General features: G+C 42.9%; 2 protein-coding genes and 3 long non-coding RNA genes across 5 annotated transcripts; 3 read left to right on the top strand and 2 right to left on the bottom strand.

The window, feature by feature from the left end:
* Nucleotides 1–11450: 11450 nt before the first annotated feature.
* On the top strand, nucleotides 11451–15010 carry LOC310724694. Its single transcript, XR_014533148.1, has 3 exons — nucleotides 11451–11849; nucleotides 11881–13950; nucleotides 14075–15010. It is a non-coding gene; the product is annotated as an uncharacterized lncRNA (long non-coding RNA).
* Nucleotides 15011–28920: 13910 nt separating this feature from the next.
* On the top strand, nucleotides 28921–52153 carry LOC310724696. Its single transcript, XR_014533150.1, has 6 exons — nucleotides 28921–33346; nucleotides 33443–33579; nucleotides 33666–33787; nucleotides 51702–51763; nucleotides 51870–51970; nucleotides 52081–52153. It is a non-coding gene; the product is annotated as an uncharacterized lncRNA (long non-coding RNA).
* Nucleotides 34258–104116, bottom strand: LOC310724685 (uncharacterized protein). The gene is made up of 3 exons (XM_083538961.1): nucleotides 103909–104116; nucleotides 103187–103846; nucleotides 34258–34836 (listed from the first exon to the last, which is right to left on the bottom strand). The coding sequence occupies exons 1-2, from the start codon at nucleotides 104083–104085 to the stop codon at nucleotides 103628–103630; spliced, it is 396 nt and encodes a 131-aa protein (XP_083395087.1). The 5' UTR covers nucleotides 104086–104116; the 3' UTR covers nucleotides 34258–34836; nucleotides 103187–103627.
* Nucleotides 42469–43231, bottom strand: LOC310724689. Its single transcript, XR_014533139.1, has 2 exons — nucleotides 43076–43231; nucleotides 42469–43013 (listed from the first exon to the last, which is right to left on the bottom strand). It is a non-coding gene; the product is annotated as an uncharacterized lncRNA (long non-coding RNA).
* Nucleotides 78080–125551, top strand: LOC310724784 (uncharacterized protein; the record flags this gene model as incomplete). Its single annotated transcript, XM_083539055.1, has 63 exons — nucleotides 78080–78085; nucleotides 78445–78506; nucleotides 78611–78711; nucleotides 78822–78894; nucleotides 78995–79149; nucleotides 79257–79378; nucleotides 80876–80937; nucleotides 81042–81142; nucleotides 81253–81325; nucleotides 81426–81580; nucleotides 81688–81809; nucleotides 83307–83368; nucleotides 83473–83573; nucleotides 83684–83756; nucleotides 83857–84011; nucleotides 84119–84240; nucleotides 85738–85799; nucleotides 85904–86004; nucleotides 86115–86187; nucleotides 86288–86442; nucleotides 86550–86671; nucleotides 88169–88230; nucleotides 88335–88435; nucleotides 88546–88618; nucleotides 88719–88873; nucleotides 88981–89102; nucleotides 90600–90661; nucleotides 90766–90866; nucleotides 90977–91049; nucleotides 91150–91304; nucleotides 91412–91533; nucleotides 93031–93092; nucleotides 93197–93297; nucleotides 93408–93480; nucleotides 93581–93735; nucleotides 93843–93964; nucleotides 95462–95523; nucleotides 95628–95728; nucleotides 95839–95911; nucleotides 96012–96166; nucleotides 96274–96395; nucleotides 97893–97954; nucleotides 98059–98159; nucleotides 98270–98342; nucleotides 98443–98597; nucleotides 98705–98826; nucleotides 104986–105047; nucleotides 105154–105254; nucleotides 105366–105438; nucleotides 105539–105693; nucleotides 105796–105917; nucleotides 114143–114204; nucleotides 114304–114399; nucleotides 114499–114653; nucleotides 114758–114879; nucleotides 122887–122948; nucleotides 123037–123134; nucleotides 123241–123286; nucleotides 123968–124146; nucleotides 124233–124354; nucleotides 124440–124501; nucleotides 124591–124861; nucleotides 125066–125551. The coding sequence occupies 63 exons, from the start codon at nucleotides 78080–78082 to the stop codon at nucleotides 125159–125161; spliced, it is 6507 nt and encodes a 2168-aa protein (XP_083395181.1). The 3' UTR covers nucleotides 125162–125551.
* Nucleotides 125552–141327: the final 15776 nt, after the last annotated feature.

Here is a 141327-nt window from a genome sequence, read left to right as displayed (position 1 = left end):
CCACACCACCATCAACAAACCTGAGTGAACGTGTGAATGTGAGGAGACGACAGCATCCAAATATATATCAGTTCACCAAACACTCCATATCCATGATCCCTCCAGATCTGCTCCTTTACCTCACAAACACCTACTGACTAAAGACTCCACTAAATAAATTTGTGTTTAGCCTCGACTTAAACACTGAGACTGTGTCTGAGTCCCGAACACTGATTGGAAGGTTGTTCCATAACTTTGAGGTTTATAAGAGAAATATCTGCCCCCTGCTGGAGTCTTCATTATTTGAGGTACCTACAAATAGCCTGCACCTTTTGATCTAAGTAGGCGTGGAGGATCATCCTGGTACAGAAGTTCACTCAGATACTGCGGCGTGAGAGCGTTAAGTGCTTTATACGTCAGTAGTAGTATTTTATAATCAGTGTGAGATGTAATTGGGAGCAGTGTAGATGATTAAAACAGGGCTGATGTGATCATATTTTCTAGATCTAGTGAGGACTCTTGCTGCTGCATTCTGAACTAACTGTAGCTTATTTCTGCACTTACTCCAACACCCAGACAGTAAAGCGTTACAGTAGTCTAATCTAGATGTTACAAAAACATCAACTAGTTTTTCTGCATCCTGTAACGACATCATATTTCTAATTTTAGCAATATTTCTAAAGTGAAAGAAGAAGATCCTGGTAATATTATTCACGTGAGACTCAAAGGAAAGACTCGGGTCAATAATCACACCTTTGACTGCTGTACACAATGAGACAGAAACACCATCCAGAGATGCATGTGGTCCTAGTAAAAGTACTTCCGTCTTATCTGAGTTGAGCAGAAGAAAGTTTTCAAGCATCCACTGTCTAATGTCCTTTACACACTCCTCAACATTGTTAAGCTGATCTCTCTCATCTGGCTTTGCTGAAATATACAGCTGTGTGTCATCAGCATAGCAATGGAAGGCGAATACGATGTTTATTAATAATTTCACCAAGAGGCAGCAGATATAAAGAGAAAAGCAGTGGGCCTAAGACAGATCCTTGAGGAACAATGAACTTTACCTCAGAGAGTGTGAAGAACTCACCATTTACATCAACAAACTGATAGCGATCAGTCAAATAAGACCTGAGTCAGGAGAGAGCTGTTCCCTTTATTTCGACAACGTTCTCAAGTCCAGCAAGCAGGAGATTATGATCAATGGTGTGAAAAGCTGCACTGAGGTTGAGCTGTTTGAAGAAACTTGTAGGCGAGGGATCGAAAATGCAGGTTGATGATTTTGATGAGGAAATTAATAAAATTAAGTCATTCTCTTGAATAGAAGTAAAACTTTGTAATTGATTGTCTGTTATAATTACACTGCTGTCTACAGGGTTACTTGTAAAATAAATTGGATTTATCAAGTCAAGAAGCTTTTATTGTCATTCAACCATGTATAGCTGATGCAGTACACAGTGAAATGAGACAACGTTCCTCCTGAACCCAGGTGCTACATAAAACAACATAAAACAGCAGTAAACAACAGTCACAGAACAGAAGAACACAGGGCCAGGAACTAAGATCCTCGCCACATAAAGTGCATGTGTGCAACTGGTGCAAACAGTGCAAAGACATCACAAGACAGTGCGAGACAACACAGGACAGTGCAGGACAATACAAAATACACAAAATATACAAATAAAAACAGCAATAGCTCCGCCAGTAAAACCTGTCGTAACAGAATAAGGTGCACAGTAGCAGAAAAATGTAAACAGAGAAATGTAAACAATTGTGCAATTCTACAATAGCAGCAATCAAAAATAAAGTGATCAGTGACCAAAGGATTTGGAGAGAATATTGTGCAAAGAGAGCAAGTCCCGGAAGATCAGCAACAAACAACAAACAGCATGTAAACATTATTGCGACAATGAAAGGTGTAAATGGTGTTGAAACCTGGGTGTGCGAAGTGTATGTGTGTTGAGTCCGGTTGTACAGATCAGGCACACAGTTGTGTGTGAGTGTGTGTGTGTGTGTGAGAGAGAGTTCAGTTCAGATGGTTGTTGAGGAGCCTGATGGCTTGCGGAAAAAAACTGTTGCACAGTCTTGTTGTGACGGCCTGAATGCTTCGGAACCGTTTCCCTGATGGTAGGAGGGTGAAGTGTGTGTGTGACGGGTGTGTGTGGTCATCCACAATGATGTGTGCTTTGCGGATGCAGTGTGTGGTGTAAATGGCCATGATAGAGGGGAGAAAGACTCCGATGATCTTCTCAGCTGTCCTCACTATCCTCTGTAGGGTCTTGCGATCCGAGACGGTGCAGTTCCCAAACCAGGCAGTGATGCAGCTGCTCAAGATGCTCTCGATGGCCCCTCTGTAGAACATGGTCAGGATGGGGGGAGGGAGATGAGCTTTCCTCAGCCTTCTCAGGAAGTAGAGACTCTGCTGGGCTTTCTTGGTGATGGAGCGGGTGTTAAGTGACCAGGTGAGGTTATCCCCCAGACAGGTTGTTGGCTCCACACCAGGCTGTTAACCGTTGCACCTCCTCTCTGTATGCTGACTCGTCGTTCTTGCTGATTAGACCCACCACGGTCGTGTCATCAGCAAACTTAATGATATGATTCGAGCTGTGCGTTGGTGCACAGTCGTGAGTCAGCAAAGTGAACAGCAGTGGACTGAGCACACAGCCCTGAGGGGCTCCAGTGCTCAGTGTGGTGGTGCTGGAGATGCTGTTCCCGATCCTGACTGACTGAGGTCTCTCAGTCAGGAAGTCCAGGATCCAGTTGCAGAGGGAGGTGTTCAGGCCCAGTAGGCTCAACTTCTCAATCAGGTGCTGAGGAATGATTGTGTTAAATGCTGAACTGAAGTCTATGAACAGCATCCTTACATAAGAGTCTTTGTTATCCAGATGGGTGAGGGCCAGATGGAGGGTTGTGGAGATGGCATCGTCCGTGGAGCGGTTTGGACGATATGCAAACTGCATGGGGTCCAGTGCGGGTGGGAGCTGGGTCTTTATGTGCCTCATGACGAGCCTCTCGAAGCACTTCATCATGATGGGTGTGAGTGCAACGGGACGATAGTCATTGAGGCAGGAGACAGAAGACTTCTTCGGCACAGGAATGATGGTCGTCGTCTTGAGGCACGTGGGAACAGTGGCGCTGCTCAGGGAGATGTTAAAGATGTCAGTGAATACATCTGCTAGTTGTTCTGCACATTCCCTGAGCACTCTGCCAGGAATGTTGTCAGGTCCAGCAGACTTCCGTGGGTTAACTCTGCATAGAGTTTTCCTCACTTCAGCTGTGGTTAGACAGAGCACCTGGTCACTGGGAGGAGGGATGGTCTTCCTCGCCACCACGTTGTTCTGCACCTCGAACCGGGCGTAGAAGTCATTCAGCCAATCTGGGAGGGAGGGGTCATGGTCACAAGCAGGTGATGTGGTCTTGTAATTCGTGATCGCCTGGATGCCCTGCCACATGCGCCGGGTGTCTCCGCTGTCCTGGAAGTGGCCATGGATTCTCTTCGCATGTGCGCGCTTCGCCTCTCTGATGGCACGGGACAGTTTGGCCCTTGCTGTTTTTAAGGCCGTCTTGTTCCCTGCTCTGAAGGCAGAGTCTCTTGTTTTTAGCAGCGCACGCTCCTTGGCGGTCATCCATGGCTTCTGGTTGGAGCGTGTAGTGATGGTCTTGGAAATAGTCACGTCATCAATGCACTTGCCGATGTAGCTGGTCACTGTTGACGTGTATTCCTCCAAGTTGATGAAATCGCCATTGGTTGCAGCTTCCCTGAACATGACCCAGTCAGTGCATTCAAAACAGTCCTGGAGAGCAGACATGGATCTTGCTGGCCAGGTTCTCACTTGTTTTTGAGCTGGTCTTGAATGCCTGCTGAGTGGTCTGTATGCTGGGATCAGCATAACAGAGATGTGGTCTGAGTAACCGAGGTGGGGGCGGGGCTTCGCCCGGTATGCGCCCCGGATGTTTGTGTAAACAACATCCAGCGTGTTTTCTCCTCTGGTTGCAAAGTCCACATTCTGATAGAATTTGGGAAGCACAGTCCTGAGATTTGCGTGATTAAAATCTCCGGCGACAATAAACAATCCGTCAGGGTGTGAGTTTTGAAGTCCGCTAATGGTCCCGTAGAGCACACTGAGCGCTTCCTTAGCATTAGCGCTAGGTAGTATGTACACTCCGAGCACAATAGCGGTGGTGAATTCCCGGGGTAAATAAAAAGGTCTACATCTCACAACAATAAACTACAGCAGCGATGAGCAGTAGGTAGAAACAAGCACAGAGTTCTTACACCATTCCGTGTTGATGTAAACACACAGACCGCCATTATATTAACCATCTGGATTTATTTCCTAATGTTTTCAACTTTATTATTAAAAAAGTTCATGAAATCATTACTACCTATTGATGGTGTGCATGTGAGGGCAGTGCTTTTATTTTCTGTTCATTTTGCTGCAGTACAGAATAAAATTCTAGGATTCTGCTTGTTATTTTCTATGAGGGTGGAGAAATATGCTGATCAGCAGCACTAAGAGATTTTCTAGAACTCAGGAGATTCTCCTTCCATGCTTTTTGTTAATTGTGTTTGACGCCATTTATGTTCTAATTTTCGAGTGGTCTGTTTTAAGGTGCGCGTATGATCATTATACCACTGTGCTAATTTTTTTCTCCCTGATCATTTTGGTCTTAAGGGGAGCTATAGATATTCAGTGGCCAAGTCGAGCTCTGCGGGGTCAGACGGAGATCTAATTAATATCGTAATTTCTGGAAGATTATTGATAAAACTTGCTGCTGTAGCTGACGTGAATGTGTTTACCAATGTAACATGGTGAGGTACTAATGCAGTGACTGAGGTAGATTTTAAAAGAGATGAGATAATGGTCTGAAATAGCTTCAGAGTGTGGAATTATGACTAAGTTATTTAGTATATTAACACCAAATCAAGAGTGTCACCACTATGAGTGGGTCCTATAACATTATGATTAATTCATTTACATTTACATTTGCGGCATTTAGCAGATGCCCTTATCCAGAGCGACGTACAAAAGTGCTTTGAGTCTCTAGTAATGAATAAATCTACACTGGTACTTGAAGTATATTTACCTCTCATTCTGAGAGAAGGTGGTACCAGTGGAGCAGTGCTGGAGGATCTCAGACAGCGTGGTGCAGTGTGAGATGTGATGAGGTCCCTGGGGTAAGATGGCGCTGGTCCATTTTTGGCCTTGTAGGCAAGCATCAGTGTTTTGAATCTAATACGTGCAGCTACTGGAAGCCAGTGAAGGGAGCAGCAGTGGGGTGGTGTGGGAGAACTTGGGCTGATTGAACAAAAGGTTAGGGTGAGAATAGTGTTCAGGGGGAGACCTGCCAGCAGAGAGTTGCAGTAGTCGAGTCTTGAAATAACAAGAGACTGAACAAGCACCTGGGCAGCCTGTGTGGACAGAAATGGTAGAATCCTTTGGATGTTGTAGAGAAGAAATCGACAGGAGCGAGCCACAATAGCAGCACGTGGGAAGAAGGACAGTTCATTGTCCATAGTTACCCCAAGGTTACAGGCAGTGGCTGAAGGGGAGAGCAGAGAGTCATGAAGTGTTATTTAGAGATCTTGACCTGGAGATGAATCACCTGGGATGACCAGCAGTTCTGTTTTGCTGGGGTTGAGTTTAAGTTGGTGAGCACTCATCCATGAAGATATGTCTGTCAAGCATGCCGAGATCAGAGCGGAAGCTGTGGTATCTGATGGAGGGAAAGAAAAGTTTAGTTGAGTGTCATCTGCATAGCAGTGGTAAGAAAACCCATGTGAGGATATGACTTCACCAATGGAGTGGGTATAGAGGGAGAAAAGGAGGAGACCAACTACCTAGCCTTGTGGGACACCTGTGGTGAGTTTGCATGGGGCAGATGTGGATCCCCTCCATGTTACCTGGTATGAGCGACCTTCCAGGTAGGAAGCAAACTATTTCCATGCTGTTTCACAGATACCGAGGCTCTTGAGGGTTGACAAAAGTGTCTTGTGGTTGACTGTGTCAAATGGGGGATTAAAAATTTCCCCTGCAGAACCTGGACTGCTCTCGCACTCACTATTTCCCTCTAGACTCTGGATGTTCCTCTAATGCTAAGATCTTCTCCGTCAAAAAGCAAACTAGCTTACACTTCTCACAAATAAAATTATCGCTAACAAGAGAAAGACTGACTAAACATCAAACTTCACACACTGAATGAACTGGATTTTCACCATAGCAGAGAAATGGTGTACCTTAATGTGGTTACTGTAGTGTGTGTTCGTAGTTCTGATGGGAATGTCCTCCACTCACTGCTTTGAAACCCTCAAACAAGGAATAAAGCGCTCTTCCGAATGCAAAAAGAGACGAAACGGAGCCAACGGAAAGTAAAGAATGCAGGAAATCAAAATGATATTTTATTTTAAAGCAATGAGAGAGAGAAAAAAACAAAGTGTACAAATGTAAACGCTGATACAAACAAAATTCCCGGCAAACAATCAACAACAGGAAACAGGAACCCAGATATTTGAATGCTGTCGTCTTTTCACTCTCACATGTTCACTCAGTTTTGTTGACGGTGGTGTGGTGGGTCGTCTCTTATCCAAGAGATCCCTAATGTCTGTGTTACCTTCTGGTTCTCCCTTTTAACTATGCTGCCATAGTGAGTCTTACCAGAGCCCAAACTGTACAGTGACATTAACTTTCGTACAACAATAAGGACACTTAATAATCCATATCCTTCTCTTCCTGTCACCCCTCTTCCTCTCTCTCTCTCTCTCTCTCTCTCTCTCTCTCTCTCTCTCTCTGTCCAGTTAAACATGCTCCTGAGGTTCCAGTGACCACTGTTCCTGCTCCTCTTCCATCTGTGGATCTTCCCACTTTGTCCTGGTCTGCCTCTGGATGATGTTCTCTTCGTTTGGAGGTGACTCTGTGCAACTGGGGACAGTTTCTCATCAACACCTTGGGTGGTTCCATGAAATTCTGGAGTAAGAACGGGTTCCTCTCACGGTTTCTTCCTTATGCCATCTCAGGGAGTTTTTCCTTGCCACAGGCTTGCAAAAGGGACAAACTTACTTATAAAGAACATATTCATTTTTGATCACCACATTATCGGTGTAAAGCTGCTTTGAGACAATGTTCATTGTTAATAGTGCAATACAAATAAAAATTCATTAAATTGAATTGAATCGGTCGATTAGTCTGTCGGGGGATAGGTTGGTCGTTCCGTAGGTCAGTTGGTTGATAGGTTGGTAGGTAGGTGGGTAAATACTGTAAATGATGAGGGGCTCCACAGCCTTTAAATTCTCAACCTACACTACAAATTATACAGCTGAGCCAGTTAAACGAAACTTATGCGGACTGGCCATTCTATTTTTTTTTACCAGTAATTTGCTTGTGAGCAGCTTTCAAAGTGAATTAATTATTTTCATAAGTCAGAGGTATGAAACCAGTTTGGTCTCAGCCTGAGTATTCTTTTTTGTTCAGGGTATTCATCTTCATTGCTGGCATCCAAACACTTCAAGTCTGTGCTGCCTTTTCGGGGTGGATTCATATTTGCACAGTTGGCACTGGACTAGTGTAATGTGTTATTGTGGCCCTGTGGCCTTATGTATTGTAATGATAATTGCTCGTAACCTTGGGGTAACTATGAACAATCAACTGTCTTTCTCCTCACATGTTGCTAATGTGGCACGTTCTTGTAATTTTCTTCTTTATAATAATAAAAAAAACCAAAAAAAATTATGTATAATAATAATAAAACACCCAAACACAACAGAGTTGTAGTCTGATTTATCTTAAGTGTGTAATCTGATTCAAAGCATTTTTGTATGTCATTCTGGACACGGGCATCTGATAAATTAAGCAAATGATAATAATAAAAATACACAGTAATACCTGAAATGGTCTTAATGACCCAGATCTCTCACGCATTATCCCTTTGAATGTTCTGGAGTTAATGTAGATTTCCTTATTATCATTTACAAAACCTGAGGCTAAAAACAGTTCAAGTACATAATTAAATACAAAGTGCAGCACTTGAAGAACTGCATTCCAGGAAATAATGGTGCTTTTATAAAAGGAAAGGGTGGAGAGTTTTTTGTTAGACAGTTTTGTTGGATCACCTGGATTAACAAGAATGCTTCAGTAGAACTGGTTTGTCATATAATTCAATTCATTATTATTTGTATAGCGCTTTTAACAATAAACATTGTCTCAAAGCAGCTTTACACAGATAGCTGTTAGTTTTTTTCATACAGCCAATAACGGCTATACATAAAAGTGGGTGAGACTTCAGCTCTTTTTCTGCACCACACTAAAGTGGCATCTCTGAAACTGAGGTCACAAACAAATTCTAGTTTTATTCTTTATCTCTCAAAGTGCCTTTTGCGGTGGAGAACAATGCTGTGGTAAATACGTGCGCAAGTTGATGCCGGAAATTGGGTGCAACCAATGTGGTTAGAACAAACTGTATTTTTATTTGACCAAAAAAGAAAAAGAAATTTAAAATTAAAGGGTATGAGAATAAACTGATATGTTTGCAATGTGCATCTGATTTTTCATTTAATTGTCTATGACTATTTGTAACAAGAGCAGTAAAGAAGTCATCATGTATGAGTTTGAACAGAACAGTGGACCAGGTTTTTTTATTTTTTTTTTTTCCCTTATATTTTGTTAACCACTCCACTCCATGACGTTTAAAACATCTCAATGTCATGACAAATTAATCAAACTTTTAGGCCAAAAACCAAAGATTTATTCACAGAATCCAAGTTTGACTGTGATTTCATGGCACTTTTTAAACAATTAAATGTTTTTAAAAATATTTAATTCACTATTGACTGGACAGGGTAAAGTTCAGAAGTGATGAGCAGAACTAGATGATAGACCACCAATCCACCACCATATCCAGTTTAAAGCACCTACTGAAGATAATTAAATGAATGTTAAATTAACATTTCATTTTCTATTTAATTTAATTTTGGCTCTTTTATGTTTCTGTAATGAGGCATGTTTAGATAGTATTTAAAACATAGACATTTATTATTATTACATTTCAGTATTACACAGACAGACACGCACACACACACACACGCGCACGCACACGCACCAGTGGTGAGCCGTAAGGGCCAGCAAAGACTTTTCTGCACCCAAATGGGGATGAGGTTCTGCTTTTGATTCTGGTTCCTCTCAAGGTTTCTTCCTCATTACATCTAAGGGAGTTTTTCCTTGCCACAGTCGCCACGGCTGCTCATCAGGGATAAATACACACCATTCACCTTCACTGTTGATTTCTGTAAAGCTGCTTTGAGACAATGTCTGTTGTGAAAAGCGCAATAGAAGTAAACTTGACTTGACTTTTCTGCTGGCCTAAACTCGGTCGAGTTAAACATGACCCTGAGGTTCCAGTGATCACTGTTCCTGCTCCTCTCCACTCCACGGATCTTCCCACTTCATCCAGGCCTGCTTCTGAATAGTGTTTACTTCGACTGAAGGCCACTCTGTGCAGCTGGAGACGGTTTCTCATCAACACCTTGGGTGGTTCCATGAAATTCCGGAGTAAGAAAAGGTGCTTTGAGGATGGATTTGGACTGTAGTTAATGTCAACAGTCTGCTACACTGACTCAGGACTACAGTTTGCTCTGATCTCCATCACTGCACCTCAACATCGTTTATCTGTAATAAATGGACACATTTTTGCAACCCAGATGAGGATGAGGTTCCCACTTGAGTCTGGTTCCTCTCAAGGTTTATTCCTTCTGCATCTCAGGGAGTTTTTCCTTCACCACAGTCTCCACCGACTTGTTCATCAGGGACAAACTTACACTTATAAAGAACATCTTCATTTTTATCTCCACATTATCTGTGTAAAGCTGCTCTGAGACGATGTTCATTGTTTGATGTGCAATACAAATAAAAATTATTTAAATTGAATAGAAAAAGCAGATTTGGTTATAGGACATTTTAAGCCATGTTAAAATTAGCTAGGCCTTTGGGGAAAACCAGCAACTTTATATGTGTAACAGAAGTCAGGGTGGTGGTAATCCATCCCAATTGGGAAGGTGGTGCTCTCATGACTTGCAGCATAGCACATAATCTTAGAGTAAATTAATCAGTAACAAACAGAGCCAAATCCTGAAAGTAGACACGAAGGCTAAATGCTTCATGTCCTCAGTCACACTGTGTCTGTCCCTGAACTGGGAAGTTGCTGAAAACTCAGCAACTTTTGTTTAGTAATGAAATATTGATCATTTTGAATGTTCCCTTATTTACACACATATACAATGTTAATCAATGTTTTAGAGACTATGATTACCTGCTATCTTCTGTGCTCCTAATCAGAGAAAAAAATCAGACTCGCTTAGAAATTCTATTTAATTCAATTGAGTAGTTTTTGTATAGTCATTTAGCAGCTTTGCAAAATTTAACAGATTAAGAATATACATTTCAACATTAAAAATTAGTTCCCTTTAAGTAATGAGCGAGTCAGTGGTGATAGTGGCAAGGAAAAACTCTCTGAGAAATTCTGAGAGGAACCAGACTCAAAAGGGAAACCATCCTAATCTGGTTTACAAAAGTCCATTCATTACAGTTTGGACAGTTTTTTGGATTTAGATTTGTCTCTGCCTGCATTGCTCCATTTGCCTGTGTTTAGACCCTGGACTGTTTATTGGACTTTGTTTTTGTCTTATAATTAAATAAGTCCCGAACACATCATGTGGCTGCTAGCTCTTCAATAATAACAGTTTAATCAAACTTATTTTAGGCTACAATTTAGCCAATAAAAAAAAATAAAGCATATGTTGTCTGACCTGTCATTGGCACAAACATAAGAATACTACACCACCATAATCTGTCAGGATCTTCCGGGTTCGAGGCATGCATTTCCCGGTTTCCGGCATGCACTTTCAGGTCCGTGCCACGCACTCTCGGGTCCGCGGCACGCACTTCCGGGTCTGCGGCCATCTTGCTACTTTTCCCGTGCCACCCTGTATTTAAGGACATCTTATAATTTAGCTCAGGGTGAGATTATCTTACTGGATTCCTTGCCCCTGAGAATACTTATGCCACCCTGCCTGCTCTGCATTCTGTTCCTGTTCCAGATCCTGATCCTGAACACTGTTCTGCTCTGCCGCTGGTCTGGTTTGGACTCTGGACTGTTTTTCGGTTTGTGTTAATGCTTTGACCCTTCATTGTTCTTTTTTGCCGGCTCTTGGATTTTTTTTGGACAGTTTTTTGGATTTAGATTTGTCTCTGCCTGCATTGCTCCGTTTGCCTGTGTTTAGACCCTGGACTGTTTATTGGACTTTGTTTTTGCCTTTGCCCCATTACCCTTTCTGCTTGCTCTCAGATTTTGGCTTGTTTCATTAATTTAAAAACTGTTTTTTACCAACACTCCATTTGCATCTTGCAGTGTCCTGCTGGTGTGGCTGTCCAACATCAGCCTTCCTGACTGACTGGGGTATCGCCCGGCTCTCCTGAGTGTGCTTTAGCTCTATCTTGAATCTACTCTCTTCTGGTAAGGTAGGATTCTAACCTTGTATATCTATTTAACTCAGTTAATTCTAGAGTGTTGGTCTGTGCTTATTAGTTTGGTCAGGTGATTAATCAAGGGTGGTTTCAGTCTCACTTGAGGTGTGAATTGTGGGCAGGGCTTACTCACTTATATTGAAGGTGTAACCAGCTCAATCTTCAGTGTGCTTTAGCTCTATCTTGAATCTACTCTCTTCTGGTAAGGTAGGATTCTAACCTTGTATATCTATTTAACTTAGTTGATTCTAGAGTGTTGGTCTGTGCTTATTAGTTTGGTCAGGTGATTAGTCAAGGGTAGTTTCAGTCTCACTTGAGGTGTGAATTGTGGGCAGGGCTTACTCACTTATATTGAAGGTGTAACCAGCTCAATCTTCTAAGTCTGTAGCGGTTGTAGGTAGCCCCCCTAAAGCCAGTTATGCTTGGCGTATATTTAGAAATTCTTATTTGTACTTTTTCTTTTTAAAACACATTGGTCTCAAATTAGGAAATCAGTCATGTGCCTCAAACCCATCTCTGTAGTCATCTCTTACAGACACAGACATTCCCATCCACAGAACAGATGTCCCATTGCCAGTAACCTCATCTACCCTCCCCTGTTGTCTCAATCTCAAACAGTGGTGGTAGGTGGGCTCTGGAATTGCCAGTCTGCTGTAAAGAAAGCTGACTTTATCACAGGCTTGGCTTCCCATTACACCTTTGACTTTCTGGCACTTACTGAAACCTGGATATCCCCACAGAACACTGCTACACCAGCTGCTCTGTCTTCTGCCTATGCTTTCTCTCACTCACCAAGAGAAACCGGTAGAGGTGGTGGTACAGGTCTACTTTTATCACGGAGATGATAAAATAGTTAGATTGTCTCATCTAACCATGTCTTCTTTTAAATTTCATGCAGTTTCAGTTACCTCTCCAATCAACCTTTTGATCATTGTCATCTACCACCCTCCTGGTCCCCTTGGAGACTTTCTAGAAGAGATGGACACACTCCTCAGTACTTTCCCCTCTGACAGCACCCCTCTGACAGTTCTTGGTGACTTCAACCTCCCATCTGACAAACTTCAGTCATCTTGCCTCTTGCCTTTTCTGAATACCTTCTCCTTGACATTTAACAGCTGCCCTCCAACACACAAGGGAGGAAATGTCCTGGACCTGGTTTTCACCCGCCCTACTCCAGCTACAGACATGACTGCCACTCCACTTCCAATCTCTGATCATCACCTGGTTTCCTTTTTAATCACTCTTTCTATTCAACCTAAAAATTATTTACATGTCTCTCTTATCCGTCCTAACCTTCACTCTATCTCTCCCTCCTCTGTAGCTTCCTGTACTCTTTCATCTCTTCCCGACCCTGACTCCTTTTCCTCTCTACCCTTAGATGTTGCTACAGACTTCTTCCTCTCATCTCTTTCCTCAACAATGGACGTCCTTTGCCCCTTGACTACAAAACCCAAGAAGACTTCTTGTCCCACACCGTGGCTGTCAGACGTTTTGCGCAGCAATCGACGGGAACTCAGATCTGCAGAGAGGAAGTGGAAAAAAATCACAACTCGATGTAGACCTCGCATCTTACCGCGCACTCCTGAACAAATTTTCTTTGGAGGTGACTTCTGCCAAAACTGCTTTCTACAAGGAAAAGCTTGAGGCCTCTGCACAAGATCCTCGTAAGCTTCACAACATCTTCTCTTCACTACTCAACCCCCCTGCTGCACCTGCTCCATCCTCCCTGACTGCTAATGACTTTGCCTCCTTCTATGATGACTCCTCCCCAACAATGACTACACAACTCAGCCGACAATCCACTACGTCTCTGTCAAGCTTCTAAACCTTAACAGAAGATGAGATACTGCAAGTCATTCAATCTTGCAATCCCACCACCTGTCCTCTGGATCCACTCCCTTCAACTATGCTTCAGACCATCACACAAGATCTCCTGCCCTTCATCTCCACAATTATTAATGGGTCATTAACATCTGGCTATGTACCAACTACCTTCAAGCAAGCAAGGGTCATTCCCATCTTGAAGAAACCTGCTCTGGATCCATCAGACATCAACAACTACAGACCGGTATCACTTCTCTCCTTTCTTTCTAAATCTCTGGAACGCACTGTTTTTAACCAACTGTCTGTCTATCTCTCACAGAACAACCTCCATGATCCTAACCAGTCTGGGTTCAAAGTGGCACATTCCACAGAGACGGCCCTTTTGGCTGTTTCTGAGAAACTGCATGCTGCTCGGTCAGCCAAGCTGTCATCGGTACTTATCTTCCTGGACCTTTCAGCAGCATTTGAAACAGTAAACCACAAGACACTTTTGTCAACCCTCAAAAGCCTTGGCATCTGTGGAACAGCATGGGAATGGTTTGCTTCCTACCTGGAAGGTCGCTCATACCAGGTAACATGGAGGGGATCCACATCTGCCCCATGCAGACTCACCACTGGTGTTCCACAAGGCTCGGTACTTGGTCCCCTTCTTTTCTCCCTCTATACCCACTCCATTGGTGAAGTCATATCCCCACATGGGTTTTCTTATCACTGCTATGCAGATGACACTCAACTAATCTTTTCTTTCCCTTCATCAGATACCACAGCTTCTGCTAGGATATCAGCATGCTTGACAGACATATCTTAATGGATGAGTGCTCACCAACTAAAACTCAACCCCAGCAAAACAGAACTGCTGGTCATCCCAGGTGATTCATCTCCAGGTCAAGATCTCCAAATAACACTTCATGACTCTCTGCTCTCCCCTTCAGCCACTGCTCGTAACCTTGGGGTAACTATGGACAATGAACTGTCCTTCCCACATGTCGCTAATGTTGCTCGTTCTTGTCGATTTCTTCTCTATAACATCCGAAGGATTCGACCATTTCTCTCCATACAGGCTGCCCAGGTGCTTGTTCAGTCTCTTGTCATTTCGAGACTTGACTACTGCAACTCTCTGCTGGCAGGTCTTCCCCTGAACGCTATTCGTCCACTGCAAATGATCCAAAACGCAGCTGCACGACTTGTGTTCAAGTTCTCCCACACCACCCCACTGCTGCGCTCCCTTCACTGGCTTCCAGTAGCTGCACGTATCAGATTCAAAACACTAAAGCTGGCCTACAAAGCCAAAAATGGACCAGCACCATCTTACCTCAGTGACCTCATCACATCTCGCACTGCACCACACTGTCTGAGATCCTCCAGCACTGCTCGACTGGTAGTACCTTCTCTCAGAATGAAAGGTAAGTATATTTCAAGGCTCTTCTCTGTTCTGGCACCGAGGTGGTGGAATGAACTTCCCCTAGATGTCCGTACAGCAGAGTCCATGACTATCTTCAAGCGATGACTGAAGACCTACCTCTTCCTGAAATACTTAAATTAGCACTTTCCAAGTTTGTAGAATTCAAGGGTTATATTTATATTAAGTTTGTAATCTAGCATAACAGTGTAGATTTATTCATTACTAGAGACTCAAAGCACTTTTGTACATCGCTCTGGATAAGGGCGTCTGCTAAATGCCGCAAATGTAAATGTAAATGTCCCGACCTGCCGAGATCACCACTCTGCCTGTCTGCCCTGCCAAGCACACTTCTAGTCTGTCTGCTCAGCCAAGCCCACTCCCCAGCCTGTCAGCCCTGGCGAGGGCGCCGCTTCACCTCAGAACTTCACCGAGGGGGCTTGCTCCATGCTTCATCCCGACATTCCCCATGTCCCAGCTCAAAGATGTGTGTGCCTGGCCAGTAATTTTTATTACTGTTTTTTGGGGGGTTTAGTTTTTTATCTGCCTGCATTGCCCAGTTTGCCTGTGTTTAAACACTGGACTGTTTAATGGACTTTGTTTTTGCCTTTGCCCCATTACCCTTTCTGCTGGCTCTCGGATTTTGGCTTGTTTCATTAATTACATTTTTATATTTTTTAACATACACTCCGTTTCCATCCTGCATTTAGGCCCTTCCTCACACACACACACACACACACACACACACACACACACACACACACACACACACACACACACACACACACTCTCTGACATAATCTCTTATCAGCTTCCATAAAAATTACATTAATGCAAACCACAAACTGTCATTTCATACGTGTTGCATTAACCAAACCTAATATTACACCCCAGCACCTTTAGACTTAACTGGAAAATATCAATTGCACTGCCTGACATTTACATAATCTGCACCAAATGTTCATTTAATGTCTTTATCTTTATTTTTTACTTTATTTTATTTTCATTTTTTTTATTAGTTGTTTTTATATTTCTACAGCACTATGACAAATTTCTTGTACATGTAACCCATGATACTTGCCAATAAAAGTGATTATTTTCTGCATTTTTATCCTGTTTCTCAAATAATGTGGTGATCTAAGATTTTAGTTCTTATTTTAACTGGAATTCTAACATAGACAATTTCTGTGAGTAAGAAATTCTGTGAGAAAATAAAAAAATAACAATCATATGTTAAAAATATTTTATGTTCAGTTTTACTGAAGGCATTTTACAAATCATCAACTGTCATAAAGCACATATCAACTAATATTTATCCATTAAAATTTTTTGTCATATTGTTTCAGTAGTGTACACATGGATATATAAATCACTGAATGGTCTTGTGCCACAACATCCGAGTGAACTTTTTTATCCACAATGCCTACTTCACCCCACAGTCAGACAACCTTATCCAGCATTACTTACAATGGAGCAGTTGAGGGTTAAGGGCCTTGCTTGAGGATCCAGATTTGGCAGTCCGGGATTTCAATTTTGATCTACTGATCCAGAGGTCAATGCAATAACCACTATCCTACAACCTTCCAATCAGTGTTTGGGACTCAGACACAGTCTCAGTGTTCAAGTCAAGGCTGAACATGTATTAATTTAGTGGAGTCTTTAGTCAGTAGGTGTTTGTGAGGTAAAGGAGCAGATCTGGAGGGATCATGGATATGGAGTGTTTGGTAAACTGGGATATTTGGATGCTGTCGTCTCCTCACTCTCACACGTTCACTCAGGTTTGTTGATGGTGGTGGGGTGGGTCGTCTCTTATCCCAGAGATCCTCATGTCTGTGTTACCTTCTGCTTCTCCCTTTTAGTTCTGCTGCTATAGTGAGTCTTGTTCCTACTTTCACCCTGATCACACTGTACAGTGTATTTACCTTTTATACAACAATAATGAGACTTAATAATCCATATCTTTCTCTCGGTCACCTCTTTATTCTGTCTCTTTCTTCTCTTCAGATCTGCCCAGTTGATCTTGGCTGGCCTCTGGATAGGGTTCTCTTTGAATGGAGATGCTCTGTACAGCTGTACAGAGTTCTACGTCAACAGCATAAAGATCCATGAAATTATGGAGCTACTCAGGAACCTTGAGGATGGATTTGGACTGTATTCAACAGTCTGCTACAATGTGCTCAGGATCATAGTTTTGTGGCATTTAGCAGACGTCTGTGTCCAGGGCGACATACAAAAGTGCTTTGAGTCTCTATCAAAAAATAAATCTACACTGGTAGGCTAGATTACAGTTTAAGATAATTCAGCCTGAAACTATGTTGAGTAACTCTGTTGCTTGGTTTGGGTGGTTTGTATTATCATTGGAAGGCTGATCTGTATTGTTTACCAGAGGAACGTAGGTGAATATCGCATAGGGGAGTGGGAGGGGTTTGGTGCTTTTTTGTGGTTCTTTTTTTTCTGAGGTACATTGAATGAACAGAATACAGGCATTTTTTTTTACAATACATTCAAATTTTCTTATCATCAGAGAGTGTGTAGTGCCCTCCAAGACCATGGCATGAACAATATTACTTAATGTACTTAATATTACTGAGTTATTAATAATTAACTAGTAAAAGTGTATTAGCAGCTGAACCTCTGACTAGATTTCAAATTCCATTTTACTACATTTCTAAGGTGTATTTAAAGACAAAAGAGTCTCTGATGGCTATTGTAGTATATCTACTCTATACTATAATAAAAATAATATAAGGTGAGAGACAATCCTAGTAAAAAAAAAAAAAAAAAAAAAAAAGCACAAAAATCACAACCATTTGACAGATTATTTAAAATTAGTTGTTGGAATAATGAACTTCATGATCTACAATGTTAATTAAATTTCACATACTTAATGAACAACTTGCTAAAATACATTTTTTTATTTTTATTTTCTGGTCGCAACATTTCTTTTCTGTTTCAGTGCTGCACACATCTGTATTTTATTTTTCATATTTCAGATGTAATATATTTATGCTGTCTTTTAATGTAAATACATTTAATTAACAATTTCTAATGCAATCAGATGTTGACTATGAATAATGCATTATAACTGAATACACGTTATTTAATGCATGTGTGTAATAGTTGTACATTTTGTACATTAAAAAAAGTTTCTGGCAGTGTGGTAAACTGATGAAAGATTTTACATCATTCCTTTTGTGATCATTCTCTCTGTCTGATTGAACACCCATTATTGTTTAAGGGAGTAAAAATAGTTTTTTGTCATATCACGCAAAGCAAAAGAAGGATAGGCCACTAAAGTTACACCTATAAACCACTCCTTATAATTTCAGTTTACCTTTTGGTGGAATCATCTTCCACAACAGAGCCTGTCACCATTTAGAGAACAATTTGCTGAGAGAATTACAGGGGCGAGATTAGCACTTAAAATCTGCTGGTTATGACTTTAAAGAAGAAAATAAGGTAATAAAATATCTTGTATATATTTACATTTTTCCTAATATGAGTTCATGTGTTAATTTATTTTGCTTACATGGATCACTAATATATGATTATTCACAACAAAATAGAATTTTCTGAATTATTCTGGTTCACCATTTAGAAAATATATTTGAAATATTTATATGAAATAAATTAGTAGGTTGTATATATAATGTATGATAATAAAACATTTCTCAAGATTTATAAAAAGCAAAGCTATTGAATGTATAAGCTCTTTATTCTTATTAAACCTAGACAAGAATATAACAAATCTCAGTGAAAGTTTAAAGATCTTTTTCTACTTCTTCTTATCATTATCATCACCATTATTATTATTAATAATATTATTATTGTTATTATTATTATTATTATTGTTGTTGTTGTTGTTTTTGTTTTGTAAAGTTGATAGAAAATACCAGCAATATAGACAAAAAAACAAACATATGCAAAACAAAGTCAAGTTTGATTTTATGGAATGTCAACAGGTTTGCTTTTTCTATAAATAATGGCACCAGTAACACTATTCATCTCACAGTATGTAAGTAAACTTTTTCGTTTAAAGACTGACTGTGTTTTTTTTATTCAATATTTATCATAAAAGTCATGTTAGTGTTTCTTAGTAAAATGTATAATTAATTTGTTTAAGCAGTTATCTTTCAGTTCAATTCAATTTAACTTGCATAGAACATTTAACATTAGACATTGCTCCAAAGCAGCTTTACAGAAATAGATTACAAATAGAAATGTTACATTTATAAATTAGTCCCTATGAGTTTATCTCTAATGAATAATCTTTTATTTATTTATTTATTTATTTATTTATTTATTTATTTATTTATTTATTTATTTATTCATTTATTTATTGTTTGTAACTGATATTTTTCATTTATGTGTATCATCTTATAGTAATGGCCACTAAAGAGAGCCAAAGTTAATTTAGTTTCAGCTGTTCTGATCTGATTATTATTAATGTTATTATTATTAACATCTGTTTACTTAAATCTAAAAAGGGCAAACAAATATTTAACGAGGCAATTTATCATATTTTTAACATTAAATCTATTTTGTTAAAGTTATTAAATGTTTATTAAATTTTTTATCTAAAAGATACAATTATTTAATTTATGTACCTACATTGAAATAATAACAATGTATTGTATTTGTAACAGTGTGTCTATGGTTGGTATTTAGCGGAACCAGAAGTCAAGAGTAAGTATTGCTGCCAATATCTTTGTTTCTTTAGCATTGCCTACATGTCATGTGAATTTAAAACAATATGTATTTGGGGAAAATGCTAATTATAAACATTTATTTTTTCAACAAAAACAATTAACAGATTTCTGACACATTATGCCTTTAGGACAACCACAATGCTGGAAACAGAATCAACAGCAGAACCGTCAGCATCTACAGCTACACCTGTACTAACAACAATTTCATCAATAACAGAATTACCTATTAACACTGTATCCACAACACAAGCTGAAACAACACAATTAACTTTAGCAGAATTAACAGCATTTACAACTACACTGGTTCCGAGCACTGCATATATGACATCAGCAACTACAGCTACAACTGTACCAACAACAGAAATAACCATTATCACTGAATATAGAAAACAGACTGCAACAACCACAGAATCAGCATCAACAGAATCAACTGAAGTAATAACTACTTTAGTTCCAAGCATGCTAACTGAATCAACAACTATAGGGGAAATTCAATTAACTACACCTACAATGATACCATCAAGTACAATACTAACAGAAGCGACTACTACCACTGTATCCACAACACAAGTTACAACCACTGAACCAACAACAGAACTGACATCATCTGAATTGACAACTACTATGGGTCCACACTCAATAACTCAAGCCTCAGCAACTACAGATGAAACACCAACAACTGTATCAACAACAATTTCAACAGCAATAACAGAATTATTATTTAACACTGTATCTACAACACAAACTGGAACAACAGAATCAGCTACAGCAGAATCAACAGAATTTATAACTACACTGGTTCCAAGCACTGTATATAAGACATCAGCAAATACAGAGGAGACACCAACAACAGCAGCAACAACTGTACCAACAACAGAAATGTCCACTACCACTAGATATAATCAACCAGTTGAAACAGCTGCAGAAACAGCAACAACAGAATCAATTAAAATAACATCTACTTTAGTTCCAAACACAATAACTGAATCAACAACAACTAGAGCGAAAACTCCATTAACTACATCTACAACGATACCATCAACTACAATACTAGCAGAAGTGACTATAATCACTGAATCCACAACACAGGCTACAACAACCACAGAACCAACAACCTCAGATTTGACACAAAGAGAACTAACTGAATCTAGAACTTTTGTGGGCCCAGACACAACAACTCCAGCCTCAGCAGCTACAAAGGGAACACCAATAACTACAGTTACACCTGCAATAATAACACAAGCTGAAACAACAGAATCAACTACATCAGAATTAACTGCATTTACAACTACACTAATTCCAAGCACTGCATATAAGACATCAGCGTCTACAAAGGAGACACCAACAACTACAGCTGCAACTGTACCAACAACAGAAATGACTACAACCACTGGATATAATAAACAGTCTGCCGAATCAACTGGATTAACAACTATTTTATTTCCAAGCACAATAACTGAATCAACAATAACAAGAGAGGATTCTCTATTAACTACATCTACAACTATACCGTCAAGTACAATACTGACAAAAATAACTACTATCACTGAATCCACAACACAGGCTACCACAACCACAGAACCAACAACCTCAGATTTGACACCAAGTGTATTAACTAAATCTACAACTATTCTGGGCCCAGACACAACAACTCCAACCTCAGCAACTACAGAGGGAACACCAGCAACTACAGCTACACCTGTAATTATAACACAAGCAAAAACAATAGAATCAACTGCAGCAGAATTAAAAGCATTTACAACTACACTGATTCCAAGCACTCTATATGAGACATCAGCAACTACAGAGGACACACCAACAACTACAGCTACAACTATACCAACAACAGAAACGTCCACTACCACTGGATATAATCAACCAAATGAAACAGCTGCAGAAACAGCAACAACAGAATCAATTAAAATAACATCTACTTTAGTTCCAAACACAATAACCAAATCAACAACAACGAGAGCGGAAACTCCATTAACTACATCTACAACGATACTATCAACTACAATACTAGCAGAAGTGACTTTTATCACTGAATCCACAACACAAGCTACAACAAGCACAGAACCAACAACCTCAGATTTGACACAAAGAGAACTAACTGAATCTACAACTATTGTGGGCCCAGACACAACAACTCCAGCCTCAGCAACTACAAAGGAAACTCAAATAACTACAGCTACACCTGTAATAATAACACACGCTGAAACAACAGAATCAACTACATCAGAATTAACTGCATTTACAACTACACTAATTCCAAGCACTGTATATAAGACATCAGCAACTACAGAGGAGACACCAACAACTACAGCTACAACTGTACCACCAACAGAAATGACTACAACCACTGGATATAATAAACAGGCTGCCGAATCAACTGAATTAACAACTATTTTATTTCCAAGCACAATAACTGAATCAACAACAATGAGAGAGGATTCTCTATTAACTACATCTACAACTATACCGTCAAGTACAATACTGACAAAAATGACTACTATCACTGAATTCACAACACAGGCTACCACAACCACCGAACCAACAACCTCAGATTTGACACCAAGTGAATTAACTAAATTTACAACTATTCTGGGCCCAGACACAACAACTCCAGCCTCAGCAACTACAGAGGGAACACCAGCAACTACAGCTACACCTGTAATTATAACACAAGCAAAAACAATAGAATCAACTGCAGCAGAATTAACAGCATTTACAACTACACTGATTCCAAGTACTCTATATAAGACATCAGCAACTACAGAGGACACACCAACAACTACAGCTACAACTATAGCAACAACAGAAACGTCCACTACCACTGGATATAATCAACCAGATGAAACAGCTGCAGAAAGAGCAACAACAGAATCAATTAAAATAACACCTACTTTAGTTCCAAACACAATAACTGAATCAACAACAACTAGAGCAGAAATTCCATTAACTACATCTACAACGATACCATCAACTACAGTACTAGCAGAAGTGACTATAATCACTGAATCCACAACACAAGCTACAACAACCACAGAACCAACAACCTCAGATTTGACACAAAGAGAACTAACTGAATCTACAGCTATTGTGGGCCCAGACACAACAACTCCAGCCTCAGCAACTACAGAGGGAACACCAGCAACTACAGCTACACCTGTAATTATAACACAAGCAAAAACAATAGAATCAACTGCAGCAGAATTAACAGCATTTACAACTACACTGATTCCAAGCACACTGTATAAAACATCAGTAACTACAGAAGAGACACCAACAACTACAGCTACAACTGTACCAACAACAAAAATGTCCACTACCACTGGATATAATCAACCAGATGAAACAGCTGCAGAAACAGCAACAACAGAATCAATTAAAATAACACCTACTTTAGTTCCAAACACAATAACTGAATCAACAACAACTAGAGCGGAAACTCCATTAACTACATCTACAATGATACCATCAACTACAGTACTAGCAGAAGTGACTATAATCACTGAATCCACAACACAAGCTACAACAACCACAGAACCAACAACCTCAGATTTGACACAAAGAAATCTAACTGAATCTACAACTATTGTTGGCCCAGACACAACAACTCCAGCCTCAACAACTACAAAGGAAACTCCAATAACTACAGCTACACCTGTAATATCAACACAAGCTGAAACAACAGAATCAACTACATCAGAATTAACTGCATTTACAACTACACTAATTCCAAGCACTGTATATAAGACATCAGCAACTACAGAGGAGACACCAACAACTACAGCTACAACTGTACCAACAACAGAAATGACTACAACCACTGGATATAATAAACAGGCTGCCGAATCAACTGAATTAACAACTATTTTATTTCCAAGCACAATAACTGAATCAACAACAATGAGAGAGGATTCTCTATTAACTACATCTACAACTATACCGTCAAGTACAATACTGACAAAAATGACTACTATCACTGAATCCACAACACAGGCTACCACAACCACAGAACCAACAACCTCAGATTTGACACCAAGTGAATTTACTAAATCTACAACTATTGTGGGCCCAGACACAACAACTCCAGCCTCAGCAACTACAGAGGGAACACCAGCAACTACAGCTACACCTGTAATTATAACACAAGCAAAAACAATAGAATCAACTGCAGCAGATTTAACAGCATTTACAACTACACTGATTCCAAGCACTCTGTATAAAACATCAGTAACTACAGAAGAGACACCAACAACCACAGCTACAACTGTACCAACAACAAAAATGTCCACTACCACTGGATATAATCAACCAGATGAAACAGCTGCAGAAACAGCAACAGAATCAATTAAAATAACACCTACTTTAGTTCCAAACACAATAAATGAGTCAACAACTAGAGCGGAAACTCCCTTAACTACATCTACAATGATACCATCAACTACAGTACTAGCAGAAGTGACTATAATCACTGAATCCACAACACAAGCTACAACAACCACAGAACCAACAACCTCAGATTTGACACAAAGAGAACTAACTGAATCTACAGCTATTCTGGGCCCAGACACAACAACTCCAGCCTCAGCAACTACAGAGGGAACACCAGCAACTACAGCTACACCTGTAATTATAACACAAGCAAAAACAATAGAATCAACTGCAGCAGAATTAACAGCATTTACAACTACACTGATTCCAAGCACTATGTATAAAACATCAGTAACTACAGAAGAGACACCAACAACTACAGCTACAACTGTACCAACAACAAAAATGTCCACTACCACTGGATATAATCAACCAGATGAAACAGCTGCAGAAACAGCAACAACAGAATCAATTAAAATAAAACCTACTTTAGTTCCAAACACAATAACTGAATCAACAACAACTAGAGCGGAAACTCCATTAACTACATCTACAATGATACCATCAACTACAGTACTAGCAGAAGTGACTATAATCACTGAATCCACAACACAAGCTACAACAACCACAGAACCAACAACCTCAGATTTGACACAAAGAGAACTAACTGAATCTACAACTATTGTTAGCCCAGACACAACAACTCCAGCCTCAGCAACTACAAAGGAAACTTCAATAACTACAGCTACACCTGTAATAATAACACAAGCTGAAACAACAGAATCAACTACATCAGAATTAACTGCATTTACAACTACACTAATTCCAAGCACTGTATATAAGACATCAGCAACTACAGAGGAGACACCAACAACTACAGCTACAACTGTACCAACAACAGAAATGACTACAACCACTGGATATGATAAACAGGCTGCCGAATCAACTGAATTAACAACTATTTTATTTCCAAGCACAATAACTAAATCAACAACAATGAGAGAGGATTCTCTATTAACTACATCTACAACTATACCGTCAAGTACAATACTGACAAAAATGACTACTATCACTGAATCCACAACACAGGCTACCACAACCACCGAACCAACAACCTCAGATTTGACACCAAGTGAATTAACTAAATCTACAACTATTCTGGGCCCAGACACAACAACTCCAGCCTCGGCAACTACAGAGGGAACACCAGCAACTACAGCTACACCTAAAATTATAACACAAGCAAAAACAATAGAATCAACTGCAGCAGAATTAACAGCATTTACAACTACACTGATTCCAAGCACTCTGTATAAAACATCAGCAACTACAGAGGAGAAACCAAAAACTACAGCTACAACTGTACCAACAACAGAAATGTCCACTACCACTGGATATAATCAACCAGATGAAACAGCTGCAGAAACAGCAACAACAGGATCAATTAAAATAACACCTACTTTAGTTCCAAACACAATAACTGAATCAACAACAACTAGAGAGGATTCTCTATCAACCACATCTACAATGATACCATCAACTACAATACTAGCAAAAATAACTATAATCACTGAATCCACAACACAAGTTACAACAACCACAGAACCAACAACCTCAGAACTGACAACAAGAAATCTAACTGAATCTACAACTATTCTGGGCCCAGATACAACAACTCCAGCCTCAGCAACTACAAAGGGAACACAATCAACTACAGATACACCTGTAATATCAACACAAGCTGAAACAACAGAATCAACTACAGCATATTTCACAGCATTTACAACTACACTAATTCCAAGCACTGCATATAAGACATCAGCATCTACAGAGGAGACACCAACAACCACAGCTGCAACTGTACCAACAACAGAAATGACTACAACCACTGGATATATTAAACAGGCTGCAGAATCAACTGATTTAACAACTTTTTTATTTTCAAGCACAATAACTGAATCAACAACAACTAGGGAGGATTCTCTATTAACTACATCTACAACTATACCATCAAGTACAATACTGACAAAAGTGACTAGTATGACTGAATCCACAACACAGGCTACCACAAACACAGAACCAACAACAGCAGTATTGACACCAAGTAAATTAACTGAATCTACAACTATTCTGGGCCCAGACACAACAAATCCAGCCTCAGCATATACAGAGGGAACACCAGCAACTACAGCTACACCTGTAATTATAACACAAGAAAAAACAATAGAATCAACTGCTGCAGAATTAACAGCATTTACAACCACACTGATTCCAAGCACTCTGTATAAAACATCAGCAACTACCGAGGAGACACCAACAACTACAGCTACAACTGTACCAACAACAGAAATTACAACTACCACTGTATATAATCAACCAGTTGAAACAGCTGCAGAAACAGCAACAACAGAATCAATTAAAAGAACATCTACTTTATTTCCAAACACAATAACTGAATCAACAACAACTAGAGAGGATTCTCTATTAACCACATCTACAATGATACCATCAACTACAATACAAGCAGAAATTACTATAAACACTGAATCCACAACACAAGTTACAACAACCACAGAACCAACAACCTCAGAACTGACAACAATAAATCTAACTGAATCTACAACTATTCTGGGCCCAGATACAACAACTCCAGCCTCAGCAACTACAAAGGGAACACAATCAACTACAGCTACACCTGTAATATCAACACAAGCTGAAACAACAGAATCAACTACAGCATATTTCACAGCATTTACAACTACACTAATTCCAAGCACTGCATATAAGACATCAGCATCTACAGAGGAGACACCAACAACCACAGCTGCAACTGTACCAACAACAGAAATGACTACAACCACTGGATATAATAAACAGGCTGCAGAATCAACTGATTTAACAACTTTTTTATTTTCAAGCACAATAACTGAATCAACAACAACTAGGGAGGATTCTCTATTAACTACATCTACAACTATACCATCAAGTACAATACTGACAAAAATAACTACTATCACTGAATCCACAACACAGGCTACCACAAACACAGAACCAACAACAGCAGTATTGACACCAAGTAAATTAACTGAATCTACAACTATTCTGGGCCCAGACACAACAAATCCAGCCTCAGCATATACAGAGGGAACACCAGCAACTACAGCTACACCTGTAATTATAACACAAGAAAAAACAATAGAATCAAGTGCTGCAGAATTAACAGCATTTACAACCACACTGATTCCAAGCACTCTGTATAAAACATCAGCAACTACCGAGGAGACACCAACAACTACAGCTACAACTGTACCAACAACAGAAATTACAACTACCACTGTATATAATCAACCAGTTGAAACAGCTGCAGAAACAGCAACAACAGAATCAATTAAAAGAACATCTACTTTATTTCCAAACACAATAACTGAATCAACAACAACTAGAGAGGATTCTCTATTAACCACATCTACAATGATACCATCAACTACAATACAAGCAGAAATTACTATAAACACTGAATCCACAACACAAGTTACAACAACCACAGAACCAACAACCTCAGAACTGACAACAATAAATCTAACTGAATCTACAACTATTCTGGGCCCAGATACAACAACTCCAGCCTCAGCAACTACAAAGGGAACACAATCAACTACAGCTACACCTGTAATATCAACACAAGCTGAAACAACAGAATCAACTACAGCAAATTTTACAGCATTTACAACTACACTAATTCCAAGCACTGCATATAAGACATTAGCATCTACAGAGGAGACACCAACAACTACAGCTGCAACTGTACCAACAACAGAAATGACTACAACCACTGGATATAATAAACAGGCTGCAGAATCAACTGATTTAACAACTTTTTTATTTTCAAGCACAATAACTAAATCAACAACAACTAGGGAGGATTCTCTATTAACTACATCTACAACTATACCATCAAGTACAATACTGACAAAAGTGACTAGTATGACTGAATCCACAACACAGGCTACCACAACTACAGAATCAAGAACAACAGTATTGACACCAAGTGAATTAATTGAATCTACAACTATTCTGGGCCCACACACCACAAATCCAGCCTCAGCAACTACAGAGGGAACACCAGCAACTACAGCTACACCTGTAATTATAACACAAGCAAAAACAATAGAATCAACTACAGCAGAATTAACAGCATTTACAACTACACTGATTCCAAGCACTTTACATAAGACATCAGTAACTACAGAGGAGACACCAACAACTACAGCTACAACTATAGCAACAACAGAAATTACCACTACCACTGGATATAATCAATCAGTTGAAACAGCTGCCGAAACAGCAACAACAGAATCAATTAAACTAACATCTACTTTAGTTCCAAACACAGTAACAGAATCAACAACAACTGCAGAGGATTCTCTATTAACCACATCTACAACGATACCATCAACTACGATACTAGCAGAAATGAATATAATCACTGAATCCACAACACAAGTTACAACAACCACAGAACCATCAACCTCAGAAATGACAACAAGAAAACTAACTGAATATACAACTATTGTGGGCCCAGATACAACAACTCCAGCCTCAGCAACTACAAAGGGAACAAAATCAACTACAGCTACACCTGTAATAACAACACAAGCTGCAACAACAGAATCAACTACAGCAGACTTTACAGAATTTACAACCACACTAATTCCAAACACTGCATATAAGACATCAGCAACTACAGAGAAGACACCAACAACTACAGCTGCAACTGTACCAACAACAGAAATGACTACAACCACTGGATATAATAAACAGGCTGCAAAATCAACTGAATTAACAACTATTTTATTTCCAAGCACAATTACTGAATCAACAACAAATAGAGAGAATTCTCTATTAACTACATCTACAATTATACCATCAAGTAAAATACTGACAAACATGACTACTATCACTGAATCCACAACACAGGTTACCACAACCACAGAAACAACAACAACAGTAGTGACACCAAGTGAATTAACTGAATTAACTGAAACTAATCTGGGCCCACACACCACAAATTCTGCCTCAGCAACTACAGAGGGAACACCATCAACTACAGCTACACCTGCAACTATACCATCAAGCACAATACTGACAAAAGTGACACAGTTTACCACAATTACAGAAATGACACCAAATGATTTAACTGAATCTACAACTATTCTGGGCCCATACACAACAGCCTCACTTACTACAGAGGAAAGACCAAACATAACACGTACAACAATTTTTACAGCACAGGATGAAACAGCAGAATTAACAGCATTTACAACTACACTGATTCCAATCACTGTATATAAGACATTGTTAACAACAGAGGAGACACCAACAACTACAGCTACAACAGTACCAATGAAAGAAATGACAATTACTACTGAATACATAAAACAGGCTGCAACAACAACAGAAAATGCAGCAACAAAATCAACTGATTTAACAACTACTTTGTTTCTAAGCACAATAACTGAATCATCAACAACTACAGATGATTCTGTATTAACTATTCCTACAATTACAATATTGACAGAAGAGATTACTATCACTGAATCCACAACACGAGATACCACGACCACAGAACCAACAACAACAGTATTGACACGAAGACAACTAATTGAATCTACAACTATTCTGAGCCCAAACACTACAACTCCAACCTCAGCAACTACAGAGGGAACACAAACAACTACACCTACAACAATTTCAACAGCACAAGTTGAAACAACAAAATCAACTACAGCAGAATTAACAACTAATGTGATTCCAAGCACTTTATATAAGACATCAGCAACTACAGAGGAGACACCAACAACTACAGCTACAACTGTACCAACAACAGAAATGCCCATTCCTACTGAGCATAAAAAACAGTCTGTAACAACCACAGGAACAGCAATAACAGAATCAACTGAATTAACATTTAATTTTATTCCAAGCACAATAACTGAATCCTCAACAACTAGAGAGGATTCTATTTTAACTACATCAACTACAATACTGTCAGATTCAGCGACTGCTATCGCTGAATCCACAACACAGACTAACACAACCACAAAACCAACAACAACAGAATTGCTCGCTACCTTATTTACATCACAAGCTACAACAATTGCAGAACCAACAAGAGCAAAATTAGCTACATCTTCTATACTGATTCCAGCCCCTGAAACATTGACAACTACCGAGGGGACACCAACAAATAAAGCTACAACTATGCCACAAACTACAATACTAACAACAGAAGTAGCCACTAGCTCGAAATCCACAACACACTCTACAATAAATACCGATTTAAATACAGTAGAATTATTTGAATTGAAAACTACATTAACTCCAAGCACCACAATGGACCAACTAATAACTACAGAGAACACTCTGTTAACTACACCTAAAACTCCAAATATAATACTAACACCAGAATCCTCTCATAAAATTGAAACCACAATTCAGGCTACATCCACCACAGAACAAAAAACAGCAGAACCAACTCTTTTAGCAACCATCACAACTCCAGCTGCAACAGAAGTACAAACAACTACAGAGAAAAATCTATTAACTACACCTACATCTGTATCTCAGACTAAACTACTATCAACAGAAGTGTCCACTGCCACTGATTCTATAACAACAGCAGATAGAACAATTACATCAACAGAACAAGTTACTGACACTGAATCCATAAACGAAACTGCAGACACAACTGTTTTATTTCCTATCACTGCAAATAAAGAACAAACAATTATGAAAGAAAAATCAACAATCCCAACTTCACTTGTAAGACTAACAACTATACCAACTGCTAAACCAGAAACTACCATAGATTTCACAAAAAAACAGACAACTACAAATGTAATAACATCAGAAGCAACTGCAGAATTTATTGGATTAACAACTGACTTATCTGCAAGCATCAAAACTGAATCATCAACTACAGTGGAAACTACACCAAATGCACCTACAACTGTGACACCTCCTGCAACTCTGAAAATGGAAGCAACTGCCTCTATTAAATCCACAACGAAGACTATAACACCAACAGAAACAACAACAGCAGGCACAACTGCATTTACAAGTATTCTGGTTATAAACACCACACCTGAAGAACTAGGAATTGCAGAGGTAAAACAAACTACACATAAAATATCATCAACAAAAGAAATGACAATTAAACCTGAATCCACACAGGCTCCAATAAACATTGGACCAACAACAGGAGAAAGAACTCTTTTACCAACCATCATAACTCCATTCATAAATACAGTACAAACATCTACAGAGAAAAATCTATTAACTACACCTACATCTGAACATCAAACTAAACAAGAATTTACTAGATTAACATCTAATAAAGATTTTGGCTTAAGCATCCCAACTGGAGAATCAACAATTACAGAGGAAATCCATACAAATGTGCCCCCATCTACATTTCTTGCGATAGATATTACCACAAGCATAAAATCCACAATAGAGACTACACCATTCAGAGAACAAATGACAGCAATATTAACTCCATTAACAAGCACCATAGTTCCAGAAACAACTGAAAAAATGCCATCAACTTCATACACAACTTCTTTACTAACTACACCACTGACAATAGAAACAACCACTACCATTGAATCTACAACACAGGATAGAACAACCACAAAGTCAACAAAAGCAGAAACAACTATATTAACAACTAACATATCTGCAAGCACCACAACTAAATCACCAAAAACTACAGATCAACCTCCATCAATTACAAGACAAATGGTGCCACAATCTATCACTCAAACAATGGAAGCAACCATTCTAACTGAATTCACAGCACCGGCTGAGGCTGTAACCTCCACAGAACTTATGACACCAGGCTCAAATGCATCTTTAATTACTATGATTAAAAGTACCACACCTGAAGCATCAACAACTTCAGAATTAAAAGAAACATCTACAATCAAACCATCAAAAGAAGTGGCCATTACCACTGAATTTACAACACAGTCTACAATAACCATGGAAGCAGCAAAAGCAGAGTCAAATATATTAATGACCACCATAGTGCCACCCACCATGACTGAAGTAAAATCAACACCATCAACTGCCCCTACAACTATACAGGCAACTAAAACTATGAGAACAGCAATGTTTACAACAGAACAACTGGCCAGCCAGCCTGAACCTACAACAGAATCAACTGTAGGCACCCCAAAATCTGTGACTGAAGTACAAATAACTACAAAAGAAATGTCAAGAATTTCAGATTCACTTTTAAAACTATCCACACCCATCAAGGAATCACACTTTACTAGAGAATCCACAAAACAGGAAACTACAATTACTGCAGGACCAATATCAAAAACAATTGCACCTACAGATTTAACTGTATATTTAAATATTTCCACTCCAACCTCCACAACAGAAGTACCACTAACTACAAAGAAAACTCCTGCAAATACACATACATCTGTAACATTAATCACAATACCAACATCCAAAGAAATCTCTATCACTGAATTCACCTCACAGTCTACAACAACCACAGAACAAACAAGAACTACTAAAAACACAGACACTAAAGAACCAACAAGCACAATAGAAGCTCAGAGAACATTTTATATTGTAACTCTAGTAGAAGGAACCACTGTTACTGAGCCTACAAAACAGGTTGCAAAGACCATAAAGTCAACAACAGCATCACCGTTTAGTATAACTTTAAGCACTAGGACTGTAAAACCAAAAACTCAGTCTTCGACTACACCAATGACCAAATATGCATCAGCATCCCCTCCTGATCCCAAAACAACAACAGAAACATTAACATCAAAATCAACTTCATCTGCAATTACCCTATTTCCAATTACTACAGTTGAAGCACAAACAACTAGAAAGAAGACACTAACCACTACATTTACAAGTGTTCCAGCAACAGTGAAGACAAGTGATATTTCAATTCCAAACACTTCGGCTGCAGAGGAAACATCATCTATACCAACAATTTTACAACTAACAACCATGAAATCACCCGAAATAAGCATGGCCACAACCACATCTACAATGACTCTCCCTCTAAACATTACAACTGAAGCACTAACAGCTCCAGAGCATTCTATAATTTCTACAGCCATATACATTACACCAACAACTCGAACATCTAAATCAGAATTGATAATTGAAAGTTCATCCTCTGCTCAGCCAACTGCACCACCAACATTTTTTACAAATGTACAACAATCTTCTGCAACTCTAAGTTTTTCAAGTGAAGAATCAAATGTATATACATCTGTTTTGCCAAGTTCACTAATTACAAGCACTACAACTGAGGATGTAACTTTAACAACTTTGAATAAATCTGAAATAAGCACAGCTAAAGCAAAAACTGTGGAGGACACTGCAATTTTAGCCACAACTACATTCACTAAAGCTGTCACTTCATCCAATTATTCAAGTGCAGAATTAACAATTTATACGACATCTCCCAACCTTTCAACTTACACAGTGCCTTTCTTCATGATGTATGTTACATTTTTACATATTTATATAAATAAAGATAAAAAGCTAAAATAATTTGAAAAGAAAAATATAATCTGCAATATGCTTTATATCTTCAGAGCTAGTACAGGTGTGGGTCAAACCATATTGGTGTTCAATTCATCTGCACCTATTCCTACTGAGACTCTGGTCCTGTTAAGTTCTCAGCTCACAAGCATAAGTGATTTAATACAAGTCACAAACTTTACAAGTGAAAGTATGTATTTATCTTCACTAAAAAAACACTTTTAATTTAAATATACATCTTACCAAACATACTAAAAACATGTTTCTTTCCCCTAGAAATTTCAAACACTTCCTATGCTGTCATCTTCACATTCAGCCTTAGTAACATCAGCATGACGGAGACACCTGACCTCAGCAACAACACTGAAACCAAGCTGAAGAGATCTATTAATAAAGTGGTGAGTGTTAACTATTATAAAACATTTTAAAACCAGCTGTGGTAAAGATTCATAAAGAGAGAGAGAGAGAGCGACAGAGAAAAAATTGCAGATAATCATACGTGTAGTTTGGTTGGACCCAAATGCAAGACTCCAGCAGTGGTTTTAAGATAAGTTCTTTAATGGAAAGTCAGGCAGCAGGAGATGGGAGGCACAGTTCCAAAATGCGCAGAGCATCAGAGAGAATGCAAACACAGTCAAAATTTACAGTTCATAAATCCAAACCAGCAATGCAGGACAGATGAAATTGTAATCCAAAAGGGGACGGCAACTGGAAGGAAAACATTCAGAATAGCAATATATAGCTCAAGAACGCACAGAGCTAAAAAGATAATCTGGCAGGAAATTAATGAGAATGGCATCCTTTAGTAGCAGGGCTCAGACTGGCTTGAGACATGAGCCATGGAATGTCAGGTGTAAGCGGAGTCAAGTCAAGTTTATTTGTATAGCGCTTTTCACAACAGACATTGTCTCAAAGCAGCTTTACACAAATCAACAGTTAAGGTGAATGGTGTGAATTTGTCCCTGATGAGCAAGCTGTGGCGACTGTGGCAAGGAAAAACTCCCTTAGATGTTATGAGGAAGAAACCTTGAGAGGAACCAGACTCAAAAGGGGAACCCATCCTCAAATGGGTGACATCAAGAGTTTGATCATAAATCTTTCAACAATACAGAACACTGGAGAGTGAGAACTAACATGATTACTGGAGTATAAGATTATAAGTGATGTTCTTTCTGCAGTCTTATACAGTCTATATGGTTAGTAGCTCCTAGTTTTATAAGCTCAGCATTTGTGATCATCACAGATCCAGCATCAGCTTCTCCATGCCAGAGCCTTTAAACGCTCCAGGAGGTCCAATGTCAAAACTTCACACATGTAGCGGGATCCAAATGGCACTGGTACGTCTCTAGATGGTTCGGGATGTTTGCGAGTTCGGCATCTACTTCTTCAAAGGTCCGTAATCATCACGAGGTGGGAGGTGACTGGAGCTGGCCAAACCTCAGGGTGTCTCGGGATGGGGAGAGAAAGAGAAGCAGTGGAGTGGAATTAGCGTAGCTGCTGTTCATGATATTAACAGCACAAGTTGATAATGTGCATGTGATCAGATGTTCTGGAGCACAAGGTTATGATATGTGATGTGTGTTATGTGTAGGCTTTGCTAAAAAGATATGTTATAATCTACACTTAAACTGGGTGAGTGTGTCTGAGCCCCGAACACTGTCAGGAAGAGTATTCCAGAGTTTAGGAGCTAAATGTGAAAATGCTCTACCACCTTTAGTGGACTTTGCTATTCTAGGAACTACTAGAGTTCCAGAGTTTTGAGATCTCAGGGAGCGTGGCGGATTGTAGCATGTTAAAAGACTGGATAGATACATGGGAACCAAACCATTTAGTGCTTTATAAGTGAAAAGTAATAGTTTGTAGTCTATTCGAAACTAAACAGGACGCCAATGTAGGGACGATAAGAATAGGGTTATGTGATCATATTTTCTTGACCTTGTGAGAACTCTGGCTGCTGCATTCTGGACTAACTGAAGCTTGTTTATCATTGATGCACGACATCCACCTAGTAATGCATTACAGTAGTCTATTCTGGAGGTCATAAACTCATGGACATGTTTCTTAACTTAGAAATATTTCTAAGGTGAAAGAAGGCTGTTTTTGTAACTTGGTTGATATGATATTTGAAAGACAAGTTGCTGTCTAAAATACAGTGAGGAAAATAAGTATTTGAACACCCTGCTATTTTGCAAGTTCTCCCACTTAGAAATCATGGAGGGGTCTGAAATTGTCATCGTAGGTGCATGTCCACTGTAAGAGACATAATCTAAAAAAAAAAAAAATCCAGAAATCACAATATATGATTTTTAAACTATTTATTTGTATGATGCAGCTGCAAATAAGTATTTGAACACCTGTCTATCAGCTAGAATTCTGACCCTCAAAGACCTGTTAGTCTGCCTTTAAAATGTCCACCTCCACTACATTTATTATCCTAAATTAGATGCACCTGTTTGAGGTCGTTAGTTGCATAAAGACACCTGTCCACCCCATACAATCAGTAAGAATCCAACTACTAACATGGCCAAGACCAAAGAGCTGTCCAAAGACACTAGAGACAAAATTGTACACCTCCACAAGGCTGGAAAGGGCTACGGGGAAATTGCCAAGCAGCTTGGTGAAAAAAGGTCCACTGTTGGAGCAATCATTAGAAAATGGAAGAAGCTAAACATGACTGTCAATCTCCCTCGGACTGGGGCTCCATGCAAGATCTCACCTCGTGGGGTCTCAATGATCCTAAGGAAGGTGAGAAATCAGCCCAGAACTACACAGGAGGAGCTGGTCAATGACCTGAAAAGAGCTGGGACCACCGTTTCCAAGGTTACTGTTGGTAATACACTAAGACGTCATGGTTTGAAATCATGCATGGCACGGAAGGTTCCCCTGCTTAAACCAGCACATGTCCAGGTACGTCTTAAGTTTGCCAATGACCATTTGGATGATCCAGAGGAGTCATGGGAGAAAGTCATGTGGTCAGATAAGACCAAAATAGAACTTTTGGGTCAAAATTCCACTAAAGGTGTTTGGAGGAAGAAGAATGATGAGTACCATCCCAAGAACACCATCTCTACTGTGAAGCATGAGGGTGGTAGCATCATGCTTTGCGGGAGTTTTTATGCACATGGAACAGGGCGACTGCACTGTATTGAGGAGAGGATGACCGGGGCCATGTATTGCGAGATTTTGGGGAACAACCTCCTTCCCTCAGTTAGAGCATTGAAGATGGGTCGAGGCTGGGTCTTCCAACATGACAATGACCCGAAGCACACAGCCTGGATAACCAAGGAGTGGCTCTGTAAGCAGCATATCAAGGTTCTGGCATGGCCTAGCCAGTCTCCAGACCTAAACCCAATAGAGAATCTTTGGAGGGAGCTCAAACTCCGTGTTTCTCAGCGACAGGCCAGAAACCTGACTGATCTAGAGAAGATCTGTGTGGAGGAGTGGGCCAAAATCCCTCCTGCAGTGTGTGCAAACCTGGTGAAAAACTACAGGAAACGTTTGACCTCTGTGATTGCAAACAAAGGCTACTGTACCAAATATTAACATTGACTTTCTCAGGTGTTCAAATACTTATTTGCAGCTGTATCATACAAATAAATAGTTAAAAAATCATACATTGTGATTTCTGGATTTTTTTTTTAGATTATGTCTCTCACAGTGGACATGCACCTACGATGACAATTTCAGACCCCTCCATGCTTTCTAAGTGGGAGAACTTGCAAAATAGCAGGGTGTTCAAATACTTATTTTCCTCACTGTAACTCCCAGGTCTTTTACCACTAGTGGTTACAGAACATCCGTCTAAATGCAGGTTGAGATGCTGGACCGTCTGTATACTAGTTTTTGGGCCAATGAGCAAAATCTCAGTCTTATCAGAATTTTAAAGTAGAAAGTTATGGGTCATCCAATCTCTTATTTCCTTAACACACTCAGTTTTCCGAGCTAATTGAGCTGTATCGCCTGGTTTAGATGAGATATATAGCTGAGTATCATCAGCATAACAATGGAAGCTAATTCTATGCCTACTAATAATATTTCCTAATGGAAGCATGTATATTGTGAAGAGCAGGGGTCCTAGAACTGAACCTTGCGGCACACCATAATTTACTTGCATTAGCCTGGATAGCTCTCCATTTAAATCTACGAAATGGTAACGATCGGACAGGTAGGATTTAAACCAGCTTAATGCCTGTCCCTGAATGGTCCCCTGGTGGTCTAGTGGTTAAGATGCAGCGCTCTCACCGCTGCGACCCGGGTTCGATCCCCGGTCAGGGAACCATCCCCAGCCACTCTTAGTGCCGGTCCCAAGCACGGATAAATTGGGGAGGGTTGCGTTAGGAAGGGCATCCAGCGTAAAACGTGCCAAATCAAACGTGCGGAGGATCCGCTGTGGCGACCCCTAACGGGAGAAGCCGAAAGAAAGTTAATGCCTGTCCCTGAATGCCGATGTAATTTTGTAAGCGATCTAGGAGGAGATCATGGTCTATAGTGTCGAATGCAGCACTAAGATCTAGTAGAACCAACAGCGAGATGAAGCCTTGGTCTGAAGCTAAAAACAGGTCATTAGTGATTTTAACTAGAGCAGTTTCTGTGCTATGATGGGGCCTAAAACCTGACTGAAATTCTTCAAAGATATTGTTCTCTTGCAGGTAGGAACATAACTGGGCAGCGACAATCTTTTCTAAAATCTTAGACATAAATAGGAGATTTGAAATTGGTCTGTAATTCGATAGTGTGTTTGGATCCAGATTAGTTTTTTTAATGAGGGGCTTAATAACTGCTAACTGCTAATATGCGGATCACAAATGAGAATTTCATACCGGATCGGTCGAGGCCCGGGTTAACAACGACCGCCACAGGTATCGTTAGCCGACAGGGTACCGGTGGAAATTGGGCTACTGTTGGCCGAAGGAGGAGAAGGAGAGGAGGAAGACGTCTACAGAGACGGCAGGAAAAGGAGCAGTGTAGGAGAGTAGAGGTTCGGGTTGGTACTTTAAATGTTGGTACTATGACTGGTAAAGGGAGAGAGGTAGCTGATATGATGGCGAGGAGAAAGGTAGATATGCTGTGTGTTCAGGAGACCAAGTGGAAAGGGAGTAAGGCCAGGAACATTGGAGGTGGGTTTAAACTGTTTTATCATGGTGTGGATGGAAAGAGAAATGGTGTAGGGGTGATTCTGAAGGAAGAGTACAGTAAGAGTGTAGTGGAGGTGAAGAGAGTTTCTGATAGGGTGATGATCGTGAAGGTGGAGGTTGAAGGGATGATGATAAATGTCATCAGTGCCTATGCTCCACAAGTTGGCTGTGAGATGGAGGAGAAGGAAAGATTCTGGAGTGAATTAGATGAAGTGGTGGATGGTGTACCTAGGAAAGAACGATTGGTGATTAATGGGCATGTAGGTGAAGGGAACAGAGGTGATGAGGAGGTGATGGGTAGGTATGGTTTTAAGGAGAGGAATGTGGAAGGGCAGATGGTGGTAGATTTTGCTAAAAGGATGGAAATGGCAGTGGTGAACACGTATTTTAAGAAGAAGGAGGATCATAGGGTGACGTATAAGAGTGGAGGAAGGTGCACACAGGTGGATTATGTTCTGTGTAGGAGATGCAACCTGAAGGAGATTGGAGACTGTAAGGTGTTGGCGGGGGACAGTGTAGCTAGACAGCATCGGATGGTGATCTGTAGGATGGTTTTGGAGGCGAAGAAGAAGAGGAGGAAAGTAAGGATTGAAAGAAGAATAAGATGGTGGAAACTCAAGGAGGAAGAGTGTGGTGTGAGGTTCAGGGAAGAGGTCAGACAGGGGCTTGGTGGTGGTGAAGAGGTGCCGGATGATTGGGCAACTACTGCAGGAGTGATGAGGGAGGCAGCTAGAAAAGTACTTGGTGTGACATCTGGAAATAGAAAGCAAGACAAGGAGACGTGGTGGTGGAATGAGGAAGTGCAGGAGAGCATTAGGGGAAAGAAGTTGGCAAAACAGAAGTGGGATCGACAGAGTGATGAGAAAAGTAGGCAGGAGTACAAGGAGATGCGGCAGCAGGTAAAAAGGGATGTGGCGAAAGCCAAGGAAAGGGCATATGAGGAGCTGTATAAGAGGTTGGACACTAAGGAAGGAGAAAAGGATTTATACCGATTGGCCAGGCAGAGGGACCGAGCTGGGAAGGATGTACTGCAAGTTAGAGCAATAAAGGATGGAGAGGGAAATGTGTTGACTAATGAGGAGAGTGTGTTGAGAAGATGGAGGGAGTATTTTGAGCAGCTGATGAATGAGGAAAATCAGAGAGAGAGAAGGTTGGAGGATGTGGAGTTGGCGTTGGTGAAGCAGGATGTAGATAGGATTAGTAAGGAGGAAGTGAGAGCAGCGATTAGGAGGATGAAGAATGGAAAGTCGGTTGGACCAGATGACATACTGGTAGAAGCGTGGAGATGTTTAGGAGAGATGGCAGTGGAGTTTTTAACCAGATTGTTTAACAGGATTCTGGAAGGGGAGAGGATGCCTGAGGAATGGAGAAGGAGTGTGCTGGTACCAATCTTTAAACATAAGGGAGATGTGCAGACCTGCAGTAACTACAGGGGAATTAAGTTGATCAGTCACACCATGAAGTTATGGGAAAGAGTAGTGGAAGCCAGGCTGAGAGAAGAGGTGACCATCTGTGAGCAACAGTTTGGTTTCATGCCGAGGAAGAGCACCACAGATGCCTTATTTGCTTTGAGGATGTTGATGGAGAAGTATAGAGAAGGACAGAAGGAGCTGCATTGTGTATTTGCGGATTTAGAGAAAGCGTACGACAGAGTGCCGAGAGGGGAGTTGTGGTATTGTATGAGGAAGTCAGGTGTGTCAGAGAAGTATGTGAGGGTGGTGCAGGACATGTATGAGGACAGTGTGACGGCAGTGAAGTGTGCAGTAGGTACGACAGACTGGTTCAGGGGGAAGGTTGTTCTGCATCAAGGATCGGCCCTGAGCCCTTTCCTGTTTGCAGTGGTGATGGACAGGTTGACGGACAAGGTCAGACAGGAGTCTCCCTGGACTATGATGTTTGCAGATGATATTGTGATTTGTGGTGAGAGTAGAGAGCAGGTTGAGAAGAGCCTGGAGAGGTGGAGATATGCGCTTAAGAGAAGGGGAATGAAAGTCAGTAGGAGTAAGACAGAGTACATTTGTGTGAATGAGAGGGAGGGCAGTGGAGTGATGCGGTTGCAGGGAGAAGAGGTGGAGAAGGTGGAGGAGTTCAGGTACCTGGGGTCAACAGTGCAAAGTAATGGAGAGTGTGTTAGAGAAGTAAAGAAAAGAGTGCAGGCAGGGTGGAGTGGGTGGAGAAGAGTGACAGGAGTGATTTGTGATAGTAGGGTATCTGCAAGAATGAAAGGGAAAGTTTATAGGACTGTGGTGAGACCTGCGATGTTGTATGGATTAGAGACAGTGGCATTGAGTAAAAGACAGGAGGTGGAGCTGGAGGTAGCAGAGCTGAAGATGTTAAGGTTTTCGTTGGGAGTGACGAGGATGGACAAGATTAGAAATGAGTTTATTAGAGGGACAGCACATGTAGGATGTTTTGGTGACAAGGTGAGGGAGGCGAGATTGAGATGGTTTGGACATGTGCAGAGCAGGGACATGAATTATATTGGTAGAAAAATGCTGAAGATGGAGCCACCAGGTAGGAGGAAAAGAGGAAGGCCAAGGAGGAGGTTCATGGATGTGGTGAGGGAAGACATGCAGGTAGTTGGTGTGAAAGAGGCAGATGTAGAGGACAGGGTGGTATAGAGACGGATGATCCGCTGTGGCGACCCCTAATGGGAGCAGCCGAAAGAAGAAGAAGAAGAAGAATAACTGCTAACTTGAGGGATTTAGGGACATGTCCTAACGATAGTGAAGAGTCAATAATATTCAGAAGAGGTTCACCAGTTGTATATAACACTTTCTTCAGTAATTTAGTAGGAATTGGATCTAACTGACATGTTGTCGATTTAGCTTTGGCAATAACATTATACAGCTCTTCCTGTCCTATACATGTAAAACAGTGGAGTTGTGGAGTTGAAGGTAACACTGTCTCAGGAGATGGTGTCAGAGGTTAAACTGCCACAATTGTTTTTCTAATGTTATCTATTTTTTCAGTGAAGAAATTCATAAAGTCCTCACTACTAAACTGTGATGGAACACAATTTTCAGAGCCCTGATTTGTAGTTAGTTTAGCTGCAGTACTGAAAAGGAACCTGGGATTGTTTTTGTTGTTTTCTATGAGTTTGCTCAGGTGTTCATCTCTAGCAGCTTTTAGCGCCTGTCTGTAGCTGAGCATACTGTCTTTATACGCAATTCTAAATACCTCCAGTTTAGTTTTCCTCCATTTTCTCTCCAGATTACATGCTGTTCTCTTGAGGGCATGCGTATGACTATTATACCAAGGTGCAGGTGCTTGTTCTCTAACCTTTTTTTAACCGGATGGGGGCAACGGTGTCTAAGGTGCTAGTTAGGATAAGGTTTATGTTGTTAGTTATTTCATCAAGATTATTATCAGTTATGGGTTTAGTGAGAAATTGAGATAAATCAGGCAGGTTATTTATGAATCTGTCCTTAGTGGTTGGAACAATAGTCCTACCAGGTCGATAACGTGGTGCAACACGGCTAATCTGCTCTACCGGTAGTGCGTACAGTATAAGGTAATGGTCTGTGATGTCATCACTCTGAGGTAAGATATCTACAGTGACGTCTGCTCCGTGGGATATTATTAAGTCTAGTGTGTGGGTAAAATGGTGAGTTGGTCTGGTGACGTTTTGTTTAACCCCAAAAGAGTTTATTAAGTCAACAAATGATAATCCTAGAGCATCGTTTACATCATCTACATGAATATTAAAATCTCCTACAAGCAGCACTTTATCAAAATTGATCAAGAGATCGGATAGAAAACAAGCAAACTCTTGAAGAAAATCAGCGTAGGGTCCTGGGGGTCTGTACACGGTTACCAGAGCGAGTTTTCTATGCATGTCTGAAAGTACAACTTAAAGAACGAGCACTTCAAATGATTTAAAGCTGAATCCTAATCTCTGACTAACATTAAGAGAGGCACAATAAATGGTTGCTAGCCCAGTTATTAACAAAGAGAAGTTTATGTTCTCGACACCATGACTGTAACCATTCATTTAGAGCTAAAAGTCTACTAAACTTCTCAGCCCCTCGCTGGTAAGTGGGAAGAGGTCCTGACACTATGATCCTCGTTGCGGGTGATGTGCTGCGTACCGTCTCCACAAGGATCCTGAAGTCCCTCTTTAAGATCTCCGTTTGCCTCAGCCTGGTGTCGTTCGTTCCGGCATGAAGAACAACCGCTCCGAAGTTCTCCTTCAGGATCACGGGTACCTGCTCAGCAACATCGAGAACACGAGCACCAGGAAAACAGCGAGTGTGCACCTTACCTTTAGCTCCGGTAGCGCGGACATGCCGGACGATGGAATCTCAGAGAATCACAGTGTCATGTTCCGTCTCGCGGAGAGGGGCAAAGCGGTTCTCGGGTCGAGATCTCGAAGGCCCGTAGTGGTGGCGGGGGAGACGTCTTCGACCGGGGCTTGGCTTGTCTCTTCCGGCGCTGCCGCATTCAGGGTCCGTGTTGCACCTTTGCCGGAGTTGTAGGTGCGCTGGGTCTGGGCAGAGAAACGCGCGAAGTTGAGGTGCTGGGAGCGTTAGGTTCAACCCGGGAATTTACCTGGGACGAGTGCGCGTCCGCCCGGGATGTTTCCAGCGCCGCTTTTCGCTCTCGCAGCCGGGCATGCTTTACATGCAGCTTGCGAATCTGTTTCTCCAAAGCCTCCATCTCCAACGCCACCGTTTGCAAATCAAACGAGTCCTCACCTGTGCTCAAAGTCAGACTTAATCAGAGTTAAGATACACAAATATGATAAAGTGAGAGACAATGAAAATAGTCGTAGTCGAGTTTAACTGACTACAGGCACAAGTCAGAAAGACAAAAACAATTTAGGATTATTAAAAGAGAAAAACACAAACAAACAAATACAAACACGGAATTCGCGGCAAACAAGTCAAACAGAGGAAGCTACGTCACCGGGCATCAGAAGCACCTGATCAGTAATCTCAGCGGAGGATCCTGGGAAGTTTAAAACGGGTGACTACTGAGTTGAGCACCTTGAAAATCTTGAATGGTCCGACGAAGCACAGGGTGAGCTTCCTGCAAGTGACCTCAAGTTGATCTCTTGGTCTCAAGTTGATAATCAAATCCTCTCTTCCACACAATATGGTGGTGGGGCAGTGATTGTGGTTCTGCTCAGTATTACTATTGGTCTGGGGATGAAAGCTGCAGAATTCTTTCCAGAAATTGGCCATAAACTGTGGACCCCAGTCATAGACAATATTATGAGGGAATCCGTGGAGCCAGAACACATGCTAAAGTATGAGTGGGGCTGTCTTCTTGGCCGACGGTAAAATTGGTACAGGGACATTGGCCCGTTGTAGAAAACCAGAAGATCCCTCTAAGGATGAAATGTAAAGAAATGTACCGGCTTCCCCAAGGTGGCAGAACAGGTAAGAGTTGTAGCACCATTGGAGTATCCTGGAGTGAAGACAACTACCGGGTACCTGTAAGCTGGATGAGGCCTGTTGGACCTGCTTTTTGATGTCGAGGCGGCGGGTACAAACCGGCTCTGTAGGAGGAAGAATGTATTCAAGATGGCACTCCTCATCACTGCAGGAGCAAAGATGGGATAGGAGAATGAAATTAAATTGGCAAAATAAAAAAAGCCTACATCGGACCTGGTGCAAATTGAGTTACTTGGTCTTCTGCAGGTTTTCCAAGTTGCGGTGATTCGTCCAATTTTGTTCAGTGGAATTGAGGTACACAGGAAGAGACAGTTTTCTTGAGGGGTTCTCAATCTGGTCCCGATGGGGAAAAAGCATGGGTCGATATGCCAGCAGTGAGAGTGTGTGAATGTAAGCAATTATGGCCTCCCAATCAGGCCCTGTCAGGCACTCCCATGAGGAGGTGAGATCTTGGTCAGCAGGTATATATCACATTCTTAGTCGATGCAGAGATAAGGAGGATGCCCGAGACTTGCTGAAGACAGAGATGGGAAGTATAAATAAGTATAAAGTAGTATGAAGTATAAATACTTTGTTACTGTACCTAAGGGTTGTTTTTTGGACAACATGTTACTTTCACTTATTACATTTTTGCCTGAGTGGACAGTAGAACTGTTCGCATCTCAAGAGACATCGCACTGTCCCATCTGGTTCTACCTTACTCCACCAGCCCCTCTAGGGCTGGACGGCATGTCTCAGGTGTGGCCGAGGCTACGCCTGTATGCCTTTCCCTAGTCGTGCTGCTTCCGGAATTTCTGGAGAGAGATCGCCAGGATGAAGTCCGTCTCCACCTAGTGGCCTCAAGGTGGCCAGGCAGACCAAGGTTTGCGGACCTGGTAGCCCTCCTCGAGCACCCTCCCTGGGAGATCCCTCTCAGGAGTGATCAAATCAAATCAAATTTGTCACATACACATACATACAGGTTACGACATGCGGTGAAATGCTTTTTTTGACTGTCCGGCATGAGGGAATAAAAAGGGGTGAAAAAATTAAACAAAGAAAAAGAAGGCAGATAAATAAAGTATAAAAACTATATAAAAATAAGAATATATACAAATATATATATATACAAAAAAATGCTTATGGCAGTGAGCAGTTAAACAATAAACAAGAGTAAACAATTTAAGCATGGTTTTTGATTGTCCATAAAGTGTCTGTGTGCGGAATGGTGAGGTGTAAAGTGTCCTTGTGTGGAATGGCGTGGTATAAAATATAAAATATAAAGTGCACTGTGCCTTGTACTCATCCATGTCCCCGGTGGCGAGCCCCGTGTTGTAGGCAGCGGAGCGGGATTTCAGTGCGTCGCGGATGGTTTTATTCACCCACAGCTTCTGGTTGAGAAACGTTCTGATGGTGGTTTTTTGCACCGTATCATCCACTAGTTTCTCGATGAATCCCACAACCGCTTCCGTAAACATGTTGACGTCATCAGAGCTGCGCCGGAACATGTCCCAGTCTGCGTTATCCAAAGCGTCCTGCAGAGCGGCCACCGATTGGTCAGTCCAACGCACGACCTCCCTCTGAACTGGAGCTTCCTGTTTCAGCCTTTGTTTGTAAATAGGCATGAGGCAGATGGCGGCATGGTCCGATTTCCCAAACGGTGGACGTGATTGTGCCTTGTAGCTGTTCTTGAATGTTGTGTAACAGTGATCCAGTGTCCTTTCGCCCCTGGCAGGTGATGTGCTGATAAAAGTTCGGTAGTGCGCGCTTGAGGTTGGCACTGTTAAAATCTCCTACCACAATGAGCGCAGCGTCCCGATGCTGTGCTTGGTGAAGTATTATTGTCTCATGTAAATCCCATACTGCAGTGTCCATGTCCGCTTGAGGTGGAATATAAACGGCACTGACTATAACTGAGCTGAATTCCCGAGGTAGATAAAAGGGCTGACATTTGATGGTCAGTAGTTCCAGGTTTGTTGAGCAGGAGCGTAAAAGAGGAACGATGCTCGCGCTGTTGTACCAGTGGTTGTTCACCATCAGACACACTCCACCTCCTCTTAACTTCCCCGACTCCAGTGTTCTGTCCATGCGGTAACCCGAGTCTCCAGTGACTGGACGTTGGCTAACAGGATACTAGGTAAGGGAGCGCGGTGTGCGCGTGCCCTTAACCTGTTCCTGACACCGGCTTATTTCCCTCGCGGACGCCGGTAAGGTCCTGGGTGCAAAAAAATGGGTCCGGGTTTAAAAACGGCGAAAGGTGAGTGCATTGTACACCAATAGATATAAGTGTCTCTGTCATATCTAATGATGTCCATATTGTGTAGATGGAACTATAACTAGTTAAATAAATGTATAAAATAAACAAAAAAAGAGAAAACGTTGCCAGAGCAGTCGTGATGGCAGCCGATTTCACCAGGGTGTTGTTCGAACCGATCGACACGTGGTGACCTCTGAGGTCCGGGAGGATATGCTTAAAATGCTAGAAGCACAGCCAGCATCTCTAGGCAATTGATGTGTCACAGCAGATGGGGCCCTTTTCATAGATTTTGGGTGGAGCAGGCACTCATGACTCATAAGGGACGCATCGTAAGCTTTACGCGACGACCGGGAACTCCCAACACGGGGCCCTGAGATAGGAACCCGGGTTCACTCCAAACATCGAAGGAATGTAGGGCTTGCGGCATGACTTTGATAGTATGGAGGGGGTTCCACCTCCGTGAGAACCTTTGGGTCCTGAACCACCACTGAAGGGGTCTCTTGTACATGAGGCCAAGGGGAATCACATTGGATGCCGCTGCCATAAACCTTAGCAGTCTCTGGGACTGCTTAAAAGTGAATGACTGGCCTTCTCTGACACTCCTGACCTGATCCTTTTCATCTGAGACACAACTTGCTTGAGGGTCAGCATCTTGAACCTTAGTCTCAATAGTGAGCGGTTCAGCTGACGTAGATCTAGAATAGGACGCAATCCTCCGTCCTATCTGGACACTATAAAGTACAGTGGTACCTCGACATACGAGTTTAATTTGTTCCGTAACCTTGCTCGTATGTCAAATTGCTTGTATTTTAAAGCAAATTTCCCCATTGAAATTAATTGAAATGCCATTAATCCGTTCCAGCCCCTAAAATAACACCCCAGTTGTTTTTGTTACGTGTTTTTGAATAAGACAATTTTATTTATAAATGACAAATATTGTATAAAACATAATAAAAGAGAATGTAAAGATATAATAAGGTTTTATGCAGTGTATTTTCCTTGGAGATGAGACGAATTGAGCTAACGAAAACGCCGGTGGGGTGTGTGTGTGTGTGTGTGTGTGTGTGTGTGTGTGTGTGTGTGTGTGTGTGTGTGTGAGTGTGTGAGTTTGTGGAGGCGGAGGGAAAACTCGTTTTTTACTAATCACTCCTGCACACTACGTATCCCTAAACTTAAAATTTTTTACTTTTTCTTCTTTGCTTATTGTTACTTATCCGCTTGAACTTTTCCCGGCGGCAGCGTAACAACTCATTAGTTCATGCTCGTGGAATGATGAGATGGACAACATTAGCCGATGCATACCACTTTACTTGTTTTTATGAAGATAGATTCGCAGGGTTACAGTATAATATAACTCCCAGGTGGATAAACTTGGATTAACCGACCGCACTGCAGAACACAAATCATATAAATCGCACACAGGAAAAACATCCAGCCCGCACACTTCTTTCCCACACTACACTACCCATAATGCATTTTACTCTGGACTTCAATACCCAGAGATAGTAGCCTTAAAAAAACAGCTCTCATTTTCCCTCTAATGCAACACTATCTTAATTTTCGTCACAATCTTCGCTTTCTGGCTTTGATTCGCCATCTAGCAGCGCCATCTAGCTCGTGTATCAAAGCAAAAAACCGCAAAGTGACCGCTCGTATCTCAAAAAACTTGTATATAAGGGCACTCGTATGTCGAGGTACCACTGTATATATATATATATATATATATATATATATATATATATATATATATATACAGTCGAACCCACTTATCTCGACCTTGGTTAACTTGGTTAACCTATTAAGTCGACGTTTTTGAAGTGGAACCGCCAAATTCTTGCTTTGTCTTAGCATTTTCTTATCGGTTATGTCGATTCTTATATGTCGCCGAACCCTAATATCTCGAGCACAAGGGGGGGCAGATTTGCCACTTTATGTCGGTTATCTCGATCCACATGACCGATCGCTGGCTTTTGCCACGTCACCATCTCACTACCGTATTTTCGCGTATATAAGACACATCTTATAGAAAGTTTTACATACGCCTCACCCAGGGTGTATCTTATATACACGAAAATATGATAGTGAGACGGCACTGTGCAGCCGCAGAAGAACTCGCGGAAATGTGCAGAAAAATCAAGCCTTACAAAAAGCTGTGTCAAAGTGAAATGACTCAAGAATAAAATTTTTACACTGGTTAGCTTTTTGTAAAAACGAACTACACCCCGCATGTTTTTTGTGATTTTGTGAGCAATCTTTGTGTTTGCAATGTTGGAGAATATAATAAAGGTTTGTATCGAGAATCAACAGAGGTTTGTATTGTAATCTTGTAAATCTCTGCTGTTAGTTGGTGCACATATGCCTTGTGTTGTTAGCAAACATGTATGTAAATTTTTATAGCATGCATTCATCAAACAAATCGTGGCAACACTGTTTAGTCTTTTGTGTGAAGCTTAGATTATTATTATAAATAGCCTCCTCTGCCATTTAGACGTGGTTGGTGTATGTCACTATACCCAGGAGGACTCGCTTCATTTAATGCTAAATATTCATTCGGTGTAATCTATGTTTCTGTTAAACACATTATTTTAAACTCCTGGTCGGTGATAATTTCGTTTATAGTAAGCGCTTTAGACGTGAGAGATCTAATATTCAGCAATCCTATTTTTAGATCAGAGGTGCTGGCTGTGCGTTCAGTCCTATTTAATTTAATGTTAATCAGGCTACTAAAACAGACTTTCAGAGAATTCCTATATTTTGGTTTTGCTCGGGGGACAGACACAGTCTCAATTTGATGGATCCTGAGTGACGACTCTGTGCAGCTAGCAGACGGTCGGTTAAGCCTGTCTGTCTGCTCCCTGGCCTTTGCTTTAGACAGTCACTTGTTAAATAGTGCTGTTCTGAGACTATGGCCTATACTACAAGAAATGAGAGCAGCTCCTTCCCGAGTGGGATGGATACCGTCCCGCCCTAACAGGCCAGCCTTGCCCTCAAAAATGCTCCAATTATTAATGAAGCCCACATTGTTTTTGGAGCACCACTCGGACATCCAGCAGTTCAGCGACCATAACCTGCTGTAGGCTACATCGCCACGTCGCATTGGGATGGGGCCAGAGCATGTTACTGCATCGGACATTGCCTTCGCTAATTTACACACCTCTATAATATTACTCTTAGTAACCTCTGACTGTCGAAGGCGTATATCATTAGCTCCTGTGTGAAAAACTATCTTAGAGAACCTGTGCTTTCCTAAGAATCTAAGCTGACCTGCTATGTCCGGCGCCCTGGCTCCCGGTATACACATAACCTGTGCTGCTGGTGCCCCTAAAGTTCTAGCTAATTTCACGTGCCTCAGAATGGAGTCTCCTAAAACCAGAGCTCTTTCAGGTTTCTCAGCGGGTGCTTCACTGAGGAGAGCAAACCTGTTGGACACGTGAAGCGGAGAGGAATGGTGCTCCCGTGGGCGAGCCTTAGCGTTAGCTATGGCTTTGCGAGTATGCCGCCGAGTCGTCACCCATTCGCCCCGCTGTGAGGGCTCTAATGCCGGAGTCGGGGGAATATTAACTTCACCTAGGGCATCCAGACTTTCCCCTGCAGAACCTGGACTGCTCTCACACTCACTACTTCTCTCTAGACTCTGGATGCGCTCCTCTAATGCTAAGATCTTCGGAGAGAGACTGACTAAACATGTCACACTTCACACACTAAGTGAACTGGATGTTCGCCATAGCAGAGAAATTACGTACCCTTAATGTGGTTAATGTAGTGTGTGTTCGTAGTTCTGGTGGGAATGTCCTCCACGCACTGCTTTCAAATTCTCAAACAGGGAAAAAAGCGCTCTTCCGAAAGCAAAAATACACGAGACGGAGCCAACGGAAAGTAAAGGATGCAGGAAATCAAAACGATATTTTGATATTTTAAAGCGATAAAAGAGAGAGAAAACGAACTGTAAATGTTTCTTTTTTTAAACCATCTCAATCAGTCCTCTCACACTATGTCCCTAAAACATCCTACATGCACTGTTACTCTAATAAAGTTGTTTGTAATTCTGTCCATTCGTGTCACTACCAATGAAAATCTCAGCATCTTCAGCTTCGCTACCTCCAGCTCCACCTCCTGTCTTTTACTCAATGCCACTGTCTCTAATCCATACAACATCTCAGGTCTCACCACAGTCCTATAAACTTTCCCTTTCACTCTCACAGATACTCTTCTATCACAAATCATTCCTGCTATCACTCTTCTCCACCCACTCCACCCTTCCTGCACTCTTTTCTTCACTTCTCTAACACACTCTCCATTACATTGCACTGTTGACCCCAGGTACCTACATTCATCCACCTTCTCCACCTCTTCTCCATGCAACCGGACCAGTCCACTGCCCTCCCTCTCATTCACACACATGTACTTTGTCTTACTCCTACTGACTTCCATTTCCCTTCTCTCCAGCATGTACCTCCACCTCTCCAGGCTCTTCTCCACCTGCTCCCTACTCTCACCACAAATCACAATATTATCCACAAATATCATAGTCCATGAAGACTCCTGTCTGACCTCGTCCGTCAACCTGTAAATCACCACTGCAAACAGTAAAGGGCTGAGTCGATCCTTGATGCAGTCCAACTTTCACCTTAAACCTCTTTCTCCTTATGCTCTTCTCATTCCACCACGATGTCTCTTTATCTTCCTTTCTATTTCCAGATGTTACACCAAGTACCTTCCTAGCTGTCTCCATTATCACTTTTGCAGTAGTTGCCCAATCATCCTCTTTCCATCCACACCATGATAGAACAGTTTAAACACCTCCAATGTTCCTGCTCTTACTCCCTTTCCACTTGGTCTCCTGAACACACAACATATCTACCTTTCTCCTCTCCATCATATCAGCTCCCTCTCTCCCTTTACCAGTCATAGTAGCAACATTTAAAGTACCAACCTGAACCTCCACTTTCCTCTACTTCTCCTTTCCCTGCTGTCTCTGTAGATGTCTTCCTCCTCTCCTTCTTCTCCTTCGGCCAACAGTAGCCCAATTTCCCGGTACCCTGTTGGCTAACAATACCTGTGGTGGTCTTTGGAAACTTGGGCCTCGACCGATCTGGTATGAAATTCTGATTCGTGATCCGCACATTTGATTTCGCACATGTTTTACACTGGATGCCCTTCCTAATGCACCCCTCCCTATTTATACGGGCTTGGGATTGACACTAAGAGTGCACTTGCTTGTGCAACCCTGTTCGCAAAGGTACTACACTATTATTAGAATTTAGAGAAATATTGTAAATGTTCATTACACACTTTATTAAAATTATAACATGATTAAACAGATTTCTCCAATGCACCTTCATCTTGATCAACATTTTCTAAACTGTAAAGGAGAATCTTATGACAAATGGTATCAAAAGCTAAGGTCAAGGTCAAGCAAGGGCTGAGCCATTTCATATATCCAAAAGACAAAAAACTTGAGGTTAAAAAAATTGTTTAAGGTGAACTTATTTTTAAGTATTTATCTTTTTACACTAACCTGAAAAATATTTAATTTCTCCAGCTTAAGACACTTCTAAGTGCACCTGGTGCTGAACTGTTAACGCCAAAGTCCTCCAACTACACGTAAGTCCGAAGCAGCAAAGATTTCTGAATTGATAATAGTTTGTCTACTGCTATTGCACATTTGTGGGTATGAACACCATTTCATAATCTGTTTTTTTATATATAGATTATCAGGAAAGCCAACTGGAGGTGAAATTGAGAAAATAATTCAATATAGAGATATCAATAATCTAATCAGCTATCTCAGTGAGCTCCAGAAAAAAAGCGGTAAGATGCGCTCCACAATCTTCCTTTTGGATTGTTGTATTATTGGTGCTGAGTGAGATTAAATGGCTTTTGAAATTCTTTTACCTTTCAATGAATCCTGTTTCGAGTAGGTATTTATACATCAGGTCCTCCATCAACTTCAAGCGTTCCACTGTTGTCTTGTACAGCCACTCCAAAAACAACGTAAGATTATTTCAGACCTGTATAAGTAAATGGAGATATCAGTCATGGTTGTGAAATTTTGCCTGAAAAGATTACCAATCATTATGCTTTGTGTCTTCAGTACTGGTTCAGCTATGGTGCAGGCCAGAGTGGTCTTCAACTCCTTCACTCCGGTTCCCAGTGAGAGTTTGGCCCTCAGTGCCATCACATCGTTGCTGAGTTCTCGATTCACAAATCTCACTGATACCCTAAAAGTGCTGAATGTGACTTACCAGAGTATGTCTTTGTTTTATTTTCAAACTTAACAGCAACAGCTGTTCACATTACTGTCCCAGTCGCATGAGATATGTTGAATTCTAATGGATGCTTGGTGTAATCCACAGGAATTTCAAACACCTCCTATGCACTCATCTTCAACATCAGATTCAGTAATATTAGCATTTCAGAGAACCCTGAACTTGAGAACAACACCTACAGTCAAGTGGAGAACGCCATCAATAATGCCGTGAGTGTCCATGCTCGATGCTCGTCGTGGTGGCTGTAGTAGCCTGAGTCTCTTGAAGACGATCTTGATTGATCTCATCTACATTGTTTTCTGAAAACATCTAACATGCCATGAAACTATGTGATATGACAGTATCGCCAACCTTGAGCATTTCTTTGAAGTGAGTGAAACGGATACACCCTCATGAGCAGGGGCTAAGACGGGCATTTTTTCCTCTTTTGCCTGGTATACATCTGATTGAGATGTTGCAGGAACCAAACTACGGGAATCTGTGAAATGTCTCTGTGGCAGAGCTTTGTGTTCGAGGAAGAAAAAAACAGTGGGTTGGCGGGCAAGTTATTGGCAGAAACAACTTTATTTTTACATTCGTTTTTTTCATGCTTTCACTCAAACAAACACGGACACACACTACTCTTCATGTCTTCTTTCTTTTGAGGCTCCGTTCTCTCTTCCCTTTTGTCCTTTTTTCCCCTGCTCACTGCATAGGAGAACACAGATTAGTCAAATTCCCCGCAGGTGTGTGATTCTCACCGTTTGTCTCCTCCGAATCTGGCCTCCTTTCACATAACAGCACTCGGCCATGCACTCTGTGCCACATACCACCGCGCGTTCCAGTCGGCAACTGACTCCTCCCCATAACGTGAAAGAAAATCAGCCGCAGCCATCTGCACCCTCACTCTGTGGACCACCTCGAACTTAAACGGCTGACGTGCCAGATACCACAGAGTGATCCGCGTGTTGAACTCTTGCATGCGATGGAGCCATTGGAGCGGCCCGTGGTCTGAGCAGAGGGTATCGGAGGGTGAGGACTGCAAACTTGATGGCCAATCACTCTTTCTCTATAGTGCTGTACCGGCTCACCAACACAGAGAGCTTACAGCTGATGTACAGCGGGTGGGGCGCTCGCCCCTCCTCCACCAGCTGGGGCAACGTGGCCTCCAGCCCCCTGTCTGATGCAGTCATCTGAAAAACAATTGGGAGAGAGATATTGGAAGAAGGTAAACGCGGCCCACTGCAGAGGGCAGTTTTTACCCGAGTGGAAGCCTGCTGGCACGACTCAATCCATCTGGCTCTCCCTTTTGGGAAGGCCTGGTATTGTGTCTGCTGGAGCTCGGTGAGCACCTTCACCAGCTCACCCATGACGGCAAGTCATTGGCAAAACCAGCTTTAATCTTACCAGTCGGCGCTCGGCCACGCCCCGATGCCTCAGTGTCCAAGCGACGTCGAGCGCAAATCAATGTTCTGGAGGAGCAGTGGTTCTCTTTTGAGCATTTTCCCCTAAACGAGTCCCTGCTTCACCAACACATACTGGTACAGTGACTGTAACATTGCTGCAGCTGGCTCGGTCCGTTTTGTCAATCTCGCACTCTCTTGTACCATAACATGGGAATGCTATCTGCATCCATTAATTAAAGGGTTACTAATTTTGGAAGAGGTATACGAAGCAGAATTTGAATTGTGAGATTCTTTGTCATTTAACTCTAAACATTTTACTTTCTCTAGCTAAACACACTGCTCAATGCACCTAATGCAGATCCATTTACACCCAAGTCCTCCAACTACACGTAAGTCCGAAGCAGCACAGATTTCTGAATTGATAATAGTTTGTCTACTGCTTTTGCACAGTTGTGGGTATGAACACCATTTCATATTGTGCTTTTTGAAATAGATTATTAGGAAAGCAGATTGGAGGTGAAATTGAGTACAGCTTTCAAAATGGAGATACTAAAAATCCAGTCAACTATCTCAGTGAGCTCCAGAAACAAAGCGGTAAGATGCGCTCCACAATCTTCCTTTTGGATTGTTGTATTATTGGTGCTGAGTGAGATTGAATGGCTTTTGAAATTCTTTTACCTTTCAATGAATCCTGTTTCGAGTAGGTATTTATACATCAGGTCCTCCATCAACTTCAAGCGTTCCACTGTTGTCTTCTACAGCCACTCCAAAAACAACGTAAGATTATTTCAGACCTGTATAAGTAAATGGAGATATCAGTCATGGTTGTGAAATTTTGCCTGAAAAGATTACCAATCATTATGCTTTGTGTCTTCAGTACTGGTTCAGCTATGGTGCAGGCCAGAGTGGTCTTCAACTCCTTCACTCCGGTTCCCAGTGAGAGTTTGGCCCTCAGTGCCATCACATCGTTGCTGAGTTCTCGATTCACAAATCTCACTGATACCCTAAAAGTGCTGAATGTGACTTACCGGAGTATGTCTTTGTTTTATTTTCAAACTTAACAGCAACAGCTGTTCACATTACTGTCCCAGTTGCATGAGATATGTTGAATTCTAATGGATGCTTGGTGTAATCCACAGGAATTTCAAACACCTCCTATGCACTCATCTTCAACATCAGCATCAGTAATATTAGCATTTCAGAGAACCCTGAACTTGAGAACAACACCTACAGTCAAGTGGAGAACGCCATCAATAATGCCGTGAGTATCCATGCTCGATGCTCGTCGTGGTGGCTGTTGTAGCCTGAGTCTCTTGAAGACGATCTTGATTGATAATCATCTACATTGTTTTCTGAAAACATCTAACATGCCATGAAACTATGTGATATGACAGTATCGCCAACCTTGAGCATTTCTTTGAAGTGAGTGAAACGGATACACCCTCATGAGCAGGGGCTAAGACGGGCATTTTTTCCTCTTTTGCCTGGTATACATCTGATTGAGATGTTGCAGGAACCAAACTACGGGAATCTGTGAAATGTCTCTGTAGCAGAGCTTTGGGTTCGAGGAAGAAAAAAACAGTGGGTTGGCGGGCAAGTTATTGGCAGAAACAACTTTATTTTTACATTCGTTTTTTTCATGCTTTCACTCAAACAAACACGGACACACACTACTCTTCATGTCTTCTCTCTTTTGAGGCTCCGTTCTCTCTTCCCTTTTGTCCTTTTTTCCCCTGCATAGGAGAACACAGATTAGTCAAATTCCCCGCAGGTGTGTGATTCTCACCGTTTGTCTCCTCCGAATCTGGCCTCCTTTCACATAACCGCACTCGGCCATGCACTCTGTGCCACATACCACCGCGCGTTCCAGTCGGCAACTGACTCCTCCCCATGACGTGAAAGAAAATCAGCCGCAGCCATCTGCACCCTCACTCTGTGGACCACCTCGAACTTAAACGGCTGACGTGCCAGATACCACAGAGTGATCCGCGTGTTGAACTCTTGCATGCGATGGAGCCATTGGAGCGGCCCGTGGTCTGAGCAGAGGGTATCGGAGGGTGAGGACTGCAAACTTGATGGCCAATCACTCTTTCTCTAAAGTGCTGTACCGGCTCACCAACACAGAGAGCTTACAGCTGATGTACAGCGGGTGGGGCGCTCGCCCCTCCTCCACCAGCTGGGGCAACGTGGCCTCCAGCCCCCTGTCTGATGCAGTCATCTGAAAAACAATTGGGAGAGAGATATTGGAAGAAGGTAAACGCGGCCCACTGCAGAGGGCAGTTTTTACCCGAGTGGAAGCCTGCTGGCACGACTCAATCCATCTGGCTCTCCCTTTTGGGAAGGCCTGGTATTGTGTCTGCTGGAGCTCGGTGAGCACCTTCACCAGCTCACCCATGACGGCAAGTCATTGGCAGAACCAGCTTTAATCTTACCAGTCGGCGCTCGGCCACGCCCCGATGCCTCAGTGTCCAAGCGACGTCGAGCGCAAATCAATGTTCTAGAGGAGCAGTGGTTCTCTTTTGAGCATTTTCCCCTAAACGAGTCCCTGCTTCACCAACACATACTGGTACAGTGACTGTAACATTGCTGCAGCTGGCTCGGTCCGTTTTGTCAATCTCGCACTCTCTTGTACCATAACATGGGAATGCTATCTGCATCCATTAATTAAAGGGTTACTAATTTTGGAAGAGGTATACGAAGCAGAATTTGAATTGTGAGATTCTTTGTCATTTAACTCTAAACATTTTACTTTCTCTAGCTAAACACACTGCTCAATGCACCTAATGCAGATCCATTTACACCCAAGTCCTCCAACTACACGTAAGTCCGAAGCAGCACAGATTTCTGAATTGATAATAGTTTGTCTACTGCTTTTGCACAGTTGTGGGTATGAACACCATTTCATATTGTGCTTTTTGAAATAGATTATTAGGAAAGCAGATTGGAGGTGAAATTGAGTACAGCTTTCAAAATGGAGATACTAAAAATCCAGTCAACTATCTCAGTGAGCTCCAGAAACAAAGCGGTAAGATGCGCTCCACAATCTTCCTTTTGGATTGTTGTATTATTGGTGCTGAGTGAGATTGAATGGCTTTTGAAATTCTTTTACCTTTCAATGAATCCTGTTTCGAGTAGGTATTTATACATCAGGTCCTCCATCAACTTCAAGCGTTCCACTGTTGTCTTCTACAGCCACTCCAAAAACAACGTAAGATTATTTCAGACCTGTATAAGTAAATGGAGATATCAGTCATGGTTGTGAAATTTTGCCTGAAAAGATTACCAATCATTATGCTTTGTGTCTTCAGTACTGGTTCAGCTATGGTGCAGGCCAGAGTGGTCTTCAACTCCTTCACTCCGGTTCCCAGTGAGAGTTTGGCCCTCAGTGCCATCACATCGTTGCTGAGTTCTCGATTCACAAATCTCACTGATACCCTAAAAGTGCTGAATGTGACTTACCGGAGTATGTCTTTGTTTTATTTTCAAACTTAACAGCAACAGCTGTTCACATTACTGTCCCAGTTGCATGAGATATGTTGAATTCTAATGGATGCTTGGTGTAATCCACAGGAATTTCAAACACCTCCTATGCACTCATCTTCAACATCAGCATCAGTAATATTAGCATTTCAGAGAACCCTGAACTTGAGAACAACACCTACAGTCAAGTGGAGAACGCCATCAATAATGCCGTGAGTATCCATGCTCGATGCTCGTCGTGGTGGCTGTTGTAGCCTGAGTCTCTTGAAGACGATCTTGATTGATAATCATCTACATTGTTTTCTGAAAACATCTAACATGCCATGAAACTATGTGATATGACAGTATCGCCAACCTTGAGCATTTCTTTGAAGTGAGTGAAACGGATACACCCTCATGAGCAGGGGCTAAGACGGGCATTTTTTCCTCTTTTGCCTGGTATACATCTGATTGAGATGTTGCAGGAACCAAACTACGGGAATCTGTGAAATGTCTCTGTAGCAGAGCTTTGGGTTCGAGGAAGAAAAAAACAGTGGGTTGGCGGGCAAGTTATTGGCAGAAACAACTTTATTTTTACATTCGTTTTTTTCATGCTTTCACTCAAACAAACACGGACACACACTACTCTTCATGTCTTCTCTCTTTTGAGGCTCCGTTCTCTCTTCCCTTTTGTCCTTTTTTCCCCTGCATAGGAGAACACAGATTAGTCAAATTCCCCGCAGGTGTGTGATTCTCACCGTTTGTCTCCTCCGAATCTGGCCTCCTTTCACATAACCGCACTCGGCCATGCACTCTGTGCCACATACCACCGCGCGTTCCAGTCGGCAACTGACTCCTCCCCATGACGTGAAAGAAAATCAGCCGCAGCCATCTGCACCCTCACTCTGTGGACCACCTCGAACTTAAACGGCTGACGTGCCAGATACCACAGAGTGATCCGCGTGTTGAACTCTTGCATGCGATGGAGCCATTGGAGCGGCCCGTGGTCTGAGCAGAGGGTATCGGAGGGTGAGGACTGCAAACTTGATGGCCAATCACTCTTTCTCTATAGTGCTGTACCGGCTCACCAACACAGAGAGCTTACAGCTGATGTACAGCGGGTGGGGCGCTCGCCCCTCCTCCACCAGCTGGGGCAACGTGGCCTCCAGCCCCCTGTCTGATGCAGTCATCTGAAAAACAATTGGGAGAGAGATATTGGAAGAAGGTAAACGCGGCCCACTGCAGAGGGCAGTTTTTACCCGAGTGGAAGCCTGCTGGCACGACTCAATCCATCTGGCTCTCCCTTTTGGGAAGGCCTGGTATTGTGTCTGCTGGAGCTCGGTGAGCACCTTCACCAGCTCACCCATGACGGCAAGTCATTGGCAAAACCAGCTTTAATCTTACCAGTCGGCGCTCGGCCACGCCCCGATGCCTCAGTGTCCAAGCGACGTCGAGCGCAAATCAATGTTCTGGAGGAGCAGTGGTTCTCTTTTGAGCATTTTCCCCTAAACGAGTCCCTGCTTCACCAACACATACTGGTACAGTGACTGTAACATTGCTGCAGCTGGCTCGGTCCGTTTTGTCAATCTCGCACTCTCTTGTACCATAACATGGGAATGCTATCTGCATCCATTAATTAAAGGGTTACTAATTTTGGAAGAGGTATACGAAGCAGAATTTGAATTGTGAGATTCTTTGTCATTTAACTCTAAACATTTTACTTTCTCTAGCTAAACACACTGCTCAATGCACCTAATGCAGATCCATTTACACCCAAGTCCTCCAACTACACGTAAGTCCGAAGCAGCACAGATTTCTGAATTGATAATAGTTTGTCTACTGCTTTTGCACAGTTGTGGGTATGAACACCATTTCATATTGTGCTTTTTGAAATAGATTATTAGGAAAGCAGATTGGAGGTGAAATTGAGTACAGCTTTCAAAATGGAGATACTAAAAATCCAGTCAACTATCTCAGTGAGCTCCAGAAACAAAGCGGTAAGATGCGCTCCACAATCTTCCTTTTGGATTGTTGTATTATTGGTGCTGAGTGAGATTGAATGGCTTTTGAAATTCTTTTACCTTTCAATGAATCCTGTTTCGAGTAGGTATTTATACATCAGGTCCTCCATCAACTTCAAGCGTTCCACTGTTGTCTTCTACAGCCACTCCAAAAACAACGTAAGATTATTTCAGACCTGTATAAGTAAATGGAGATATCAGTCATGGTTGTGAAATTTTGCCTGAAAAGATTACCAATCATTATGCTTTGTGTCTTCAGTACTGGTTCAGCTATGGTGCAGGCCAGAGTGGTCTTCAACTCCTTCACTCCGGTTCCCAGTGAGAGTTTGGCCCTCAGTGCCATCACATCGTTGCTGAGTTCTCGATTCACAAATCTCACTGATACCCTAAAAGTGCTGAATGTGACTTACCGGAGTATGTCTTTGTTTTATTTTCAAACTTAACAGCAACAGCTGTTCACATTACTGTCCCAGTTGCATGAGATATGTTGAATTCTAATGGATGCTTGGTGTAATCCACAGGAATTTCAAACACCTCCTATGCACTCATCTTCAACATCAGCATCAGTAATATTAGCATTTCAGAGAACCCTGAACTTGAGAACAACACCTACAGTCAAGTGGAGAACGCCATCAATAATGCCGTGAGTATCCATGCTCGATGCTCGTCGTGGTGGCTGTTGTAGCCTGAGTCTCTTGAAGACGATCTTGATTGATAATCATCTACATTGTTTTCTGAAAACATCTAACATGCCATGAAACTATGTGATATGACAGTATCGCCAACCTTGAGCATTTCTTTGAAGTGAGTGAAACGGATACACCCTCATGAGCAGGGGCTAAGACGGGCATTTTTTCCTCTTTTGCCTGGTATACATCTGATTGAGATGTTGCAGGAACCAAACTACGGGAATCTGTGAAATGTCTCTGTAGCAGAGCTTTGGGTTCGAGGAAGAAAAAAACAGTGGGTTGGCGGGCAAGTTATTGGCAGAAACAACTTTATTTTTACATTCGTTTTTTTCATGCTTTCACTCAAACAAACACGGACACACACTACTCTTCATGTCTTCTCTCTTTTGAGGCTCCGTTCTCTCTTCCCTTTTGTCCTTTTTTCCCCTGCATAGGAGAACACAGATTAGTCAAATTCCCCGCAGGTGTGTGATTCTCACCGTTTGTCTCCTCCGAATCTGGCCTCCTTTCACATAACCGCACTCGGCCATGCACTCTGTGCCACATACCACCGCGCGTTCCAGTCGGCAACTGACTCCTCCCCATGACGTGAAAGAAAATCAGCCGCAGCCATCTGCACCCTCACTCTGTGGACCACCTCGAACTTAAACGGCTGACGTGCCAGATACCACAGAGTGATCCGCGTGTTGAACTCTTGCATGCGATGGAGCCATTGGAGCGGCCCGTGGTCTGAGCAGAGGGTATCGGAGGGTGAGGACTGCAAACTTGATGGCCAATCACTCTTTCTCTATAGTGCTGTACCGGCTCACCAACACAGAGAGCTTACAGCTGATGTACAGCGGGTGGGGCGCTCGCCCCTCCTCCACCAGCTGGGGCAACGTGGCCTCCAGCCCCCTGTCTGATGCAGTCATCTGAAAAACAATTGGGAGAGAGATATTGGAAGAAGGTAAACGCGGCCCACTGCAGAGGGCAGTTTTTACCCGAGTGGAAGCCTGCTGGCACGACTCAATCCATCTGGCTCTCCCTTTTGGGAAGGCCTGGTATTGTGTCTGCTGGAGCTCGGTGAGCACCTTCACCAGCTCACCCATGACGGCAAGTCATTGGCAGAACCAGCTTTAATCTTACCAGTCGGCGCTCGGCCACGCCCCGATGCCTCAGTGTCCAAGCGACGTCGAGCGCAAATCAATGTTCTAGAGGAGCAGTGGTTCTCTTTTGAGCATTTTCCCCTAAACGAGTCCCTGCTTCACCAACACATACTGGTACAGTGACTGTAACATTGCTGCAGCTGGCTCGGTCCGTTTTGTCAATCTCGCACTCTCTTGTACCATAACATGGGAATGCTATCTGCATCCATTAATTAAAGGGTTACTAATTTTGGAAGAGGTATACGAAGCAGAATTTGAATTGTGAGATTCTTTGTCATTTAACTCTAAACATTTTACTTTCTCTAGCTAAACACACTGCTCAATGCACCTAATGCAGATCCATTTACACCCAAGTCCTCCAACTACACGTAAGTCCGAAGCAGCACAGATTTCTGAATTGATAATAGTTTGTCTACTGCTTTTGCACAGTTGTGGGTATGAACACCATTTCATATTGTGCTTTTTGAAATAGATTATTAGGAAAGCAGATTGGAGGTGAAATTGAGTACAGCTTTCAAAATGGAGATACTAAAAATCCAGTCAACTATCTCAGTGAGCTCCAGAAACAAAGCGGTAAGATGCGCTCCACAATCTTCCTTTTGGATTGTTGTATTATTGGTGCTGAGTGAGATTGAATGGCTTTTGAAATTCTTTTACCTTTCAATGAATCCTGTTTCGAGTAGGTATTTATACATCAGGTCCTCCATCAACTTCAAGCGTTCCACTGTTGTCTTCTACAGCCACTCCAAAAACAACGTAAGATTATTTCAGACCTGTATAAGTAAATGGAGATATCAGTCATGGTTGTGAAATTTTGCCTGAAAAGATTACCAATCATTATGCTTTGTGTCTTCAGTACTGGTTCAGCTATGGTGCAGGCCAGAGTGGTCTTCAACTCCTTCACTCCGGTTCCCAGTGAGAGTTTGGCCCTCAGTGCCATCACATCGTTGCTGAGTTCTCGATTCACAAATCTCACTGATACCCTAAAAGTGCTGAATGTGACTTACCGGAGTATGTCTTTGTTTTATTTTCAAACTTAACAGCAACAGCTGTTCACATTACTGTCCCAGTTGCATGAGATATGTTGAATTCTAATGGATGCTTGGTGTAATCCACAGGAATTTCAAACACCTCCTATGCACTCATCTTCAACATCAGCATCAGTAATATTAGCATTTCAGAGAACCCTGAACTTGAGAACAACACCTACAGTCAAGTGGAGAACGCCATCAATAATGCCGTGAGTATCCATGCTCGATGCTCGTCGTGGTGGCTGTTGTAGCCTGAGTCTCTTGAAGACGATCTTGATTGATAATCATCTACATTGTTTTCTGAAAACATCTAACATGCCATGAAACTATGTGATATGACAGTATCGCCAACCTTGAGCATTTCTTTGAAGTGAGTGAAACGGATACACCCTCATGAGCAGGGGCTAAGACGGGCATTTTTTCCTCTTTTGCCTGGTATACATCTGATTGAGATGTTGCAGGAACCAAACTACGGGAATCTGTGAAATGTCTCTGTAGCAGAGCTTTGGGTTCGAGGAAGAAAAAAACAGTGGGTTGGCGGGCAAGTTATTGGCAGAAACAACTTTATTTTTACATTCGTTTTTTTCATGCTTTCACTCAAACAAACACGGACACACACTACTCTTCATGTCTTCTCTCTTTTGAGGCTCCGTTCTCTCTTCCCTTTTGTCCTTTTTTCCCCTGCATAGGAGAACACAGATTAGTCAAATTCCCCGCAGGTGTGTGATTCTCACCGTTTGTCTCCTCCGAATCTGGCCTCCTTTCACATAACCGCACTCGGCCATGCACTCTGTGCCACATACCACCGCGCGTTCCAGTCGGCAACTGACTCCTCCCCATGACGTGAAAGAAAATCAGCCGCAGCCATCTGCACCCTCACTCTGTGGACCACCTCGAACTTAAACGGCTGACGTGCCAGATACCACAGAGTGATCCGCGTGTTGAACTCTTGCATGCGATGGAGCCATTGGAGCGGCCCGTGGTCTGAGCAGAGGGTATCGGAGGGTGAGGACTGCAAACTTGATGGCCAATCACTCTTTCTCTATAGTGCTGTACCGGCTCACCAACACAGAGAGCTTACAGCTGATGTACAGCGGGTGGGGCGCTCGCCCCTCCTCCACCAGCTGGGGCAACGTGGCCTCCAGCCCCCTGTCTGATGCAGTCATCTGAAAAACAATTGGGAGAGAGATATTGGAAGAAGGTAAACGCGGCCCACTGCAGAGGGCAGTTTTTACCCGAGTGGAAGCCTGCTGGCACGACTCAATCCATCTGGCTCTCCCTTTTGGGAAGGCCTGGTATTGTGTCTGCTGGAGCTCGGTGAGCACCTTCACCAGCTCACCCATGACGGCAAGTCATTGGCAGAACCAGCTTTAATCTTACCAGTCGGCGCTCGGCCACGCCCCGATGCCTCAGTGTCCAAGCGACGTCGAGCGCAAATCAATGTTCTAGAGGAGCAGTGGTTCTCTTTTGAGCATTTTCCCCTAAACGAGTCCCTGCTTCACCAACACATACTGGTACAGTGACTGTAACATTGCTGCAGCTGGCTCGGTCCGTTTTGTCAATCTCGCACTCTCTTGTACCATAACATGGGAATGCTATCTGCATCCATTAATTAAAGGGTTACTAATTTTGGAAGAGGTATACGAAGCAGAATTTGAATTGTGAGATTCTTTGTCATTTAACTCTAAACATTTTACTTTCTCTAGCTAAACACACTGCTCAATGCACCTAATGCAGATCCATTTACACCCAAGTCCTCCAACTACACGTAAGTCCGAAGCAGCACAGATTTCTGAATTGATAATAGTTTGTCTACTGCTTTTGCACAGTTGTGGGTATGAACACCATTTCATATTGTGCTTTTTGAAATAGATTATTAGGAAAGCAGATTGGAGGTGAAATTGAGTACAGCTTTCAAAATGGAGATACTAAAAATCCAGTCAACTATCTCAGTGAGCTCCAGAAACAAAGCGGTAAGATGCGCTCCACAATCTTCCTTTTGGATTGTTGTATTATTGGTGCTGAGTGAGATTGAATGGCTTTTGAAATTCTTTTACCTTTCAATGAATCCTGTTTCGAGTAGGTATTTATACATCAGGTCCTCCATCAACTTCAAGCGTTCCACTGTTGTCTTCTACAGCCACTCCAAAAACAACGTAAGATTATTTCAGACCTGTATAAGTAAATGGAGATATCAGTCATGGTTGTGAAATTTTGCCTGAAAAGATTACCAATCATTATGCTTTGTGTCTTCAGTACTGGTTCAGCTATGGTGCAGGCCAGAGTGGTCTTCAACTCCTTCACTCCGGTTCCCAGTGAGAGTTTGGCCCTCAGTGCCATCACATCGTTGCTGAGTTCTCGATTCACAAATCTCACTGATACCCTAAAAGTGCTGAATGTGACTTACCGGAGTATGTCTTTGTTTTATTTTCAAACTTAACAGCAACAGCTGTTCACATTACTGTCCCAGTTGCATGAGATATGTTGAATTCTAATGGATGCTTGGTGTAATCCACAGGAATTTCAAACACCTCCTATGCACTCATCTTCAACATCAGCATCAGTAATATTAGCATTTCAGAGAACCCTGAACTTGAGAACAACACCTACAGTCAAGTGGAGAACGCCATCAATAATGCCGTGAGTATCCATGCTCGATGCTCGTCGTGGTGGCTGTTGTAGCCTGAGTCTCTTGAAGACGATCTTGATTGATAATCATCTACATTGTTTTCTGAAAACATCTAACATGCCATGAAACTATGTGATATGACAGTATCGCCAACCTTGAGCATTTCTTTGAAGTGAGTGAAACGGATACACCCTCATGAGCAGGGGCTAAGACGGGCATTTTTTCCTCTTTTGCCTGGTATACATCTGATTGAGATGTTGCAGGAACCAAACTACGGGAATCTGTGAAATGTCTCTGTAGCAGAGCTTTGGGTTCGAGGAAGAAAAAAACAGTGGGTTGGCGGGCAAGTTATTGGCAGAAACAACTTTATTTTTACATTCGTTTTTTTCATGCTTTCACTCAAACAAACACGGACACACACTACTCTTCATGTCTTCTCTCTTTTGAGGCTCCGTTCTCTCTTCCCTTTTGTCCTTTTTTCCCCTGCATAGGAGAACACAGATTAGTCAAATTCCCCGCAGGTGTGTGATTCTCACCGTTTGTCTCCTCCGAATCTGGCCTCCTTTCACATAACCGCACTCGGCCATGCACTCTGTGCCACATACCACCGCGCGTTCCAGTCGGCAACTGACTCCTCCCCATGACGTGAAAGAAAATCAGCCGCAGCCATCTGCACCCTCACTCTGTGGACCACCTCGAACTTAAACGGCTGACGTGCCAGATACCACAGAGTGATCCGCGTGTTGAACTCTTGCATGCGATGGAGCCATTGGAGCGGCCCGTGGTCTGAGCAGAGGGTATCGGAGGGTGAGGACTGCAAACTTGATGGCCAATCACTCTTTCTCTATAGTGCTGTACCGGCTCACCAACACAGAGAGCTTACAGCTGATGTACAGCGGGTGGGGCGCTCGCCCCTCCTCCACCAGCTGGGGCAACGTGGCCTCCAGCCCCCTGTCTGATGCAGTCATCTGAAAAACAATTGGGAGAGAGATATTGGAAGAAGGTAAACGCGGCCCACTGCAGAGGGCAGTTTTTACCCGAGTGGAAGCCTGCTGGCACGACTCAATCCATCTGGCTCTCCCTTTTGGGAAGGCCTGGTATTGTGTCTGCTGGAGCTCGGTGAGCACCTTCACCAGCTCACCCATGACGGCAAGTCATTGGCAGAACCAGCTTTAATCTTACCAGTCGGCGCTCGGCCACGCCCCGATGCCTCAGTGTCCAAGCGACGTCGAGCGCAAATCAATGTTCTAGAGGAGCAGTGGTTCTCTTTTGAGCATTTTCCCCTAAACGAGTCCCTGCTTCACCAACACATACTGGTACAGTGACTGTAACATTGCTGCAGCTGGCTCGGTCCGTTTTGTCAATCTCGCACTCTCTTGTACCATAACATGGGAATGCTATCTGCATCCATTAATTAAAGGGTTACTAATTTTGGAAGAGGTATACGAAGCAGAATTTGAATTGTGAGATTCTTTGTCATTTAACTCTAAACATTTTACTTTCTCTAGCTAAACACACTGCTCAATGCACCTAATGCAGATCCATTTACACCCAAGTCCTCCAACTACACGTAAGTCCGAAGCAGCACAGATTTCTGAATTGATAATAGTTTGTCTACTGCTTTTGCACAGTTGTGGGTATGAACACCATTTCATATTGTGCTTTTTGAAATAGATTATTAGGAAAGCAGATTGGAGGTGAAATTGAGTACAGCTTTCAAAATGGAGATACTAAAAATCCAGTCAACTATCTCAGTGAGCTCCAGAAACAAAGCGGTAAGATGCGCTCCACAATCTTCCTTTTGGATTGTTGTATTATTGGTGCTGAGTGAGATTGAATGGCTTTTGAAATTCTTTTACCTTTCAATGAATCCTGTTTCGAGTAGGTATTTATACATCAGGTCCTCCATCAACTTCAAGCGTTCCACTGTTGTCTTCTACAGCCACTCCAAAAACAACGTAAGATTATTTCAGACCTGTATAAGTAAATGGAGATATCAGTCATGGTTGTGAAATTTTGCCTGAAAAGATTACCAATCATTATGCTTTGTGTCTTCAGTACTGGTTCAGCTATGGTGCAGGCCAGAGTGGTCTTCAACTCCTTCACTCCGGTTCCCAGTGAGAGTTTGGCCCTCAGTGCCATCACATCGTTGCTGAGTTCTCGATTCACAAATCTCACTGATACCCTAAAAGTGCTGAATGTGACTTACCGGAGTATGTCTTTGTTTTATTTTCAAACTTAACAGCAACAGCTGTTCACATTACTGTCCCAGTTGCATGAGATATGTTGAATTCTAATGGATGCTTGGTGTAATCCACAGGAATTTCAAACACCTCCTATGCACTCATCTTCAACATCAGCATCAGTAATATTAGCATTTCAGAGAACCCTGAACTTGAGAACAACACCTACAGTCAAGTGGAGAACGCCATCAATAATGCCGTGAGTATCCATGCTCGATGCTCGTCGTGGTGGCTGTTGTAGCCTGAGTCTCTTGAAGACGATCTTGATTGATAATCATCTACATTGTTTTCTGAAAACATCTAACATGCCATGAAACTATGTGATATGACAGTATCGCCAACCTTGAGCATTTCTTTGAAGTGAGTGAAACGGATACACCCTCATGAGCAGGGGCTAAGACGGGCATTTTTTCCTCTTTTGCCTGGTATACATCTGATTGAGATGTTGCAGGAACCAAACTACGGGAATCTGTGAAATGTCTCTGTAGCAGAGCTTTGGGTTCGAGGAAGAAAAAAACAGTGGGTTGGCGGGCAAGTTATTGGCAGAAACAACTTTATTTTTACATTCGTTTTTTTCATGCTTTCACTCAAACAAACACGGACACACACTACTCTTCATGTCTTCTCTCTTTTGAGGCTCCGTTCTCTCTTCCCTTTTGTCCTTTTTTCCCCTGCATAGGAGAACACAGATTAGTCAAATTCCCCGCAGGTGTGTGATTCTCACCGTTTGTCTCCTCCGAATCTGGCCTCCTTTCACATAACCGCACTCGGCCATGCACTCTGTGCCACATACCACCGCGCGTTCCAGTCGGCAACTGACTCCTCCCCATGACGTGAAAGAAAATCAGCCGCAGCCATCTGCACCCTCACTCTGTGGACCACCTCGAACTTAAACGGCTGACGTGCCAGATACCACAGAGTGATCCGCGTGTTGAACTCTTGCATGCGATGGAGCCATTGGAGCGGCCCGTGGTCTGAGCAGAGGGTATCGGAGGGTGAGGACTGCAAACTTGATGGCCAACCACTCTTTCTCTATAGTGCTGTACCGGCTCACCAACACAGAGAGCTTACAGCTGATGTACAGCGGGTGGGGCGCTCGCCCCTCCTCCACCAGCTGGGGCAACGTGGCCTCCAGCCCCCTGTCTGATGCAGTCATCTGAAAAACAATTGGGAGAGAGATATTGGAAGAAGGTAAACGCGGCCCACTGCAGAGGGCAGTTTTTACCCGAGTGGAAGCCTGCTGGCACGACTCAATCCATCTGGCTCTCCCTTTTGGGAAGGCCTGGTATTGTGTCTGCTGGAGCTCGGTGAGCACCTTCACCAGCTCACCCATGACGGCAAGTCATTGGCAGAACCAGCTTTAATCTTACCAGTCGGCGCTCGGCCACGCCCCGATGCCTCAGTGTCCAAGCGACGTCGAGCGCAAATCAATGTTCTAGAGGAGCAGTGGTTCTCTTTTGAGCATTTTCCCCTAAACGAGTCCCTGCTTCACCAACACATACTGGTACAGTGACTGTAACATTGCTGCAGCTGGCTCGGTCCGTTTTGTCAATCTCGCACTCTCTTGTACCATAACATGGGAATGCTATCTGCATCCATTAATTAAAGGGTTACTAATTTTGGAAGAGGTATACGAAGCAGAATTTGAATTGTGAGATTCTTTGTCATTTAACTCTAAACATTTTACTTTCTCTAGCTAAACACACTGCTCAATGCACCTAATGCAGATCCATTTACACCCAAGTCCTCCAACTACACGTAAGTCCGAAGCAGCACAGATTTCTGAATTGATAATAGTTTGTCTACTGCTTTTGCACAGTTGTGGGTATGAACACCATTTCATATTGTGCTTTTTGAAATAGATTATTAGGAAAGCAGATTGGAGGTGAAATTGAGTACAGCTTTCAAAATGGAGATACTAAAAATCCAGTCAACTATCTCAGTGAGCTCCAGAAACAAAGCGGTAAGATGCGCTCCACAATCTTCCTTTTGGATTGTTGTATTATTGGTGCTGAGTGAGATTGAATGGCTTTTGAAATTCTTTTACCTTTCAATGAATCCTGTTTCGAGTAGGTATTTATACATCAGGTCCTCCATCAACTTCAAGCGTTCCACTGTTGTCTTCTACAGCCACTCCAAAAACAACGTAAGATTATTTCAGACCTGTATAAGTAAATGGAGATATCAGTCATGGTTGTGAAATTTTGCCTGAAAAGATTACCAATCATTATGCTTTGTGTCTTCAGTACTGGTTCAGCTATGGTGCAGGCCAGAGTGGTCTTCAACTCCTTCACTCCGGTTCCCAGTGAGAGTTTGGCCCTCAGTGCCATCACATCGTTGCTGAGTTCTCGATTCACAAATCTCACTGATACCCTAAAAGTGCTGAATGTGACTTACCGGAGTATGTCTTTGTTTTATTTTCAAACTTAACAGCAACAGCTGTTCACATTACTGTCCCAGTTGCATGAGATATGTTGAATTCTAATGGATGCTTGGTGTAATCCACAGGAATTTCAAACACCTCCTATGCACTCATCTTCAACATCAGCATCAGTAATATTAGCATTTCAGAGAACCCTGAACTTGAGAACAACACCTACAGTCAAGTGGAGAACGCCATCAATAATGCCGTGAGTATCCATGCTCGATGCTCGTCGTGGTGGCTGTTGTAGCCTGAGTCTCTTGAAGACGATCTTGATTGATAATCATCTACATTGTTTTCTGAAAACATCTAACATGCCATGAAACTATGTGATATGACAGTATCGCCAACCTTGAGCATTTCTTTGAAGTGAGTGAAACGGATACACCCTCATGAGCAGGGGCTAAGACGGGCATTTTTTCCTCTTTTGCCTGGTATACATCTGATTGAGATGTTGCAGGAACCAAACTACGGGAATCTGTGAAATGTCTCTGTAGCAGAGCTTTGGGTTCGAGGAAGAAAAAAACAGTGGGTTGGCGGGCAAGTTATTGGCAGAAACAACTTTATTTTTACATTCGTTTTTTTCATGCTTTCACTCAAACAAACACGGACACACACTACTCTTCATGTCTTCTCTCTTTTGAGGCTCCGTTCTCTCTTCCCTTTTGTCCTTTTTTCCCCTGCATAGAACACAGATTAGTCAAATTCCCCGCAGGTGTGTGATTCTCACCGTTTGTCTCCTCCGAATCTGGCCTCCTTTCACATAACCGCACTCGGCCATGCACTCTGTGCCACATACCACCGCGCGTTCCAGTCGGCAACTGACTCCTCCCCATGACGTGAAAGAAAATCAGCCGCAGCCATCTGCACCCTCACTCTGTGGACCACCTCGAACTTAAACGGCTGACGTGCCAGATACCACAGAGTGATCCGCGTGTTGAACTCTTGCATGCGATGGAGCCATTGGAGCGGCCCGTGGTCTGAGCAGAGGGTATCGGAGGGTGAGGACTGCAAACTTGATGGCCAATCACTCTTTCTCTATAGTGCTGTACCGGCTCACCAACACAGAGAGCTTACAGCTGATGTACAGCGGGTGGGGCGCTCGCCCCTCCTCCACCAGCTGGGGCAACGTGGCCTCCAGCCCCCTGTCTGATGCAGTCATCTGAAAAACAATTGGGAGAGAGATATTGGAAGAAGGTAAACGCGGCCCACTGCAGAGGGCAGTTTTTACCCGAGTGGAAGCCTGCTGGCACGACTCAATCCATCTGGCTCTCCCTTTTGGGAAGGCCTGGTATTGTGTCTGCTGGAGCTCGGTGAGCACCTTCACCAGCTCACCCATGACGGCAAGTCATTGGCAGAACCAGCTTTAATCTTACCAGTCGGCGCTCGGCCACGCCCCGATGCCTCAGTGTCCAAGCGACGTCGAGCGCAAATCAATGTTCTAGAGGAGCAGTGGTTCTCTTTTGAGCATTTTCCCCTAAACGAGTCCCTGCTTCACCAACACATACTGGTACAGTGACTGTAACATTGCTGCAGCTGGCTCGGTCCGTTTTGTCAATCTCGCACTCTCTTGTACCATAACATGGGAATGCTATCTGCATCCATTAATTAAAGGGTTACTAATTTTGGAAGAGGTATACGAAGCAGAATTTGAATTGTGAGATTCTTTGTCATTTAACTCTAAACATTTTACTTTCTCTAGCTAAACACACTGCTCAATGCACCTAATGCAGATCCATTTACACCCAAGTCCTCCAACTACACGTAAGTCCGAAGCAGCACAGATTTCTGAATTGATAATAGTTTGTCTACTGCTTTTGCACAGTTGTGGGTATGAACACCATTTCATATTGTGCTTTTTGAAATAGATTATTAGGAAAGCAGATTGGAGGTGAAATTGAGTACAGCTTTCAAAATGGAGATACTAAAAATCCAGTCAACTATCTCAGTGAGCTCCAGAAACAAAGCGGTAAGATGCGCTCCACAATCTTCCTTTTGGATTGTTGTATTATTGGTGCTGAGTGAGATTGAATGGCTTTTGAAATTCTTTTACCTTTCAATGAATCCTGTTTCGAGTAGGTATTTATACATCAGGTCCTCCATCAACTTCAAGCGTTCCACTGTTGTCTTCTACAGCCACTCCAAAAACAACGTAAGATTATTTCAGACCTGTATAAGTAAATGGAGATATCAGTCATGGTTGTGAAATTTTGCCTGAAAAGATTACCAATCATTATGCTTTGTGTCTTCAGTACTGGTTCAGCTATGGTGCAGGCCAGAGTGGTCTTCAACTCCTTCACTCCGGTTCCCAGTGAGAGTTTGGCCCTCAGTGCCATCACATCGTTGCTGAGTTCTCGATTCACAAATCTCACTGATACCCTAAAAGTGCTGAATGTGACTTACCGGAGTATGTCTTTGTTTTATTTTCAAACTTAACAGCAACAGCTGTTCACATTACTGTCCCAGTTGCATGAGATATGTTGAATTCTAATGGATGCTTGGTGTAATCCACAGGAATTTCAAACACCTCCTATGCACTCATCTTCAACATCAGCATCAGTAATATTAGCATTTCAGAGAACCCTGAACTTGAGAACAACACCTACAGTCAAGTGGAGAACGCCATCAATAATGCCGTGAGTATCCATGCTCGATGCTCGTCGTGGTGGCTGTTGTAGCCTGAGTCTCTTGAAGACGATCTTGATTGATAATCATCTACATTGTTTTCTGAAAACATCTAACATGCCATGAAACTATGTGATATGACAGTATCGCCAACCTTGAGCATTTCTTTGAAGTGAGTGAAACGGATACACCCTCATGAGCAGGGGCTAAGACGGGCATTTTTTCCTCTTTTGCCTGGTATACATCTGATTGAGATGTTGCAGGAACCAAACTACGGGAATCTGTGAAATGTCTCTGTAGCAGAGCTTTGGGTTCGAGGAAGAAAAAAACAGTGGGTTGGCGGGCAAGTTATTGGCAGAAACAACTTTATTTTTACATTCGTTTTTTTCATGCTTTCACTCAAACAAACACGGACACACACTACTCTTCATGTCTTCTCTCTTTTGAGGCTCCGTTCTCTCTTCCCTTTTGTCCTTTTTTCCCCTGCATAGGAGAACACAGATTAGTCAAATTCCCCGCAGGTGTGTGATTCTCACCGTTTGTCTCCTCCGAATCTGGCCTCCTTTCACATAACCGCACTCGGCCATGCACTCTGTGCCACATACCACCGTGCGTTCCAGTCGGCAACTGACTCCTCCCCATGACGTGAAAGAAAATCAGCCGCAGCCATCTGCACCCTCACTCTGTGGACCACCTCGAACTTAAACGGCTGACGTGCCAGATACCACAGAGTGATCCGCGTGTTGAACTCTTGCATGCGATGGAGCCATTGGAGCGGCCCGTGGTCTGAGCAGAGGGTATCGGAGGGTGAGGACTGCAAACTTGATGGCCAATCACTCTTTCTCTATAGTGCTGTACCGGCTCACCAACACAGAGAGCTTACAGCTGATGTACAGCGGGTGGGGCGCTCGCCCCTCCTCCACCAGCTGGGGCAACGTGGCCTCCAGCCCCCTGTCTGATGCAGTCATCTGAAAAACAATTGGGAGAGAGATATTGGAAGAAGGTAAACGCGGCCCACTGCAGAGGGCAGTTTTTACCCGAGTGGAAGCCTGCTGGCACGACTCAATCCATCTGGCTCTCCCTTTTGGGAAGGCCTGGTATTGTGTCTGCTGGAGCTCGGTGAGCACCTTCACCAGCTCACCCATGACGGCAAGTCATTGGCAGAACCAGCTTTAATCTTACCAGTCGGCGCTCGGCCACGCCCCGATGCCTCAGTGTCCAAGCGACGTCGAGCGCAAATCAATGTTCTAGAGGAGCAGTGGTTCTCTTTTGAGCATTTTCCCCTAAACGAGTCCCTGCTTCACCAACACATACTGGTACAGTGACTGTAACATTGCTGCAGCTGGCTCGGTCCGTTTTGTCAATCTCGCACTCTCTTGTACCATAACATGGGAATGCTATCTGCATCCATTAATTAAAGGGTTACTAATTTTGGAAGAGGTATACGAAGCAGAATTTGAATTGTGAGATTCTTTGTCATTTAACTCTAAACATTTTACTTTCTCTAGCTAAACACACTGCTCAATGCACCTAATGCAGATCCATTTACACCCAAGTCCTCCAACTACACGTAAGTCCGAAGCAGCACAGATTTCTGAATTGATAATAGTTTGTCTACTGCTTTTGCACAGTTGTGGGTATGAACACCATTTCATATTGTGCTTTTTGAAATAGATTATTAGGAAAGCAGATTGGAGGTGAAATTGAGTACAGCTTTCAAAATGGAGATACTAAAAATCCAGTCAACTATCTCAGTGAGCTCCAGAAACAAAGCGGTAAGATGCGCTCCACAATCTTCCTTTTGGATTGTTGTATTATTGGTGCTGAGTGAGATTGAATGGCTTTTGAAATTCTTTTACCTTTCAATGAATCCTGTTTCGAGTAGGTATTTATACATCAGGTCCTCCATCAACTTCAAGCGTTCCACTGTTGTCTTCTACAGCCACTCCAAAAACAACGTAAGATTATTTCAGACCTGTATAAGTAAATGGAGATATCAGTCATGGTTGTGAAATTTTGCCTGAAAAGATTACCAATCATTATGCTTTGTGTCTTCAGTACTGGTTCAGCTATGGTGCAGGCCAGAGTGGTCTTCAACTCCTTCACTCCGGTTCCCAGTGAGAGTTTGGCCCTCAGTGCCATCACATCGTTGCTGAGTTCTCGATTCACAAATCTCACTGATACCCTAAAAGTGCTGAATGTGACTTACCGGAGTATGTCTTTGTTTTATTTTCAAACTTAACAGCAACAGCTGTTCACATTACTGTCCCAGTTGCATGAGATATGTTGAATTCTAATGGATGCTTGGTGTAATCCACAGGAATTTCAAACACCTCCTATGCACTCATCTTCAACATCAGCATCAGTAATATTAGCATTTCAGAGAACCCTGAACTTGAGAACAACACCTACAGTCAAGTGGAGAACGCCATCAATAATGCCGTGAGTATCCATGCTCGATGCTCGTCGTGGTGGCTGTTGTAGCCTGAGTCTCTTGAAGACGATCTTGATTGATAATCATCTACATTGTTTTCTGAAAACATCTAACATGCCATGAAACTATGTGATATGACAGTATCGCCAACCTTGAGCATTTCTTTGAAGTGAGTGAAACGGATACACCCTCATGAGCAGGGGCTAAGACGGGCATTTTTTCCTCTTTTGCCTGGTATACATCTGATTGAGATGTTGCAGGAACCAAACTACGGGAATCTGTGAAATGTCTCTGTAGCAGAGCTTTGGGTTCGAGGAAGAAAAAAACAGTGGGTTGGCGGGCAAGTTATTGGCAGAAACAACTTTATTTTTACATTCGTTTTTTTCATGCTTTCACTCAAACAAACACGGACACACACTACTCTTCATGTCTTCTCTCTTTTGAGGCTCCGTTCTCTCTTCCCTTTTGTCCTTTTTTCCCCTGCATAGAACACAGATTAGTCAAATTCCCCGCAGGTGTGTGATTCTCACCGTTTGTCTCCTCCGAATCTGGCCTCCTTTCACATAACCGCACTCGGCCATGCACTCTGTGCCACATACCACCGCGCGTTCCAGTCGGCAACTGACTCCTCCCCATGACGTGAAAGAAAATCAGCCGCAGCCATCTGCACCCTCACTCTGTGGACCACCTCGAACTTAAACGGCTGACGTGCCAGATACCACAGAGTGATCCGCGTGTTGAACTCTTGCATGCGATGGAGCCATTGGAGCGGCCCGTGGTCTGAGCAGAGGGTATCGGAGGGTGAGGACTGCAAACTTGATGGCCAATCACTCTTTCTCTATAGTGCTGTACCGGCTCACCAACACAGAGAGCTTACAGCTGATGTACAGCGGGTGGGGCGCTCGCCCCTCCTCCACCAGCTGGGGCAACGTGGCCTCCAGCCCCCTGTCTGATGCAGTCATCTGAAAAACAATTGGGAGAGAGATATTGGAAGAAGGTAAACGCGGCCCACTGCAGAGGGCAGTTTTTACCCGAGTGGAAGCCTGCTGGCACGACTCAATCCATCTGGCTCTCCCTTTTGGGAAGGCCTGGTATTGTGTCTGCTGGAGCTCGGTGAGCACCTTCACCAGCTCACCCATGACGGCAAGTCATTGGCAGAACCAGCTTTAATCTTACCAGTCGGCGCTCGGCCACGCCCCGATGCCTCAGTGTCCAAGCGACGTCGAGCGCAAATCAATGTTCTAGAGGAGCAGTGGTTCTCTTTTGAGCATTTTCCCCTAAACGAGTCCCTGCTTCACCAACACATACTGGTACAGTGACTGTAACATTGCTGCAGCTGGCTCGGTCCGTTTTGTCAATCTCGCACTCTCTTGTACCATAACATGGGAATGCTATCTGCATCCATTAATTAAAGGGTTACTAATTTTGGAAGAGGTATACGAAGCAGAATTTGAATTGTGAGATTCTTTGTCATTTAACTCTAAACATTTTACTTTCTCTAGCTAAACACACTGCTCAATGCACCTAATGCAGATCCATTTACACCCAAGTCCTCCAACTACACGTAAGTCCGAAGCAGCACAGATTTCTGAATTGATAATAGTTTGTCTACTGCTTTTGCACAGTTGTGGGTATGAACACCATTTCATATTGTGCTTTTTGAAATAGATTATTAGGAAAGCAGATTGGAGGTGAAATTGAGTACAGCTTTCAAAATGGAGATACTAAAAATCCAGTCAACTATCTCAGTGAGCTCCAGAAACAAAGCGGTAAGATGCGCTCCACAATCTTCCTTTTGGATTGTTGTATTATTGGTGCTGAGTGAGATTGAATGGCTTTTGAAATTCTTTTACCTTTCAATGAATCCTGTTTCGAGTAGGTATTTATACATCAGGTCCTCCATCAACTTCAAGCGTTCCACTGTTGTCTTCTACAGCCACTCCAAAAACAACGTAAGATTATTTCAGACCTGTATAAGTAAATGGAGATATCAGTCATGGTTGTGAAATTTTGCCTGAAAAGATTACCAATCATTATGCTTTGTGTCTTCAGTACTGGTTCAGCTATGGTGCAGGCCAGAGTGGTCTTCAACTCCTTCACTCCGGTTCCCAGTGAGAGTTTGGCCCTCAGTGCCATCACATCGTTGCTGAGTTCTCGATTCACAAATCTCACTGATACCCTAAAAGTGCTGAATGTGACTTACCGGAGTATGTCTTTGTTTTATTTTCAAACTTAACAGCAACAGCTGTTCACATTACTGTCCCAGTTGCATGAGATATGTTGAATTCTAATGGATGCTTGGTGTAATCCACAGGAATTTCAAACACCTCCTATGCACTCATCTTCAACATCAGCATCAGTAATATTAGCATTTCAGAGAACCCTGAACTTGAGAACAACACCTACAGTCAAGTGGAGAACGCCATCAATAATGCCGTGAGTATCCATGCTCGATGCTCGTCGTGGTGGCTGTTGTAGCCTGAGTCTCTTGAAGACGATCTTGATTGATAATCATCTACATTGTTTTCTGAAAACATCTAACATGCCATGAAACTATGTGATATGACAGTATCGCCAACCTTGAGCATTTCTTTGAAGTGAGTGAAACGGATACACCCTCATGAGCAGGGGCTAAGACGGGCATTTTTTCCTCTTTTGCCTGGTATACATCTGATTGAGATGTTGCAGGAACCAAACTACGGGAATCTGTGAAATGTCTCTGTAGCAGAGCTTTGGGTTCGAGGAAGAAAAAAACAGTGGGTTGGCGGGCAAGTTATTGGCAGAAACAACTTTATTTTTACATTCGTTTTTTTCATGCTTTCACTCAAACAAACACGGACACACACTACTCTTCATGTCTTCTCTCTTTTGAGGCTCCGTTCTCTCTTCCCTTTTGTCCTTTTTTCCCCTGCATAGGAGAACACAGATTAGTCAAATTCCCCGCAGGTGTGTGATTCTCACCGTTTGTCTCCTCCGAATCTGGCCTCCTTTCACATAACCGCACTCGGCCATGCACTCTGTGCCACATACCACCGTGCGTTCCAGTCGGCAACTGACTCCTCCCCATGACGTGAAAGAAAATCAGCCGCAGCCATCTGCACCCTCACTCTGTGGACCACCTCGAACTTAAACGGCTGACGTGCCAGATACCACAGAGTGATCCGCGTGTTGAACTCTTGCATGCGATGGAGCCATTGGAGCGGCCCGTGGTCTGAGCAGAGGGTATCGGAGGGTGAGGACTGCAAACTTGATGGCCAATCACTCTTTCTCTATAGTGCTGTACCGGCTCACCAACACAGAGAGCTTACAGCTGATGTACAGCGGGTGGGGCGCTCGCCCCTCCTCCACCAGCTGGGGCAACGTGGCCTCCAGCCCCCTGTCTGATGCAGTCATCTGAAAAACAATTGGGAGAGAGATATTGGAAGAAGGTAAACGCGGCCCACTGCAGAGGGCAGTTTTTACCCGAGTGGAAGCCTGCTGGCACGACTCAATCCATCTGGCTCTCCCTTTTGGGAAGGCCTGGTATTGTGTCTGCTGGAGCTCGGTGAGCACCTTCACCAGCTCACCCATGACGGCAAGTCATTGGCAGAACCAGCTTTAATCTTACCAGTCGGCGCTCGGCCACGCCCCGATGCCTCAGTGTCCAAGCGACGTCGAGCGCAAATCAATGTTCTAGAGGAGCAGTGGTTCTCTTTTGAGCATTTTCCCCTAAACGAGTCCCTGCTTCACCAACACATACTGGTACAGTGACTGTAACATTGCTGCAGCTGGCTCGGTCCGTTTTGTCAATCTCGCACTCTCTTGTACCATAACATGGGAATGCTATCTGCATCCATTAATTAAAGGGTTACTAATTTTGGAAGAGGTATACGAAGCAGAATTTGAATTGTGAGATTCTTTGTCATTTAACTCTAAACATTTTACTTTCTCTAGCTAAACACACTGCTCAATGCACCTAATGCAGATCCATTTACACCCAAGTCCTCCAACTACACGTAAGTCCGAAGCAGCACAGATTTCTGAATTGATAATAGTTTGTCTACTGCTTTTGCACAGTTGTGGGTATGAACACCATTTCATATTGTGCTTTTTGAAATAGATTATTAGGAAAGCAGATTGGAGGTGAAATTGAGTACAGCTTTCAAAATGGAGATACTAAAAATCCAGTCAACTATCTCAGTGAGCTCCAGAAACAAAGCGGTAAGATGCGCTCCACAATCTTCCTTTTGGATTGTTGTATTATTGGTGCTGAGTGAGATTGAATGGCTTTTGAAATTCTTTTACCTTTCAATGAATCCTGTTTCGAGTAGGTATTTATACATCAGGTCCTCCATCAACTTCAAGCGTTCCACTGTTGTCTTCTACAGCCACTCCAAAAACAACGTAAGATTATTTCAGACCTGTATAAGTAAATGGAGATATCAGTCATGGTTGTGAAATTTTGCCTGAAAAGATTACCAATCATTATGCTTTGTGTCTTCAGTACTGGTTCAGCTATGGTGCAGGCCAGAGTGGTCTTCAACTCCTTCACTCCGGTTCCCAGTGAGAGTTTGGCCCTCAGTGCCATCACATCGTTGCTGAGTTCTCGATTCACAAATCTCACTGATACCCTAAAAGTGCTGAATGTGACTTACCGGAGTATGTCTTTGTTTTATTTTCAAACTTAACAGCAACAGCTGTTCACATTACTGTCCCAGTTGCATGAGATATGTTGAATTCTAATGGATGCTTGGTGTAATCCACAGGAATTTCAAACACCTCCTATGCACTCATCTTCAACATCAGCATCAGTAATATTAGCATTTCAGAGAACCCTGAACTTGAGAACAACACCTACAGTCAAGTGGAGAACGCCATCAATAATGCCGTGAGTATCCATGCTCGATGCTCGTCGTGGTGGCTGTTGTAGCCTGAGTCTCTTGAAGACGATCTTGATTGATAATCATCTACATTGTTTTCTGAAAACATCTAACATGCCATGAAACTATGTGATATGACAGTATCGCCAACCTTGAGCATTTCTTTGAAGTGAGTGAAACGGATACACCCTCATGAGCAGGGGCTAAGACGGGCATTTTTTCCTCTTTTGCCTGGTATACATCTGATTGAGATGTTGCAGGAACCAAACTACGGGAATCTGTGAAATGTCTCTGTAGCAGAGCTTTGGGTTCGAGGAAGAAAAAAACAGTGGGTTGGCGGGCAAGTTATTGGCAGAAACAACTTTATTTTTACATTCGTTTTTTTCATGCTTTCACTCAAACAAACACGGACACACACTACTCTTCATGTCTTCTCTCTTTTGAGGCTCCGTTCTCTCTTCCCTTTTGTCCTTTTTTCCCCTGCATAGGAGAACACAGATTAGTCAAATTCCCCGCAGGTGTGTGATTCTCACCGTTTGTCTCCTCCGAATCTGGCCTCCTTTCACATAACCGCACTCGGCCATGCACTCTGTGCCACATACCACCGCGCGTTCCAGTCGGCAACTGACTCCTCCCCATGACGTGAAAGAAAATCAGCCGCAGCCATCTGCACCCTCACTCTGTGGACCACCTCGAACTTAAACGGCTGACGTGCCAGATACCACAGAGTGATCCGCGTGTTGAACTCTTGCATGCGATGGAGCCATTGGAGCGGCCCGTGGTCTGAGCAGAGGGTATCGGAGGGTGAGGACTGCAAACTTGATGGCCAATCACTCTTTCTCTATAGTGCTGTACCGGCTCACCAACACAGAGAGCTTACAGCTGATGTACAGCGGGTGGGGCGCTCGCCCCTCCTCCACCAGCTGGGGCAACGTGGCCTCCAGCCCCCTGTCTGATGCAGTCATCTGAAAAACAATTGGGAGAGAGATATTGGAAGAAGGTAAACGCGGCCCACTGCAGAGGGCAGTTTTTACCCGAGTGGAAGCCTGCTGGCACGACTCAATCCATCTGGCTCTCCCTTTTGGGAAGGCCTGGTATTGTGTCTGCTGGAGCTCGGTGAGCACCTTCACCAGCTCACCCATGACGGCAAGTCATTGGCAGAACCAGCTTTAATCTTACCAGTCGGCGCTCGGCCACGCCCCGATGCCTCAGTGTCCAAGCGACGTCGAGCGCAAATCAATGTTCTAGAGGAGCAGTGGTTCTCTTTTGAGCATTTTCCCCTAAACGAGTCCCTGCTTCACCAACACATACTGGTACAGTGACTGTAACATTGCTGCAGCTGGCTCGGTCCGTTTTGTCAATCTCGCACTCTCTTGTACCATAACATGGGAATGCTATCTGCATCCATTAATTAAAGGGTTACTAATTTTGGAAGAGGTATACGAAGCAGAATTTGAATTGTGAGATTCTTTGTCATTTAACTCTAAACATTTTACTTTCTCTAGCTAAACACACTGCTCAATGCACCTAATGCAGATCCATTTACACCCAAGTCCTCCAACTACACGTAAGTCCGAAGCAGCACAGATTTCTGAATTGATAATAGTTTGTCTACTGCTTTTGCACAGTTGTGGGTATGAACACCATTTCATATTGTGCTTTTTGAAATAGATTATTAGGAAAGCAGATTGGAGGTGAAATTGAGTACAGCTTTCAAAATGGAGATACTAAAAATCCAGTCAACTATCTCAGTGAGCTCCAGAAACAAAGCGGTAAGATGCGCTCCACAATCTTCCTTTTGGATTGTTGTATTATTGGTGCTGAGTGAGATTGAATGGCTTTTGAAATTCTTTTACCTTTCAATGAATCCTGTTTCGAGTAGGTATTTATACATCAGGTCCTCCATCAACTTCAAGCGTTCCACTGTTGTCTTCTACAGCCACTCCAAAAACAACGTAAGATTATTTCAGACCTGTATAAGTAAATGGAGATATCAGTCATGGTTGTGAAATTTTGCCTGAAAAGATTACCAATCATTATGCTTTGTGTCTTCAGTACTGGTTCAGCTATGGTGCAGGCCAGAGTGGTCTTCAACTCCTTCACTCCGGTTCCCAGTGAGAGTTTGGCCCTCAGTGCCATCACATCGTTGCTGAGTTCTCGATTCACAAATCTCACTGATACCCTAAAAGTGCTGAATGTGACTTACCGGAGTATGTCTTTGTTTTATTTTCAAACTTAACAGCAACAGCTGTTCACATTACTGTCCCAGTTGCATGAGATATGTTGAATTCTAATGGATGCTTGGTGTAATCCACAGGAATTTCAAACACCTCCTATGCACTCATCTTCAACATCAGCATCAGTAATATTAGCATTTCAGAGAACCCTGAACTTGAGAACAACACCTACAGTCAAGTGGAGAACGCCATCAATAATGCCGTGAGTATCCATGCTCGATGCTCGTCGTGGTGGCTGTTGTAGCCTGAGTCTCTTGAAGACGATCTTGATTGATAATCATCTACATTGTTTTCTGAAAACATCTAACATGCCATGAAACTATGTGATATGACAGTATCGCCAACCTTGAGCATTTCTTTGAAGTGAGTGAAACGGATACACCCTCATGAGCAGGGGCTAAGACGGGCATTTTTTCCTCTTTTGCCTGGTATACATCTGATTGAGATGTTGCAGGAACCAAACTACGGGAATCTGTGAAATGTCTCTGTAGCAGAGCTTTGGGTTCGAGGAAGAAAAAAACAGTGGGTTGGCGGGCAAGTTATTGGCAGAAACAACTTTATTTTTACATTCGTTTTTTTCATGCTTTCACTCAAACAAACACGGACACACACTACTCTTCATGTCTTCTCTCTTTTGAGGCTCCGTTCTCTCTTCCCTTTTGTCCTTTTTTCCCCTGCATAGGAGAACACAGATTAGTCAAATTCCCCGCAGGTGTGTGATTCTCACCGTTTGTCTCCTCCGAATCTGGCCTCCTTTCACATAACCGCACTCGGCCATGCACTCTGTGCCACATACCACCGCGCGTTCCAGTCGGCAACTGACTCCTCCCCATGACGTGAAAGAAAATCAGCCGCAGCCATCTGCACCCTCACTCTGTGGACCACCTCGAACTTAAACGGCTGACGTGCCAGATACCACAGAGTGATCCGCGTGTTGAACTCTTGCATGCGATGGAGCCATTGGAGCGGCCCGTGGTCTGAGCAGAGGGTATCGGAGGGTGAGGACTGCAAACTTGATGGCCAATCACTCTTTCTCTATAGTGCTGTACCGGCTCACCAACACAGAGAGCTTACAGCTGATGTACAGCGGGTGGGGCGCTCGCCCCTCCTCCACCAGCTGGGGCAACGTGGCCTCCAGCCCCCTGTCTGATGCAGTCATCTGAAAAACAATTGGGAGAGAGATATTGGAAGAAGGTAAACGCGGCCCACTGCAGAGGGCAGTTTTTACCCGAGTGGAAGCCTGCTGGCACGACTCAATCCATCTGGCTCTCCCTTTTGGGAAGGCCTGGTATTGTGTCTGCTGGAGCTCGGTGAGCACCTTCACCAGCTCACCCATGACGGCAAGTCATTGGCAGAACCAGCTTTAATCTTACCAGTCGGCGCTCGGCCACGCCCCGATGCCTCAGTGTCCAAGCGACGTCGAGCGCAAATCAATGTTCTAGAGGAGCAGTGGTTCTCTTTTGAGCATTTTCCCCTAAACGAGTCCCTGCTTCACCAACACATACTGGTACAGTGACTGTAACATTGCTGCAGCTGGCTCGGTCCGTTTTGTCAATCTCGCACTCTCTTGTACCATAACATGGGAATGCTATCTGCATCCATTAATTAAAGGGTTACTAATTTTGGAAGAGGTATACGAAGCAGAATTTGAATTGTGAGATTCTTTGTCATTTAACTCTAAACATTTTACTTTCTCTAGCTAAACACACTGCTCAATGCACCTAATGCAGATCCATTTACACCCAAGTCCTCCAACTACACGTAAGTCCGAAGCAGCACAGATTTCTGAATTGATAATAGTTTGTCTACTGCTTTTGCACAGTTGTGGGTATGAACACCATTTCATATTGTGCTTTTTGAAATAGATTATTAGGAAAGCAGATTGGAGGTGAAATTGAGTACAGCTTTCAAAATGGAGATACTAAAAATCCAGTCAACTATCTCAGTGAGCTCCAGAAACAAAGCGGTAAGATGCGCTCCACAATCTTCCTTTTGGATTGTTGTATTATTGGTGCTGAGTGAGATTGAATGGCTTTTGAAATTCTTTTACCTTTCAATGAATCCTGTTTCGAGTAGGTATTTATACATCAGGTCCTCCATCAACTTCAAGCGTTCCACTGTTGTCTTCTACAGCCACTCCAAAAACAACGTAAGATTATTTCAGACCTGTATAAGTAAATGGAGATATCAGTCATGGTTGTGAAATTTTGCCTGAAAAGATTACCAATCATTATGCTTTGTGTCTTCAGTACTGGTTCAGCTATGGTGCAGGCCAGAGTGGTCTTCAACTCCTTCACTCCGGTTCCCAGTGAGAGTTTGGCCCTCAGTGCCATCACATCGTTGCTGAGTTCTCGATTCACAAATCTCACTGATACCCTAAAAGTGCTGAATGTGACTTACCGGAGTATGTCTTTGTTTTATTTTCAAACTTAACAGCAACAGCTGTTCACATTACTGTCCCAGTTGCATGAGATATGTTGAATTCTAATGGATGCTTGGTGTAATCCACAGGAATTTCAAACACCTCCTATGCACTCATCTTCAACATCAGCATCAGTAATATTAGCATTTCAGAGAACCCTGAACTTGAGAACAACACCTACAGTCAAGTGGAGAACGCCATCAATAATGCCGTGAGTATCCATGCTCGATGCTCGTCGTGGTGGCTGTTGTAGCCTGAGTCTCTTGAAGACGATCTTGATTGATAATCATCTACATTGTTTTCTGAAAACATCTAACATGCCATGAAACTATGTGATATGACAGTATCGCCAACCTTGAGCATTTCTTTGAAGTGAGTGAAACGGATACACCCTCATGAGCAGGGGCTAAGACGGGCATTTTTTCCTCTTTTGCCTGGTATACATCTGATTGAGATGTTGCAGGAACCAAACTACGGGAATCTGTGAAATGTCTCTGTAGCAGAGCTTTGGGTTCGAGGAAGAAAAAAACAGTGGGTTGGCGGGCAAGTTATTGGCAGAAACAACTTTATTTTTACATTCGTTTTTTTCATGCTTTCACTCAAACAAACACGGACACACACTACTCTTCATGTCTTCTCTCTTTTGAGGCTCCGTTCTCTCTTCCCTTTTGTCCTTTTTTCCCCTGCATAGGAGAACACAGATTAGTCAAATTCCCCGCAGGTGTGTGATTCTCACCGTTTGTCTCCTCCGAATCTGGCCTCCTTTCACATAACCGCACTCGGCCATGCACTCTGTGCCACATACCACCGCGCGTTCCAGTCGGCAACTGACTCCTCCCCATGACGTGAAAGAAAATCAGCCGCAGCCATCTGCACCCTCACTCTGTGGACCACCTCGAACTTAAACGGCTGACGTGCCAGATACCACAGAGTGATCCGCGTGTTGAACTCTTGCATGCGATGGAGCCATTGGAGCGGCCCGTGGTCTGAGCAGAGGGTATCGGAGGGTGAGGACTGCAAACTTGATGGCCAATCACTCTTTCTCTATAGTGCTGTACCGGCTCACCAACACAGAGAGCTTACAGCTGATGTACAGCGGGTGGGGCGCTCGCCCCTCCTCCACCAGCTGGGGCAACGTGGCCTCCAGCCCCCTGTCTGATGCAGTCATCTGAAAAACAATTGGGAGAGAGATATTGGAAGAAGGTAAACGCGGCCCACTGCAGAGGGCAGTTTTTACCCGAGTGGAAGCCTGCTGGCACGACTCAATCCATCTGGCTCTCCCTTTTGGGAAGGCCTGGTATTGTGTCTGCTGGAGCTCGGTGAGCACCTTCACCAGCTCACCCATGACGGCAAGTCATTGGCAGAACCAGCTTTAATCTTACCAGTCGGCGCTCGGCCACGCCCCGATGCCTCAGTGTCCAAGCGACGTCGAGCGCAAATCAATGTTCTAGAGGAGCAGTGGTTCTCTTTTGAGCATTTTCCCCTAAACGAGTCCCTGCTTCACCAACACATACTGGTACAGTGACTGTAACATTGCTGCAGCTGGCTCGGTCCGTTTTGTCAATCTCGCACTCTCTTGTACCATAACATGGGAATGCTATCTGCATCCATTAATTAAAGGGTTACTAATTTTGGAAGAGGTATACGAAGCAGAATTTGAATTGTGAGATTCTTTGTCATTTAACTCTAAACATTTTACTTTCTCTAGCTAAACACACTGCTCAATGCACCTAATGCAGATCCATTTACACCCAAGTCCTCCAACTACACGTAAGTCCGAAGCAGCACAGATTTCTGAATTGATAATAGTTTGTCTACTGCTTTTGCACAGTTGTGGGTATGAACACCATTTCATATTGTGCTTTTTGAAATAGATTATTAGGAAAGCAGATTGGAGGTGAAATTGAGTACAGCTTTCAAAATGGAGATACTAAAAATCCAGTCAACTATCTCAGTGAGCTCCAGAAACAAAGCGGTAAGATGCGCTCCACAATCTTCCTTTTGGATTGTTGTATTATTGGTGCTGAGTGAGATTGAATGGCTTTTGAAATTCTTTTACCTTTCAATGAATCCTGTTTCGAGTAGGTATTTATACATCAGGTCCTCCATCAACTTCAAGCGTTCCACTGTTGTCTTCTACAGCCACTCCAAAAACAACGTAAGATTATTTCAGACCTGTATAAGTAAATGGAGATATCAGTCATGGTTGTGAAATTTTGCCTGAAAAGATTACCAATCATTATGCTTTGTGTCTTCAGTACTGGTTCAGCTATGGTGCAGGCCAGAGTGGTCTTCAACTCCTTCACTCCGGTTCCCAGTGAGAGTTTGGCCCTCAGTGCCATCACATCGTTGCTGAGTTCTCGATTCACAAATCTCACTGATACCCTAAAAGTGCTGAATGTGACTTACCGGAGTATGTCTTTGTTTTATTTTCAAACTTAACAGCAACAGCTGTTCACATTACTGTCCCAGTTGCATGAGATATGTTGAATTCTAATGGATGCTTGGTGTAATCCACAGGAATTTCAAACACCTCCTATGCACTCATCTTCAACATCAGCATCAGTAATATTAGCATTTCAGAGAACCCTGAACTTGAGAACAACACCTACAGTCAAGTGGAGAACGCCATCAATAATGCCGTGAGTATCCATGCTCGATGCTCGTCGTGGTGGCTGTTGTAGCCTGAGTCTCTTGAAGACGATCTTGATTGATAATCATCTACATTGTTTTCTGAAAACATCTAACATGCCATGAAACTATGTGATATGACAGTATCGCCAACCTTGAGCATTTCTTTGAAGTGAGTGAAACGGATACACCCTCATGAGCAGGGGCTAAGACGGGCATTTTTTCCTCTTTTGCCTGGTATACATCTGATTGAGATGTTGCAGGAACCAAACTACGGGAATCTGTGAAATGTCTCTGTAGCAGAGCTTTGGGTTCGAGGAAGAAAAAAACAGTGGGTTGGCGGGCAAGTTATTGGCAGAAACAACTTTATTTTTACATTCGTTTTTTTCATGCTTTCACTCAAACAAACACGGACACACACTACTCTTCATGTCTTCTCTCTTTTGAGGCTCCGTTCTCTCTTCCCTTTTGTCCTTTTTTCCCCTGCATAGGAGAACACAGATTAGTCAAATTCCCCGCAGGTGTGTGATTCTCACCGTTTGTCTCCTCCGAATCTGGCCTCCTTTCACATAACCGCACTCGGCCATGCACTCTGTGCCACATACCACCGCGCGTTCCAGTCGGCAACTGACTCCTCCCCATGACGTGAAAGAAAATCAGCCGCAGCCATCTGCACCCTCACTCTGTGGACCACCTCGAACTTAAACGGCTGACGTGCCAGATACCACAGAGTGATCCGCGTGTTGAACTCTTGCATGCGATGGAGCCATTGGAGCGGCCCGTGGTCTGAGCAGAGGGTATCGGAGGGTGAGGACTGCAAACTTGATGGCCAATCACTCTTTCTCTATAGTGCTGTACCGGCTCACCAACACAGAGAGCTTACAGCTGATGTACAGCGGGTGGGGCGCTCGCCCCTCCTCCACCAGCTGGGGCAACGTGGCCTCCAGCCCCCTGTCTGATGCAGTCATCTGAAAAACAATTGGGAGAGAGATATTGGAAGAAGGTAAACGCGGCCCACTGCAGAGGGCAGTTTTTACCCGAGTGGAAGCCTGCTGGCACGACTCAATCCATCTGGCTCTCCCTTTTGGGAAGGCCTGGTATTGTGTCTGCTGGAGCTCGGTGAGCACCTTCACCAGCTCACCCATGACGGCAAGTCATTGGCAGAACCAGCTTTAATCTTACCAGTCGGCGCTCGGCCACGCCCCGATGCCTCAGTGTCCAAGCGACGTCGAGCGCAAATCAATGTTCTAGAGGAGCAGTGGTTCTCTTTTGAGCATTTTCCCCTAAACGAGTCCCTGCTTCACCAACACATACTGGTACAGTGACTGTAACATTGCTGCAGCTGGCTCGGTCCGTTTTGTCAATCTCGCACTCTCTTGTACCATAACATGGGAATGCTATCTGCATCCATTAATTAAAGGGTTACTAATTTTGGAAGAGGTATACGAAGCAGAATTTGAATTGTGAGATTCTTTGTCATTTAACTCTAAACATTTTACTTTCTCTAGCTAAACACACTGCTCAATGCACCTAATGCAGATCCATTTACACCCAAGTCCTCCAACTACACGTAAGTCCGAAGCAGCACAGATTTCTGAATTGATAATAGTTTGTCTACTGCTTTTGCACAGTTGTGGGTATGAACACCATTTCATATTGTGCTTTTTGAAATAGATTATTAGGAAAGCAGATTGGAGGTGAAATTGAGTACAGCTTTCAAAATGGAGATACTAAAAATCCAGTCAACTATCTCAGTGAGCTCCAGAAACAAAGCGGTAAGATGCGCTCCACAATCTTCCTTTTGGATTGTTGTATTATTGGTGCTGAGTGAGATTGAATGGCTTTTGAAATTCTTTTACCTTTCAATGAATCCTGTTTCGAGTAGGTATTTATACATCAGGTCCTCCATCAACTTCAAGCGTTCCACTGTTGTCTTCTACAGCCACTCCAAAAACAACGTAAGATTATTTCAGACCTGTATAAGTAAATGGAGATATCAGTCATGGTTGTGAAATTTTGCCTGAAAAGATTACCAATCATTATGCTTTGTGTCTTCAGTACTGGTTCAGCTATGGTGCAGGCCAGAGTGGTCTTCAACTCCTTCACTCCGGTTCCCAGTGAGAGTTTGGCCCTCAGTGCCATCACATCGTTGCTGAGTTCTCGATTCACAAATCTCACTGATACCCTAAAAGTGCTGAATGTGACTTACCGGAGTATGTCTTTGTTTTATTTTCAAACTTAACAGCAACAGCTGTTCACATTACTGTCCCAGTTGCATGAGATATGTTGAATTCTAATGGATGCTTGGTGTAATCCACAGGAATTTCAAACACCTCCTATGCACTCATCTTCAACATCAGCATCAGTAATATTAGCATTTCAGAGAACCCTGAACTTGAGAACAACACCTACAGTCAAGTGGAGAACGCCATCAATAATGCCGTGAGTATCCATGCTCGATGCTCGTCGTGGTGGCTGTTGTAGCCTGAGTCTCTTGAAGACGATCTTGATTGATAATCATCTACATTGTTTTCTGAAAACATCTAACATGCCATGAAACTATGTGATATGACAGTATCGCCAACCTTGAGCATTTCTTTGAAGTGAGTGAAACGGATACACCCTCATGAGCAGGGGCTAAGACGGGCATTTTTTCCTCTTTTGCCTGGTATACATCTGATTGAGATGTTGCAGGAACCAAACTACGGGAATCTGTGAAATGTCTCTGTAGCAGAGCTTTGGGTTCGAGGAAGAAAAAAACAGTGGGTTGGCGGGCAAGTTATTGGCAGAAACAACTTTATTTTTACATTCGTTTTTTTCATGCTTTCACTCAAACAAACACGGACACACACTACTCTTCATGTCTTCTCTCTTTTGAGGCTCCGTTCTCTCTTCCCTTTTGTCCTTTTTTCCCCTGCATAGGAGAACACAGATTAGTCAAATTCCCCGCAGGTGTGTGATTCTCACCGTTTGTCTCCTCCGAATCTGGCCTCCTTTCACATAACCGCACTCGGCCATGCACTCTGTGCCACATACCACCGCGCGTTCCAGTCGGCAACTGACTCCTCCCCATGACGTGAAAGAAAATCAGCCGCAGCCATCTGCACCCTCACTCTGTGGACCACCTCGAACTTAAACGGCTGACGTGCCAGATACCACAGAGTGATCCGCGTGTTGAACTCTTGCATGCGATGGAGCCATTGGAGCGGCCCGTGGTCTGAGCAGAGGGTATCGGAGGGTGAGGACTGCAAACTTGATGGCCAATCACTCTTTCTCTATAGTGCTGTACCGGCTCACCAACACAGAGAGCTTACAGCTGATGTACAGCGGGTGGGGCGCTCGCCCCTCCTCCACCAGCTGGGGCAACGTGGCCTCCAGCCCCCTGTCTGATGCAGTCATCTGAAAAACAATTGGGAGAGAGATATTGGAAGAAGGTAAACGCGGCCCACTGCAGAGGGCAGTTTTTACCCGAGTGGAAGCCTGCTGGCACGACTCAATCCATCTGGCTCTCCCTTTTGGGAAGGCCTGGTATTGTGTCTGCTGGAGCTCGGTGAGCACCTTCACCAGCTCACCCATGACGGCAAGTCATTGGCAGAACCAGCTTTAATCTTACCAGTCGGCGCTCGGCCACGCCCCGATGCCTCAGTGTCCAAGCGACGTCGAGCGCAAATCAATGTTCTAGAGGAGCAGTGGTTCTCTTTTGAGCATTTTCCCCTAAACGAGTCCCTGCTTCACCAACACATACTGGTACAGTGACTGTAACATTGCTGCAGCTGGCTCGGTCCGTTTTGTCAATCTCGCACTCTCTTGTACCATAACATGGGAATGCTATCTGCATCCATTAATTAAAGGGTTACTAATTTTGGAAGAGGTATACGAAGCAGAATTTGAATTGTGAGATTCTTTGTCATTTAACTCTAAACATTTTACTTTCTCTAGCTAAACACACTGCTCAATGCACCTAATGCAGATCCATTTACACCCAAGTCCTCCAACTACACGTAAGTCCGAAGCAGCACAGATTTCTGAATTGATAATAGTTTGTCTACTGCTTTTGCACAGTTGTGGGTATGAACACCATTTCATATTGTGCTTTTTGAAATAGATTATTAGGAAAGCAGATTGGAGGTGAAATTGAGTACAGCTTTCAAAATGGAGATACTAAAAATCCAGTCAACTATCTCAGTGAGCTCCAGAAACAAAGCGGTAAGATGCGCTCCACAATCTTCCTTTTGGATTGTTGTATTATTGGTGCTGAGTGAGATTGAATGGCTTTTGAAATTCTTTTACCTTTCAATGAATCCTGTTTCGAGTAGGTATTTATACATCAGGTCCTCCATCAACTTCAAGCGTTCCACTGTTGTCTTCTACAGCCACTCCAAAAACAACGTAAGATTATTTCAGACCTGTATAAGTAAATGGAGATATCAGTCATGGTTGTGAAATTTTGCCTGAAAAGATTACCAATCATTATGCTTTGTGTCTTCAGTACTGGTTCAGCTATGGTGCAGGCCAGAGTGGTCTTCAACTCCTTCACTCCGGTTCCCAGTGAGAGTTTGGCCCTCAGTGCCATCACATCGTTGCTGAGTTCTCGATTCACAAATCTCACTGATACCCTAAAAGTGCTGAATGTGACTTACCGGAGTATGTCTTTGTTTTATTTTCAAACTTAACAGCAACAGCTGTTCACATTACTGTCCCAGTTGCATGAGATATGTTGAATTCTAATGGATGCTTGGTGTAATCCACAGGAATTTCAAACACCTCCTATGCACTCATCTTCAACATCAGCATCAGTAATATTAGCATTTCAGAGAACCCTGAACTTGAGAACAACACCTACAGTCAAGTGGAGAACGCCATCAATAATGCCGTGAGTATCCATGCTCGATGCTCGTCGTGGTGGCTGTTGTAGCCTGAGTCTCTTGAAGACGATCTTGATTGATAATCATCTACATTGTTTTCTGAAAACATCTAACATGCCATGAAACTATGTGATATGACAGTATCGCCAACCTTGAGCATTTCTTTGAAGTGAGTGAAACGGATACACCCTCATGAGCAGGGGCTAAGACGGGCATTTTTTCCTCTTTTGCCTGGTATACATCTGATTGAGATGTTGCAGGAACCAAACTACGGGAATCTGTGAAATGTCTCTGTAGCAGAGCTTTGGGTTCGAGGAAGAAAAAAACAGTGGGTTGGCGGGCAAGTTATTGGCAGAAACAACTTTATTTTTACATTCGTTTTTTTCATGCTTTCACTCAAACAAACACGGACACACACTACTCTTCATGTCTTCTCTCTTTTGAGGCTCCGTTCTCTCTTCCCTTTTGTCCTTTTTTCCCCTGCATAGGAGAACACAGATTAGTCAAATTCCCCGCAGGTGTGTGATTCTCACCGTTTGTCTCCTCCGAATCTGGCCTCCTTTCACATAACCGCACTCGGCCATGCACTCTGTGCCACATACCACCGCGCGTTCCAGTCGGCAACTGACTCCTCCCCATGACGTGAAAGAAAATCAGCCGCAGCCATCTGCACCCTCACTCTGTGGACCACCTCGAACTTAAACGGCTGACGTGCCAGATACCACAGAGTGATCCGCGTGTTGAACTCTTGCATGCGATGGAGCCATTGGAGCGGCCCGTGGTCTGAGCAGAGGGTATCGGAGGGTGAGGACTGCAAACTTGATGGCCAATCACTCTTTCTCTATAGTGCTGTACCGGCTCACCAACACAGAGAGCTTACAGCTGATGTACAGCGGGTGGGGCGCTCGCCCCTCCTCCACCAGCTGGGGCAACGTGGCCTCCAGCCCCCTGTCTGATGCAGTCATCTGAAAAACAATTGGGAGAGAGATATTGGAAGAAGGTAAACGCGGCCCACTGCAGAGGGCAGTTTTTACCCGAGTGGAAGCCTGCTGGCACGACTCAATCCATCTGGCTCTCCCTTTTGGGAAGGCCTGGTATTGTGTCTGCTGGAGCTCGGTGAGCACCTTCACCAGCTCACCCATGACGGCAAGTCATTGGCAGAACCAGCTTTAATCTTACCAGTCGGCGCTCGGCCACGCCCCGATGCCTCAGTGTCCAAGCGACGTCGAGCGCAAATCAATGTTCTAGAGGAGCAGTGGTTCTCTTTTGAGCATTTTCCCCTAAACGAGTCCCTGCTTCACCAACACATACTGGTACAGTGACTGTAACATTGCTGCAGCTGGCTCGGTCCGTTTTGTCAATCTCGCACTCTCTTGTACCATAACATGGGAATGCTATCTGCATCCATTAATTAAAGGGTTACTAATTTTGGAAGAGGTATACGAAGCAGAATTTGAATTGTGAGATTCTTTGTCATTTAACTCTAAACATTTTACTTTCTCTAGCTAAACACACTGCTCAATGCACCTAATGCAGATCCATTTACACCCAAGTCCTCCAACTACACGTAAGTCCGAAGCAGCACAGATTTCTGAATTGATAATAGTTTGTCTACTGCTTTTGCACAGTTGTGGGTATGAACACCATTTCATATTGTGCTTTTTGAAATAGATTATTAGTAAAGCAGATTGGAGGTGAAATTGAGTACAGCTTTCAAAATGGAGATACTAAAAATCCAGTCAACTATCTCAGTGAGCTCCAGAAACAAAGCGGTAAGATGCGCTCCACAATCTTCCTTTTGGATTGTTGTATTATTGGTGCTGAGTGAGATTGAATGGCTTTTGAAATTCTTTTACCTTTCAATGAATCCTGTTTCGAGTAGGTATTTATACATCAGGTCCTCCATCAACTTCAAGCGTTCCACTGTTGTCTTCTACAGCCACTCCAAAAACAACGTAAGATTATTTCAGACCTGTATAAGTAAATGGAGATATCAGTCATGGTTGTGAAATTTTGCCTGAAAAGATTACCAATCATTATGCTTTGTGTCTTCAGTACTGGTTCAGCTATGGTGCAGGCCAGAGTGGTCTTCAACTCCTTCACTCCGGTTCCCAGTGAGAGTTTGGCCCTCAGTGCCATCACATCGTTGCTGAGTTCTCGATTCACAAATCTCACTGATACCCTAAAAGTGCTGAATGTGACTTACCGGAGTATGTCTTTGTTTTATTTTCAAACTTAACAGCAACAGCTGTTCACATTACTGTCCCAGTTGCATGAGATATGTTGAATTCTAATGGATGCTTGGTGTAATCCACAGGAATTTCAAACACCTCCTATGCACTCATCTTCAACATCAGCATCAGTAATATTAGCATTTCAGAGAACCCTGAACTTGAGAACAACACCTACAGTCAAGTGGAGAACGCCATCAATAATGCCGTGAGTATCCATGCTCGATGCTCGTCGTGGTGGCTGTTGTAGCCTGAGTCTCTTGAAGACGATCTTGATTGATAATCATCTACATTGTTTTCTGAAAACATCTAACATGCCATGAAACTATGTGATATGACAGTATCGCCAACCTTGAGCATTTCTTTGAAGTGAGTGAAACGGATACACCCTCATGAGCAGGGGCTAAGACGGGCATTTTTTCCTCTTTTGCCTGGTATACATCTGATTGAGATGTTGCAGGAACCAAACTACGGGAATCTGTGAAATGTCTCTGTAGCAGAGCTTTGGGTTCGAGGAAGAAAAAAACAGTGGGTTGGCGGGCAAGTTATTGGCAGAAACAACTTTATTTTTACATTCGTTTTTTTCATGCTTTCACTCAAACAAACACGGACACACACTACTCTTCATGTCTTCTCTCTTTTGAGGCTCCGTTCTCTCTTCCCTTTTGTCCTTTTTTCCCCTGCATAGGAGAACACAGATTAGTCAAATTCCCCGCAGGTGTGTGATTCTCACCGTTTGTCTCCTCCGAATCTGGCCTCCTTTCACATAACCGCACTCGGCCATGCACTCTGTGCCACATACCACCGCGCGTTCCAGTCGGCAACTGACTCCTCCCCATGACGTGAAAGAAAATCAGCCGCAGCCATCTGCACCCTCACTCTGTGGACCACCTCGAACTTAAACGGCTGACGTGCCAGATACCACAGAGTGATCCGCGTGTTGAACTCTTGCATGCGATGGAGCCATTGGAGCGGCCCGTGGTCTGAGCAGAGGGTATCGGAGGGTGAGGACTGCAAACTTGATGGCCAATCACTCTTTCTCTATAGTGCTGTACCGGCTCACCAACACAGAGAGCTTACAGCTGATGTACAGCGGGTGGGGCGCTCGCCCCTCCTCCACCAGCTGGGGCAACGTGGCCTCCAGCCCCCTGTCTGATGCAGTCATCTGAAAAACAATTGGGAGAGAGATATTGGAAGAAGGTAAACGCGGCCCACTGCAGAGTGCAGTTTTTACCCGAGTGGAAGCCTGCTGGCACGACTCAATCCATCTGGTTCTCCCTTTTGGGAAGGCCTGGTATTGTGTCTGCTGGAGCTCGGTGAGCACCTTCACCAGCTCACCCATGACGGCAAGTCATTGGCAAAACCAGCTTTAATTTAACCAGTCGGCGCTCGGCCACGCCCCGATGCCTCAGTGTCCAAGCGACGTCGAGCGCAAATCAATGTTCTAGAGGAGCAGTGGTTCTCTTTTGAGCATTTTCCCCTAAACGAGTCCCTGCTTCACCAACACATACTGGTACAGTGACTGTAACATTGCTGCAGCTGGCTCGGTCCGTTTTGTCAATCTCGCACTCTCTTGTACCATAACATGGGAATGCTATCTGCATCCATTAATTAAAGGGTTACTAATTTTGGAAGAGGTATACGAAGCAGAATTTGAATTGTGAGATTCTTTGTCATTTAACTCTAAACATTTTACTTTCTCTAGCTAAACACACTGCTCAATGCACCTAATGCAGATCCATTTACACCCAAGTCCTCCAACTACACGTAAGTCCGAAGCAGCACAGATTTCTGAATTGATAATAGTTTGTCTACTGCTTTTGCACAGTTGTGGGTATGAACACCATTTCATATTGTGCTTTTTGAAATAGATTATTAGGAAAGCAGATTGGAGGTGAAATTGAGTACAGCTTTCAAAATGGAGATACTAAAAATCCAGTCAACTATCTCAGTGAGCTCCAGAAACAAAGCGGTAAGATGCGCTCCACAATCTTCCTTTTGGATTGTTGTATTATTGGTGCTGAGTGAGATTGAATGGCTTTTGAAATTCTTTTACCTTTCAATGAATCCTGTTTCGAGTAGGTATTTATACATCAGGTCCTCCATCAACTTCAAGCGTTCCACTGTTGTCTTCTACAGCCACTCCAAAAACAACGTAAGATTATTTCAGACCTGTATAAGTAAATGGAGATATCAGTCATGGTTGTGAAATTTTGCCTGAAAAGATTACCAATCATTATGCTTTGTGTCTTCAGTACTGGTTCAGCTATGGTGCAGGCCAGAGTGGTCTTCAACTCCTTCACTCCGGTTCCCAGTGAGAGTTTGGCCCTCAGTGCCATCACATCGTTGCTGAGTTCTCGATTCACAAATCTCACTGATACCCTAAAAGTGCTGAATGTGACTTACCGGAGTATGTCTTTGTTTTATTTTCAAACTTAACAGCAACAGCTGTTCACATTACTGTCCCAGTTGCATGAGATATGTTGAATTCTAATGGATGCTTGGTGTAATCCACAGGAATTTCAAACACCTCCTATGCACTCATCTTCAACATCAGCATCAGTAATATTAGCATTTCAGAGAACCCTGAACTTGAGAACAACACCTACAGTCAAGTGGAGAACGCCATCAATAATGCCGTGAGTATCCATGCTCGATGCTCGTCGTGGTGGCTGTTGTAGCCTGAGTCTCTTGAAGACGATCTTGATTGATAATCATCTACATTGTTTTCTGAAAACATCTAACATGCCATGAAACTATGTGATATGACAGTATCGCCAACCTTGAGCATTTCTTTGAAGTGAGTGAAACGGATACACCCTCATGAGCAGGGGCTAAGACGGGCATTTTTTCCTCTTTTGCCTGGTATACATCTGATTGAGATGTTGCAGGAACCAAACTACGGGAATCTGTGAAATGTCTCTGTAGCAGAGCTTTGGGTTCGAGGAAGAAAAAAACAGTGGGTTGGCGGGCAAGTTATTGGCAGAAACAACTTTATTTTTACATTCGTTTTTTTCATGCTTTCACTCAAACAAACACGGACACACACTACTCTTCATGTCTTCTCTCTTTTGAGGCTCCGTTCTCTCTTCCCTTTTGTCCTTTTTTCCCCTGCATAGGAGAACACAGATTAGTCAAATTCCCCGCAGGTGTGTGATTCTCACCGTTTGTCTCCTCCGAATCTGGCCTCCTTTCACATAACCGCACTCGGCCATGCACTCTGTGCCACATACCACCGCGCGTTCCAGTCGGCAACTGACTCCTCCCCATGACGTGAAAGAAAATCAGCCGCAGCCATCTGCACCCTCACTCTGTGGACCACCTCGAACTTAAACGGCTGACGTGCCAGATACCACAGAGTGATCCGCGTGTTGAACTCTTGCATGCGATGGAGCCATTGGAGCGGCCCGTGGTCTGAGCAGAGGGTATCGGAGGGTGAGGACTGCAAACTTGATGGCCAATCACTCTTTCTCTATAGTGCTGTACCGGCTCACCAACACAGAGAGCTTACAGCTGATGTACAGCGGGTGGGGCGCTCGCCCCTCCTCCACCAGCTGGGGCAACGTGGCCTCCAGCCCCCTGTCTGATGCAGTCATCTGAAAAACAATTGGGAGAGAGATATTGGAAGAAGGTAAACGCGGCCCACTGCAGAGGGCAGTTTTTACCCGAGTGGAAGCCTGCTGGCACGACTCAATCCATCTGGTTCTCCCTTTTGGGAAGGCCTGGTATTGTGTCTGCTGGAGCTCGGTGAGCACCTTCACCAGCTCACCCATGACGGCAAGTCATTGGCAGAACCAGCTTTAATCTTACCAGTCGGCGCTCGGCCACGCCCCGATGCCTCAGTGTCCAAGCGACGTCGAGCGCAAATCAATGTTCTAGAGGAGCAGTGGTTCTCTTTTGAGCATTTTCCCCTAAACGAGTCCCTGCTTCACCAACACATACTGGTACAGTGACTGTAACATTGCTGCAGCTGGCTCGGTCCGTTTTGTCAATCTCGCACTCTCTTGTACCATAACATGGGAATGCTATCTGCATCCATTAATTAAAGGGTTACTAATTTTGGAAGAGGTATACGAAGCAGAATTTGAATTGTGAGATTCTTTGTCATTTAACTCTAAACATTTTACTTTCTCTAGCTAAACACACTGCTCAATGCACCTAATGCAGATCCATTTACACCCAAGTCCTCCAACTACACGTAAGTCCAAAGCAGCACAGATTTCTGAATTGATAATAGTTTGTCTACTGCTTTTGCACAGTTGTGGGTATGAACACCATTTCATATTATGCTTTTTGAAATAGATTATTAGGAAAGCAGATTGGAGGTGAAATTGAGTACAGCTTTCAAAATGGAGATACTAAAAATCCAGTCAACTATCTCAGTGAGCTCAAGAAACAAAGCGGTAAGATGCGCTCCACAATCTTCCTTTTGGATTGTTGTATTATTGGTGCTGTGTGAGATTAAATGGCTTTTGAAATTCTTTTACCTTTCAATGAATCCTGTTTCGAGTAGGTATTTATACATCAGGTCCTCCATCAACTTCAAGCGTTCCACTGTTGTCTTGTACAGCCACTCCAAAAACAACGTAAGATTATTTCAGACCTGTATAAGTAAATGGAGATATCAGTCATGGTTGTGAAATTTTGCCTGAAAAGATTACCAATCATTATGCTTTGTGTCTTCAGTACTGGTTCAGCTATGGTGCAGGCCAGAGTGGTCTTCAACTCCTTCACTCCGGTTCCCAGTGAGAGTTTGGCCCTCAGTGCCATCACATCGTTGCTGAGTTCTCGATTCACAAATCTCACTGATACCCTAAAAGTGCTGAATGTGACTTACCAGAGTATGTCTTTGTTTTATTTTCAAACTTAACAGCAACAGCTGTTCACATTACTGTCCCAGTCGCATGAGATATGTTGAATTCTAATGGATGCTTGGTGTAATCCACAGGAATTTCAAACACCTCCTATGCACTCATCTTCAACATCAGCATCAGTAATATTAGCATTTCAGAGAACCCTGAACTTGAGAACAACACCTACAGTCAAGTGAAGAACGCCATCAATAATGCCGTGAGTATCCATGCTCGATGCTCGTCGTGGTGGCTGTTGTAGCCTGAGTCTCTTGAAGACGATCTTGATTGATATCATCTACATTGTTTTCTGAAAACATCTAACATGCCATGAAACTATGTGATATGACAGTATCGCCAACCTTGAGCATTTCTTTGAAGTGAGTGAAACGGATACACCCTCATGAGCAGGGGCTAAGACGGGCATTTTTTCCTCTTTTGCCTGGTATACATCTGATTGAGATGTTGCAGGAACCAAACTACGGGAATCTGTGAAATGTCTCTGTAGCAGAGCTTTGGGTTCGAGGAAGAAAAAAACAGTGGGTTGGCGGGCAAGTTATTGGCAGAAACAACTTTATTTTTACATTCGTTTTTTTCATGCTTTCACTCAAACAAACACGGACACACACTACTCTTCATGTCTTCTCTCTTTTGAGGCTCCGTTCTCTCTTCCCTTTTGTCCTTTTTTCCCCTGCATAGGAGAACACAGATTAGTCAAATTCCCCGCAGGTGTGTGATTCTCACCGTTTGTCTCCTCCGAATCTGGCCTCCTTTCACATAACAGCACTCGGCCATGCACTCTGTGCCACATACCACCGCGCGTTCCAGTCGGCAACTGACTCCTCCCCATGACGTGAAAGAAAATCAGCCGCAGCCATCTGCACCCTCACTCTGTGGACCACCTCGAACTTAAACGGCTGACGTGCCAGATACCACAGAGTGATCCGCGTGTTGAACTCTTGCATGCGATGGAGCCATTGGAGCGGCCCGTGGTCTGAGCAGAGGGTATCGGAGGGTGAGGACTGTAAACTTGATGGCCAATCAAGTCAAGTCAAGTTGAGTTTATTTGTATAGCGCTTTTCACAACAGACATTGTCTCAAAGCAGCTTTACAGAAAACAACAGTGAAGGTGAATGGTGTGCGTTTGTCCCTTATGAGCAAGCCGTTTCGACAGTGGCAAGGAAAAACTCCCTTAGATGATATAAGTAAGAAACCTTGAAAGGAACCAGACTCAAAGGGGAACCCATCCTCATATGGGTGACATCAAGAGTTTGGTCATAAATCTTTCAACAATACAGAACAATTTGTGATCATCATAGATCCAGCATCAGCTTCTCCATGCCAGGGCCTTTAAACACTCGGCATCTACTTCTCCATGATCATCCATAGGTCCATAATCTTCACGAGGTAGGACGTGACTGGAGCTGGCCAAACCTCAGGATGCCTCGGGATGGGGAGAGAAAGAGAAGCAGTGGAGAGGATTTAGCGTAGCTGCTTTTCATGATATTAACAGCACAAGTTGATAATGTGCATGTAGTCATATATTCTGGAGCACAAGGTTGTGATGTGATGTGTGTTATGTGTAGGCTTTGCTAAAAAGATATGTTTTTAATCTACACTTAAACTGGGAGAGTGTATCTGAACCCCGAACACTGTCAGGAAGACTATTCCAGAGTTTAGGAGCTAAATGTGAAAATGCTCTACCGCGTTTAGTGGACTTTGCTATTCTAGGAACTACTAGAAGCCCAGAGTTTTGAGATCTCAGGGAGCGTGACGGATTTTAGCGTGTTAAAAGACTGGATAGATACATGGGAGCCAAACCATTTAGTGCTTTATAAGTGAGTAGCAGTAGTTTGTAGTCTATTCGAAACTTAATAGGAAGCCAATGTAGGGACGATAAGATTGGGGTTATATGATCGTATTTTCTTGACCTAGTAAGAACTCTTGCTGCCGCATTCTGAACTAACTGAAGCTTGTTTATTAATGATGCAGGACATCCACCTAGTAATGCATTACAGTAGTCTATTCTAGAGGTCATAAATGCATGGACGAGCTTCTCTGCATCAGATATAGATAACATGTTTCTTAGCTTAGAAATATTTCTAAGGTGAAAGAAGGCTGTTTTTGTAACTTGATTGATGTGATTTTTAAAAGATAAGTTGCTGTCTAAAATAACTCCCAGGTCTTTTACCGTTGAACTAGTAGTTACAGAACAACCGTCTAAATGCAGGCTGAGATGCTGGAGCTTCTGTGTACTATTTTTTGGGCCGATGAGCAAAATCTCTGTTTTATCAGAATTTAATAGCAGAAAGTTATGGGTCATCCAATCTCTTATTTCTTCAACACACTCAGTTATGCGAGCTAATTGAGCTGTATCGCCTGGTTTGGATGAAATATATAGCTGGGTATCATCAGCATAACAATGGAAGCTAATTCCATGCCTTCTAATAATATTTCCTAATGGAAGCATGTATATTGTGAAAAGCAGGGGTCCTAGAACTGACCCTTGTGGCACGCCATAATTTACTAGCATTATCCTGGATAGCTCTCCATTTAAATCTACGAAATGGTAACGATTGGACAGGTAGGATTTAAACCAGCTTAATGCCTGTCCCTGAATACCGATGTAATTCTGTAAGCGATCGAGGAGAAGATCATGATCTATAGTGTCGAACGCAGCACTTAGATCTAGTAAAACTAATAGGGAGATGTAGCCTTGGTCTGAAGCTAAAAACAGGTCATTAGTGATTTTAACTAGAGCAGTTTCTGTGCTATGATGGGGCCTAAAACCTGACTGAAACTCTTTAAAGATATTGTTCTCCTGCAAGTGGTTACATAACTGGGCAGCGACAATCTTTTCTAAAATCTTAGACATAAATGGGAGATTTGAAATTAGTCTGTAATTCGATAGCGTGTTTGCATATAGGGTACATAACTTGAGGGATTTAGGGACATGACCTAACGATAGTAAGGAGTTAATAATATTGAGGAGAGGCTCACCAGCTGTATATAACACTTCCTTCAGTAGTTTAGTGGGAATTGGATCTAACTGACATGTTGTTGATTTAGCTTTCATAATAGCATCATACAGCTCTTCCTGTCCTATACATGTAAAACAGTGTAGTTGTGGGGTTGTAAGTACGATTGTGTCGGGAGATGCTGTCAGAGGTTGAACTGCCACAATTGTTTTTCTAATGTTATCTATTTTTTCAGTGAAGAAATTCATAAAGTCTTCACTACTAATCTGTGATGGAACACATTTTTCAGATCCCTGATTTGTTGTTAATTTAGCGACTGTACTGAGAAGGAACCTGGGATTGTTTTTGTTATTTTCTATGAGTTTGCTCAGGTGTTCAGCTCTAGCAGCTTTTAGCGCCTGTCTGTAGCTGAGCATACTGTCTTTATACGCAATTCTAAATACCTCCAATTTAGTTTTCCTCCATTTTCTCTCCAGATTACGTGCTGTTCTCTTTAGGGCATGCGTATGACTATTATACCAAGGTGCAGGTGCTTGTTCTCGAACCTTTTTTAACCGGATGGGGGCAACAGTGTCTAAAGTGCTAGTGAGGATAAGGTCTATGTTGTTCGCCATCTCATCAAGATGATCAGCAGTTATGGGTTTAGGGTGAAACTGAGATAAATCAGGCAGGTTATTTATGAATCTGTCCTTAGTGGTTGGAATAATAGTCCTACCAAGTCGATACCGTGGTGAAACACGGTTAATCTGCTCTACCGGTAGTGTGTACAGTATGAGATAATGGTCTGTGATGTCATCACTCTGGGGTAAAATATCTATATCAGTGAAGTCTGCTCCGTGGGATATTATTAAGTCTAGTGTGTGGTTAAAACGGTGGGTTGGTCTGGGGACGTTTTGTTTAACTCCAAAAGAGTTTAGTAAATCGACAAACGATAATCCTAGGGCATCGTTTGCATCATCTACATGAATATTAAAATCTCCTACAAGCAGCACTTTATCAAAACTGATCAAGAGGTCTGAGAGAAAACAAGCAAACTCATGAAGAAAATCAGCGTAGGGCCCTGGGGGTCTGTACACGGTGACCAGAGCGAGTTTTCTATGCATGTCTGAAAGTGCAATTTTAAGAACGAGCACTTCAAATGATTTAAAGCTGAATCCTAATCTCTGACTAACATTAAGAGAAGCACTATAAATGGTTCCTACACCCCCCCCCACGACCAGTCTGACGGGGCTCATGCTTATAAACATATCCTGACGGTGTCGACTCGTTTAGACCCATATAGTCACCTGGTTTAATCCAGGTCTCAGTGAGACAGAGTGCTGAGAGATTATTCTCTGTGATCATCTCATTTACAATCAGTGCTTTGGGTGCAAGTGATCTAATGTTTAAAAGACCGAACTTTAGAACTTTGTTGTGTTTGTTTATCTGGCATTTTTCAGTTTTAACTGCAATAAGATTATTTCTGGATCTTGTGTATGTAATTCTTGGTTTTACTACCCGAGGAATAGATATGGTTTCTATAAACTGGGCTGTGTGTGAACTTGTAACTATTTGGTCTGTAGTATGCGTGTTCTTATAGTTGAAGATTTCTTGATGTCTTACCAGTCAGATGGTGTGAAGTATCCTAGAGATGTTATCTGATAGCACTGCTGCTCCAACTCTGCTGGGGTGCAGGCCATCAGGGCGGAAGAACCTAGGACGCTCCCAGAAACAGTTCCAGTTATTAACAAAGAGAAGTTTATGTTCTCGACACCATGACTGTAACCATTCATTTAGAGCTAAATGTCTACTAAACTTCTCAGCCCCTCGCTGGTAAGTGGGAAGAGGTCCTGACACAATGATCCTCGTTGTGGGTGATGTGCTGCGTACCGTCTCCACCAGGATCCTGAAGTCCCTCTTTAAGATCTCCGTTTGCCGCAGCCTGGTGTCGTTAGCCCGGCATGGAGAACAACCGCTCCGAAGTTCTCGTTCAGGATCGCGGGTACCTGCGCAGCGACATCCAGAACACGAGCACCAGGAAAACAGCGAGTGTGCACCTTACCTTTAGCTCGGGTAGCGCGGACATGCCGGACGATGGAATCTCCGAGAATAACAGTGTCGCGTTCCGTCTCGCGGAGGGGGACGAAGCGGTTCTCGGTCGAGATCTCGAAGGCCGGTGGTGGAGGTGGAGACGTCCTCGATCGGGGCTTGGCTTGTCTCTTCCGCCGCGGCCGCATCCAGGGTCCATGTTGCACCTGTGCCGGAGTTGTAGGTGCGCTGGGCCTGGGCATAGAAGCACGCGGAGTTGATGTGCTGGGAGCGTTAGGTTCAATCCGGGAGTTTACCTGGGATGAGTGCTCGTCCGCCCGGGATGTTTCCAGCGCCGCTTTCCGCTCTCGCAGCCGGTCATGCTTTGCATGAAGCTCGCGAATCTGTTTCTCCAATGCCTCCATCTCCAACTCCACCGTTTGCAACTCGAACGAGTCCTCACCTGTGCTCGAATGCAGACAAACAACCGGCATAGTGCTTATAGTCACGAACAGATTTATTATACAGAGATGTGAGTGAGAGAAAATAAATATAAACAACACTAGTTATAGTCGAGTTAACTAACTACAGGCACAAGTCAGGAAGACAAAAACAATTAAGGATTATTAAAAGAGGAAAAACGGATGGATAGATAGCAAAGTTTGTTTGAAAGACGCCGAGAGAGATACAAACACGTAACTCGCGGCAAACAAGTCAAATCACTCTTTCTCTATAGTGCTGTACCGGCTCACCAACACAGAGAGCTTACAGCTGATGTACAGCGGGTGGGGCGCTCGCCCCTCCTCCACCAGCTGGGGCAACGTGGCCTCCAGCCCCCTGTCTGATGCGGTCATCTGAAAAACAATTGGGAGAGAGATATTGGAAGAAGGTAAACGCGGCCCACTGCAGAGGGCAGTTTTTACCCGAGTGGAAGCCTGCTGGCACGACTCAATCCATCTGGTTCTCCCTTTTGGGAAGGCCTGGTATTGTGTCTGCTGGAGCTCGGTGAGCACCTTCACCAGCTCACCCATGACGGCAAGTCATTGGCAGAACCAGCTTTAATCTTACCAGTCGGCGCTCGGCCACGCCCCGATGCCTCAGTGTCCAAGCGACGTCAAACGCAAATCAATGTTCTAGAGGAGCAGTGGTTCTCTTTTGAGCATTTTCCCCTAAACGAGTCCCTGCTTCACCAACACATACTGGTACAGTGACTGTAACATTGCTGCAGCTGGCTCGGTCCGTTTTGTCAATCTCGCACTCTCTTGTACCATAACATGGGAATGCTATCTGCATCCATTAATTAAAGGGTTACTAATTTTTGAAGAGGTATACGAAGCAGAATTTAAATTGTAAGATTCTTTGTCATTTAACTCTAAACATTTTACTTTCTCTAGCTAAACACACTGCTCAATGCACCTAATGCAGATCCATTTACACCCAAGTCCTCCAACTACACGTAAGTCCGAAGCAGCACAGATTTCTGAATTGATAATAGTTTGTCTACTGCTTTTGCACAGTTGTGGGTATGAACAACATTTCATATTATGCTTTTTGAAATATAGATTATTAGGAAAGCAGATTGGAGGTGAAATTGAGTACAGCTTTCAAAATGGAGATACTAAAAATCCAGTAAACTATCTCAGTGAGCTCCAGAAACAAAGCGGTAAGATGCGCTCCACAATCTTTCTTTTTGGATTGTTGTATTATTGGTGCTGAGTGAAATTAAATGGCTTTTGAAATTCTTTTACCTTTCAATGAATCCTGTTTCGAGTAGGTATTTATACATCAGGTCCTCCATCAACTTCAAGCGTTCCACTGTTGTCTTCTACAGCCACTCCAAAAACAACGTAAGATTATTTCAGACCTGTATAAGTAAATGGAGATATCAGTCATGGTTGTGAAATTTTGCCTGAAAAGATTACCAATCATTATGCTTTGTGTCTTCAGTACTGGTTCAGCTATGGTGCAGGCCAGAGTGGTCTTCAACTCCTTCACTCCGGTTCCCAGTGAGAGTTTGGCCCTCAGTGCCATCACATCGTTGCTGAGTTCTCGATTCACAAATCTCACTGATACCCTAAAAGTGCTGAATGTGACATACCAGAGTAAGTTTTTTTTCCGACACTTATTGCAACATCTGTTTGTTTACTGTCCCTGCCACCTGAGATCTATAGAATGCTAATAAATACTGTTTTATTTTTGTACAGGAATTTCAAACACCTCCTATGGACTGATCTTCGAAATCAGCCTCAGTAATATTAGCATTCCGGAAAACCCTGAACTTTGGAATGACACCTACACTCAAGTGGAAAACGCCATCAATAATGCTGTGAGTGTCCATGTGCAATGCTCTTTATGGTGGCTGTAAGAATTAATGTCTCTTGCACAAGATCTGGATTCATTGTTCCCTAGTAAATTAAGAGTAAAACTCTCCTAACAAAGCTGACTTGACTTGAAGACATTTTTGCATGAAAATGTATATTCTTTTGATCAGGGCCCAATCCAGCATAAAATGCAGTCAAACCATGTGATATCATGACAGTATACCTAAAATTGAGATACAAGGAGATGCGGCAGCAGGTAAAAAGGGATGTGGCGAAAGCCAAGGAAAAGGCATATGAGGAGCTGTATAAGATGTTGGACACAAAGGAAGGAAAAAATTATTTATACCGATTGGCCAGGCAGAGGAACCGAGCTGGGAAGGATGTACTGCAAGTTAGAGCAATAAAGGATGGAGAGGGAAATGTGTTGACTAGTGAGGAGAGTGTGTTGAGAAGATGGAGGGAGTATTTTGAGCAGCTGATGAATGAGGAAAATCAGAGAGAGAAAAGGTTGGAGGATGTGGAGTTGGTGAAGCAGGATGTAGATAGGATTAGTAAGGAGGAAGTGAGAGCAGCGATTAAGAGGATGAAGAATGGAAAGTTGGTTGGACCAGATCAAGTCAAGTCAAGTCAAGAAGCTTTTATTGTCATTTCAACCATATATAGCTGATGCAGTACACAGTGAAATGAAACAACGTTCCTCCTGAACCCAGGTGCTACATAGAACAACATAAAACAAACAGTACAGAACAGAAGAACACAGGGCCGAGAACTAAGATCCTCGCCACATAAAGTGCATGTGTGCAGCTGGTGCAAACAGTGCAAAAGACAACACAAGACAGTGCAAGACAACACAGGACAGTGCAGGACAATACACAATACACAAAATATAAAATTAAAAATGGAAATAGCTCCGCCAGTAAAACCTGTCGTAACAGAATAAGGTGCAGTGTAAACAGAAAGATGTAAACAGAATTTGTGCAATTCAGCAGTAGCAGCAATCAAAAATAGAGTTAACAGTAACCAAAGGATTTGGACAGAATATTGTGCAAAATAACAAGTCCCAGAATCAGCAACAGACGGCATGTAAACAATTTGCGATAGTGAAAACTGTGATTGGTATTGAAACCTGGGTGAACGAAGTGTATGATGGGTGTTGAGTCCGGTTTGTGCGGATCAGTCACACAGTTGTGTGTAAGTGTGTGTGTGTGTGTGTGTGTGTGTGTGTGTGTGAGAGAGAGTTCAGTTCTTTGTTGAGGAGCCTGATGGCTTGCGGGAAAAAACTGTTGCACAGTCTGCATGTGGCGGCCTGAATGCTTCGGAACCGTTTCCCTGATGGTAGGAGTGCGAAAAGTGTGTGTGACGGGTGTGTGTGATCATCCACAATGCTGTGTGCTTTGCGGATGCAGCATGTAGTGTAGATGTCCATGATAGAGGGGAGAGAGATTCCGATGATCTTCTCAGCTGTCCTCACTATACTCTGTAGGGTCTTGCGATCCGAGACGGTGCAGTTCCCAAACCAGGCAGTGATGCAGCTGCTCAGGATGCTCTCAATGGTCCCTCTGTAGAACATGGACAGGATGGGGGGAGGGAGATGAGCTTTCCTCAGCCTTCTCAGGAAGTAGAGACGCTGCTGGGCTTTCTTGGTGATGGAGCTGGTGTTAAGTGACCAGGTGAGCTTGTCCGCCAGATGAACACCAAGGAATTTGGTGCTCTTGACGATCTCCACTGAGGATCCAGCGATGATCAGTGAAGAATGGTCACTCTGTGTTCTCCTGAAGTCAACAACCATCTCTTTAGTTTTGTAGACGTTTAGAGACAGGTTGTTGGCTCCACACCAGGCTGTTAACCGTTGTACCTCCTCTCTGTATGCTGACTCGTCGGTTTTGCTGATTAGACCCACCACGGTCGTGTCATCGGCAAACTTGATGATGTGATTCGAGCTGTGCATTGGTGCACAGTCGTGAGTCAGCAGAGTGAACAGCAGTGGACTGAGCACACAGCCCTGGGGGGCCCCAGTGCTCAGTGTGGTGGTGCTGGAGATGCTGTTTCCGATCCGGACTGACTGAGGTCTTCCAGTCAGGAAGTCCAGGATCCAGTTGCAGAGGGAGGTGTTCAGGCCCAGTAGGCTCAGCTTCTCAATCAGGTGCTGAGGAATGATTGTGTTGAATGCTGAACTGAAGTCTATGAACAGCATCCTTACATAAGAGTCCTTGTTATCCAGATGGGTGAGGGCCAGATGAAGGGTTGTGGAAATAGCATCGTCCGTGGAGCGGTTTGGACGATATGCGAACTGCATGGGGTCCAGTGCGGGTGGAAGCTGGGTCTTTATGTGCCTCATGACGAGCCTCTCGAAGCACTTCATCATGATGGGTGTGAGTGCAACGGGACGATAGTCATTGAGGCAGGAGACAGAAGACTTTTTCGGCACAGGAATGATGGTCGTCGTCTTGAGGCACATAGGAACAGTGGCGCTGCTCAGGGAGATGTTGAAGATGTCAGTGAGGACATCTGCTAGCTGTTGTGCACATTCCCTGAGCACTCTGCCAGGAATGTTGTCTGGTCCAGCAGACTTCCGTGGGTTAACTCTGCATAGAGTTTTCCTCACTTCAGCTGTGGTTAGACAGAGCACCTGGTCACTGGGAGGAGGGATGGTCTTCCTCGCCACCATGTTGTTCTGCACCTCGAACCGGGCGTAGAAGTCGTTCAGCGCATCTGGGAGGGAGGTGTCACGGTCACAAGCAGGTGATGTGGTCTTGTAATTCGTGATCGCCTGGATGCCCTGCCACATGCGCCGGGTGTCTCCACTGTCCTGGAAGTGGCCGTGAATTCTCTTGGCGTGTGCGCGCTTCGCCTCTCTGATGGCACGGGACAGTTTGGCCCTTGCTGTTTTCAAGGCCGCCCTGTCCCCTGCTCTGAAGGCAGAGTCTCTTGTTTTTAGCAGCGCACGCACCTTGGCGGTCATCCACGGCTTCTGGTTGGAGCGTGTAGTGATGGTCTTGGAGATAGTCACGTCATCAATGCACTTGCCGATGTAGCTGGTCACTGTTGACCTGTATTCCTCCAAGTTGATGAAATCACCGTTGGTTGCAGCTTCCCTGAACATGTCCCAGTCAGTGCATTCAAAACAGTCCTGGAGAGCAGAAATGGATCCTGCTGGCCAGGTTCTCACTTGCTTCCGAACTGGTCTTGAACACCTGCTGAGTGGTCTGTATGCTGGGATCAACATAACAGAGATGTGGTCTGAGTAACCGAGGTGGGGGCGGGGCTTCGCCCGGTATGCGCCCCGGATGTTTGTGTAAACAACATCCAGCGTGTTTTTTCCTCTGGTTGCAAAGTCCACATTCTGATAAAATTTAGGCAGCACAGTCCTGAGATTTGCGTGATTAAAATCTCCGGCGACTATAAACAATCCGTCAGGGTGTGAGTTTTGAAGTCCGCTAATGGTCCCATAGAGCACACTGAGCGCTTCCTTAGCATTAGCGCTAGGTGGTATGTACACTCCGAGCACAATAGCGGTGGTGAATTCCCGGGCTAAATAAAAAGGTCTACATCTCACAACAATAAACTCCAGCAGCGATGAGCAGTAGGTAGAAACAAGCACAGAGTTCTTGCACCATTCCGTGTTGATGTAAACACACAGACCGCCGCCGCGAGTCTTACCGCACAGAGCTGCACGAAACGCGGCTAGCCCGTCCAGCTGGATGGCGGCGTCTGGAACTCTGTCGCTCAGCCACGTCTCCGTAAACACAAAAACGCAGCAGTGTCTGAAATCACGCCGAGTAGCTTGTTGGAGTCTGATGTAGTCTAGTTTATTGTCCAGGGAGCAGACATTTGCCAGCAGTAGTGATGGTAGAGCGGGCCGGCTAGGGTTAGCTTTTAGCCTAGCATTAGCACCCGCTCGCTTTCCACGCTTCTGTTTTCTCGCGCAGCGCTTCCGATTCCCCCTCCACCGCCCGTCCGCCGCAGGCGATGCCGAGGACTGGAGGCCTGGTTCTCGGAGCACGCCGAGGTCGCGTAGCTTCTGCCGCAGGTCATCATTAATGGTGTTGTTTGGGTTGTTGCTGAGTTCTTTCAGGGTTTTTCGGTTGTACACAGGGACACCGGTTGCTCTGATGTCCATGTATTGTAGTAAGGCGGGCTACAAAGTGAGAGTAGCACCATTTTGGGTCCGGAGCGGCCGCTGCGAGCTACTGCCGCGCCGCCATCTTGGAACCATGACATACCGGTAGAAGCGTGGAGATGTTTAGGAGAGATGGCAGTGGATTTTTTAACCAGATTGTTTAACAGGATTCTGGAAGGGGAGAGGATGCCTGAGGAATGGAGAAGGAGTGTGCTGGTACCGATCTTTAAGCATAAGGGAGATGTGCAGACCTGCAGTAACTACAGGGGAATTAAGTTAATCAGTCACACCATGAAGTTATGGGAAAGAGTAGTGGAAGCCAGGCTGAGAGAAGAGGTGACCATCTGTGAGCAAAAGTATGGTTTCATGCCGAGGAAGAGCACCACAGATGCCTTATTTGCTTTGAGGATGTTGATGGAGAAGTATAGAGAAGGACAGAAGGAATTGCATTGTGTATTTGTGGATTTAGAGAAAGCGTACGACAGGGTGCTGAGAGAGGAGTTGTGGTATTGTATGAGGAAGTCAGGTGTGTCAGAGAAGTATGTGAGGGTGGTGCAGGACATGTATGAGGACAGTGTGACGGCAGTGAAGTGTGCAGTAGGTACGACAGACTGGTTCAGGGTGAAGGTTGGACTGCATCAAGGATCGGCCCTGAGCCCTTTCCTGTTTGCAGTGGTGATGGACAGGTTGACGGACGAGGTCAGACAGGAGTCTCCCTGGACTATGATGTTTGCAGATGATATTGTGATTTGTGTTGAGAGTAGAGAGCAGGTTGAGAAGAGCCTGGAGAGGTGGAGATATGCGCTGGAGAGAAGGGGAATGAAAGTCAGTAGGAGTAAGACAGAGTACATGTGTGTGAATGAGAGGGAGGGCAGTGGAGTGATGCGGTTGCAGGGAGAAGAGGTGGAGAAGGTGGAGGAGTTCAGGTACCTGGGGTCAACAGTGCAAAGTAATAGAGAGTGTGTTAGAGAAGTAAAGAAAGGGAAAGTTTATAGGACTGTGGTGAGACCTGCAATGTTGTATGGATTAGAGACAGTGGCATTGAGTAAAAGACAGGAGGTGGAGCTGGAGGTAGCAGAGTTGAAGATGTTAAGGTTTTCTTGGGAGTGATGAGGATGGACAAGATTAGAAATGAGTTTATTAGAGAGACAGCACATGTAGGATGTTTTGTTGACAAGGTGAGGGAGGCGAGATTGAGATGGTTTGGGCATGTGCAGAGAAGGGACATGAATTATATTGGTAAAGAAATGCTGAAGATGGAGCCACCAGGTAGGAGGAAAAGAGGAAGGCCAAGGAGGAGGTTCATGGATGTTGTGAGGGAAGACATGCAGGTAGTTGGTGTGAAAGAGGCAGATGTAGAGGACAGGGTGGTATGGAGACGGATGATCCGCTGTGGCGAACCCTAATGGGAGTCCCCCTAATGCAGCCGAAAGAAGAAGGTTCTCTAAAATTGAGAACCTTTAAATGAGATACACAGATGCCTCTCTCTCTCTCTCTATATATATATATATATATATATATATATATATATATATATATATATATATATATATATATACATACAACATATGCTGATGTTGTTTTTAAAAAAAAGGTCTTTTATAAATTTATTTAAATCCATTTATATTTTATTCCCTGTTCTATTCTATTTGTGGTCAGAGTCTCAGAACCTCATAATTTTTCATTTACAATATGTATTCATGAAAAATTCGAAATATGTAAAAGTTAAGGATACTATTGATATGTTAAATATTTCAAACAAACGGGGCACCTCCAACTAGCTCTGCCTTACTCCCTGTCAAGCTCAACCTCTTTTATGCTTGTTTTGAAAAGGTGAACATAGAGCCCATGCTCAAAACAGAGCTATTACCAGGTTAGGAGCCACTCACACTCTCCACCTCTGTAAGTTTGTGCTACCCTATGCTGTCACGGTTGCGGAGTGACGGAAGCAAAAACCGGAGTTGTGAGAAGCAGGTTTTAATGAGGAAACACAGAATCATAAAGTAAACCAAAAAATTTACAGAAAGCAGAAAGTCCTTCGGAAAGGAAGACCTGTGCGGTCTCGGAGGGATAGAGATCGCAGCAGTGTTCACGGGCATGTGGATATCCACGTGAAGAGGACTTAGGATAATGGGGATAGACTACGTGTGTGTGTAGAGTCAAGGGACGGCGTGGCAGGCTGTTCCCTGACACGGGCAGCGTGAATGCATGGAAACCTTACGGTATCCCTTGCCAAGTACTCAGAGCATGTGCGGAGCAGCTGGTTGAGTTCTTTACTGACATCGTCAATCTCTCCTTGTGCCCGGGCAACTGTGCCCATCTGCATCATGTCTGCTACCATTGTGGAAGTGACAAAACACTCAGCTGCAATAGAACTTTCGTCCCGTTGCATTCACCTCTGTAATTGCAAAATACTTTTTAAAGACTGGTCCTTACCCATCTTAAAGCCTGTGCCACCCACTCTAGTCCCATACCAATTTGTCTATTGCCCAAATAGGTCAACTGAGGACACCATTTCCATGGTACTGCATTCTGCCCTGACTCACCTGCACAATGTCAGTATGTTGTTTGTTGAGTTCAGCTCAGCTTTTAATACAGTTATTCCTTCCAAGCTAAGCCTAAGGCTGAAACAGCTTGGCATCAGCACACATCTCTGTAACTAGACCCTGTACTTTCTTATGAACAGACCACAGTCTGTTAAACTGAAAACACCATCACCTCCTCCAGTCTCACCCTCAGAAATGTGTTTCTTCAGGGATGTGTATTGTCTCCTCTCCTATACCTCCTTTTAACCCATGACTACATATCTTCCTATTTAATTAAATTAAAGTCATGTTTATTTGTATTTGCCCTTTTAACAATGAACATTGTCTCAAAGCAGCTTTACACAGATAATGTGGTGCTAAAAATAAATTAGATGTTTTTTATAATTGTAAGTTTGTCCCTGATGAACAAGCCATTGGAAACTGTTGCAAGAAAAATCTCCCTGAGATGGCATAAGAAAGAAACCTTGAGAGGAACCAGTGTCAAGAGGGAACCTCATCCTCATCTGGGTTGCACAGAATGTCCATTTATTGCAAATAAATGATAATGTGGGGAACAGTGATGGTGATCAGAAGCAAACTGTCAGTTTAGCTGATTGACACTGTTGACATTAACTACAGTCCAAACAGATCCTCAGAGCTCACATTCTTACTCCGGAATTTAATAGAACCACCCAAGGCGTTGATTAGAAACAGTCAATTTCGCTAAGCAGGCAATCACACTAAATCTCCTAGTCACACCAACAGAGCTGCTATTGAACATGTACCCAGATTTAAGTTCCTTGGAGTTCACATCTCTGAGGATCTTACCTGGTCCCTGAACTCTTCTATCCTGATCAGAAATGCACAACAGCGCCTGTATATTCTAAAGAGACCTAAAAAGTCCCATCTGTGCTACAGGATACTGGAGAACTTGTGTGGTAGAGCAGCTGCACTCAGCTTCCCACCTTGGAGAACATTTACAATAAGCACTGTCTGCAAAGGGTGAGGGGCATCATCAAAGATACCTCTCACCCCAACCACTGACTATTCTCCCATCAGGTAGAGCTGAGGGTGACTCAAAGCCACAAAAACGAATCAGGAATAGCTTTTTTCCTATAAACAGCTGATCAGCATACAATGCTAACAATGCACTACTGCGTTGTCACTTTTTGAGTATTTTGCACTGCTTTGCCCATCCATAACTATGATTATTATTGTACTACTCTATTTTCCACTCATATTTATTCTGTATATACTGTAACATACTGTACATATATCATGCCATTTCTTTGCAAAGTTATAATGCATTATTTTTATTACTATTACTATTATATATATATATATATATCTCCTTATTTATGTATACCATATATTATTACCTACTGCACTTTCTGTACATGAATCACTCACTTTATTTATCATACTGCTATTTTATGTAAATAGGCCACTTATGCACTTCTGGTTAGATGCTAACTGCATTTTATTGGCTCTGTACATGAACCTTGCCCAATAACAAAGTTTTATCTAATCAAACTAAATATAATAATAAAATACCATTAATAGGTTAAATATTTACATTCACCAGCTAAACACACTGCTCAATGCACCTGGCACAGATCTGTTTGCAGCCATCTCCTCCAACTTCATGTAAGTTGAAAGTGTCATTGACTTATGTTTTGAGAATATTTCTTGTATGAATTAGGCATTGTTTGTGTTATGAAGACCATCTTTCTTATTTTTGCACAGGAGTTTAGATAACTTGCTCAAAGGTGACATGGAGTACAGCTTCCAAGCTGGTGATTCTTATATTCCAAACAGTTTCCTCAGTCAGCTAAGCCTTATGTATGCAAAGCATCCATCATGTACATTTTATGAAATTGTAAGTGTTTTGAAAAAATAATTCACAGTATATTTAACCTGTATAACACATTTCTTTTGCAGAACTGGTTCAGCTGTGGTCCAGGCAAAACTGATGTTTAACTCCTCCTTTTTGGCTCTCAGTGAAAATCTGGTCGTCAGTGCTATAACATATCTGCTGAACACTCGAATCAGAAATTTTGGTGACACAGTAAATGTCTTGAACTTCACTTATGAGAGTAAGATTTCTGTATTTATTATACTACCCTGCAAATATACACATAATTGTCCTATCCATTTAATATTTAAGACCATTCTATTAAACATTTTCTTTATTCCACAGATATTTCAGACACATCCTGTGCAATCATATTCACAATCAGCATCAGTGGAATCCACATGCCAGAGAACCCTGATCTCAGGAATGACACCTACAACCAAGTGGCAAGCATCATCAATAATGTAGTAAGTGAACGTAACAGTTGTTTAATTGCAATTATAGCAAACCTCACTTTGTGAGAAAAGAACTCTCCTAGTAATAAATACTATTATTCCTGTCAGAGTTGTTATAAATGGATAATATGAAAAGAGTGCACAACCTATTAACAAAAGCATGGTAAAACCAGTCTGGGGAGAAAAACTTGAGAGGAAGGAGGGAAAACTTTTTTCTGTCCTAGCCTTTTGTGTGTGTGTGTGTGTGTGTGTGTGTGTGTGTGTGTGTGTGTGTGTGTGTGTGTGTGTGTGTGTCTTGCAAATTCTACCAAACTGTATCATACTCTATCTTTCTCATTGGTTAAAGGGGACAAAAACAATACAAAGAGAAACAAATAAACAGACTGGTGGTAATAAGACATATTTCAGAATCATTACTATTCCCTATTGTAAAGTAATTCACTTAAACCATCTGCACCCCTACTCTGTCAAACACTTTGAAACTGAATAGTGACAGTGTAGTAACCTAAACACAGATTATTATGTATGGTTATTTTGATGTAATTTTTAAAGGACACATTGTGATCAGAGTGTAAGCAGGTGTAGTGGGATCGCTGTGCGTTGTGTGCATTTTTAAATAAAAAGTTTTCACACGTTGGTACAATCGTCATATGATTTACTTTCAGCTTCTGTGTTCTCTCATCACTGTATTGAAACAACACACCATCAGACAATAAATAGAGAATCTCTGGTCTAGCCGTGCCTCTCATCGCTATCACATTCCGCAAAAGAGAGATAACAATACATTGACAATTTCTATAAAAACTATAATGACAATATAACATTCAAAGAAAGGAAAATACAGAAAAATAAAAATACTATAATGATCCATTTACAAGTAATGGTGGCCATTACCCGAAATAATTCTACAAATAACTATACACGTGACTGTAAATCAAGAGGAAAATATAAAAAAAAAATATTCTAACACTTTTTCCTGAAGAGCTGATAAATCATACCGCTCATCGCTATTACATTCCGGAAAAGAGAGAGGGCGCACGGAAATGATGTCAGCTCTACCTTTGCGCTTACACATGAAAGCTTGCATGACAGCACTTCATATTATACCTGTGACCACATGACTGTGCATCACTCATGCAATCTCCAATACAAATTTCAAAATAAATAAAGAAAACCCACACCTTAATACCACTGATTAATCATAACTCCAATAATCTAGTGTAACACCATTACTCTTGCCACACAGGGACTCCTGCAAAAAAATGTTTTTAAATCTTAAATAAAAATTCAAGACAGATGGTAGGGCATACATGAAGTAGCTCAGGAGACCTGAAATTCCACCCACTCCAACTTTTATTACATTTGGCATTTATCAAGAGGTAGAATTACAATTATTTAAATTAAACAGCTCAGCAGTTCAGAGTTATATGGCCATGCTCAAGGGCTCAGAATAGTCAGTTTGGTCAAGCTGAGACTTGAACTTATGATCAGATGGTCAATATCCAGGTAGGTTTAAATCCTACCTGTCCAATCGTTACCATTTCGTAGATTTAAATGGAGAGCTATCCAGGATAATGCTAGTAAATTATGGCGTGCCACAAGGGTCAGTTCTGGGACCCCTGCTTTTTACAATATACATGCTTCCATTAGGAAATATTATTAGAAGGCATGGAATTAGCTTCCATTGTTATGCTGATGATACCCAGCTATATATTTCATCCAAACCAGGCGATACAGCTCAATTAGCTCGCATAACTGAGTGTGTTGAAGAAATAAGAGATTGGATGACCCATAACTTTCTGCTATTAAATCCTGATAAAACGGAGATTTTGCTCATCGGCCCAAAAAATAGTACACAGAAGCTCCAGCATCTCAGCCTGCATTTAGACGGTTGTTCTGTAACTACTAGTTCAACGGTAAAAGACCTGGGAGTTATTTTAGACAGCAACTTATCTTTTAAAAATCACATCAATCAAGTTACAAAAACAGCCTTCTTTCACCTTAGAAATATTTCTAAGCTAAGAAATATGTTATCTATATCTGATGCAGAGAAGCTCGTCCATGCGTTTATGACCTCTAGAATAGACTACTGTAATGCATTACTAGGTGGATGTCCTGCATCATTAATAAACAAGCTTCAGTTAGTTCAGAATGCCACAGCAAGAGTTCTTACTAGGTCAAGAAAATACGATCATATAACCCCAATCTTATCGTCCCTACATTGGCTTCCTATTAAGTTTCGAATAGACTACAAACTACTGCTACTCACTTATAAAGCACTAAATGGTTTGGCTCCCATGTATCTATCCAGTCTCTTAACACGCTACAATCCGTCACGCTCCCTGAGATCTCAAAACTCTGGGCTTCTAGTAGTTCCTAGAATAGCAAAGTCCACTAAAGGCGGTAGAGCATTTTCACATTTAGCTCCTAAACTCTGGAATAGTCTTCCTGACAGTGTTCGGGGTTCAGATACACTCTCCCAGTTTAGGTGCAGATTAAAAACATATCTTTTTAGCAAAGCCTACACATAACACACATCACACACATCACATCACAACCTTGTGCTCCAGAACATCTGATCACATGCACATTATCAACTTGTGCTGTTAATATCATGAACAGCAGCTACGCTAATTCCTCTCCACTGCTTCTCTTTCTCTCCCCATCCCGAGGCTTCCTGAGGTTTGGCCAGCTCCAGTCACGTCCCACCTCGTGAAGATTATGGACCTATGGATGATCATGGAGAAGTAGATGCCGAGTGTTTAAAGGCCCTGGCATGGAGAAGCTGATGCTGGATCTATGATGATCACAAATTGTTCTGTATTGTTGAAAGATTTATGACCAAACTTTTGATGTCACCCATATGAGGATGGGTTCCCCTTTGAGTCTGGTTCCTCTCAAGGTTTCTTCCTCATATCATCTAAGGGAGTTTTTCCTTGCCACTGTCGCCACGGCTGCTCATCAGGGACAAACGCACACCATTCACCTTCACTGTTGTTTTCTGTAAAGCTGCTTTGAGACAATGTCTGTTGTGAAAAGCGCTATACAAATAAACTTGACTTGACTTGACTTGATCTTAACTGTTGAGCAACAACTTCCTGTCAAAAACCTGAATAAATATGTGAGTATGTGTGGGGGATGGGGATCGGTCCTTTACCTTATAAAAACCTATTCATAAAAAGCTTGACTAAAGCAATGTTTTCAAGTTCAAAAGTGAACACTGCTCAAGTTTGAGTCTCAAGCATTAATTGGAAGACTGTTCCATAAATCAATTAAATTTGATACAGTTGTATTGGTAGAAGTTGTATGAAAGAATGTATGTGTTTAGTGACTATAAGATTTTTCTTTATAATTATAAGCTTATCCCTAATGAATGAGCCAGTAGGGACTGTGGCAAGGAAACATTCCTGAGATGGCATGAGGAAATAACCTTGAGAAAAAACACCTCTAGGTTACATATGTAACCTTAGTTCCCTGAGGGAACGAGACGCTGCGTCACAACGCTTTGGGACTGCTTCCATGTTGTCCATGCTCTGAATCTGTGTGCAATGGAAGGCACGGAGTCACCGGTGGGGTGACTTGAGACTGATGTCTCTCTTCTGTAAGAGAGTGTGCCATAGAGATGCAGCATCTTATTCTCTCAGGGAACTAGGGTTACATACATAACCTAGAGATGTCCCCAAACGGGAACTCGAGCTACGTCGCAACGCTTTGGGAATGAGAGTTCAATTATGCCAGAATGACCAGTCCTTGACCAGTGTGTATAGGCACAGCTAGCTCAAAAGGACGAAGGGGCCAGGAGTGGAACTGCGGTCAAGGTTATAAAACTGGCTTAATTTGCTAAAATGGTGCACGCGTAAACTTTTAGGGTGGTTGAAGCCAACCCTTTGGCTAACTGTCCTTGGAGAAATTCCAGCAATGAAATAACTGGGCAGTGAACTGGATCCAAATAGTGGTACTCACACAACACAGTGAACAGGTGCTATCTCGGGGCACATGACCTACTCGTGGAGGGAGCTCTGGAGTGGAGAATGGTCTCTAGCACTTTGGTGGAGAGATGGGAACTTCAGAGCTGTGCCCTCACAGGGGTCACAGCAAAAGCCTCCACAAATCTGGGGGGGGGGGGGGGGGCAAGATATAACACCCCCTGATTAAGAGAGGAGATCCTTCCTCAGGGGAATATCTTAGGGAGGATGCTCGAGGAGGGCTCCCAGGTCTGCAAACCATGGTCTGCCTGGCCATCTTGGTGGACACCAGGGGGTAAGGGAAAACCAGAGAGAAGTGGGCAACGTCTCTTGAGACATGAACAGGTCCATCTGAGCTTTGCAGAATCTCTACCAAATATGCTTCACCACATGTGGATGGAGCCGCCATTCCCAGGGTCTCAAGCACTGTCTCGGCAGGGTGTCTGCTGCTTCATTCAACCCACCATAGTGGGATGAACCCCTACAAAGCGGGGTGGTTGAGACCCGAATTGAATCGAATAGCCTCATTCTACAGTGTGCAGGACCCACAGAGACACATCCGGCAGAGCTTCCATCTTGCCTCTCTCTTCTCTTGAGACTGATGTCTGGTATGCCCTGTTGTGGCCCTAGGAACCTCGAAAAAGGCAGCAAGTTCTGAGCAAGTTCTGCTGGACCTCTACGATACCGGGTGGAAACTGAGAAGGATGCTTGTTGGAGCTGGCTGTGCCCTGAAACACATTCTGTGGCAGGGTTAATAGACCAGGTCCCTAAAGGAGCCGGGACAGGGCAGGCACCAAGTAGTGTGGTCCAGCGTGCTTCCTTTATGGCCAAATCCCAAGCACGTTCTATGACAAAACTTTTTGGTCAAAGCTTTTCAATTAAAAATTACAGTTCTTGGATCAGCCACTTCCTGGGGCTTCAACCCAATGTGCCGCGCAGGATCCCTGACCGGGGGAGTGCATGATGCAATGCTTCATTTCTGAGGTTCCAGATTGGAGGTGCTGGGTTGAACATGGGGTTGCGCCTGCTGAGCAGCCCCATGAGAGCAGCGTGGAAGGTACCGCTGTAACGCTGACGCTTGTTTTTTCCTACTGAAACCTCTCAACCACTGCGTTAATGGAATTGCCGAAGAGGACAATGGGAATAAGGGGGCATCCAGCAGTATGGCACTATCTTTGTTGTAAATGTCCAACAAGGTGTGCAATAAGTGTCTCTTGGTGGAGACTAGGGTTGCAAGGGCCTTTTGATGGTCTTTTGGTGGCTCTTTAGTGGCTCTGAGTGCCAGATCCGCCTCCTGTCTGACTTTGTCCGTCAACCTGTCCATCCCCCCTGCAAACAGGAAAGGGGTCAGAGCCGTTTTTTGATGCATGTCGTTCCTATTGCACACTTCACTGCTGTCACACTGTCCTCATACAAGTCCTGCACCACCCTTACATACTTCTCTGACACACCTGACTTCCTCATACAATACCACAACTCCTCTCTCCACCCTGTCATACACTTTCTCTAAATCCACAAACACACAATGCAACTCCTTCTGACCTTCTCTTTACTTCACTTTCAATATTCTTAAAGCAAATATTGCATCCATAGTGCTCTTCGGCATAAAACCATACTTTTCTCTCAGCCTGGCTTATACTACTCTTTTCCATAACTTAATGGTGTGACTGATCAACTTTATTTCCCTGTAGTTACTGCAGGTCTGCAGATCTCCCTTGTTCTTAAAAATCAGTACCAGCACACTCCTTCTCCATTCCTCAGGCATTCTTTCACCTTCCAAAATCTTGTTAAACTATCTGGTTAAAAACTCCACTTCTATGTCTCCTAAACATCTCCACGCTTCTACCATCTCTTTCTGTCATTTTCCTCATTCATCAGCTGCTCAAAATACTCCCTTCACCTTCTCAACACACTCGCCTCACTAGTCAACACATTTCCATCTCCATCCTTTATTGCTTTAACTTGCAGCACATCCTTCCCAGCTCGGTTTCTCTGCCTGGATAATCAGTACAAATCCTTTTCTCCTGCCTTAGTGTCCAACTTCTCATGCAGCTCCTCAGATGTCTTTGGCTTTTGCCACGTCCCTCTTTACCTGCTGCCACACCTTCTTGTTCTCCTGGCTATTTTTTTCATCACTCTGTCGATCTCAATCCTGTTTTACCAACATCTTTCCCCTTTTGCTCTCCTGCACATTGTCAATTCACCACTATGTCTCTGTCTTTCTTTCTATTTAAGGATGCCATACCAAGTACCTTTCTAACTGTCTCACTTATCACTTCTGCGGTAGTTGCATCATCCAGCACCTCTTCACCACCACCGAGCCCCTGTCTGACCTCTTCGCTGAACCTCACACTACAGTCTTCCTCCTTTGGTTTCCACCATCTTATTATTCTTTAAGTCCTCACTCTCCTCTTCTTCTTCTTCACGCCATTCTACAGACCACCATCCGATGCTGTCTAGCTACACTGTCCCATGCCATCACCTTACAGTCTCCAATCTCCTTCAGGTTGCATCTCCTGCATAGAACATTGTCCACCTGTGTGCACCTTCCTCCACTCTTATACGTCACCCTATGATCCTCCTTCTTCTTAAAATACGTGTTCACCACTGCCATTTCCATCCTTTTAGCATTTTCGCATCCTTTCACATTCCTCTCCTTAAGACCATACCTACCTATCAACTCCTCATCTCCTCTGTCCCCTTTACCAACATGCACATTAAAGTCTGCCCCAATCACTAATATTTCATTCCTAGGTTCACTCTCCACCACTTCATCTAACTCATATGCTTCATTCACTTGTGGAGCAAAGGCACTGATGACATTTATCATCACCGCTTCAACTTCCAGCTTCACGTTCATCATGTTCAATCCATGGTGTGGATTTCTTTTTCCATCCACACCATGATAGAACAGTTTATGTTCCTGGTCTCACTCCCTTTCCACTTGGTGGTCTAAACACACAACATATCGTCTCTAGGTTACAACCGTAACCCTAGGTACCCGAGGGAACGAGACGCTGCGTCGAAACGCTATGGGAAAGCCCCTGCGTGACCGTGCTCTGAACCACGTGTGTAATCTGACCAAAAGGTGTTTGGAACATGACGTCATCAGCAGGCGACGACGCATTACAGGAAGCTACAAATGGCTGCAAGATGGACAAGACTCTAGCTCCTGCGAGAGAAGGTAAGCGCCGCAGGGATGCAGGGAGTGTGGCACGGAGATGCAGCATCTCGTTCCCTCGGGCCACATTCCGGGTGGAGTGAGCTCGAACCCCGAGCGGTGCGGGTAGGCCAGAGGACTCGTGAGCCGACACAATCGCATCCACTACCCATCTGCTCAAAGACTGCTTATTGGCCGGGAAACCTTTCCTGTTAGGATAGCAGACATAGCAGACAAGCAGCTGCTACGACTTCCTCCACGGACCCAACTTCCTCGCACTGGACACAGTCGGTGCTGTCGCTCCTGTTCGGGGGCTGTAAATGGAGGAGGGCAGAATGCCTGTAACACGACAGGATGTAAGGGAGCGGAAGGCACCTTAGGTACGTACCCAGGTTTCGGATAGAGAAACGCTATGGCCATGCCAGGGGCAAACTCCAGGCGAGACGGGGCCACGGACAGAGCCTGCAGATCCCCAATCCTCTTCAGGGAGGAAATCGCTAAGAGGAAGGTGGTCTTAATAGACAGAAACCTAAGGGCCATATCGGCTAATGGCTCGAAGGGGGGGCTCAGATAGAGCTGCCAACACAACTGCCAGATCCCAGACAGGCACTCAGGGTCGCATCCCGGGCCTCAGCCTCCGGGTGCCTCGGAGGAAACGTGTCACCAGTGGGGGCCTACCCAGCGACTGCCCCGCAGGCGGGGAGCCATATGCCGCGATGGCGGACACGTAAACCTTCAGGGTCGAAGGGGTTAACCCTGCAGCAAACTGTTACTGTAGGAACTCCAGAACCGAACCGATCGGGCAGTGAATCCAATAATGTTTTTCTAGATATTTATTAGCCTCAGGTAAATTGTGCTATGTACTTTAAACCCATATACATTTTTTTTTATTAGCTTAACCTAATCCTGGCTGAGCCAATGAATTCTACTTTGCATACGCAAGAAGCCAAATTCATGTAAGTAACAAATAAAATTTTTTAACTCAAATTTGGTTAACTTAACTCTGCATTTTACAATCCTAATGCTGAATGGTATGATTTACAGGAGCATATTTAATCTGAGTGTGGGGGAAATGCTGTACAGTTTCCAAGAGGAAAACATTACGAAATTAACCAACTTTATCAATCTTTTAAATGCATATGGTATATTTATTTTAAACTTTATGAATGCATATGATTGAAATTACTGTGTATTTTACATATTAATTTGACCTGCAGTATTTGTATAATCTAGATCTTGTTTTTGTAGGTATGGCAGCAAACATCTCTGCAGCGAGCACTTCACCTCCATCTTTGTAAGTGCTTTTATTCTTAATGTAATTTCACTATGCATTGTGTCATTAAAAGTTACTGGCAACAATTTATTACATTTGAGTGCAGATTTTGAAATGATGTAGAAAAATTATTTTTGAGAAACAAAACTTGTGCATTAGGTTAAAATGAGCAAACTAATAATGTGCTGAAACTGTGATAAAACAGATATAGATTAACATATATACACTATAGATTTACATACAGTATATACATTGAACATTAATACTATACCCCATGTAATATCAGAAGGTTCATGCTTGTCCTATTGTTTTTTTTTATACTGAGATTATTTATTGCTCTTATTTGCACTACTTTGCTCATGTAATAATTCATGAATTATTTATTTCTGAAGTAAAATTTTTACATTTTCAGGTTGTTACAATATTATATTTAAGTTTACTCACACAATTCAAGCAGATATGAATTTAATTGATTAAAGAATCAAAACACATTAATAAAACATTCCAGTAAAATTTTAATGTGCACAGTTTTACAATTTGATTTGACCAGGTACATCTATAATGAGTAAAATATGTATATCCATATTTATTTTGACATAAATTCTAAATAGTTGACTTTTAATTAGTAGTAGTATACTTATTATTCCTTATTCATGTGCACATGTTGTTGAGTAACCACATCTTACTCCTCTTCTGTTTCAGAATTGGAACTGTTTTGATTTATATCCGTCTTGTTTTTAAAAACTTGACCAATGTTCCGAGTCAGGCTGATGTTATTAAAGCTGCCAATGCTTTACTGGACTCAAGTGTCAGATTAGCACGAGATACTGAAACTGTAAAAGTGTTTAATCCTGTCAGCATACAGGATGTCACCTATCAGAGTAAGTTTCTCCTATCTGATTTATTTTAAATAATATTATGAATAAATAACATTACAACATTTATAAGCCTCGCATTTTCATTTTAGAATTGGGCAATAACTCATACATTATTGGCTTTGGATTTGCAATTATAAATGTAAGCATTGCTTTGAACACTGATCTACGGAACGATACATATGATTTAATCCAAAATACAATCAACGGCCTGGTGAGTATGGCCTGCCTTGTACTCTAGCTTGCAAATTAAATCTTAATGGTTACAGGTGTATCTAAACTTTACATTTTATATTCAGCTTAACAGAATTCTGAATTCCCCAAATTCCAAACCATTTATCTTCCCACGAGCAAACTATATGTAAGTTGGTACTCAAACCTTCTTTTGAATACATTTAATTTGAAATGTAATAATTTAAATATTTAATAAATTTTGTCTTTTTCTTTTAGGGGTAATTCTACCATGATTGTAGCTGATTCAGAATATGTCTTTTCACAAGGTGGTTCAGATGGGCTGAGATTTGAACCAAGTGGATTTCTTGCTCAGATACTCATAGTTAGTGGCCTGAGTGACCCACCCTCTCCTACCTTAGCACCCACAACCATTGTGACTGAGTTTTTACCAATCTCAGTTGAGGGAGGGCTTCCAGAATGGGCACTGGCTATCATTATCCCCTGCACTGTAGCTATAATACTTATACCATGCTGGATTTTAATCTGTGTAAGTCCAATGAAACCGATCAGAATTTAATTTATAAATAATAAACAATATGTATAAATAGTTTATGTTTATAAATGTCAAAGATTTGTATTATGTACAATTATACATTAGATAAAATATGTAACAAAATTACAGCTTTATCACAAATCAAAACCTGCTACTCAATTTCAGTTTCTTTTTCTTCTTTTTTAATATCTTTCTCAGTGTCTGCTGTGTGGCTGTTGTGCTGCCTTAAGGAGACGTTACAGTCGAAGAAGGTCCTACAATGTACAGTACACAACACGGAATGGACTCTTTTAAAAGACAAACTAAAAGATGTCAGCCTGCACCCCAGCCCCCTGAAAAAAAGAGAAAAACACAAATTACTAATAGATCTAAAAACAAAAACATATAAAGAGTACAATTTATATATGTAATTGATTTATACTTTCCATTTTAATTAATTATTTCTACAAAATCAGTACATTTTGCAAATCTTTGTAAACACAGAATATGAAAACATGTATTTTTCTAGGCACTTGTGACAATAATTAAAAATTACATTCAAGGCCCTATGGAAAATTTCATTTGAGGCCCCTTACAAACACACACACACACACACACACACACACACACACACACACACACACACACAATCACACACCCTGGCCTTCCTTCTTCCACAAACAAATAAAAAACACTTGAAACAAATATAATTTCAAAACTTTTTATTTATACAAAATGTTATTAGTACTTTTATATATTTATTTAGATTTGCATATAAATTTTACTTTGGCTAAGGTCAGTACTAACAAAGAAAAATAGAAAATATGAAAGGTCAACTGGACCAGCTCTTCTTCTTTTTGCTGTTTCATTTACAAATGTTTACTTTTTTTGTATTTTAAAAGTCAGCTGGTAAGCCAATCTCACTGCAAGGATAGAATCAAGAAGATCAAGTCAAGAAGCTTTTATTGTCATTTCAACCACATAAAGTGCATCGTGTGCAAACAATGCAAACAAAAAAACAGTGCAGACAGACAACACAAGACAGTGTCGGACAAATACACAAAACCCAACATCAGCATTAAACCTAATGTTTTAAGTACACACACCAGTCACCAGTGTTGTGCTCGTTACTAAAAAATAGTAACTAGTTACAGTTACTCGTTACTTCATTCAAAAAGTAACTCCGTTACTTTGTTGATTATTTACACCAAAAAGTAATGCGTTACTGTTAAAAGTAACTTTTTAGTTACTTTTTTAAATAATGTTCTTTAATGTTCCCATTAATGCCCTTTTATGCGTTATGGTGTATACAAACTGACTTAAACACAAAGTAATTTTTAAACACTTCTATTGTTGTGCTCTTTAAAATGTTCCTTTCACAGCTTAAGTATGAAAACTATCAACCATGTAGAACAGAACACCGGGTTAGCTTCTAGCTTCTAGCATGGAGTTTCTGGAGGAGCTTCAGCAGATTGGAGTTGCTGTTTATCGCAGTAGATACGAGCTTCGAACCAGAAAGACACAGCTTACATTTGACTTAAAAGTTTTTGTCTTTATGCTTAACTAAAGTGAAATAATGATCATATTTCCACTTTGAGAAACTCGTCTTGCTCTCGCCTCGACTCGCCATTACTGCCGCACAGACCTGAATAAACGAAAGCACACCCACAGTGCATCTTCTTCGTGTTTACAGAGGTTCATCCACCAATCCTACAATGCGTCTCTGCTGTAAACAGGTCAGACTGTAGAATACAATATAGCCCAAATTCATTCATTTAAAAAAGTAACGGGTAACGAACCACACGGTAACGGGAAAGAAGTTACTTTATTTTTAAGAAGTTACATATTTTTTGTTAAACATGTATAAACAGTTTTAAAATTATTTAAAAAAAAACTATACTCTAAAATGGGTGGTGCTGAAGACATGGATGTGTGTGAACTGAAATGAGTATTGAGTGTGTGTTTGAGTTCAGATTAGTAGCAGCTCAGTAACACACAGTTGAGTAAGTGCTGTGCATGTGACTTTCAGTTCCAGTTCAGTTCTGTGTGTTGAGGATACTGATGGCTTGAGGGAAAAAACTATTGCACAGTCTGAAAATAAGGCCCGCATGCTTCAGAAACCCTTCCCTAATGGTAATATAGTGAAGAGTGTGTGTGAGGGATGTGAGTGAGGGGGGTGTGAGAAGAGTGTGTGTGAGGGGTGTGTGGGGTCATCCATATTGCTGTTAGCTTGAGGTTTAAATGTCCATGATAGAGGGGAGAGAGACTCCGATGATCTTCTTGGCTGTCCTCACTATCCTCTGTAGGTTCTTGTGATCCGAGAAGGTGCAGTTCGCAAACCAGGCAGTGATGCAGCTGCTTAAGATGCCCTCAATAGTCCCTCTGTAGAATGGCGCCAGATGAGGGTAGGGAGATTCAATTCAATTAATGTTTATTTGTATTGAGCTTTTAACGATAAACATTGTCTCAAAGCAGCTTTACACAAATAATTTGGTGATTAAAATGAATAAGTAACAGTGGTCACTGGGACCTCAGGAGCATGTTTAAGAGAGAGAGAGAGAGAGAGAGAGAGAGAGAGAGAGAGAGGGGTGACAAGGACAGAAGGATATTGATTATTATTATGTGTCCTTACTGTTGTATGAAACTTAAGGACACTGCAGTTGGGACTCCGGCAAGATTTGCTATGGCAACAGAACTAAAAGGGAGAACCAGAAGTTAACACAGACATGAGGATCTCTGGGATAAGAGAGGACCCACCACACCACCATCAACAAACCTGAGTGAATGTGTGAGAGTAAGAAAACAACAGCATACAAATATCCGAGTTCACCAAACACTCCATATCCATGATCCCTCCAGATCTGCTCCTTTACCTAAGAAACATCTACTGATAAAAGACTACTACTAAATAAATAATCCACTAAATAAATAAGTTTTCAACCTCGACTTGAACACTGAGACTGTGTCTGAGTCCTGAAAACTGGTTGGAAGGCTGTTCCATAACTGTGGGGCTTTATAAGAGAAAGATCTGCCCCCTGCTGTAGTCTTCATTATTTGAGGAACCAACAGATAGCCAGCACCTTTTGATCTAAGTAGGCGTGGAAGATCATACTGGTACAGAAGATCACTCAGATACTGCGGTGCGAGACCGTTAACTTTCTCGCACACCCAGACAGTAAAGCGTTACAGTAGTCTAATCTAGAATTAACAAAAGCATGAACTATTCTTTCTGCATCCTGTAATGACATAATATTTCTAATTTTAGCAATATTTCTAAGGTGAAAAAAGGCGATCCTGGTGATATTATTCATGTGAGACTCAAAGGAAAGACTCGGGTCAATAATCACACCAAGGTCTTTGACAGCTGTACACGCTGAAACAGAAACACCATCCAGAGATGCTACGTAATCGGAAAGTTTACTTCTAGCTGCATGTGGTCCTAGTAAAAGACTTCCGTCTTATCTGAGTTGAGCAGAAGAAAGTTATTAAGCATCCACTGTCTAATGTCCCTTACACACTTCTCAACATTGTTAAGCTGATCTCGCTCATCTGGCTTTGCGGTCAGTTTTACAAAAAGGTCAGTGGGGTGGACCAGCCCGCAGCATTGAAGACGTCATGGAGGGAGACTCCAGAGGACCAAGCCTTAGAGGCTGCCACACTTCAGGTTAAGTGCGCTCTGACTCCGAAAGGAGCAGGGCGACCAGAGACCTTGTAGGAGGATGTAATAGAATCAACAATCCATCTGCTAAGCATTTTAACAGGCCATGGGATGACAGAGGGCACCTTTAGGGATGTACCCTGTCCTAGGGTAAAGGAAGGCATTGGCCGAGCCTGGAGTGAACCTGGAGCCATGAAGATTCCCTACTTTCCAAAGAGAGGAGATGGCTAGGAAAAACACAGTCTTGACTGTGAGGAACCTCCAGGATGCCTCAGCCAACAGCTCAATGGGGGGCTTAGCACTTCCAACACAACAGCCAAGTCCCAGGCACTCTAGGTCGCACTGTGCCGTGATGAAAACGCATCACCAGCGGGTTTCTACCCATTAACTGTCCTGTCCTGACACATAGACTTCAAGAGGGGACAGAGCCAACCCTTTGGTGAACTGTTCTTGAAGAAATTCCAGCGCTGAGCTAACTAGAAGTTAACTGGAAAAAATTGGTACTGATCGCACCATACACTGAACAGACGCCATACAGTGGCATATGACCTCCCTGTGGAGTGAGTTTTGAAATGGAGAATGGTTTCTTCCACCTCAGTGGAGAGACTGGAGGCTCAGAGCTGTACCCCCTCAGGGTCACAGCCACAGTCGCCATAGCTCTGGGTGGGGGTGAATTGTTATGCCCCTTGCCTGAGAGAGAGAAGATCCCTCCTGAAGAGGAATCTCCCAGGGAGGGTGTTTGAAAAGGGCTACCAGGTCCACAAACCATGGTCTGCCCAGCCACCATGGGGCCACCATTTACATTTACATTAACATTTGCTGCATTTAGCAGACGCCCTTATCCAGAGCGACGTACAAAAGTACTTTAAGTCTCAAGCAATATATGAATCTACACTGGCACACAAGATTACAAACTTAATATAAATATAACTCTTGAATTCTACAAAGCAAACTTGGAAAGTGCTAATTTAAGTGTTTCAGGAAAAGCTAGGTCTTCAACCATCACATGAAGATAGTCAGGGACTCTGCTGTACAGACATCTAGGAGAAGTTCATTCCACCACCTCGGTGCCAGAATAGAGAAGAGCCTTGAAGTATACTTACCTCTCATTCTGAGAAAAAGTGGTACGAGTTGAGCAGTGTTGGAGGATCTCAGACAGCGTGGGGCAGTGCAAGATGTGATGAGGTCTCTGAGGTAAGATGGCCCTGGTCCATTTTTGGCCTTGTATTCAAGCATCAGTGTTTTAAATCTGATATGTGCAGCTACTGGAAGCCAGTGAAGGAGCAGCAGTGGGGTGGTGTGGGAGAACTTGGGCAGATTGAACACAGCAGCTGCATTTTGGATCATTTGCACCTGCCAGCAGAGAGCTGCAGTAGTCAAGTCTTGAAATGACCAGAGACTAAACAAGCACCTGGGCAGCCTGTATGGACAAAAATTATCGATTCCTTCAGATGTTGCAGAGAAGAAATAGACAAGACCGAGCCACATCAGCAATATGTGGAAAGAAGGACAGTTCATTGTCCATAGTTACCCCAAGGTTATGAGCAGTGGCTGAAGGGGAAAGCAGAGAGTGAAGAAGTGTTACTTGGATCTTGACCTGGAGATAATTCACATGGGATGACCAGCAGTTCTGTTTTGCTGGGTGTAAGATATCCTTGATCACTAGTCCTAGATGAGGTTGAACCAGAACACTCAGTTCTCATCTATATCCGCTCTTTATACGCTTACGCTGTGAGAACACCTTTTGGTATGGCTAATCCTCGCTTTGTTGCTTCTGCTAAACGAATAACATGACCAGATGTGGAGTTATTATCGTTAACCGTTTTTATGTTCTCACAGTATGGTCAAGATACATATTACCATACTGTGAGAACATAAAAACGGTTAACGATAATAACTCCACATCTGGTCATGTTATTCGTTTGCCATTAGTAATTATAGTAATTCTGCTGTATGCTTCTAGAATATACTTTTTGTGTATGTTTCTGTTGACCATTCCCTGAACTATCCTTTTGTGGCATGATGTGTTACTTCGCTCGTACACACAAAGTGGTTCCTTTATTTCTGTTTTAGGCTTATCTTTTGCAGGCCCAACATGACCTTGTGGGATTGTCTCACACACACACACACACACACACACACACACACACACACACACACACACACATACACACACACACATATACACATACACACACACACACACACACACATACACACAAATACACACACACACACACACACACACACACACACACACACACACACACACACACCTGGCACCTGCTCTACATCTCTTTGGAAGTATATCTTCATCTGTGAAACAATAAACTTCGGAACTTCTCTCTGAAAGCCGACTTGTGTGTTTCATTGAGACTTCCCCGTGCACGTAGGAGAGCAAAGATCGAGAGGAAAGGCTGAATTCAGGGGTATCCTGTCCAGGGAACAGAAGGCAATCCTGCCCAAGAGGCAGAGGATAAAACATTCCTTACACTGGGGTTGAGTTTTAGTTGGTGAGCACTCCATCCATGAAGATATGTCTGTCAAGCATGCCGACATTAGTTGAGTGTCATCTGAATAGCAGTGGTAAGAAACCCATGTGAGGATACTCACCAGGAGGAGACGGATTTTGTCCCGACAAAATCAAATCAAATCAGATTTTATTTGTCACATACACATATATACAGAACCCAGCTATTATGGATGCACAAGCCAGTGCACTCTTAGTGCCGGTCCCAAGCCTGGGTAAATGGGGAGGGTTGCGTTAGGAAGGGCATCCAGCGTAAAACATGTGCCAAATCAAATATGCGGATCACAAATGAGAATTTCATACCGGATTGGTCGAGGCTCGGGTTAACAACGACCGCCACAGGTATCGTTAGCCGACAGGGTACCGGTGGAAATTGGGCTACTGTTGGCCAAAGGAGGAGAAGGAGAGGTGGAAGACGTCTACAGAGACGGCAGGAAAAGGAGAAGTGTAGGAGAGTAGAGGTTAGGGTTGGTACTTTAAATGTTGGTACTATGACTGGTAAATGGAGAGAGGTAGCTGATATAATGGAGAGGAGAAAGGTAGATATGTTGTGTGTTCAGGAGACCAAGTGGAAAGGGAGGAAGGCCAGGAACATTGGAGGTGGGTTTAAACTGTTTTATCATGGTGTGGATGGAAAGAGAAATGGTGTAGGGGTGATTCTGAGGTAAGAGTACAGTAAGAGTGTAGTGGAGGTGAAGAGAGTTTCTGATAGGGTGATAATCGTGAAGGTGGAAGTTGAAGGGATGATGATAAATGTCATCAGTGCCTATGCTCCACAAGTTGGCCGTGAGATGGAGGAAAAGGAAAGATTCTGGAGTGAATTAGGGACAAAATTAGGGACAAAATCAGGGACAAACTTACTCATAAAGAACATATTCATTTTTAATCACCGCATTATCTGTGTAAAGCTGCTTTGAGACAATGTTCATTGTTAAAAGCGCTATACAAATAAAAATGAATTAAATTGAATTTAATTTAATTAGATGAAGTGGTAGATGGTGTACCTAGGAAAGAACAATTGGTGATTGGGGCAGACTTTAATGAACATGTAGGTGAAGGGAACAGAAGGGATGAGGAGGTGATGGGTAGGTATGGTTTTAAGGAGAGGAATGTGGAAGGGCAGATGGTGGTAGATTTAGCTAAAAGGATGGAAATGGCAGTGGTGAACACGTATTTTAAGAAGAAGGAGGATCATAGGGTGACGTATAAGAGTGGAGGAAGGTGCACACAGGTGGACTATGTGCTATGCAGGAGATGCAACCTGAAGGAGATTGGAGACTGTAAGGTGTTGGCAGGGGACAGTGTAGCTAGACAGCATTGGATGGTGGTCTGTAGGATGGTTTTGGAGGTGGAGAAAAAGAGGATGAGAGTGAGGACTGAAAGAAGAATAAGATAGTGGAAACTGAAGGAGGAAGAGTGTAGTGTGAGGTTCAGGGAAGAGGTCAGACAGGGGCTCGGTGGTGGTGAAGAGGTGCTGGATGATTGTGAAATTAGCGGCACGTGAAATTAGCTAGACCTTTAGGGGCACCAGAAGCACAGGTTATGTGTATACCGGAAGCCAGGGCGCCGACATAGCAGGTCAGCTTAGATTCTTAGGAAAGCACAGGTTCTCTAAGATAGTTTTTCACACAGGAGCTAATGATATATCATTTTTGAGGGCAAGGCTGGCCTGTTAGGGCGGGACGGTATCCATCCCACCCGGGAAGGTGCTGCTCTCATTTCTTGTAGTATAGGTAATAGTCTCAGAACAGCACTAGTTAACAAGTGACTGTCTAGAGCCAAGGCCAGGGAGCAGACAGACAGGCTAAACCGACCGTCTGCTAGCTGCACAGAGTCGACACTCAGGATCCACCATATTGAGACTGTGTCTGTCCCCCGAGCAAAACCAAAATATAGGAATTATCAGAAAGTCTGTTTTAGTAACCTGATTAACATAAAATTAAATAGGACTGAACGCACAGCAGCACCTCTGATCTAAAAATTGGATTGTTGAATATTAGATCTCTCACGTCAAAAGCGCTTACTATAAACAAAATTATTACCGACCAGGAGTTTAATATAATGTGTTTGACAGAAACATGGATTAAATCGAATGAATATGTAGCATTAAATGAAGCGAGTCCTCCTGGGTATAGTTCCATACACCAACCCTGTCTAAATGGCAGAGGAGGCGAAGTCACAGCTATTTATAATAATAATCTAAACGTCACACAAAAGACTAAACACAAATGTAAAACATTTGAAGTTCTTTACACAACATAAAATATTCAGTGTCCGAAAGCAGGTCCAGTCAGTCACTTCCACTAATTATTATTTATAGACCCCCAGGGGCCCAACTCTGATTTTCTCATAGAATTTGCAGATTTCATTACAAATTTAGCTGCTTCTTTACACGAAGCATTAATTATTGGTGACTTTAATATTCATTTTGATAATCAGGAAGACTCCTTAAGAGCAGCAGTTGTGTCCATTCTAGAGTCAGTTGGAATTAATCAGAATGTTATAGGACCCACTCATAGTGGTGGACACACTCTTGATTTGTTGTTAACATTTGGATTAAAAATAAAAAACTTAGTCATAATTCCACAGTCTGAAGTTATTTCAGACCATTATCTAATCTCTTTTGAAATCTGCCTCAGTCATTGCATTTCTACCTCACCACGTTATCGTGTTAAGCGTACTTTCACGTCAGCTACAGCAGCGCGTTTTATTATTAATCTTCCAGAAATTACGATATTAAATAGATCTCCAGCTGACCCTGCAGAGCTCGACTGGGCCACTGAACACCTAGAATCAACGTTACATTACACTCTAGATGATGTAGCTCCACTTAAAACCAAAATGATCAGGGAGAAAAAATTAACACAGTGGTATAATGATCATACACGCACCTTAAAACAGACCACTCGAAAATTAGAACGTAAATGGCATCAAACAAAATTAACAGTATTTCAAATAGCATGGAAGGAGAGCCTCCTAAATTATAGAAAATCTCTTAGTGCTGCTGATCAGCATATTTCTCCACCCTCATAGAAAATAACAAGCATAATCCTAGATTTTTATTCAGCACAGTAGCAAAATTAACAGGGAATAAAAGCACTGCACTCACATGCACACCATCAATAGGTAGTAATGATTTCATAAACTTTTTTAATAATAAAATTGAAAACATCAGGCAAGAAATCCAGACGGTTAATATAAATCCAAATTATTTTACAAGTAACCCTGTAGACAGCAGTGTAATTATAACAGACAATCAATTACAAAGCTTCACTCCTATTCATGAGAATGACTTAATTTAAATATTTTCCTCATCAAAATAATCAACCTGCATTCTCGATCCCTTGCCTACAAGTTTATTTAAACAGATAACTCCAGAGGTAATTGAACCTGTTTTAAAAATAATAAACTCTTCCATTAGCACTGGTTTTGTACCAAAATCCTTCAAACTGGCAGTTATCCACCCCCTTATTAAGAAACCTGACCTTCACCCATGTCAGCTGTCCAACTACAGACCAATTTTAAATCTCCCCTTTATATCCAAAATTTTAGAAAAGGTTGTAGCACAGCAGTTCTGCTCACATCTACTTATAAATAACATTTTTGAACTGTATCAGTCAGGATTTCGGCCTCATCATAGCACAGAGACGGCGCTAGTTAAGGTGGTAAATGACCTGTTATTGTTATTGGTTTTGTCTCCTTACTTGTTTTGCTCGACCTTAGTGCAGCTTTTCACACCATTGATCATACTATACTACTTGCTAGACTTGAGAACGTTGTCGAAATAAAGGGAACAGCTCTCTCTTGGCTCAGGTCTTATTTGACTGATCACTATCAGTTTGTTGATGTAAATGGTGAGTTCTCCACACTTTATGAGGTAAAGATCTGTCTTAGGCCCACTGCTTTTCTCTTTATATATGCTGCCTCTGGGTGAAATTATTCATAAACATGGGATTCGCTTCCATTGCTATGCTGATGACACACAGCTGTATATTTCAGCAAAGCTAAATGAGAGAGATCAGCTTAACAATGTTGAAAAATGTGTAAAGGACATTAGACAGTGGATGCTCGATAACTTTCTTCTGCTAAACTCAGATAAGACGGAAGTACTTTTACTAGGACCACATGCAGCTAGAAGTAAACTTTCCGATTACGTAGCATCTCTGGACGGTGTTTCTGTTTCAGCGTGTACGGCTGTCAAAGACCTTGGTGTGATTATTGACCCGAGTCTTTCCTTTGAGTCTCACGTGAATAATATCACCAGGATTGCCTTCTTTCACCTTAGAAATATTGCTAAAATTTGAAATATGATGTCGTTACAGGATGCAGAAAAACTACTTTATGCTTTTGTTACGTCTAGATTAGACTACTGTAACGCTTTACTGTCTGGGTGTTGGAGTAAGTGCAGAAATAAGCTTCAGTTAGTTCAGAATGCAGCAGCAAGAGTCCTCACTAGATCTAGGAAATATGACCACATCAGCCCTGTATTAATCAGTCTACACTGGCTCCCAATCAAATCTCGCATTGATTATAAAATACTACTACTGAGACATAAAGCACTTAACGGTCTCGCACCACCGTATCTGAGTGAACTTCTGTACCAGTATGATCCTCCATGCCTACTTAGATCAAAAGGTGCTGGCTATTTGTTGGTTCCTCAAATAATGAAGACTACAGCAGGGGGCAGATGTTTCTCTTATAAACCCCACAGATATGGAACAGCCTTCCAACCAGTGTTTGGGACTCAGACACAGTCTCAGTGTTCAAGTTGAGGTGTCCCCTCACATTCACACGTTCACTCAGGTTTGTTGACGGTGGTGTGGTGGGTCGTCTCTTATCCCAGAGATCCCTCATGTCTGTGTTACCTTCTGGTTCTCCCCTTTTAGTTATGCTGCCATAGCAAGTCTTGCCGGAGTCCAAACTGCACAGTGATATTAACTTTCATACAACAATAAGGACACTTAATAATCTACATCCTTCTCTTCCTGTCACCCTCTTCTCTCTCTCTCTCTCTCTCTCTCTCTCTCTCTCTCTCTCTCGGTCGAGTTAAACATGCTCCTGAGGCTCCAGTGACCACTGTTCCTGCCCCTCTCCCCTCCGTGGATCTTCCCACTTCGTCCAGGCCTGCCTCTGGATAGTGTTCTCTTCGACTGGAGGCCACTCTGTGCAGCTTGGGACGGTTTCTCAACAACACCTTGGGTGGTTCCATGAAATTCTGGAGTAAGAACGGGCGCTTTGAGGATGCATTGGACTGTAGTTAATGTCAACAGTCTGCTACACTGTCTCAGGATACTGTTCGCGTTTGATCATCATCACTGCACCCCGCAACATTGTATATCTGCTTTAAATGGACATTCAGTGCAACCCAGATGAGGATGGGTTCTCTTTTGAGTCTGGTTCCTCTCAAGGTTTCTTCCTTATGCCATCTCGGGAAGTTTTTCCTCGCCACAGTTGCTCATCAGGGACAAACGTACTTACAAAGAACATATTTACTTTTAATCACCACATTATCTGTGTAAAGCTGCTTTGAGACAATGTTCATTGTTAAAAGCGCTATACAAATAAAAATAAATTGAATTGAATTGAAGTATTTAGCGCAACAACACAAGGCTAACTACCCTTTAGCTTCAGAGTTTGTAGAGAAAAACTTCTATGTGGATGATGGATTAACCAGTGTTCCAACAGTGCAGGAAGCTAAAGACAATTGTGCGAAGTTGCAGGCCTACATCTGCACAAGTTCAATTCAAATAAATTGACGTCCTCTCTTGTGTAGCTCCCTCAGAAAGGGCAGTATCCACCAATTCTTTTAATCTCCACCTAGATGTGATACCAGACAGACACGTGCTTGGCATCCAATGGCTAATAGAAAGTGACACCTTCAATTTCAATCTAGATACAAAGGACCACTCTTCAACTCGCCGTGGCCTCCTATCAGTTATCGCCTCTCTATTCGATCCACTTGGCTTTGTGGCTCCTTTCACTTTAATGGGAAAACGCATCCTACAAGAGCTGTGTCGTAGAGGTATTGAATGGGACGATCCAATTCCTGAGTGAATGCGCTTACGGTGGGAGCAGTGGAAAAATGGACTCCAAGGATTAAAGGAAATTGCTATACCAAGGTATCATCCTCATGACTTTGGCAACATTGTTAGAGTGGAATTGCACCACTTTTCAGATGCTAGTGACGTAGGATATGACTCATGTTCCTACTTAAGGTATAAAAATGACAAGGACGAGATTCATTGTCGTCTTGTTATGGCTAAGGCAAGGGTTGCACCTTCAAAAATCATAAGCATCCCAAGATTAGAACGGTCAGCCGCAGTTACCTCAGCCAAGATAAGTGTTATGCTGAAGGCAGAGCTAGAGATTAAAATTGATGAAGAATTCTTTTGGACTGACTCTCAGGTCGTGCTGGCTTACATCAACAACAAAGCACGGCGATTCAATGTGTTTGTGGCAAACCGTGTTCAACTAATAAGAGAGTGTACAGCCCCAAATCAATGGCATTACGTTGACACGGCACAAAACCCAGCTGACCATGCCTCGAGAGGTCTTAAGGCAGGAGAGATCTCTTCAGTTATTTGGTTATCAGGGCCCAAGTTTCTATGGGAACAAGAGGTGCTCCCACCACCTAAGCCCTCTACTGAGTTGCTTGATGGAGATCCAGAGGTTAAGTCAATTCAAGTATTTGTAAGTCAGGTCAGTGCAGTGGAAGATATTGTAAGCCGATTGAGTCGTTTCTCCATGTGTACAAAAGTTGTTAAAGTTGTTGCAAGAATCAGGAGACTAGGGTCCAAACTAAAACAGCACAGTGAATTTGTCACTGTTGAGGAATGCAATAGAGCTGCTAAGGTGATAATTAATCTCATCCAGCAACAGGACTTTCCTAAAGAACTAAATATTCCTAAAGAAGACCTTAAGGAGGCAACTCTTCCAAGGTCAAGACCTCTTTTCCGCCTTGATCCCATTCTGAATGAAGGACTGCTTTGTGTTGGGGGAAGACTGAAAGGGTCAACTCTCAGTCAAGAATTAAAGCACCCCATTATTCTGCCTAAAGATAGCCATATTACTAAGTTGATTCTATCTCACTATCATAAGAAAATCTATCATCATCGAACTCAAACCCTAATGGAACTCAGAGCTAATGGATTTTGGACCATCAATGGAAGCAGCCCCCTTCACATTTTGTGGAATGGATTGCTCGAGCATGTGCTCCTTTTTTGGTTAGCTGTTGGTTTTTGTCTCTGCATGCATTCTGAGAAATAGCATGGATTCCATTTTTGTAAGTCTTTATTTTTTAACACTGGTACTGGATTGTCGGAGTTTAGCAGAGTTTGGTAATGTTTTGCACCCTTGGTAAAGCGGAGTGAGGTATGTTTTTTGTTTTAATGTGAATCTGTCTATGATACCTTAAAACTTATCACTGTTAAGTTTATGATTTCCAATGAGTGAATGTCATTTGTTTACATTTTGATTATATGTGTATTTTTCTTTCTTTAATTTAAGTTGTACGGTGATTGGTGTTGAATGGTGATCGGTGGATGCTTCATGTTGAAGAGTACGACTCGTGAACTAAAGACGTGTCACAATAAATTATCTACACCCGTATAGAGACTCTCTGTTCATTTATCGATGCCAAAGGCTGCTACAAAGTCTAAGATTTTAGAAAAGATTGTCGCTGCCCAGTTCTGTTTCTACTTACAAGAGAACAATATCTTCGAAGAGTTTCAGTCAGGTTTTAGGCCTCATCATAGCACAGAAGCTGTTCTAGATAAAATCAGTAATGGCCTGTTTTTAGCTTCAGACCAAGGCTACATCTCTCTGTTAGTTGTACTAGATCTTAGTGCTGCATTCAACACTATAGTTAATGATCTTCTCCTAGATCACTTACAAAATTATATTGCCATTCAGGGACAGGCATTAAGCTGGTTTAAATCCTACCTGTCCGATCGTTACCATTTTGTAGATTTAAATGGAGAGCTATCCAGGCTAATGCTAGTAAATTATGGCATGCCACAAGGTTCAGTTCTAGGACACCTGCTTTTCACAATATACATGCTTCCCTTAGGAAATATTATTAGAAGGCATGGAATTAGCTTCCATTGTTATGCTGATTATACCCAGATATATATCTCATCAAAACCAGGCGATACGCTCAATTAGCTCGGATAACTGAGTGTGTTAAAAAAATAAAAGATTGGATGACTCATAACTTTCTACTATTAAATTCTGATAAGACGGAGATTTTGCTCATCGGCTCAAAAACAAGTACACAGAAGCGCCAGCATCTTAACCTGCATTTAGACGGTTGTTCTGTAACTACTAGTTCAACGGTAAAAGACCTGGGAGTTATTTTAGACAGCAACTTATCTTTCAAAAAAATCATATCAACCAAGTTACAAAAACAGCCTTCTTTCACCTTAGAAATATTTCTAAGCTAATAAACATGTTATCTATATCTGATGCAGAGCAGCTCGTCCATGCGTTTATGACCTCCAGAATAGACTATTGTAATGCATTACTAGGTGGATGTCCTGCATCATTAATAAACAAGCTGCAGTTAGTTCAGAATGCGGCAGCAAGAGTTCTTACAAGGTCAAGAAAATATGATCATATAACCCCAATCTTATCCCTACATTGGCTACCTGTCAAGTTTCGAATCAACTACAAACTACTACTTTTTACTTATAAAGCCCTAAATCAGGGGTGTCAAACTCAGGCCCTCATGTGTAATTATATTTGGCCCGCGAGATCATATCAAATGTGTATTAGAGCTGCCCGCCAGTATATAGCGTATACACCACTAATACTACAAATCCCAGAATGCTTTGTTAGTGCGTTAGCGCGCCAGTCGAGACCGCTGAAAAACTCCGTGCTGAAAAACTCTGCCTACTCAGCGCTGAATTTACCCGGCGGTAAACCGGGTAAAAACTTTGAAGCCCATAAATGCAGATTTGATCTGCTCAGTAATCCGTTTGTGGTTGACGTGGAAAGCGCACCAACCAACCTTCAAATTGAGCTGATTGAACTCCAGTGTAGAGACGCTCAAGTCAAAGTACGACTCTGTGTGTGCTGCACAGTTTCCATGTTTCCTCCCCGACACACTGCACCAACTCCGTGCTCCAAGCTGCTCAAAAACTCTCTATGTTCAGCAGCACATATCTGTATATCATATAACACCACTCAGGAGTCTCACTGATAAACACCTTATCTCAATCCTGAGGATTTGCTTAGTTCAGAGTCGAAACCCAGACATCGATGCACTTGTATCTAAGTAGAGATGCAGGTATCTGACTTCAACCAATCAGAGTCAATCAGAGAGTAGCAAACTGAGCTTTGATGAATGTATGCACTTTTTCTACTCCAATGCATGAGCTGGTAATAGTTGAAAGAATGCCTTTTTTATTGAAGGAAATTATTATTATTTTTGGTTGTTTTGTTGTTAGCCTGTGAAAAATATTTACATCAAAAAGGAATTAAAAAGGCTTTAGAAAGAGAGAGAGAGAGAGAGAGAGAGAGAGAGAGAGAGAGAGAGAGAGAGAGAGAGAATAAGAAACGAATACTACTGATGTGTGTTTTATTTCAAATTTAATTTCTCATGTGTTAATTATATTAAACTTTGGTTGTTCCAGAATTAATGTTTATGCAAGATTAATGTTTGTTTCCATATAAAAAGGTTTAACATTACACATCTGGAGAGACGGAAAACATGCACAATTGCAGTACATTTTTCAATAAATATTGAGTTTGGCCCGCGACTTCATCCCAGTTTTTAATTTTTGCCCACTGTGAATTTGAATTTGACACCCCTGCTCTAAATGGTTTGGCTCCCATGTATCTCTCCAGTCTCTTAACACGCTACAATCTGTCACGCGCCCTGAGATCTCAAAACTCTGGACTTCTAGTAGTTCCTAGAATAGCAAAGTCCACTAAAGGTGGGAGAAATATACACACATTTAGCTCCTAAACTTTGGAATAGCATACATATAACATACATCTCACATCATAACCTTGTGCTCCAGAACATCTGATCACATGCACATTATCAACTTGTGCTGTTAATATCATGAACAGCAGCTACGCTAATTCCTCTCCACTGCTTCTCTTTCTCTCCCCATCCCGAGGCATCCTGAGGTTGCTCCAGTCACGTCCCACCTCATGAAGATTATGGACCTTTAAAGAAGTAGATGCCGAACTCGCAAACATCCCGAATTATCTAGAGACGTACCAGTGCCAATTGGATCCCACTACATGTGTGGAGTTTTGACATTGGACCTCCTGGAGTGTTTAAAT

The sequence above is a fragment of the Silurus aristotelis genome (assembly GCF_946808225.1).
Source record: "Silurus aristotelis genome assembly, chromosome: 4".
NCBI classification, from domain to species: domain Eukaryota; kingdom Metazoa; phylum Chordata; class Actinopteri; order Siluriformes; family Siluridae; genus Silurus; species Silurus aristotelis.
The sequence above is the reverse complement of the archived record's forward strand: the minus strand, read 5'-3'. Positions and strand labels throughout refer to the sequence as shown.

What these genes read in the sequence shown, in the direction of transcription:
- LOC310724685 (XM_083538961.1), bottom strand. Translation starts at nt 104,085, where the DNA reads ATGCCGGTTGTTTGTCTGCATTCGAGCACAGGTGAGGACTCGTTCGAG. An exon ending in CGGACGAGCACTCATCCCAG is followed by an intron (nt 103,847 to 103,908) that starts GTAAACTCCCGG and finishes TTCTATGCCCAG; the next exon opens with GCCCAGCGCACCTACAACTC.